Raw genomic sequence first — 144,179 nt, 5'->3', positions numbered from 1 at the left:
GAGCTCCCATGGTATCTTGATCCTCTTAAACATTGGCATCATTTACTTAAAACTTATATAAGAGCAACCATGAACATGGAAATAATATATGCACAAAAAGAAGAAAGTTTTGAAGTCTCTCAAAACAATTAATCATATTTTTTCATTTTTAGATAATGCTTGTCCTTTTTTTTTCTAATTTTCTTAGTAAGACAAGTAAACATGAAACATATCATACAAAAAATTGTAGAATTGTTATGTAGATTTTTTCTCTTAATAAAACACATAAAAATGAAACTCATCATACAACAAAATAAAATTCTAATATAGCTCTTAAATTAGTTGTATTTTACTTAAAAAAATTAACAAAAACTTTAAAATTTTGATAGATTTTGTTTTATATTATAATAGATTACTATATTAATTCGTAACCAAAATTATGTTATAATAAATATTTGGAATTTTATAGCAAGGATAATGGTAATATTATATTACATTACACTACATTATTTAAAAAATAATATTATAAATAATAACTATTTCTAATTTTATATTAAGGATAATGGTAATTATAATTGGACCCTTGAACCAAAACCAATGTCAAAGAATTGGACGAACAATTCAAAGATGGATGACTCTTACTGAACCAAAAACTTACCAAAGGATGAATAAAAACTTGAAGTGGACGATAAGCTCGACATGAGAAAAGAATGTTTTATTCAAAGAGTATAAGAAGTGTGACATATTGGTGTCATATAATTAAGGAGGAGGATTGCTTTAAATAAAGATGAATTGCATGTTTTATTAGATGCAACAAAAATGGAGGATAGTTGTCAATATGTTTGAGAACTTTTGGAGCTCTTTCAGGTTGATAAAACAATTTGAGATAATGGAGGAAACTAAAGTTAATATTTTTAATTTACTTTATATATTAAGATTATTGATTTTGACTAGGCATGATTTATCAATAAAAAATGTGGTCTTACCCCTAAATTAGTTTAGCTGCCAATAAATTACAATTCCTTTGAACAAAACTAAAATTGCTTATAAATATCAATAATATTTAACTAAAATTCCTTGTAAAAAAAATATCATTTTCAAGAAAAAATACCTTCTATTAAACATTAATTGAAATTTATAAGTAAAATTTTATTTTTATTCAAACCATTTCAATTTCATCTCATTTAAGTTATTCCAAACATATAAATGAGAAAAAAAATATTAATGGGATGTTGATTTCCACTTGTCGTCCCCCTACTTATCAAATTTGACTTAACGGTAAAGAATAAATTAAAACTAACCTTTTAACACATCGGATTCTCCTGATTAAGTAATCGGAATAATTATTTTGGCAGATTAAAAATTAATTGAAAAGTCTTTATTTTAATTGATTTTTAATAAGTGGTATTTTAATTTCTCCCAAATGATACATAACATATTAAAATTATTATTTTACCTCTTTACTTTCACTAGATTTATATGATTAAATATTATTTTTCTTAGTCTTAAACAACTATCAGAAGATATTCTTTTAAAATGATAATAAAAAAATACTTTATATATAAAGGTAATATTATTTTATTTTTTTTCCAATCTCACTCCCATTATTACCAAAAATTAAAATGAAAATAAATTAAGCACCGTAATTGAATAGATTACAAAACAAAAAAGAAATTTGGAGGTACCGTTTCCTTTATTTTAATTTAAATAGGATAATCTATGGAAAAAGAAAAAGGAAACGGATATTTTTCAGTTTTAACCTTGGACTTCGGTTTTGAGAGTGGAAATGCAAATATTCTATTTTGGATTTAATTACTTTATGAATTTTGACTGCCCAAATTCCAATGTTTTGTTTGGATGAGAGCACTACAACTTTGATTTTTTTTTTTCCCTTTTCGGAGAGTGGGGCCTGAATTCAAACACGAGAAAGCACATGAGCTCTTCAATTACCCTATATAACCAACTTGATATATATAATTTTCATTAAAAAAAATTAAAATACAATGTTTTATTCATTATAATAAAAAATTTATGCAAAGATTTAAAGTAATGAGAAAGCAAAAAATTAGAGTTGTGTGATTATTTTCAAATAATTGAATAAATTATGTATGCATTGTGAGGGATGTGCATGCAATAAGCCAATAACTAACATCTCGTAGGAATAAATGTTTGTTTAAAAAAAATGATAGTGATTATGATAAATAATGCAAGAAATCTTGGAGAGTTAACTTAAAAAATGATTGTTTTTAAAAGTTATTACCAAAAATTGAGATGGTAAAAAAGAAAGATTTTTTTAAGTTACATTGACGAATATGTATTCACAATCGATCGATTATATTACTTTTATAGCTGATATAATTATGTATGCTTATAATATTAAATTTGAGGGATTAAGTATATATTTTAAAATCTGACTCAATAAATCTGTGATACAATAAGACATGATTATAATTATTCACTCTTAAATTTTGGGGTTGAGTTATTATGTATCCTTAACAAATGCATAACTTTATAGCTCCTAAATTGCAAGTGTGTTTGCATGGTCACACAACTCATTTGCTTGTAAGAATGACTTTCAAAAGTTGAATAGAATGGACTTGAATGTTATTGATTAGGCTATTTCAATCCATCTTGTGCAAATAGGAGATGTTGGAGTTGAGTTTAGGTGCCCAAGTGGGCAGACTCGACTCGATCCAATAAAATGAAAAATGGAGGGAATAGTTTTTGGGAGTTAAAACTACCTTTAAACTACCACTATATAATTATTAAAAAAAAAACACTCTCTCTCACTCTTTTTCTATGAAAATTCAAAAGAACTCCTATAGGAAGGTTTTCTCTCTTGAATTTCATCTATTTTTTATAGTTCTCAAATTTTTATAGTTCCATTCAAGACCAGAGGCAAAGAATTCATCGATGAAACAACTAATCTAAATTTTGGGCATTTCATAAGGTGATTAATCTAAAGCCTTATTTCCATCACTCCTAATGAAGAAGGAAACAAGCTACCTCTTGAGAGCTATAACCATAGGTATTAATGACACCTCTTTCACAATAATTTTATGAATAACAACTTCAATCAAGAAAATATTTATGATATCATAGGTTTTACCCGTGATGAATATTATCATAATTCAATTGAAACACTAAGGTTTTGTTTGATAACTATTTTTTTAGAATAATTCTCTTTTCCAAAGCCCAAAAAAAAAAGGGAAAATATGTTTGATAATCAGAAAATTGTTTTGTGTTTTCTATTTTTAAAAACAAAAAAAAAACATGGTGTCTTTAGGGAAAAAAAATAATGGTTTTCATTTGGTCTTACTAGAAAATGATTAAAAATAAAATATTAAATATAAAAATTATTTTTAAAAATACTAAAACAAATTCTCAACTTTTATTTTCTAATGCCCTAGTGTATTAAATACAACAATGACCTGCAAAATAATTAAAATGAATTCTCAACAATGCCCTAATAGTATTTTATCCTTCTTTTTCTCCCCGGTGGATGATATGGGACACTAATGTAATGTCAATCAATCTAATTTGCATCATGATACAACAATGATAGGAAAAATGATTAAAATTAATTCTCAACTTTACTCCTATAATGCTCTCATAGTATTTTAGCCCTCTTTTTCTCCCCGATGGACAGTATGGGAGGAATTACACTTAAAGTAAAGTCTTGAAATTATTCTTAGGAAAAATGATGATGATTCTCAAATTCCAATTCTCAATTAACAGACGCATGCATCAGGACACGTTATAGCCAGGCAGAACAAGTAATCTACAATTTGCGCACATCATTATATTCTAGAATGTGAGGTTTCTAAGGACTGAATCGCCTTTGTTGCATCAGGTACAACTACTACCTTTACGGCTTCCTTTTGTTGCATCAAGTACAACTACCACCTTTACCTTTACTGCTTCCCTTTCCACTTACCATTATGGCATGTTTGCCCTTTGTTAATTACCATATATATATATATATATATATATATTAAAAGTGTTCATATACACAAAATATTAAAACAATCCTTTAAATAACGAATTAATTATAATTATTTTATAAGTAAATAAATTTTTTTCATATAATTAAGTAGAAATTTTTTTTTAATATCATTAATATATTAATTAAATATTAAAAAATTATACATTTATTATCATTTAATACAATTAAATTAAATATATCATAATTTTAATATTAAATATATTTTAAAATTAAACAAATATCAAATATCACAATATTATTATTGAATAATATTTTATGTAATTTAATAATCAATGCACACTTATATCTATATATTAATTTCTTCAACAAAACAATTTTAAAATGCCTATTGTACTTTTGATTTCATTTATTAGAGCTTTGTTTTATATTTTAATAAGTTTTGATCAATTTTAAGAGTCAATCGATATTTTGTGTCAAAATATCTATCAATATATCTCTGATATATCCGTAAAATTAATCGAATTATCGATATATCCATGTGTAGACCCCCATTTAAGGCTCATTTTCTGCAGCTTGCTTTTAGCCAGGTGTCACCATGGGGGAAGCCACGTGTCACATTTTGACTAGCTGCTAGAGAATCACAATAGTGGAGTTGGAGGAGCAATCAGGGATTGACACCTGGAGGGGAGCTGCAGAAGAGGTACGTTTCTGTTGAGGGGATTTTAGGCAGCTGCAGGTGATTTTTGGCAGGGGGGACGGTTAGAGATATTTTTGGAGAGGGAGAAAGTAAAGCTTAGGCTGGTTACAGAGAGAAGGGGGATCCCATGGACGACTGAAAAAAATTCTGGAGAGCTTTTTGGCTGCTAAGGATTTTGGGAGAGCAGAGGAGATGTTTTTGGAGCTATGAGAGAGAGATATTTGAGGGAGATCCTTGGAGCTAGTGAAAGGAAGCCGGGGGAGAGGGGGAGCGTATGAGAGTAGAAGAGGTGCTGCTGTCTCAGTAGTTTTGTTGATTTTAAAGGGGAATTTGAGGTGTTTGTAGAAGAACAGAGCCTTACTGGAGAAGGACATTCTCAGGTATGAAGGCAACAGGTTTATTGTTTGATTTGGATCCTTGCTATCCCTCTGCATTGCTTGTTGATATTTGGATATTTGTTGTTTTGTTTGGGGTGGATAATGAAGGCCACTTGTTGCTTGTTGATACATAATCTTGAACTCATATTTGCCATTGTTGATCTTAATGCACCTTGCCTCTATTGCGAAATACCTAGGAATCATGCATACATTTGACGTGGTTCACTCACCTACTCGGAAGATTCACTGATGGTCCATGAAGTGAATTTTCTGAGGTTTCTTTTCTCTATTTAATCACTTTCTTTTATTCTCTGTTTCTCCCCCTTCCCCTGTTTCTTGATATCCATCCATGGTATGCATCATTTGTTTCATCTCTGTCTAAGGAGGTAAGGTGGTAAAAGATTCGCTAAGTCAGGGCTTGCTTTCTGGTGAACACTGGCCTCGCAGTGGTTAATTTAGTTCAGATGGTTTTGGTGTCTTGAGCCACAGTATTGAGAATGGAGTCAACACAGATGAGAACCTGTTCAGCATCCCCTCTCATTGTCGCAAACATCAGTCTGAGGGATTTTATGAATCGAGGGGCCCCATTGAGCATTTCATCTCGTCAAGTTGTGAAGATGTACCACAGTTGGGGTAATAGTCTCTGGCCAGGTTGCTGAATATATTGGGTGTAAAGGGTTATTGAGGACTGCTACAATTCCTGATATACTCGGGTGATTCACAATATCATTTGCTGAAGATTGTTCATTCCTATACATAGGAAGTATTGTTGATGAAGGTGGAGGTTACAGAAAAGATACACTATGCAAGCCTAGCTGTCATTCAAACCCATTTCCTTCTCTTCATATCCACCACCAGTAACTCACTTCACCACCATATCTACTCATCCCCTTCCTTCTAAACCTATCAAACCCATCAACCTCACCACCATTCACGCTCTTTGTATCCACTGCCAACTATCTATTCCGTTCTCATTCACATACCTCTCATTCACTCCACTATTCAAAACCTCTCTCATTGAACCCCTCATTCACCATACATATCACCGCACCCGTGCCTTGCTCACTGTCAGTATGCTGAACCGCTTTGCTCGCTCCACCATATCCTATATCCACACTGCATATACCCATTTCCATGCCCATGCATGCCACCACTTCTTCCTAAACCCATTGAACCCTTTCCATTACCCGTTTCATGTCGACATCTTCCTCTCACTTTCATGATTCCTATCCTCATGCCCACTACCCTTCCATACTCATGCACATCACCAACTCCTACATATATACTGCCATACCCCTCATACCCATTTCTATTATCGCCATTCTCTCTCTACACCACCAGGCACCACGTCATTCCTCTTCTATTTTTTTTCAAACCTTCCCTGTACCCACCTCTCTCTCTAATACTTTCATATCCACTAAACCCCTCAAGCCCATTGTTCATACCCATCATCACTTCATTTCCCCACTCCTCTATACCCACTTGCGCATCCATACTTTCTCACTACGTACCTCTCATGTCCATTGAAGTTTCTGGCGCCAGTAACTGAGAGGACAACCGGGGAGGGTGAGTCCCTTCCAGACCGCGATCAGGATTTGAAACCTTGCTTTCATTCTTCTCGGTTTCATGGGTCAGATAATGCGGAAGATGATGATGATGATACAGTCAGCATTTGGAATTTACGGGAATGCAGTGTAGCTGGGCTAGATGTTCTCTCAAATGTGTTTGGGAATGGGATTCTTTCAACAATGATGTCAATAGTGCAGGCTAAGTTATAAACTACTAATGATGAGGCCTGGAAAGAAAGTGAAGCCCAATAAATCCATGGAACCCAGAATCTTTGTTGGTGATACATGCAGTACCTAGCTGGAAATTGATGATGAAGGCCGGTCCACCAAGCCAAGGAAGAAAGATGGTTTTGCTCTGTCATTTGACCTTAATCAGACAGCTGGCTCTGAAGATGATAGAGCATATGGATCTCGCAATTCAGGTGATTTCTCCATTAATCACAAAGATGGAACAATTTAGATCTTCAGCAGGGTAGGAAGTTGACGTGTCTTTCAAAGGAGAGTCCATGTATCCCTATCAAGAAGACAAATGCTCCATTACTCTTGATGCTTTAAAGTGGGTTGATTGAGGAATTGAGAAGTTGTCCTCGAACGACGCCGGCGGCGAAACACCTCCGCCATCACCACCACCACATCATTTTTCTTCACCACTTCCTCCACTTGAACTCTCTTCCATTCTTCCACCCAATTGCAGCCTCAAGCTATGGAACTTTCAGCTTATCCAGCGTAACTGTCGCGTGTTCCTTTTATATTATGATAATCCCTCCAGATGGCGTCCTAAGTCCAAGATTCTGCAATATCCTTTGAGCCCTCAAGAAGCTCTTAAAGTAAACCCATTGGGAGACCTCCATTAGGTCCATCGCCAGCTGGATTCCACTCGTGTTCAAGAGGCCATGGAATCAGTTGCAGCATCCATAGAAGCAGATTGAAATACCATGAGAATGAGGAGGAAAGTGCAGTTGCATCAACAGATCAGATAGAGAATCCCCATGAGAAAAATGCCTGTGAGAAGAGAAAGCCAAGCTCTAGTAGAAATGATGAATAACCTTCAGCCAAGCAGCAGAAAGATTCTGCTCAAAACCCAAAGAAAGTTGATGGAAAAGGAAGGGTTGAATTGGAAAACACAGTTGCATCAAATGAAGAGCAAGAGCTCAAAGCTAAAGATGACAAACCGGATGACATGAACTCTAAAATGACAGAGCATAGTGCAGCCAATCACTCAGAGAAAGATCGCTAAACTCTTGATGGTTCCGTGAAATTGGATTCTGAAAACCAGCTTCAGAAACCACGAGGCATATATGATGTTGGGTCAAGTGTTGACAGAGAAACTTCCACTGATTCAATGTCCTCAGAACGGAGAAAACATGGAGCTTTTGGGCACAGGATGTTATCACTGCGGTCATTACAGGAGCCACGTTCAGAAGGCTACCTTATTGTCAGTGGGTTGTCAGCAAGTGCAAGTTCCTCTCTAGTCAGGACAGGCCTTAGACCACTGATGGGGTCATCTCATGCTGGAGTATCAGGCTTTGGGGTATTTTTCGAAGGATGGAACCTACACAAAGCTGAAATTGCGGGTGAATATGGCATCAAACACAAAAGCAGATTTATGCCAGAGTAAGGATGGATTGGCTGGGTCTAATGAAGGTATTGGGTCATAAGCTGCTATTCTTAGTGATGAACTGCACAGGGTGAGTCAAGGATTGCTGAGAGGCCACAAATTCAGAAAGCTGACTCGGTTTTTCAAACAGACTCAGAAGGGAATTTTCTTTGCATGGCCCTGTTCACCATGCAAATCTTAGTGGCCACGTGACATCTCCTTTTACTTCTCTCATATCACCATCCTTAGTTTTGAAAATAATTTTTCAAATCCCTTCATTCAAATAATCTTTCGGATTTTAATCTTTTTAAATAATCGCAACTCTATATGTTCCTTCATCAAAAATTCCATTTTTCCAATAAAATTGGTTGCCATTTTCTCTTTGGCAATCCTTTTTCATTTTCTTTGTTTTTTAAAATGTTTTAAAATAAGCAAGCATTGAATCTTGTAATTCCTAGTGATGGAATTTACAGATTTGGTTCATGCAAAATAAATGGGCTATGGTGGGGGCCCTACATCAAATAAATTTGCTTTAAAATAAAAATGAATTTTGAATGAAATATCATGCGTGCTATTGGTGCTTCTTTATCTGTTTTGGTGACATGAGTGACATACTTTATGTTCATTACTATGCACTAATCTCATTTTGTGATAGCGCGTTGCCGTTTGCTGATCAGGTACGCATCCACTTCCACTTCAGTTATCCTCTATTGCATATTCTGATACTCATATGTGCATGTTTTGATTTGAGTATTCATTGATTTTCTCATTGATTGCCATGTCAGCTTCATTTTAGTAGTAGGGACCCGACTTTAGGGACTTAGAGGGGTGCTACGGTCTTTACCGTACCTTCCCGATAAGTAACCTGACCCCCGAACCCAATCCGGTTTTCACAGACCGCTTTTTCCAAAATAAGGAGTCACACTTAGGGTTTTTCTTTCTTATTTTGTTTACCCTTTAAAAATAAAACAAAAATAAGTGGCGACTCCAAGTCATTTTCAAACAATCAATAAAAATCATTTTTCAAATAAAAATTGAGCTCACCATCGAGTGGGAAACGCATTGAGCCGAAATGCGGGGTCCACACCATGATTACCGACATTTTTATCCTTGGTTATATATGAGTATCTCATAGTTTTGGGTCAAAATGGTTCATTTATAATATATATATATATATATATATATATATATATATATATATATACCATTTTATGAAACTTATGTTCAAATTAACTTCTTTGGTGCCATTTAGAAGCCATGTCATAAAAACATTTTTTTATATATATAATTTTAGTTAAAGCCTCAATTAGCAACTGACACTTCATTTTTAAACTAAAGTTGCAATTGTCAATCGAGACTTCAATTTTTGAACTGAAACCGCAATTGCCAATTTAGACTTTATTTTTTAATTAAAGACTCAATTGCCAACTGATGCTTCATTTTTTTAACTGAAGCCTCAATTGGCAACCGATGCTTCATTTTTTAGATAAAGTCGAAATTATCAATTGAAACTTCAATTAATTTTTTTAATTTAAAATTTAATTAAAAATTATTAAATTAAAATTTGTTATTGAAATTAAAAATATATATTTTAAAAATAAATTATTTATATTTAAACTTAAGAATCTAGTATTACTTCAACAAACATAAATTGATAAATATAATATATTATAAATGAATATTTTATTTATTAATAAATTAATAATCTTAACATAATAAATTTATATAACATATAAATAATATATAAAATTATATAATTTAATATATTTAATTTTTTGTTTTTAAATATATTAATTTATTTGTATTATCTTTATCGAAATAATAATATAGATTAAGTCGTAGTTGTCAATTGAGATTTCAGTTTTTTTTTATTTCAAATTTAATTAAAAACTATTAAATTACAATTTATTATTAAAATTAAAAATATACACTTTAATAATAAATTATTTATATTTAAACTTAATAATCTAGTATTACTTCAACAAACATATATTGATAAATAGAAGATATTATAAATGAATATTTTATTTATTGATAAATTAATAATCTTAAAATAATAAATTTATATAACATATAAATAATATATAAAATTATTTAATTTATTAATTTAAGATACTTAATTTGTTGTTTTTTAAGATATTAATTTATTTGTATTATGACAAATTTATCTTTATCGAAATAATAGTATCAATTAAGTCGTAGTTGTCATATATAGATTTTTTTACAAAATTAGTTAATGAAATTAATTAAAAAAGTCCACTGCAAAATGTAATTTTTAGTAGTTTAATCAAAGTCACAAAAAAAATACCCAGTAAACATTTATATAGTGGATAAAATAAATATATATAATCTCACATTCTTCTCAAAGAGAGAACCTATGTGTAACTAGTACTCTCTTCCTTTTTAGTTGTTCATATCTAACTCTAGCAGGTATTGCTTGTGACACATGAAGAACATTTGTCTATGATGGAGTTGGAGCTGGAAATAGAGGCGGTGGTGGAGGTAGCAATCTAGGTCAATGTAAGCCCCGCCCACCCCTCGGAATGGTTTGGGTAAATCTAGCTGAGTAGATGTGTCAATCTGCATAAGTATATGGACAAATATAGATGGCTTTAGTGATGGTAGAACTGATGTCCTAAAATCAAGTCCTAATGGAGTAGCTAAGGAAGCATCTAGGTGCAATGAAAAGTGATCGACATATGGGGTAGTAGGCATTAAAAATGGGTTTAAAGAGGTAGGTGGTTATATTGATAGTGGGTTTAAATAGGTAGGGGATTGCACTGATGATGGGTCTAAAGAGGTAGGGGGTTGTAATGGAGGTAGGTCTAAAGAGGTAGGGGGTTGTACTGATGGTGGGTCTGAAGAGGTAGGGGCTAAACTAAAGGTGGGTTTGAAGAGATAAGGGGTTGCACTAATGGTAGGTCTGAAGAGGTAAGGGATTGCATTGATGGTAGGTTTGAAGAGGTAGGGGATTGCACTGATGGTAGGTCTGAAGAGGTAGGGGATTGCACCGATGGTAGGTTTGAAGAGATGGGTGACTGTATTAATCGCGGGGATAAAAAGGTAGGGGGTTGTGATGATGCCGACACTAACGAGGTGATGTGCTAACGACTAATATATCTACCTCCCCCTTGAGATGTCGATTGACCTCAAACAAGTGATAGTCGAGCACCTGTCGACTAAGCTGGTGACCTACTTCTTCCATGCTCTACATGTAGGGTACGATAATCCTCCTGAATAATGCACATAACATTAGTGACCATACGAATAATATCAACAATACTAGTGCAGCAAGCATCACTATCAGAGTCCTCCAATGCATGACCTCCTCGAGATATGATTGATGTCATAGTCTCAATCTGCCACATAAAATGATATATAATTATTTGTTGGAATAAATACTAAACACAATATGTACATAATATTAAAGTGATACAAACCAATAAATAGGCAGATAAGGTAGTAGCCTGGTACTTATAGGTCCAAAATCATCCATAGGTGTAATAAAGCAATGTGTAATACGACGATACCATGTCATGTACGGAGCATGGTAGCCCATATGAGGCTCTATAGGCTCCGCAATGACAATGGGGTCCCTCATAGCCTCCCATAATGCCACGTAGCGCTCATGATACAACCTCTAATCAAACTAAGCTCGACCACATCGATCTATGGAGTGAAGGTTAGAATCTATATAGGATGTCAGAGGAATACCCTATATGAGTCACAACACACGCTCAGGACGATGCCACTCAACAATATCAAAAAATATAAGTGGTAACATCGTCTGTCAAATATCCCGATCAGCTAAACAAATGTCTAGAAGCAATACTAGTATATCATTTGTGTAAGGTTGTCATAATACTTGACATATTCAAATATTAGTATGTACTTAATAAAGTTTAAATTATAATATTAATATTAATAATCTTGTTAAAGAATACTAATATTTAGCTCAAACCTGATCAAATCGTTGTCTATCAAACTCCTCTTTGTATGTGACCAACACATGATGAGGAGTGTCTGTATGAGATAAGGGAACTCTCCACCTACTCCCTAATGCATCTAGTGGGAGTCTCTCATCTATAGGCACTAGTGCATGGGGAAGTGATCTACTAGAACGACCCACGTGTAATCGCTCCCATGACCATAACTAAAAATGTAACAAAATTATGTTTAAATGCACATAATTATGATAAAATGACATAATTAATAAGACTTGTAGTTATACCTGCAACAACTGTAATAGTTCTGCAATAGTTTCTGCACTATCTAAGCTAGCTCGACATAACTCTCTATAAAGATGTGCCAATGTTGCACTTCCCCAACTATATTGTGCAGTCTCATCAAAATCTCTTAACATGGGTAGAATTTCTAATTGGAGATAGGTTTCCTTCTTATCTGAAAATAATGAATCACCAACTAACCATAAAAAATATGCTCTATCATGGCATTGTAATGTGACCTCATCTAAAACCTCTGGTAGTAAATGGGAGAAATGGGTAGTAATAAAATGAACTCTAAGGGATGCTCCACGAATATCAGTTTTTATCGGTCAAACACCCAATAACCCCTCACAAAGTGCATGCTAATTGATATTTGTAGTACCAGTGATAGGATGACCATGTACACGTAATCCAAATAAGATGGTTACGTCCTGCAATGTGATGGTCATCTCACCAACTGGCATGTGGAATGTGTGCGTCTATGGGCGCCACCTCTCTACCAGTGCAATAATCAAAGGCCAATCAACTTTAACATGCCTCACTCAATGAAAGGTATAAAATCTTGATTGTATAATGTATGACCGAACACAATCATCTAAAACCCACTTTCGATGAAACCTATGTCAACAAGTCAAAACATGACCTATATCTGGATCAACATGAATGGTGGATGATTGATATTGATGCTAAAGAGTAACCACAAATGTATCCTCAAGGTCAAGACAAACAAGAAACAACCAAGTGTCCATATCTGCATGTACATCAATACATGATATAAGCAAAATATGAATGAATTGACAAGAAACAACAATTTCTAACAACATGAATTTCATGATTAAAATTCTAAAAATTTTAGCAGCATCTCCCCTAAACAATAGAGATTCAGATTTTTTCTAAGTAACCTGATATAAGCAAAATATGAATGAATTAACAAGAAACAACAATTTCTAACAACATGAATTTCATGATTAAAATTTTAAAAATTTGAGCAACATCTCCCTTAAATAGTAGAAATTCAAATTTTTTCCATGTTACCTAATATAAGCAAAATATGAATGAATTGACAAGAAATAACAATTTCTAACAAATAAATGTCAATAAGATGTTCAATAAGATAGTTTCTACATATATTTTAAAACGATTAAGGTCAATATTAGTAAATAAGAAAATAATAGTACAATAAGATGTTCATGAAGTACATCAACTCCTCATATCATTGGTTTCTCTATTAGGACAAGAACATTGATTGTGACCCGATTGCTTGCAAAGTCCACATGTTTGTGGAGTTCTAATTTCCCTTGCATCCATCTTATTATGTAAATGACTTGATTCTAGTCAACCAGAAGTTAGACGTTTCATTGAGTCCGAAGGTAAAATTATCAGTCCATTATATTGAGGCCACTCCAACTCATCAAATATAGGATAAAACAAGGGAGCCCATGTTGATAGGTAAGCATATGTGGTGTAATAACCTTGTACAAATTGTCAAAAATCAATTGACCAACAATGACAAGAAGTAAGAATTTGTAAACATGGGAATCCTAACAAAAGTGTTTTGTTACATGTACAAGACCCCGTTTGAAGGTTAACATGATATGTACGAGGTTTCCTATTACTGCTTCCAACAGAGTGTCTAGTTTTAACATGAAAACGTCCCTCCACATTATCATACAAAGCAACCTCATGTGAACTTGCCTTAACAACTTTAGCCTTTATCTTGGCATCAATATATGGAGTGAATTCTTCACCTGAAGCGAGTCAACTAGCACCATGCTCTCGGCTGATTGTGAAGTAATTGTTAACCCGATAGAAAGTTAATTGGACTAAAGTTGTTATTCGTAAGTTACGAGCACCCTTAAGGACACCATTAAAAACTTCAAACAAGTTAGTTGTCATAATCCCATATTTTGCCCACCATCATGTGAGAGTGCCCATTTTTCAAGAGGAATATATTCCAACCAATTTCTAGCCTCGGCATTTATCCAGCCAATTGAATCCATGTGAGAAATAATTTTTTTAACTTTACTTCCATAGCTGCCCTACACATGAGATCCTTTAAAGTCTTATCTTTGAACTTTGTGTTGAAGTTACTTACTAAATAACGTATGCAAAATCTATAATAAGCATTTAACTCAATCCATCCTAAATATGTCTCATTTACAGCAACAATAGTGCCAAGATGATGGTCAGAAATCAAACACAAGCCTTTCCTTTATGTTACTCCAACTTCGATACATGCCAAAAACCAACTTCAACTATCTGTATTCTCTCCTTCTGTAATGGCAAATGCAAGTGGAAACTATTGGTTATTACCATCACATCCCATAGCAACAAAGTCCCTTTATATTTTCTATACAAATGTGTCCCATCAATACTAAGAACTAGTCAGCAAAGAATAAACTCTTTAATAGATAGAGTGAATACCTAAAAAACATGCTTAAAAACTTCTTCATTCAGGTTGTTTCCAGGAACCATTTTGGAATACATAATACATCCAGGATTTGACTACTCCAAAGCAAGGAAAAAGTGAGGCAACGCTGCATAAGACTTGTATCAATCACCAAAAAATCGAGTCATTGCTTTCTTTTTTGTCTTCATTGCTTTTTGATAAGAAATTTGATAACCAAATTGTTGTACAACAACAGCTTGAATTACAGCAACTGTAATGGTCATTTCTGTCTTCACTAATGTTTCAATATACTCAGATACAAAGTTAGAATCCAATTGTGAATGATCCTGATTAATACATAGATTGACACATGTATGAGGACCTTTGTACTTTGTGATTCTAAACATACCCGTATCTTTCACCGTCATTGCCCTTAGTCGCCATTGGCACTTTGGTGATTTTTTACATTTAAGAACTAACACACTTGCTTTTGATTTATAAACAGTAAACTCTTTGAACGACTTTATGGAAAACATTTTCATAGCATGTTACAAATCTGATTTTAAGGGGAATATTTGGCCAATTGATAACTCCCCATCAACATTTCCTAAAGTTGGATTTTTCCATAGAGTTCAATCACCTACAACACAATTAATTGCCTCATCCATATTTAAAAATTGTGGTGTAGGTGGCATATGGTATGAAACAGGTGCAAATGTTGCCTCTAGGTTGTCATTAGAGATATTAACTTGGGTGTCATGTGGGGAGACAACTGGTAATTTGTTTTCAACCTTAAACTCAACCTCAGGATTATTAGAGTTATCACCAATTTCAAGGTTCACATATCTTGTGCTTTCACATTCCACCAGGGTTCAAAAAATCAGTTGAGTTTGGTATGACTCGGCCAAGTCATATCCGCCTCAACACCGATCGTGATGAGTCTGATACCAGATACAGATATATACCCAAACTTAGCCTTGAATTGATTGGACTGGGATGACTTGTTTGATATTCTGAGTTAACTCTATCGGCTCAAATAAAAAAAATAGTCAAAAGATTCCATCTCCTTTCCCACCACAACAAGAATCAAAATTTTCAAAGAAATCAAAGATTCCTCTGTAAAAGAAAATACTTGTGAATCTATGATTCACGAACCCAATATTTCAACCACAACATCAAACGAGAAGAAGAAAAAACAAATTTGAAACGAACCCGTGACCCTTTTCAAAGCCTTTAAAAAGAGAAAAATCAACAGAGGATGAGACACGGTTGAAAATTTACTTACTTGACCCTAAATCTACCATTATCGGAGTGTAGATCTTTCATCTTTGGTGCGCTACCGGTGCTGCAACGGTGACTAGACGCTGGCAAGACAACCCACCTCCCTCCGATTGTAACCCTCCTTCCTTCAATTGTGGTTGTGTGGTAGCAGTCAATGTGTTGGGGAAGGTTTGACAGTCTATAGAACATGGTCGTCGTGGTGTGTTGGGGAAGATAGCAAACAAATCGTGGTGTGTTGGGTCTTTAGGGAAGACAGAATAGCAAATAAGGTAAAATTTGATTTACCTTATTTAAATCAAAACACCCACACTGCTATAGTCACACCACGTTGAGATTATATTTTTAATTTATTGAATCAAATTATAAAAATTGGTAAATTATATTTTGCTGACTAATTTGATTCATAATTTGAGATTAGATTAAAAAATTGCATAATTTGAATCAATTAAAAATATATTTAAAATTTGATTTACCTTATTATGTTGAGATTATATTTTTAATTTATTAAATTATGTAATTTTTTATTTTATAATATTAAATTGATTTACATGTATTTAAATTGGTAAAATTAGGAAATTCATGTATGCAATGTAAAGTAATGTTTAGATGTAATGTTATGAAATTGAAAAATTGGAAAGTAATGTTTATATGAAATTGGAGAATTCATAATGATAATATTATGATGATATTAAATACATTTATATGTAATGTTTTTATTTTATATAGAGATTATATTTTCAATTTATTAAATTATGTGATTTTTTTTATCTTATAATATTAAATTGGTTCACTAAATTATTTTTGTATGATATAGAAATTATATTTCTTAATATAAAATACATTTATATGGTAAACTTTATATGATATAGATATTGTATTTTTAATTTATGTTTTTATCTTAAAATATTGCAAAATTAAATTACATTAGAAAATTAATAATTATTTTTTAAAATAATCATAACTATAAAAGTAATGATTTAATAATACAGATTGAAGGGTATGTATTTATATGATATAGAAAAATTACATTTATATTTGAATCAATTTTACTTCATTATATCATTTAGATTTTTTATTTTATAATATTCCACAATTAAATTACAATAGGAAATCAATAATTATAAAAAAAAAACTTTTTAAAAAGGATTTTGTTTTATAAAAATATTCATTTATTTAACTATTATTTATTTTAATTAAAAAAACATATAAATAAGTGGAGAATAAAAGATGGTGAACTTAAATGAGATTGTGTTTATTTCTTTTTTAGTAGAATTTATTTTTATATGGTAACAATATGAAACATATAAGTGAGTGGAAAATTGAATATTATAATTCTTATATAAATGTATTTATATATTTAATTTGAGAAGTAAGTTATTTTCCTTTTATACATGGTTAGGTTAAAATTTTAAAATGACTTTAAAACATGATATTGGTTGGGAGCTTGCAGAACCTATTGGTGGTAGTAAAAGAACCACAAAGTGTAAATATTGTGGGAAAGTTATACATGACGGTATAACAAGATTAAAGCAACACATCGCTCATATATCCGGATAAGTGGAAAGATGTCCACATGTATTGGTAGAAGTGTCACATAGTGTTAGACGACATATGTCTGATACTTCAAAAGAAAAAGCACAGTTAAAGAAAAAAAAAAGGAACAACTTTTGAGTTCCTTAAATAAAGAAAATTTCTATGAAATTGATGAGAGTGATTCTGATGATGAAATTGAGGAAGTTTCTATGGCTGATTTTGAAAGAAGACAGATGAAACAAGTAATGAAAGAAAGTAATCAAATTTTTAAAGAAGGTAGACAAGAGCATCAAAAGGGTGCTAGTTCCTCATAGTCTTCTAATGCTAGGATTAAGCGCAGACTGACACGTAGCTTCAGTGTAAGAGAAGGAGCTAGCATACCTCCGAAAGGAATTGATCCCTACATGTTCCCATCAAAGTAGAAATCAATAAAAAAAACTTATTTTCTACTGAAGGCATGAAGAAAGTGGGTAAAGCTATTTTTAAATACTTTTTCTTTAATGCAATACCCTTTAATGCAGCTGATAGTAAGCCTTACTATCAATCAATGATTGATACCATAGTAGAAGCATGTCCAAACATAAAGGGTCCTACGAGATACCAAATTGGAAATACATATTTGGAATAGGAGGTGCAAGTCCTTGAGGTATATATAACAACATTGAAGGCTAAGTGGCCTATATATGGGTGCACAATCATGTGTGATGGTTGGAGTTCTAGGACTAGAAAGTCTATCATCAATTTCATGATTTATTGTGATAGAAATATGATATACCATTCTTCAGTTGACACTACCAACATACCTAAGACAACAAACTACATCTTTTCCCTTATGGATAAAGTTGTAAAGGAAGTTAAGGAGGAAAATGTTGTTCAAGTAGTCATTGATAATGAGGCAAGTTTTAAAGCAGTCGATATGTTGTTGATGGAGAAGCGGAAGCATTTGTTTTGGTCTCCTTGTGCAGCCCACTGTATTGATTTAATGTTTGAAGATATTGCAAGCATGAAGCGAATTAAGGAGACATTAGATCAAGCAAAGATGATCATAAGATTTATTTATAACAGCTTGAAAGTAGTGAATTTGATGAACGTGTTCGCCAAGGATAGAGATCTGTTAAGGCTAGGAATCACCCGTTTCGCCACTAAATTCATTTCACTTGAGAGTCTTATACGTTATGAGGCTGATCTAAAAAGAATGTGCACAACAAATGAGTGGTGTGAATTCAATAAAGATAGGAGCAGAAAATGTCTAAGAGATAAGGTATCCAACCTTATCTTAAAGGTAGAGGAAATTGAAACCATCATGGAACCTCTCGTCAAAGTATTGAAATTGGTTGATCAAGATAAAAAGCCCACACTATCAATCATTTATGAAGCAATGGGTAAAGCTAAATTGGTTATCAAGGCATCGGTCAAGCAATGGAAAAAGTATTGGGAGGTCATTGATAGAAGGTGTGAAGATCAACTGCACAAACATTTGCATGCTACAGATAATAAAAAAATTCTTTATATTTTTTATTATTTTTTTCAAGTACAAATTATTATAAATTGATCATTATTTAACTTATGGCAGCATATTTTTTAAATCCAATGTTCCAATATTCAAAGTATTTCTCCAACCATTAGAAAATTAAAATTGAATTAAAAGAGGTTATCAAGATATTAGAGTCAGATTTGGATAGACAAACAAAAGCTATAAATGAGGTATAATAATAGTTTGTGACCTTTATATGATACATTTTGTATATGTAATATGCATTAACAAAAAAAAAATGTTAATGATGTAGGTGAAACTATTTGTTGACGGCCAAAGAGAATTTGGAAGTGCACTTACAAAGAAAGCAATAAATCAATCTCTTTCAGTTACTCAATACATTTACGTCAATTACAAATAAGAAATTATCATAATTTTTTGTTAAATATATCATAATGATTAATAAGTATGCATTTTCTTTATTATAGTTGAATGGTTGAACAACTATGGCGACGAAGGTCCACATTTAGAAAAGATTGCTGTTAAAATTTTAAGTCAAACTTGTTCTTCATTAGGTTGTGAAAGAAATTAGAGCACATGGTCATTGATTCATACAAAGTTGCACAACTGTTTGGCAATGAAAAAGTTGCATAAGTTAGTTTATGTGCACTACAATATGCGACTTCGAGTTAAGAATTTGATGCAAGAGCAAAACAATGAAAATTTATACAATCCAATTGATCTGAATCATATCTTTAATGATGATGATATATTAGATGAGTAAATACGAGAAGGAGAAGACCCTATTTTATCATCTAATAATTTGGACTAGTTGGATAAAAGGTCTTCCCCCTAATGAAGAAGGTAGAAAAAAAGTTCATGAAGATGATGGTGCCATAAATCGTAGAGTTAGTAGGCGTACAAGGAATGCTACACAAAAAAGAGATATTGATTCCCGTCGTAAAGGTAAGGCTCTTAGAACAATTTCTTCAAGTTCTAGTGGTGATGATGGTGACAATGGGGGCAGTAGGCAAGATGGTGGCACTAGTGAGGGTAGTAGATGAGTTGGTGGCACTGGTGAGGGAACTAGAGGAGATAGTGGTACTAGAGGAGATGGTAGCACTAGGGGCGGTTATGTTAGTCAAGTACATTCTAGCATGTCATGGGCATAAGGAGATGAAAATTACTTTGCCACAAAAGATACAGATCATGGATATTGACCAAGGATACGGGAACAACAAAAGCATTTGGAAAGACTAACTACATTTCCCAACAATGATGATTATTCTAGTGGGCATGATTATCATAGATCAAATTATCACCATATTGATAGCATTCACAGAATTTGGGTATAGTATCAAGGCCGTATTTCAGAGGAGTAGATGATAGATCATATCACAACTTTAGAGACCATGATAGCTCTTCCAGTACTTTTAGTAGAAATGATTTTGATCGATTTCCAATGATGCATCCAGAAGGATATTCAAATACTAGAACACGAGCTAGTGATTCCTATGGATATGATCAATCTTCTAGTAGCAATAGCATTGCTTATCGAGGTTTTGGATACTATCAATATGGTGTTGATCCCAAACAGCCTTCGAAACCATATTTTCCTAATTATGGATCATCAAGTCAATCATCTCAATCAACATATTCGAGTTATGAATAACTCTTTCAATCATATCCTCACTACGGGAATTATCATCCCAATTTGTATGCTCGTCATAGGACTGATGATGATGATGATGATTTTGAACCTCCTCATCATTCAACATGGAATTGATTATTGTATTACATGTTTGTTAGTAAAAATGTTATTATATTTGAAATAAAATAATTTTCTTTTATTAACATTATCATAAATAACTTTGAGTGGATACTTTTATAACTATTTAAATAATGTTAAATGTGAGACAATTTTATTTTATTCATATTTTGGGCTTATTTAATTGTATATATTTTTCTGATGATTTACATAATATTTTTATAATTTTTTGAATTTTCTAATTAGCTTATTTTACGTATCGTGCGATTCCAAGCCGATACACTGAAACCGATATGTCTCGAGACCCTCCTAGTCAGTGACCGATACCGCGACTTTGAACCATGCATTCCACAACTTGTTGGACCATCACCAAATCAATATTTTCTCTTTGACAGCAATTTTCAGCATCATTAGGTAAATGAATCTCATCTGCATCGATTACATCATCTCTATCATCTTCCTTATCTCTCTCATTTTCATCATCAACATCAGTATCACCTATCGATAACCGTGTCAAATGACTCATTTGATTACTCAAATGATAGTGATTGGGAGTTTGCTCTATGAATAATTGAATTGAAGACATTCCATTCTTCGATGTCACCGCTAGCATACGTGCAATTGTCCGATCATTTCTCACTACTAATGGTTAAAATTTGTTCATTTCAATTGGATGTCGACATTTTAAGACTAATTGATAGTGTCTGTCAACACCAATGATATCGTATATCATCCTCAACAATTCCACAAAGGTCGTATGAATGGACACATCTATAAGCTCAATCTCTACATTATTTCCAATATATCTCAAATCCATTTTTGTCCTCAAAATTGTTCCATTCCAATAACATAGTACTTCTACAATGGAATCAATCATAATTGCCTTCACATAGATAATAACAAAAGGTTATTACATAAAAAAAAAATATTTATTCAAGTAGAAAATAATACTTTACTGTCAATGATTCATAAAAGACAAGAATAAACCAAATAAATATTGAAATGGAACAAAACTTCAAGTCTAAATACCAAGTTTAACTCAAATGAAAGCAATTTATAAGTCAATAAATGTATAAGTAAATAGTAGGATGATATTATAAATTAATATCATAATATCAAAAAATATTTGAAAATGAAGAACTCATAAACATGAAAACCAACCAACCAATTTCCAACAAACTTTCTTGGGCTAGCAAAGTCATTCTCATTTTATTAAATCTAGCAAAAAAAACTTCAAAATATTGGAAAAATGAATCAAGAGTGTTTGATTGGAGGTGTGCTAGTGATGACATAGTTGACCATTGACAAAGTACAGTTATCGATGTGTAGGTGGAGATACTCATAGTGCAAAAAAAGGAGGTGAAATGATAGAAAACACTTGGAAATTCTAAATACAACAAAACCTTAACTCCCTTACTCCTCATCCTTCTTCACTTTTTTTTTTTTTTCATTTTCCTCCCTTCTTATCCCTTTCTTTGCTTTTTCTTTTTCTTTTCCCTTCTCTAAGCTTAAGATTTAATTTTTTTTTCCCTTCTTTAAGATTAGGATTTAGGATTTGAAGAAAATGAGAGCATTGTAGCAAATTCACATGTCATTTTATATTTAGAAAAATAAAAAAAAAATAGTATAGGGTTTAGGTTCAATTTCTTTTATTGACTTTTAAATAAAAAATCATGAGTATGTCTTAGGTGGCCTAAATAATGACAATAAATTATAGCATTGGTCATAATACTAAACATCAATATGGGCATCAGGACCCTTATCTTAGGTGGTAGCATATTTGAAATGGATAAGAATTAGTAAAAAAAAAAAAATAATTCCCTAAATACAAGCTTTTACCTAACAGTTTTTCCCTTGACAATTTCTACAACCACATGGAAAAAAAAATATTAAAAGGCTACTAAGGAAGTTCCATGAGTTCCAATAACATATATCACATCTAAAAAGACAAGTCAACTAAACCTATGCTATAGTTCTTAAAAATTCAAATATGAAATACAATTTACTCAGCTTATTCTTCATAAAATTACTACATACTTATATACAACACAAAAATTTATAAAATATTTTTAGAAAACTTGAATAGTTAAGTTTCAACTTTGAATGTCGGTGAGTGCCTACAAAGAAGTTACTTTTTCTAGCAAAAAATGTCATGAATCATATAAGATATCAATGTTGGGGTGGGCTCCTATTCATACATCTCAACCACTAGATGGGTGGACCACCATAAATGTAAGATTGTATCGATGTAGCACTGTTTAGGAACAACTCAGTCATGGTGGTTTTGGGTTTATGCACCGTGCCAACATGATATGTGTATGTAATCTTCAATTTGTCTTCCAAAAAGGGGCATGAAAATGATGAAAAGCATCATCTAACCCATGGAGAGACCTAAAGGTAAAGACTAATAGTTTGATGCTCCCATCCCCTATTATCATCAACGAAGCTTCAATAGAGATCTAAAAATGGAGTTTGTCGAGATCATGGGAAGGTTTTGGGCCCTTAAATAGTTTTACCACAAACCTCTATCCCTAGGTAGAGTTACTGCTATAGAAGTGAGAATTGTTCAAGTGATGAGAGCAACAAAATAAGCTTCAGAAAATATGTAATGAACATCAAATTTTCAGTTCTGTTTTAGGCAAGATATCGCTATTCCTATAGGAAAATCTTTATGAGCAAAACATTTCCCAAGTCTTGAAATTGGGACCCACGGGAAGCAATAGTATAAGTTATACAAATAGAATTTCCAGTATGCAAAGAGGTCTATAGATATCAAGGGATCTTGGTTTATTGTTGGGTTTCCACTTTGTTGAAGCCATTGCAAAAGCTTCTTTAGCCATCAGCTCTATAAAAGCTAGATTATCATCAAAATGGAAAAGAACACAAATACAAAAGGACATGCATAATGGAAATGCAAAAATAAAAAAAATAAAAAATGCTAAAAACATAAATCTCTCAGAGGAAGTTAACCCTTAAATAGAACCATGGAACACAACCTTAACCAAATTTCTTATGCATGGAACACAACTTGTAAGCCAAAAAAATTTCTCACACATAAACTCAAAACTAACCTCAACTTTGCAGCTCCAAAAATATCTCTCATAGTGGCCCACTAGTGGGGCTAGGATTTGAAGAGAAACTTTGGAGAAATAACCACGAAAGGGAAAACAAATGGGAAAGTAAAAAAAAAAAAAAAACATAAAAAAATGTTGTCTCTACTTATGTGGACAAATGAGCCTATTTTGAATAATAGTTTTGTGTGAAGCCCAATCTTAATATTAAGTTTGGAGAGAAGGTCATTTTGGCCCAATACTCAGTAACCCAAGCTAACAGGTGTTTGCTAAACCAACTTAATCATTAAAAATAATTTAATAATTTAATTTAAGTTATTAAATAGATTAAGCATATTTGGTAAAATAACTTGATATTACAATTTTCAGTTAAAAATAACTTTAACTATTAAAATAATTAAATAATTTTTAATCTTAAATTTTTTTTATATCATTTGTCCACATCCAATGGAAGTATATTTAATAACCGTAACTTCACATTAATGATTCATTTTTTTATAATAAATACATTTTAAAGTTATCTTAAATATCTATAATACTTTAAATATGAATGTTTAATAAACAAATTTATTAGTTAAGATCAACGAAAATAAATTTCCATTAAAGTTAATAATGATAAATATGGATTATAACTAATGAAGACAAATATGTTAATTTTAATTTAAAATAAATTTTAAGTTCACTTTATCAGACAACCTTAATATTTAAAGTAAAAAATAAGTAATAAATTTTAAGTTAATAAGTTATTTGGTAAAACTTAATATTTATTACTTAATAACTTAAGTTGACTTTAAGTTAAATTATATTTAAATTATTGAATTAAAACATATTACTTAATTTTTACTTTTAGTAATAAGGTTGTTTGATAAAATTAATTTAAAACTTATTTTAAATTATCAAATTAATATATTTATCCTTATAAATTATAAGAGGCAAAGGAGATCAATTAACAGTGAAGGTTCTAGAATAGCAAAGGAAATTGTAGAGGTAACTAGGACAAATGGGTCAAAAAGGTAAAATGAAGTAAGTTAGTTATTTTATTTATTACTTAAAATTGTTTTTAACCTTAACTCATATTATTAAGTTGTTTTGCCAAATATACTTAATTTATTTAATGATTTAAATTAAGTTATTAAGTTACTTTAAATTATTAAGTTGGTTTACCAAATGCTCACTTAAAAATAATTTAACTTAAAGTCAACTTAATCATTTAATAATAAGTATTAAGTTTTATAAAACATCCACTAATATACCAACCGAATAAAAAAAAATATAAGTTGTTTAAAGTACCAATTAAGCATTATCCGAATGTATTTTTTAAGTAGTAATCAAGGTCCATTAACTCTTGATCAATTGACTACCATTTGTTTGTTGCTTATCACTAAAGCAACAAACGTTAAAATTAGCATACTCATACTTTTATAAGTATGTCATATAACAATAAAAATTAAATATACTAACATTTTAAGAAAATTTAATAAAATGTAGATATAATGAGCATGGTTAAAATAAATTATCTTAAAAGAAATTTGAAAAGCATGCACTACATATTTACTTAGAATATGAATCATAATCAAAAGTGTGGTATATGCCACATAAAAATAGCTTCTCAAAATCGAATCCTCCATTTGGAGCTTTGGTGTAAAACTAGATTTAAGATCCTAAGATCTTGCTAATTTACACTCCCTTGGATGGATTCCATCTATTGGACCAAGAATGAAATGCTTTAGAATTGCTAAGAAAGGTAAGCAAGAATTTTAATTTCAAAATTGAGATAACTTTATTAAAATCTTAAAAGGAATATATATATATATATATATATATATATATATATATATATATATATATATATATATATATATATATTTAAACCTAGACATAACAACGAGGAGCCTAGAACAAGTCACCTTATCTCAATCTCATCATGTTTATTTATATATATTTTCATCCTCTTCCAAAAGAAAAAAAGAAATTAAATATTACGAAAAAGGTAAGAGGAGTATAAGAAATTTTCATACCCGCCCCACTCTCAGCTCTATTTACATTTTTTTTTTTAGTATTTTTTAGTTTTTCAATTTTTAATTTTTAAAATTTTAAACTTTATTAAAAATAAATATAATTTATAAATAAAAAATATTATAAATATTTATAATTTATTTTTATAAAAATTAATATTTTATTTATGTTTAAAAAGATAAAAAATGAAGAAGAAAAAATCAACTAAAATAAATTTTTATTTAAAATTATATATAATTGGGGTGGGGTGATATGGGATAAAGCGGGATAAAGTCACACCCAAACTCGTCCTAGATTTTTAATAACTTCCCAAACCCTAACTTATTTATTTTTATCTTAAATGTTTTCCATTAAAAGCAAGATGAGGCAGGTACCCAAAAAGACTTGTCTCATTATCATCCTTTAGACCATGTTGTCAAGACCCTTAAATAGAAATTTCCATAAATTTCCCCAAATTTATTACCATGAAAATCAAATTCGCCTCACCACACAAAAACTTTTGTGTTTAATTCATTAACAAGTATATTCAATTTTAAAAATAATTTAAAGTCTCACACACTTCCAATGGATCCCAAAATTTGGGACTCAAACTAGTCTAAAATTGACCTTATCTGTCCTTTCCTATGCATTACCACAATTTCTCATGTTAGGTAAACAAATTTTGAATTCAGATTCATTATAGAGTCCACATGATTTTTTAGACTCAAACTTGTCCAAAATGACCCTATCGGTTGTTCTTTGTACATTACCACATTTTCCTGAATGTAATAATTTTTAAAAATATTTTTGTGTCAGGACGCAACCCCAATAGACCCATAACTTTGGGAACTCAAACCAGTCTAGAAATAATCCTTTGGTTTTCTTTCCACATTACCACATTTTCCGAAAGCTTTTCGATAAGGAAATAGATTCTAAATCATACAAGACTTAGAGCATTTTATTTTCATTTTTCATAGGTTTTGCCTTAAGAAGGTTTGCTTTTAATTTTTTAATATGAGATAACATGAATCTCACCTAACTTTTGACCATAATTGGTGTCTACCTTCTTGTCACGAGGAAATCTAATGGCTTCAAGTGATGTATATAATTATGAGAATGTTGACTTGGGTTTGTATGTGCTGTTTTCTTCTTCTTTTTTTTTTCTTTAATTTGTTTTTAGTATTTATACCAACTTTTAGTGTAGGGGTTCAACTTAGTAGGTGGAGGAGACCCAACCCAACGTTCGAGTGGACTTATGTAATTATTTTTAATACTTAAATTGAGTTTTGATTAAATTTTTTAATCTGAACTCAATTTGAGTTATGTTTGAATTAAAATTCAAATAATTCAAATCTAACTCAAATATGATTTAATATTTTCATAATATTTATAATTTATATTTATCTATTTATTCTTAGATTTTACAAAAAAATATCAAATTAGAATTATATTATGTATATTTTTTATTTTTTTAAAAAGACATATAATTTGTTTATATATATATATATATATATATGGTGCATGTGTACATATATGTATCTCTCACAATTTTCATATAACAAGTTTTAATATATATTTATTATTGTCTTTTTGGTTTAAATACGTTTTACCCCTTCAGTCTTTGGCATGTTTTATACTTTGCTTTCTTACATTCAAAACTCGAGAGTTATCCCCAAAATTGTTAAAGAACAATAACCCTAAATTATAAAACTTTCATGAAATTATACAAGATTTTTATTTTATTTTATTTTATTTTTCATACTCTGATTTGAACATTAGTTTGAACTTGGGTAGAATCAATTTTAAGTTGATAGCTCTGAAGTAAAATTTTTCAAATGCCCTTAGAATATAATAGCTACTAGTTTTGATTTTTTATTTTAGAGTCATGATTTTCACATGTGATTGCGAAATATGACAACTTTGATCCTAGGCAATAAACGTGTTTCTTTACATTTCAGTCTTATTTTTAACTTAACATGTTATTTATTAATTTTTTTAATAAGTTTCGGAGGCAAAATATTGATTTTTGATAGATTTGATGAACAAAATATTGAGTTTTGAATGTGAAGAGATAAAATATGAAACACATCAAATATTGAGGGATAAAGTATACTTAACCTTATTATTATTTATGGATACTTTCATGGATGCTTAACTTCGTCAATACCCTTAACTTTTAGAAAATATATTAACTAACTTACCTTTTATAAATTCTCAACTTTATTAGGATGTTTAAATAATTTTTTTTATTTAGTTGATTTGTTTTATTTTTATTCTTTTACTTTAATTTAATTTTTATTTCTTGATTGTCATTTACAAAATCTATACATAATAACTTTTTTTATTTAGGAAAATACATAATATGCGGTATAACTATTTTATTTGCAAAAATAATTATATAAACATATAAAATAATTAAAAATAAAAATATAAAATTATTTTTAAAACTTATTTAAAATTATTAATAAAATATTTAAAACATTTTAGGTTAACAAATAAATTTTTATTCTACAAAATATTGCGGTCACTGTCAACTTCGATGGGGATCCATTGATAAGCCGGGAAGAGGTCATTCATATTGGTGACAGGAGATTCCATGTCTGTGAATAAAGGGAAATGCTTTAGCAATTCGTCTAGCTCTTCCTAATCAGGCACGCCCGCAGTTGCAACAAGGCTGATTGTAAGTTTGGGAAGGATCTACCCAGAATGGCCATGGGCTTTCCCATAAAAAGAAAAGGAATTGACAGTTGGCGTAGACGGAGGTGCAACAGCTGTAGGAGGAGTCGGAGCAAACTTCGAGGTCGAACCCTTCTCAGCACTTGTTCTTAGTCGTGCAACAATATAAAAATTATTTTTAAAAAATAATTATTCATACAAAATTTATCTTAAATAAGATATTAGAAATTCAGCCACATGGAAAATTAAAAAATTTATTTTAAAATTCAAAAAATCATTTGAAAAGAATTTAAGACTAATATTTGATGACTTCTTCTAAAAACGGTGGTTTCATTTTCTGATATATTATTAAATAAAATGAAATAATTTCCTCTTATAATCTTTTAGTTATTTTAAAATTAAACACTTTTTAAATTATAAATAGTTTTATATTAATTAGTCCCCAAAATAAAAGAAAAATGTTTTTTATCTTAAAAAAGAAGTCATCCAAGAGTGGAAACAAAGTCAATCTGTCTCTTTTCTTTTTTGAAAAACGGCAAGCGAATTTCGTTTTGATTTATACATTTGGATGGTTGGGATTCGTTTCTATAATCTCGAGTTGGCAGTACACTGATCCGACGGTGGGCTTCTTTAGCTGTGGTGGCCCCACGTTACCACACGGACGCGCCTCTACAGGATTACAAGAAAAACACATGAAATAAAAAATAAGACTTTTTATAGGAAAAGCCCTAGCTGCCGCAGACGGAGTGGACTCTGCTAAGCTTGTAAATCTTCGAGTCTTCCCTAAGATCGAAGGTTGCTTCTGAAATTCGATAATTACTCGTTTAATTTTTTTTTTCCCTGATTCTTCATTCAAATTAATATTTATTTATTTATAAATTGGATAATTGATTCTTTAATTTTTAAAGGTTTTTTCGCTCTTGAAGTTGGATCATTGGGTCTCTGTGTGTACATATATTGATTTTTTGATTCCTCTCTGTGAGTGAATTCTTTTTCTTTTGAAAATTATTATTATTTTTTCGAAATGCTTGAATTCGTTGAAACTGTTGAATTTGTAAATTGCCCGGTTATTCTGTGTTTGGATTTCTGGAAAGGGAAGGAAAATGCTTGAAACTCTATAGAAAGGGGTGTTTTTTCAAGCCATTTTTGAAATTCTTTTTAGAAATTTTTAGCTATTTGCAACGGTTGAATTTTGAAAATGGCTTATGATGCCGTTTTTGGATTTCCCGAAAGGGAAGGAAAATGCTGGGGATTGCTTAAAGATGAATTGCCCTCTTCAACCATTTTTGGCATTTGCTTTCCTATCATTTTTATTGTTCTTTCCAAAAATTGGCAACGTAATCTTATGGAATTTAATTTAAGCATCTTTGGTTCTATTTAATTTTTTGGGTTAATGCACTGTGTAATGAACCAAAATTGAATATAAAGGTTTTTGAATGCAATTGCAGGGGTTCCTGTTTCTGGTTCCAGCCCTGGTGTGGATAAAAGACAGTTAAATTGGAAAGTTGAAGTAGCTATGAAATTATATTCGCACATTGTGTAACAAGAATGCCAGGCATACCTTTAGTGGCTCGTGAAACAATGTAGGTCCTTTAAGATGGTATTTATCGTTACTTCTGTATTTTGTATGGGTACTTTCAACTAGGGTGATGCTAATGTCCCAAGTAACTGTTCTCTTTATCTACACCATGATCTTTAGTTTTCAAAGTCTCATTATCTTGTTCCTACTTTTGGGAGATATTTCGGCATTAATTTTGTCCATCTTTCCCATGTAATTGAATTCCAATGTAGATATTAAGAAGATTTCCATGTAACTTTCCTCCCAAAGCAGGTGACTACATCTATTTTACATGCTTATGAAATTTTGCATGCGAAAAAGAAGACGGTAGTCCTTAAAATTTAAACCAAATAGCAACAGAAGATTTTGCATCACCAAATCTATCTCCCTTCATGTGTATGTGCTCATGTGGGCATGAGTGCTTGTGCAAATGCCCTTTGCAATAGATTTTGCCTACTCTCAATCTTTGTCTATTAGAACATGGTTGATGATGACTCACTTGGGATGTATCAGTTGTACCCTTAGAAAGAATGGTACTTGATGCCAATTTACCTCCTTGGTCTATCTCTAGCCAAATATGTTGCTACTCCTATGGTACATCTTCTTCCTCACCAAGATGTTGCACCTCTTCTTCCTTGAACTTTTTTTGAACATTTGAAAATTGTCTTAACTATAGATTCGTAAAAATTGAAACTCAATCCTTTGTTCAATTGACTTGTGATCTACTTGTTTGGGATTCATCAATCTCAATTTGAAATGATTCAATGTTTTGTAGATAAGGAGTTTAAAAACAATCACACCATGAGACATGGATTGGCATGGAAACCTCATCCAGAGGAAAAACCACAAACATCCAGTATACCAAGCAGTCAACGATAGGATGATCACTTACAAGAGCTTAGTCTTATTGAATTCCAATTGATCAAGCACTTGATCATACCCAATATGTGCCTGCTCTTTGTACCTCGACCATTCAACTTCACAGTTCCCAACTAGGTACTCATTTCTCCATAAAGACTTATGGACACACCTTGACTTTTCACCAAAACACTTAATCTGTAACTAAGATTTTCTTGAACTTTAAAGTTTCTACAAAACACATGAAGTCAAGTTAAGATTTCTTCAACCTTTTGATCTCTTGCAGAATCCCATTGAAACTAGATTGAACTACTCACAATCTCTCGGCCTCTCAAGATCTGATCTATCACAACAGAAAAGGAATATATATATAATTTCTTCAAGAAGCCATTTCAATAGGAATGCGACAATAGAAGAAATGTGGGACCATAATTTTGGAGAAGGAGGATGGAATTTGAGGTTCATTAGGGATTTTAACGATTGAGAATTGGATATGGTAGGCAACTTGCTTCATGAGTTGAGGGGTCACGGTATAACTTTGGAGGAAGATTCGGTTTTTTGGAAGGAAGGAGGTAATGGGCAGTTTAGAGTAAAAGAAGTTTACAGCCTGTTGGATAGGCCTTTGACGGTCGTTTTTCCGAAAAATAAAATTTGGGTGGAGAGAGTTCCAACTAAAATTGTGTTCTTTGCATGGGAAGCCACTTGGGGGAAGATTATGACTCTTGATAGACTCCAGAAGAGAGGGTGGCAGCTCCCCAATCGCTGTTTTTTGTGTGCTTGTGAAGAGGAAAATGTAAATCACATTCTCATTCATTGTACAGTGGCTAGAGTGCTGTGGGAATTAGTTTTGGGTTTGTTTGGGGTGCAGTGGGCATTTCCTGAAACTGTAAAAGAGGTTTTATTTAGTTGGAGGGGTTTCTTTGTGGGGAAAAAAAGGAAAAAACTTTGGAATTCCATTTCGTTATTTATTTTTTGGATGGTTTGGAAGGAAAGGAATAGACTAGCTTTTAGGGGGGGGGGGAGTTAGTAATTCAGAGAATTAAACATTCTTTTGTATGTAACATTTGGGGTTGGGCTAAATTGTATATGGGTGAGGAGCGGAATTCCCTTATAGGATTTCTGGAGTGGTTAGCCTCCAGATAAGGGGTGGTGGGTTTATTTTTGGTTTTTTGCTTGTGAGGCCTTTGTAGCCTTGTATACCCCCTGTATACTTTGTGACTTGTTTGCCTCTTTTCAATGAATTCTGTGCTTATTTATCAAAAAAAAAAAAGAAGCCATTTCAAAATCAACTTGGTTTCAAGTTTCCCATCTTCAACCTATGAGTCTCAATTAAATCTTGAATAAATGCACACAAGTTCCTCAGACGATACTAATCGACCAATTTATAGATCATTATATTAAAAAATCTACAACAACTCTTCAATGCTGAATCTAGATTCTCTTCAATGAACTTGATTTCAATGCATATGCAATCAAGTCACTTCAAGCACACACAAGACTTGAATAGCTTCCTTAACAAACACGAATTCTAAATTCTATCTTAGATGATGGAGCTCTCTTAACCTCACAATGGAGAACAATTCAAAACCTAAATTTAGAGAAGAACCTAGGAATTTTCTCACTTGAACTCTATCTAAGATGTATGTGTTGATTTCTTTGGAATGATATACAAGTATGCTATTTATAGGCAATACCAGTTAGAGATGAGAAACACGAAACAACTCAATTGGACCTTTAAAAACCAAACACATGAAGTTCAATGCTGAAAATCATTGTGCATCTCAATAAGCACTCATCTTGGTCTTGTGGTTTGAAGCTAAATTATCTTGAACATACATTAGCTACAATGCCCTTCAAAGTAAGTTCCATTTTCAATTGAGTTTGACCAAATCTTGAACCCTAACACATGCTAAGTCTTTGTGAGTGATCATATGGACTTAAGTTAGTCCTACACCTATACACAAGCTTGTAATGAAACATGCCATGAAATTGCTAACTTAAAACCACACATTTACACATTTTTCCATCTTCTATAAAACTTTAGGCTTAACTTCACCCTCCCCTTCATAGGTGGTTCTTTTTTTCCCCTAGTAACACATTATTTCATTTAAAATTCAATAAGGCGGCCACTCCCTATTATTAGAAATTTAGAGTATTGGCATCAAATTTGAGGAGAAACATGAATTCTTTCATATAGTGGAAAATGCCCATAGAAGGAGGAATTTTTTAGTTAGGATTAAAGTAAATGGAATATGGCTTTTTGAGGAGGAGGAGATAAAGGAGGGGTATCTCAAACCTTTCACAACGTTTTATCTGGCCTTCATGATTGGAGACTAAAGTATTAGTGAATTGTCATTGAGGAGGTTGAGTAGAGATGTTGGTGAGGGTATGGAGGTCCTATTTTAGGAAGAGGAGGTTTTGTCAGCTCTTCAATTGATAAGCGGGGACAAGGTGCCAGGCCTGATTATTTCTCTATAGCTCTTTAGCAACATTGTTAGGATTTTGTAAATGAGTTTCTTTAGGGAGTTTTATGAGTATGTATCTTTTGAAAGAAGCTTAAATGCCACCTTTTGGTGTTGATTCCTAAGAATGGAAGGTAAAGGACTTGAAAGACTTTAGGCCTAATAGTTTGGTGGGTGGTTATACAAGTGGCTTGCAAGGGTCTTGGAAAATAGGTTAAAGAAAGTGGTAGCATCGATTGTTTCTATCTCTCAAAAATGCTTTTGTTGAAGGAGGACAAATTTTGGATGTGGAGCTAATGGCCAATGAAGCAATAGACTCAAGACTAAATAATGGGTTGAATGATACAATATGCAAGTTGGATATAGAAAAGGCATATGACCATGTAAATTGGGCCTATTTGCTAGAAATCCTTGACGAAATGGGGTTTGATAAAAAAATAGATGGTTAGATTCAATCTGTGCATTTCTACAGTGAAGTTTTTTCTTTTTGATAGATAAAATTTTGCCCTTGTCAGAACTTGAACTTGGAAAAACCTTCCCTAACCCTTTGCCACTTGAGTGGGGCCTTAAGAACTATAATGAGATTTTTGGTGTTAGTGAATGAAACTTTTTCCGGTTTCTTTCAAAGTTCTAGGGGTCTAAAGCAAGGGGATCCCCTTTACCCTTATCTTTTGGTTTTAGCTATGGAGGGGCTTAGTTATTTTGCTGAAGAGGGCAAAGGAGGGAGGTTACATTTCGGGGTTTAAGTTAAGTGGTAAGGGAGGTAAAGTTTTTATTTATTTATTTATTAGAATCAAATATAAGTTTTTATTGGTAAGTAAGGGAGGTAAAGTTAAAGAGGTATCTCACCCTTTATTTGCATATGACACTCTTATTTTCTATAAAGTGAACCAAGATCAAGTAGTTTACCTGAGTTGGATCTTTATGTGGCTTGAAGTTATCATGGTCAAAGATTAATCTGCAGGGAGTAATTCTGCTGGGAAATGTTTCTAAGGAGGAAAAGGAAGCTCTATCTATTGTGTATTTGGGCTTCTCCCTTAGGGCATCCTATAAATTGACAACATGTTGGCATTTGATGGAGGAGAGAGTCCGCAAGAGGCTGGCGATGTGGAAAAGACGGTATCTCTCTAAAGGTTGGAGTCTTACTCTTACCAAAAGCAACCTTTCAAGCTTACTCATTTATCAAGTGTTTTTTTTGTCATGCCTAAAAGAGTAAGCTTAAGGCTTGAGAAGATTTAGAGGGACTTCTTGTGGGGTGGGGTTCTTTAGAAAAAATGCCTCATCTAATGAGATGTGATATTACTTGTAGGGAGAAAAGAGGTGGAGGCTTTGGTATTAGAAAAATTTTCAATCCTTAGTAAGGTGTAAATGGGAAAGTGGTTATGAAGGTTTGCTTAAAAAAATGAGCCTCTTGGAAGAGGGTTATTGCTAGGAAGTATTGGGGTGGGTGTTGGAGGGGCATTGGTGTTCTTAGAAAGAGAGGATGGTTATGGAGTTGGGTTGTGGAAGGCCATTAGTAGTGGGTGGGACATCATTAGAGGACTCTTTATAATGTGTAATGGTAGAAGGGTGAAGTTTCAGAAAGATATTTGGTGTGGTGATTCAACTATAAGAGAATCTTTTTCCTTGTTATATTCCATATCCTTGACAAAAGAAGCTTGGGTGGGGGATATTTGGGACTGTCACAAAGAGGGTGGGCTTTGGAACACCCATTTCTCAAGGAATTTGAAGGATTAGTAGTTGGAAAGGGTTGAGGAGTTTCTCTCAAGGCTTCAAGGAAAGCCGATGAGAAGGAATGAAGATGATAGCCTACATTGGTTGGATGCTACGAAGGGGAAGTTTATAGTCAAATCCTTGTACTCTTTTCTGGGGTAGGAAAGAGTGGTTGCTTTCCCTTTAAAGGCTATGGAAATTGACCAAAGTAGTTTTTTTTTTGTTTGCATGGACCAACTGCAAAGAAGGGGATGGTCTTCGATGAATCGATTTTTTCTTTGTATTAAAGAGGGATGGATGGTTAATCACATTCTCCTTCATTATGCTTGAGCTCGAGGCTTATGGAATTTGGTATTCTCTTTGTTTGGTGTTGCATTGGTGATGCCATGTTCCGTAAAAGAGACTCTGTTAGGGTGAGATAGATCCTTCTTAGTTGAAAAAGGAAGAAGGTTTGAAGGGCTGTGTGTTTTTTGGACAACATAGAAGGAGAGGAACTAAAGATTTTTTGAAGGCTCCTTAATCATGTTAGAGATTATTGACTATTTCTTGAAGGGGCAATTGGTTTTTGTTGCCCCTTTTTTTGTTTCTATTTTGGCTTCCTTTGTATATGACCTGTGTTCTTTGGTCCACCTTTAGTTAACTTTTTATTTCTTTATTTTGTTTACCTATCCACAAAAAAAGGGATTCAATGTACCTTCATTAGTTGTGCAATAAAAAATTCTCGAACTAGTATAACTAGCAAGGGAACTAAATAATGTCTTAGGAATGTCTTAGAACTAAGTGGTTAAGTGAGATATATTTGCCCAGTAACATGATGAATCAACTATTAAGCCCAAAGTCCTTTGAAAATCCCACATTTGAAAACTTGCATTGTGTGGGACAATCTTCAGTTTTGTGGAACTCATTAAACTTGTTCACTCGCCCAAATTCCATGTTGTTGTTAGTTTTTTAAGTGCTTAAACTATTTCTTAGTTTGCTTTTAAAGTATGGCTTTTAATCACTTGGCTTCGTAAAGACATCATTCTTCCACCACAATGTGACTCAACCCAAGATAGACCTCAAATTGTCCCCCTCTTATTCATACCTAAGAGGTTTATGCCATAATTTTTTTTTTCTTATTCGTAAGTAAGAAAATATATGAGAAATGCCTAAGAAGAGACGCACCAAAGTACACATGATGTATACAATATGCACGAAAAGGTTAACCAAGAAAAGGGAAAATAAAAAGCAAACTCCCTCTCCTTACTTGAAGCTTGACCAATCTACAAAGTTTATCAAGAACATTGCATGGCCCCTATGTACACTTTCACATTCCCAAAAAATAGACATAAAATAAGATTTGCTAGCTTGGTTTGGCTACTTTACTTCATTAAACAACCTCCTATTTCTTTGCATTCATAAGGTTTAAAACAAGCACAAGGAGCAACTCTCCATGCATTCTTCCTCTTTCCTTTAAATGAACCAGGCCAACACAAGAGGTTTCCTCTAACTGTAGAATGCAACACCTAAATCACTCCAAAAAGAGAATAAATTAGTTGCCACAACATTCTTTCTTTGGGTAATGACCAAACAAATGATCAACCCATTTTTCATCCTTTTTACATGTATAACATCCATTCAATAAACTTTATCTCTCCTTATGAGATGATCTAGTGCCAGTATTCTTCTCCAAACCGCTTCCCATGTGAAGAATCCAACCTTTGTTGGTACCCAAGGATTTCGCACAACGATTATGGGTAAAGACTCTTTACCTCCCCTTTGTAGGGATGTGTAAAAGGGATCTAAATGATCACTCTTAGTTTTCTTGCAACACAAGTCATCTTCCTTATATCTTCTTATTGATAAAGTATGCAATTTCCTTTAAAAAACTCTCCCTCCCTCACATTCTCAATCATCAAGCTGTTTTGAGAATTTGGGACTCCAACTATCCCCTTCTTCTTGACTTGCTCCCACGCCTTTGCTACCCAATCATCTTTGGAGGAAATTATGGAAAATATCACATGGAACGCCTTTTCCAAGAACAAGTCACTGCATTATCTATCTTTCCAAAATTTTGCCCTCTTGCTATTCCATGGGACCTGCTTTTTATAACCTCAAACCAATTTCTGATTGCATTCTACATCCCAAACCAATGGCCGTCTTGCATGCTTTGGGAACACCAACCCCCTTTGTCTTCTCCAATGTTCTAACCTATTTTTCATAAGGACTTTGTTAGGTTTATGTGCTAATCAACTTAATGTAATCACCTAAGAGGAGGGTGAATTGGGTGACAATCACTTTTTATAAAATTTAACAATTCTGAATGCAAGTGATAATTATATGTAATAATATAACGAAAACAATATATAAACTATTGCTTATAAATTAAATAGAGAATAGAAAAGAAATTGAAACTCAATATTTTATAGTGATTTAGCGTAACCCAACGTACATCCACTCTCCTCAATCTTTTAACCATGTTGAGGGTTCCAGTAACAAGGCTTCCAACCTAAGCCTTCAAACTTTGTACTTGGATTATGGTTTGGTTCCCAGGGACCCTTACAATAACAAGACTTTTAGTGACAGAGTTTTCAAACTATCTCCCTTGAATTATGGTTCCAATGGACCCTCTCAAGTGATACCCCCATTCTTAAGCTCCCTAAAACTTGGTAATCTTCACAAGGTTAACAATTGATAGAAAATTGATTTTATAAAATCCTAGTACAAGTTTAAGCTCAAATTCATACAAGATAAAATTAGGGTTGAGTTGTACTAAGTTGAAATGCAAGTTTTGACCCAAAGTGCTCTCAAAGTATTCTTTAAGGCTTAATTAATGATTGAAGAACAATGTAGAATAATTCCCTCTACAATAAATTAAGTATAAGAACCTTATATAGGAGTTGCATAAGTAAACCAACCATTAGTATAATTGTATTGTAGGGGATCGTTGGGCCTTGTAGCTTAATTGGTAGCACCAACAATCACCGCTAGCTTCAACTAATTGAACCAACCTTAATTGGTTAAGTCTTTAACTTTACTGCCTAAAATCATCTCAACCAATTGAAACTTATGGTTGACCGGTTTGATCAATTGTTTTTTTTTTTTTTTTTGATGAATAAAAAGCAATATATTAAAAGAAAAAGGCACATCAAGGATGCACCCCAAAGTATACAGGTAGTATACAAGAGAGAAAAAAGAACCCCTTAACTAGAGCCTAACTAATCTACAAAATCCACAAAGAGGGGCCAGAGTAAAAAGAACCCCTTAGTCCATGCCCAAAGATTACAAAGGAAAAACGAATTACACCCTTGAACCAAATGCCCCTTATTTTCCAAAGCCCTATTGTTTCTTTCCTTCCAAACAATCCAAAAAAGACACAAAGGAGCTGAAAACCACACTTTCTTCCTCTCTTTTCCCACACAAGGCCCAAGCCACCCCACCTATTGTGGATCAATTGTTAGAATCCCACAAATCTTGTAAGTTTAAGCTTTTAGAAAAATTGTTTGTCTAACAACTTGGTCAAATATATAAAAAATATAGAAAATTGATGTACAAATGACCGTTAACAACTCATATTATTTCAATATGAAAATTTAAGAGAAAAACTCTTTTTAATGATAATATGTATGTCAAAACATGAGCTTTTATTCTTGAAATAATCACTCTCATTTTTCATAAAAATCATTAAAAAAAATTGCATAAAAACTTTTGCATTTCTAGTGCAATATCCTTTTGGAAACTTGGCTATATACACTCCTTATCATTTTGAAAACCTTTTTAACCATGAATAATACTAATCAAAGGTGGTTTTTATTTAAAATGATTATTCATCCAATTTATAAAAGAATAAAATCGATTTAGGCATGTGGATGATTTTGTGCTTAAATAAAAATGTAATGCATTATGAACCTAGTGCACCAACAACCCTACAAAAAGGTCCTAGAAAGATTAACTTGGAATTCCATCTCCTTGAAGTCTTCTTGATTTCCTTTTAGGTTGATATATCTTCTTGATTGCCTATTTGGAAACCTCCAACTTGATTTTCCAAGCAAAGCCTTGTTTATAGTAGAAAGATTGCGAAGGCCAAGTCTCCTCCCCCTTTTTGCGAAACAGAAAATGGAACAATTAACCAAGTGAGGTCTTTTCTCTGGAGCACCACTAACCTAAAGGAAAATTTTTTGGATCTGCTCCAACTTGAGACTCATCTTTCTTGAAATGACAAATAGAGACATGAAATAGATCGGAAGAGAGGCAACATGCTTTTAATCAAAGTAATTCTCCCTCCTTTCGAAAGGTATTGCCTCTTCCACAAAGTATAAATAAGACATGAAATGCATCTTAATTTAACCTTTCCTATGTCAACAACATCACAAACTACATCAATGATTGGGAGGTAGTCTTGGTGGAGCAGTTGCTCATGACAATCCAAGGAAAGAGAGTTAGTGCAAAAGTGGAGGGTAGGGTTTGGAAAAAGACAAAAAGTGGGTTTTTCATAGTTAAGTCTCTTTATAGTGCTGGGGAGCTGGGAAGTACAGTTCGGTTTCCAAGAAAAATAATTTGGAGTCCTTATGTTCCTCCTAGAGTGGGTTTTTTTTGCTTGGGAAGTCTCGTGGGGGAAGTTTTAACTTTGGATCAACTCAAAAGGAGGGGTTGGACCCTTGCTAATAGATGTTTCTTTTGTCTAGCCGAAGAGGAGTCTAGTAATCACATCTTAATCCATTGCATGAAGACTAGAGTTTGTGGGAGTTATTATTCGCTCTCTTTGGAGTGACTTGGGTTCTTCCTTGCTTGGTAAGGGAGACTCTCCTTGGTTGGTTTGAGTCCTATGTGGGCAAGAAGCGCAAAAAAGCTCTAGCTCCTTTATGCCTTTTTTGGGCAATGTGGAAAGAAAGAAATAGGATAACATTCGACAATGAAGAGTTTTCAGTACATAGGTTGAAGTATTCTTTTGTGTGTAGTTTATGGTCTTAGACAAAGTTGTATATAGATGCTGACCCTTTATCTTTAATTGACTTTTTTGATTGGTTGGGCTCTAGGTGAGAGCGGGTGTGGTTTTTGTTTTCCTTATTATTTTGCTCTTTTTAGCCTTTTGGCTCCTACTGTATACTTCTTATATGCCTTGGGTTGCCCTTCAGACTTCCTTTTTCTAATCAATATATTCTCTTTTGTGTTTACCCATAAAAAACAAAAAAATATCACAAACTACGTGAATTCTAATAAGAACCTTCCTAACATCTATTGACTCACAAGTCTTGAACTATTCCCTATTAGGAGAAATGATGCAACACCTTGAATAAAGAATGCCTCTTTACCTGAGTTACCTCTAGTAAATTTAGAGAAATGCTTTCGTCTATGACTTTTATATTACTTGAATTAGAGGCTTTCTTCTTTTAGTTTTTGTAATGCTTTGTACAATTTATTCTAATGCGCCATTCCTTGTCTCAAGTGTAACGCTCGACACTTGAAAACTTTTGGGTTCATATGAACTTATCCTTCTTTGCTATAGTTATTCCCAACCAAACCTTCACTACAAACATAATTTGTATACTCATAGGCCATTTTCTTGGACTTATTTGAGTTTAAGGTTGTCCATACATACTCCATGGGGAGTCTCTTTATCATACATCATGGTATCCATAGGGTGTTTATAGAAGTTTGGTAGGGAGTAGATAAAAAAGTCATGCCTTCTTCTTTAGATATATAATAACAGTGTTTTAAAAGGCTATTAAGGCTTATGCCTTGGGGCTTGCCTTAAGGCGAGGTTATGCAAATTAGCCTTGAGGCTATAGCTTGAATAGAGGATAATCGAGGCTTAAGCCTCACCCAATTGAGGCTTATAACCTTAAGGTTATAGCTCAAGGCTATTGAGGCTTAAGCCTTAAATATTCAAAACATTTTGATGGGTTTAGGGCCTTTTTGGGCTTTTTGTATATATAAATGACCAAAATTATATGTAATCATTATCTTATTATTGATGGATAAAGAAAAAAAGATCACTATAATTATGGATAAAAAGGAAATTTGAGTTGACATTAACATTGATGGATAGGATAATAGAACAATTGGATATAATTTTGATTCATTAGAGTATCCTACTAGCGATAGTGATGGTAGTTTTGAAGATTATTTGATAAATGCATGAGAAGAAGTTGGATTTTAGAAAAGGAAAAAAAAAAAAAAAAGAAAACTTAAATTAGAAGCTCTTAAAAATGACATAATTAATTTGATTATTATACATCGTAGAAACTATTGAAAATGACATGCAATTAATTTGATTATTATACATTGTATGGTTTTCTTAGGATTTAATTGTAATGTTATTTTATTAGTATTTTTCTGATTTTAAATGTTTTTTTCTTTTTATTATCATTATTATTTTTAAGTCGAGGCTTATGCCTTGTTTTGCCTCGAGGCTTATGCTTCACCTCATTTTGGCAAAAACACCTCAAGACTGCCTTTAGCCTTTTAAAACATTGTATAATAGTTGAAATAAATTTATTAAAATGATATTGAGTGTACCTTCTTGATCTTGAAAGTGAACAATAGCTTCTTTAAATACGAATAACTCACAAGAGACTTCATCTTGTATAGACTCTTTAAGTTTGTCTTAACTAGACAATTGTTTCTTCTTTTTGTGGCCTTAAGAAGAGCCATATTACTCAAACTTAGTAGAAAAAGAGAGTGGACTTTCTCTCTGAGTTCATCTTTCACTTGGGCATTTCAAAATTAATAGAGCATGCGTCTTAATGCCTTGTTAATAAAATTTCTCTCTCTCTCTAATCAAACTTCTCAACCTTAATTTTGTTGTTGTTATAGACCTAACCACCTTAGCTATCACCCATTTTCTGGGATAGTAGAATCCTTGTTGCAACAAAATTTGTTTCTTTACTCTTTAGGACTTAGTTAGGATGTCATGGACTGCAATTGTTGCTTGAGCATAGGACAATGCATGGCCTAGAATTGGCATGAGCCTTACTTTTTCCCAGAGTTTTAAAAGGTGTGCTTAAAGTGTGCCTTGGCCTAAGCCGCACCTACTTAGCGCCTTGCTGGAAAGGTGTACCTTGTCCACTTTATTTTAACTTTTTAAACACTTTCATTCTTGAAATTTCTTACTGTATATTGAAATTTATATAATTTAATTACCTTTTTGTTGAATGCTTCTTTTAAATTTTTGGAATTTTAAAGTCTTCATTTATTATATTAGATTTTGGATAATATTTTTTTTTGATAGATTAAAATCTTCATTGTTGAATGCTTTTAAATTTTTGGAATTTTAAAATCTTCACTGATTATATTTGATTTTGGAGCATATTTGTATAATTGATATGCATCCTAAGTCATGTTTCACTTCACTCAAGTGCCTACACTGTGTTGGGCATTGCACATAAGCTGTAGGAGAGTTTTGCCTCTTCGGTGTGCTTTGCGCTTTCCAAAACTATTCTTTTGCCTACCTAATTGAACTATGCCAAGTTGGTATTCGGCCAAACCATGTGTTGTTTCCCAAGCCCAACCAACCAAATCATTATTCAGAGGCCCATACACTTATAATATTATTTCCAAGTATAAAATTACCTTATTTAGGTTAATTTCTGATTTGCTTGATTTTGGCATCCTTGCAAAATTAGGAAGGTTTCATACCCATGTAAGATTTGAGTTTTTATTTTCCTTTTTTCCTATTCCTTGGGGATGAAGATAAAAGGAAGGTGGAAAACATATTTTATTTCCTTCTTTATTTATAAGTAAATCAATTTTTATAAGTACTATCTCAAATGTTGTTATGTATATTTATAAGTAAATCACTTTGTTGTCTTTTTATGCGGTTTTGTCCCTCCATGGTTTCTTAATGTGATTGGTGTGCCTTTAAAGCAATTAATGCAAAATATTTCAAGAATATAGCAAAGGTCTTGACTTCTTGGCATCTGAGTGGTTGAATGATAGAGTGCTAGATACTTGCAATATGGTTGTTTGAAGTACAAATGGAAGTGTAACAATTTGGTCCTTTTGCCTTTTTCATTTGATGGGTCATTTCATCACATTTCATGAAAAGAAAATTCATGTTTGCAATTGCAGCTATTCTAGAAGTGCAGATCAGATGTGCCGCCAAGATTCTCGTGTGCACTTATCTGCAGAGGAGGAAATTGCAGCAGAAGAGTCTTTATCCATTTACTGCAAGCCTGTCGAACTTTATAACATTCTTCAACGACGTGCTGTAGGAAATGTAATGTATTTAATTGTCAATATTTCAACTTGTTTTCTGCTTCTGTATTTTGTATGTTCTATTCTGTTTTTTTTTTCTTCGTTTTCTTATTAAAATAGTTTGGTGTAGTTACAATATATCTCCTTGGAAGTTTAATATGGTTTGCAATTATCATTATTTTGAAACATCATACTTGCCTTTCCTTGAAAGAGATACTTGATTTCCCAAAACAAATATAGTGGCAATGAAATTCTTGATAGTTGGATATACTAATTTTTAGCCATGAAAACTTCTTTTCTTTATTCCATTAAATCTTTGTCCAATTCTTTTGGTGCTAATAACCTGTAGATGTATTACTTATTTGAATGGTAATCAAGATTCTTTCTTTAATTTTATGTTTCTAACTGTACTCTTTTAATAATGTAGCCATCATTTCTTCAAAGATGTTTGCGATACAAAATACAAGCAAAGCACAAAAGAAGGTAACGATTTCATTGCTAATTTTACATGCCCCTTTGTGTTAAATAATGAGGTCTATTTAAATATCTTTTTCTTACACACTTCGGAGGTTATTATTCAGCTCACAAACTGTATATTTTATTATTTTCCTATTTTTAAGTAGTCTTGTATGTTCTCTCTCTCTCTCTCTCTCTCTCTCTCATTGCTTATTGGAAAACAGAAAAAAAAAATGTATACATGTATAGAACACATAAGAGCGCACACACATATGCAAGAGAAAGGGAAATTGACATTTGTAAATATCATCTATGGGAAAGTGGTTTTAGAGGTTCCTAATGGATCAAATTTCACTTTAGCACACTGTTGCAAAAACAAATAGGGTTGCGGAGAAAAAACTTATATTGTTTTGGTGTATGATATCTTTTATGATTAAAGTTTTCCTAATTTTTCCTATCGTAGTCAAACTGCAATTGTTCAAGATACTGAATGAGTTTCAGTTGCTTAAGTTTTGAGGATGTTGGCTCTTTTTCTTAGCTGCATCAATAGCATAAAAATCAACTGCATTTTGAGGCCATTAACTGGATTGCTGCTGGTTGGTTTTGTAGGATTCAAATGACAATTTCTCTACCAGGGTCTACATATGATGGAGTACAAGCTCAGAGTCCATTTCCTTTGTATATCTTGTTAGCAAGACCAATATCTGACATTGCACTTGCAGAGGTATGAATGTATGTGTCTTTTTAAGTTATACTGATCAATTCCATGCATATCTTGAATATTATTTTCTTCTTCTCTGATGTTCTTTGGAGACAGTACCCTGCAGTTTATCGGTTCAATCGAGCATGCATTTTGACCAGTTCAACCAGAGTTGATGGTAGTCATCAAGCTCAAGCAAATTTTATTCTCCCTGATATTAGTAAGCTAGCAATGGAATCCAAATCTGGGTCACTAACAATCTTGATTGTTAAGTGTGGTATGTAATTCTGTGTTGGATTTTTATTGGTTTTTGAGGATTTAGGTATGCTTTCCTTTGCAATACTTGGTCTAATTTCTATTTTCTTGCAGCTGAAAGCAAGGAGTCAATTAGTGGATTTGGTTTACCCAAGGACATTATGGACATGGCACCTTTTTCAAGTAAGATGCTTTAGTTGCTTAAATTTTTGATGTCCTCATAATTGCAATGTGGAGGATCTAGCTGGTGTACCTGGATGCAGGGTGGGGACACTGCCCACCACCAATCTATGCCTTTTGTTGGGAGCCTGTTTCATATTATCTCGAGTTTGGGACATGGTGGAGGAAAGATTTTAGAAACAGCTCACTATGTGGAATAGATAGCATCTATTAAAAGGATGAAGACTAACTCTGATAAAAAAATGCTCTGTCGAGTTTACCAATTTATTTAATGTCATTATTTGTCATCTCGAGAAAGGTGATCTAAGGCTGGAAAATTTCTGAAGGGATTTATCCTTCAAGAGTAGGGGCTCTTGAGAGAAAGTTGCATATGGTGAATTGGTCAATAGTTGTTGCTTCAGGTTTATCACATATTGGTAAAATAAGTACTATGGCTTTCCTTGTGCTTCCAGGTTTATCACATAAATTACACTGTAGATGCAGCTTTTATGATGAGTAGCAATAATGTGTCACTTCCAAATTGATGCTAAAAATTTGTCCACATCTTGAGTCTGTGATTATGCTATTATACATTGAGTTTCCTCTCACTTGTGCCCATTCAATTTTGACTTGGAGTCAAAGGAGATTTTACTTTACTTTGAAAAGCTCTACTCGAGTCCTACTGGAGAGTCTTGGAGAGTTGAAGGCTAAGATTGGTCCCCTATATCTGTAGAGAGTGCATCTAGGTTGGACTCCCCTTTTACTGAAAAAGAGATTTATAAGACCATTTTTCAGTTGGATAGGGATAAGGCGCCGGGTCCTGATGGCTCTACCATTGCAGTGTTTTAAGATTGTTGGAATGTGATCAAGGAGGATTTAGTGAGAGTGTTTGCAGAGTTCCACGGTAGCGGGATTATCAATCAAAGCACTAATGCTTCCTTCATAGTTCTGTTGCCCAAAAAAAGCATGAAAAAGAAAATATCAGACTATAGACCTATTAGCTTGATCACTAGTCTTTACAAGATAATAGCCAAAGTGTTATCAGGGTATCTAAGAGGGGTTCTACACGAAACTATTCATTCTACTCAAGGCGCTTTTGTTCAAGGGAGATAAATATTGGATGCAGTTCTCATAGCCAATGAGATAGTGGATGAGAAAAGACGATCAAGAGAGGAAGGAGTCGTATTCAAAATCGACTTTGAAAAGGCTTACGATCATGTGTGTTGGGATTTTTTAGATCATGTGTTGGAGAAGAAGGGGTTTAGTCCTAGATGGAGGAAATGGATGAGAGACTGTTTGTCCACGGTATCTTTTGCAGTCTTAGTGAATGGAAACGCTATAGGGTGGGTCAAGGCATCCAGAGGCTTAAGACAAGACGACCCTTTATCCCCCTTTTTGTTTACTTTAGTCGCAGATGTACTGAGCAGGATGTTATTGAGAGCAGAGGAAAGAAATTTGTTGGAGGGTTTCAGGGTGGGTAGGAACAATACAAGGGTGTCCCATTTGCAATTTGCAGATGATACCATTTTCTTCTCTAACACTAGGGAGGAAGATTTGTATTCTCTCAAGAGTTTATTGCTAGTGTTTGGGCATATTTCTGGGTTTAAGGTTAACCTTGACAAGAGTAATATTTATGACATCAATCTTGAACAGAATCATTTTTCTAGGTTGGCCGAATTGCTTGATTGCAAGGTTTCTGGGTGGCCTATACCCTACTTGGGTCTCCCTTTGGGAGGAAATCCCAAGACTTGTGGCTTTTGGGATCCTGTGATTGAGAGGATCTTGAGAAGATTTGATGGGTGACAAAAGACTTTTTTATCTTTTGGGGGTAGGATAACTCTTATCCAATCTTGCCTCACCCACATGCCTTGCTACTTCCTTTCCTTGTTTAAGATACTTGCTTCAGTGGCTGCAAAAATTGAGAGATTGCAAAGGGATTTTTTATGGTCAAGGGTTGGGGAAGGTAAAAGAGATCATCTTGTTAGTTGGGATGTAGTGTGTAAGCCAAAGGCAAAAGGGGGTTTGGGATTTGGGAAGATAGTTCTAAGGAATGTCGCACTCTTAGGGAAATGGTTGTGGAGGTACCCTAGGGAAGGTTCAACTCTATGGCATAAGGTTATTTTAAGCATTTACGGATCACACTCCAATGGATGGGATGCCAACACTATAGTTAGATGGTCACATCGTTGTCCTTGGCTCAAGTTTTTCAAGAGTTTTCCAAGTTTACTCGTTTTGTAGTAGGAGATGAGGAAAGAATTCGGTTATGGGAAGACTTGTGGTGGGGGGATCAACCTTTGGGTTCTCAATATCCAAGACTATTTAGAGTAGTCACGGATAAAAATAGTCTTATTTCTTCAATTCTCGGATCTACTCATCCCTTTTCATGGAACTTTAACTTTTGACGCAACCTATCCGATCCTGAGATAGAAGATTTAGAAGGCCTCATGCGGTCACTTGATTGTCTACATGTGTCATTTTCGGTTCCAGATGCGAGATCCTGGTCTTTATCTTCTTCAGGGCTTTTTACAGTCAAATCTTTTTTTCTTACCTTATCCCAATGCTCTGGTTCTCCTCCAGTTTTCCCTACTAAGTGTGTTTGGAAATCTCAAGTCCCTTTCAAAGTCAAGTCCTTTGTCTGGTTGGTGGCACACAAAAAGGTAAATACTAATGACTTGCTACAAGTGAGAAGACCCTACAAAGCTCTTAGTCCTGATATTTGTAAGTTGTGCATGAGGCATGGAGAATCAGCTGATCATCTTTTCCTACATTGTTCTTTGACGATGGGGTTATGGCACAGATTATTTCAGTTAGCCAAGATGGATTGAGTTCCCCCAAGGAGCATTTCTGACATGTTGTTCATCAATTACAATGGCTTTGGTTTATCGAAGAGGGATAGTTTTGTGGCAAGATGCTTGTATAGCTGTAATTTGGGTTGTGCGGAGGGAAAGAAAGGCGAGGATTTTTGAGGATAAAGTAAGGAATTCAGAGAATCTTTGGGATTCTATTCATTTCCTTGCTTCTCTTTGGGATTTTTGTTCCAAGGTTTTTAAAGGGACTCCCCTTATTGTGTTACAACTTGATTGGCTAGCGGCGTGTAATTCCTTTGGGTTTGTCTAGTCTAGAGAGTTTGTTCATTTTTACTTTGTATTTTCTTGTTTTCGTATTCTTGTTGTTTAGTTTTCTTTGGTGGAAGGATTTCTCATCTTTCTCTTGTACTTCTTTTTTCTTTTAATATATTCCTTTGTCGTTTCCTATCAAAAAAAAAAAAAAAATTTTTGACTTGGAGTAACTTTTATAACAATTTGCAGGGGCTTGGGTTTTGCAATTACCTGAAATTAAAGCTCAGTCATATAAGAGCTATAGAGAGCTAAATATTGGTAGTATTTAATGGTTAAATACGTGAGAATCTAGGTCTTTTTTTTTTTCCTTTGGTTTGATGTGTACCAATCTGTTTCTTGGCATCTTGCTAATCAATTCAGGATTAAGAACATTGTTAACGTCTTGTTTTGTTATTTATTTTACCATGTTTATTCTTTACCAAATTATAAAATATTTTTCAATTGTTGCAGTTCTAATCTGAAGTCTTATTTTAAACGTTCTCAGTCTCTCTCTTTCTCTCTCCCCAATTTAATTCCAATTTTTGACTTAACAGCAAATGTTGGAGGACACTGCCTGTGGGGCAAGGTACCAATGGAATCGCTCTATTTGTCATGGAAAATGTCTCCAAACCTGAGTTTAGGGCAGAGAGCTGAGATCATATCAACTGTTGACTTGCATCCATGCTTCATGAAGGTACATCAATAATAGAAAGCTATTAGTTAGCCCTTTTTGTGTAACTACTTAGCTTTGGTGATTATTTGGATGTTGTTGTCATTGGTGAGAATTTTAGTGTCCGTTTTGATGACCTTCCTGTTTTTTTTTTTATTTGAAATAAAAAATTTCTATATAAAAGTAAAACATCTTGTGCAAAATGTATGGATTTACTTTAAAGACATGCCTTTGAAAATCACTTTAAAAATTTAAAACTTGAGGTTTTGATACCTCAATTTTTTTAAACAGTTTTTTCAAACATTAATCTTTTAATGCAAGTCTCTAAGAGCTCTTGTATATTATTTAAAAGTTACTATTATTTTCTTATTTTAAAAAGAGAAAATATGAAGTGTATCTAAATGGACACTTAGTTTTAGATTAATTATTTATTTTCTTTGGCCATTTTTTTTCATAGAGCACTCTGTTGATGCCTACTTATTCGGTTACTTGGTTGCTTTTTTAAGGTTTTCATTTGTATTTGGTAATTGAAAACTTAGGAATTGGGATCATGGACATTGATGTCCATGAGGCATGTCATTATCATCATCCATTCATCTTCTCTTTTTTGTTCCCTGAACAGTGTACTAAATAATCAATGTCCTCTTCTTCAGTTGTGTAAGGGCCCTTTGAAGAGAAAAGTTCAAAATTAAGCCTTATATTCCAATTATTTGGAGTTTATTACATGAATTCTTGACCACTGTTAAATTCCTGTCATTAAATGCACGCCTAGGTCTTCAAAAAGGTGCAAGGCATAGTGAGGGGTAAAAGAACTCTGAAACAGTAAAAAAGATGCTACAAAATGGAGCCTTTGTCTGCTTGTCGTCCTTTTATCTTTAAATTGATTGTAGTAACCTCTTCTTGCTCATGTACTCATTGGTCTTTTTGGTGGCCATCTGCATCATCTTAAATGATAATCTTCCTTAATTCCGCTATGCGTATTGGTTTCTTACCATGCCTTATTTTGCTACTCAGCTATCTTACTATCCTCATTTCCAAAACTAATTCTTTTAACCTTTTTTTCCCTTAACTATTGACACATCCTGCCCCACAAAGCATGGCAGCTTGTGCAATTATCTTATTATGATTCCCTTTAACTTGATGGTATATGGTAATTACTTGTGCTTTTCCAATTTGATTGAATTTCATGTGCAATATCCTCTCAATTCTTTACATATAGTCAAACCAATGTTTTAAAAGGCTAAAGGTGGTCTTGAGGCATTTTGCCTAAATGAGATGAGACATAACCTCAAGGCAAAATGATGAGGAAACCTAAATAAATAAATAATAAAAAGACTCAAAAAAATAAAAAATACTAATAAGGGTTAATTTCATTTACCTTCTCTAAAGTTTGGCCTAAACACACTTAGCCATTATTGATTTCAAATTTTTCAATACCTCCCTTACTTTGAGTCTAAGGAGAGGTGTGTGGAATTTAACAAAATGACAAGGGTAGGGGTGGTATTTGACAAAATTTGAAATAATGGTGGCTAAGTGTATTTAGTTCAATCCTTAGGAGGTGAGTAAAATTAAGCTATACTAATGAAGTCACAAGAAAATTGAATGATTAAAAGGAATAAACTTCATAATAATAAGGTTAATTATTTTGTCATTATTAATACTTTATAATTCAATTCCTTTTTCTCTCTTTTAAATTCAACTCTCTCATGGATTCATCAAATAATTTTTGGCAATATTGTAAACATCACTAGTAGGATCTTCCAAAGAATATAATCATATCCTTTCTCATTAAAAAAAAAAAAAAAAGAATACAATCATATCGAATTGCTATATTATCCTCCCCATGAGTGTTTTCTTTGATAGGCAAAAAAGAGTGTATATATATATATATATATATATATATATAAAGATGTCTAAACAGAGGTGCACCAAAGTATACATGATGTATAAAATAGTTGAAAGGAGAGAAAAAGCAAAATTATCCTCATTGGGGTTATTAAAATTCATGGGGGGATTCCCCATTAGTGTTAATATCCACTCATTCTTTTTTTCATTTCTCAATTGTAGTGGGATTTTTCCTTATTTATCAATAATAAGATAATGATTATATATGAGTTCAACCAGTAGGTCAACAACAATTCCCTTATTCCTTATTCTTAATTTCTATTTTTCCCCTTCATTTAAAGGGTTAATTGAAAGTCAATTAAGTCCTTATTTGTAAAAGGTTTAACCCAAATTGGGACCTAATACAAAACTTATAAAATTTGTACCAATAGCCCCAAAAAAGCATAGAACCTTTAAAACTCATTGAACATTGAGGCTTGAGCCTCTTATAAAATATATAGCAAAGATGCCCACAAAGGCCAATATCCGATTACAACTGTTTGGATACTGAGACTTAAGCTGCAATATCACTTTACTATAACCATATTAAAAATGATTAAAATAAGAAATTTAAAATAATAAATAATGATAAATATAAATATAAATATATAAATAAATAAAAATTAATAGTACAAAGGATAGTTGCCTCAATTTGCAAAGAATTGGCTCAAGGTGTAAGCCTCAATAGCCTTTTAAAACATTGGTCAAAACTCTCATTTCAGTTTGCTCGTTACTACTAATTTTAACTATTTCCATATTCTTTTCTTTCATCTTCTTCTTCTTTTAAAACATTGGAGAAGGCTTTTGGTATCTGGCTAGTGCAGGTAGCTCCTAGATATATCTCTGACATGCTGGCTATCTTCTGGCTGTTTGATTGATTTGCTGTTACAGTTGGGGTGGGGGGTTAAGCACTATTTCTGGTAGATGTGTGGGAGAACATTTATTTCCTCATTACTAATTGGATGTCAGTTACCAAGGGGTTTCATGGAATCCCCTGTCGCATTATCTTTCTGGATTGAAAACTGGTCTACCTCCCATGTAAGAGAGTGATGGAGCACGATGAGTTGGCCTCTCTTTGTCTAGGTACCCTAAAGCTTCATTTTGATAACTGCTCCTTAGGTAATTAATGGTTGGTGTGTGGGAGATCATCTATTTCCTCACAGTATTTAGATGTTAATTGCCATGTAGTTTTCTGGAATCCCCTTTAGCATTATTTTGTTGGATTGAGGATTGGTCTGCCTTTCGTGTAAGAGAGTGGTGGAGTTTCAGGCTGAGTTGGCTTCTCTGCCTGTAGGTAACTTAAAACTTAATTTTGATGGCTACTTCTTAAGTAACCCAGGTTGGATGGGAATGGTGGACTCATATAACACAGGTGAGATTATTTGAGTTTTTCTGAAGGGGCTAGTTTTGATTTGGCCATTGAAGCAGAGATTGGGGCTCTACTGGAGGGCCTGAAGGTGGCAAGAGCTGGGTGCCTCTAATCTTGTGATGGACATTTCAGTGATGTTTTTTTCCCTTCTTTTGGGTATCATATGCACATAGAAAGTCATTGAGATACTATCGCTAAGTCAGAAGGAATTGTTTTCGCTAGAGTTTCAAGGTGTTCGTTTTCTTGGAAGCCTAAATTAGCAATTCATGAGTTGATAGGCTAAGAGAGGAGCCATTTCCCTTGTGTTCACATCATCCTTGAGGTTTGTGGTGGGCTTGTTTTTTGTGGGGAATTTGTTTCTCTCTTTAGTCCATTGGTTCCTTTGTATATTTTATTGTTGAAGTACCTGACTCCTTTCTCTTTATATCTTTCTTCTATTTAATGCAAATACACTATCTTACTAAAGTAAATGAGTGAGGGTTGCTCTTTACCCGAAAAAGATAAATTGTAAGAATAATTTCTTTCATTTATTGTATGGCATGTGGTTGTAAAGGATTTGTGATGTTTTATGCTGGTTTTTATCATCATTGTTTTTCTTTCATTTTGCAGTCAAGTTGTTTGGACGACGACAAGTGCATTTCTTTTCAAAATCCTTATAATTCTGGGACTCTGGTTTGTTCTGGCCCTTATGCTTTATTTTGGTCTTTGTAAGACAAGCCAACTTCACTTCTTTCATACTGCTGTGCAAAATAATCATTCTTTCCGGATGTCCGTTGCTTTGTTATTGTTTGGTCCTAAAGAGTAAAGCCCAGCAATTTCAAGTTATCATTTCTGCGGAAGAGGTTGGGGCCAAAGATAAATCCCCTTACAATTCATACACATACACTGACGTTCCTACTTCATCATTATCTGATATTATTCGGTAATCTTCACTTTCTTTTGTAAATTTTCTGTTCCTTTTCTTCCACAACATTCAGTGTCTTCACTAATACTATGGTCCATTTCAAAGAATTTTTGTTCTTGTCTTCACTGGTAATTTATTTTCTCCAATTTAATAAATTTGCTGCCCAGATTTGGATGCTTGGTTGTTCCTTTACTTATAATTTAGGACTTGTTATCAAGTACATGCTCTATTAAATTTATTTTATCACCTCTTTTTGTCTCTAAACAAAAACTAGAATGAGCTTGTTTGGAAACTGTTCTCCAGAATAATTTTCTGTCATTTAGAATAGAAACTAACTTTGAAAAAACATTTGACAAACTTTTGATAAAAAACAGTTTTTTGAGAATTTGTTCTATAAATAGATTGTTTTCTAGAACAAATTTGAGGTATTATCAGTGGTTTTTTGAGGAGTATTCCGAGTAATATTGAAAATATAGAGAATACTTTGGGAACTTTTGCAGTGTACATTACATTTATGGAGAGTAAGCTGAGTGTATATCTTCCATATTTGAGTTCCCAAACAAAATTTTGTTTCTGAAGCCAATTAATAATTATTTTTAAGGATCATTTTCAAATACATTGACAAACAAGCCCTTAGTTTTTAGTCTTTCTTGTGCTAATGCTTCTTTTTGTTTTGAACTTTGTCTTTTAATCGAAGTTGTGTTTTTGAGGAAGTGATAATGACATGCAATCCAAAATACAATTTTGAGTCACAAGTTTGTAGGGGGGAATTATCTTAGACATTTTTTACTTTCAAAACTATAAAATATCTCGTCTTAGTCCTGAACTTTGTATATGAGCCATTTGCTTTCCTGCTTTAGTTATGTCGATAGATTTCCCTCTTTGAGGATCTTGGTTTCATGGGGTTTGGGGTTTGAAGTTTTTTGTGTTCCTTTAGGAGGTGGTATTATTAATATTACATGATAATATTTGTGGTAAGGACATATGAAGACATTCTTGACCTCTATTTGTGCATTTTCTTATTTTGAATGACATAGTTGGATTAGTCTCTAGTTAGTTGCAGTCAGTTCCTTTCATTATGTTCCCAGATATTCTTTTTTTTCTTTCTATTTTTCCTGTCACCTCTCTCCCAAGATTTCTTAAGGAAAAATTTAGGAAAAACCCTTTGCATAAGCTGAAATCGGAAAGTTCTGGTTAATCACTTTTTATACCTTTTTTCTGGATAATCATCAAAAGTCCTTACAATAAGTAGGTTCTTCTCTTTTATAATGATAACCCTCAACTACTTTCTGAAGGTTTCAAAGACACAATTAATAGCCTTTAATAACAAAAAACTGACATTTTGAATTTTAATTTAATAACAAACTTTTTCCATTCAAACCTTTGATATTTTCAAACTTGCCATAAATTGTCTATTAATGACTGCATCATTCTCTCCTCCTAAGAAGAAACCGTTGGAAAATAAAATCTTCTTCTTATTTCTTTGAAAAATTAATACAAATATATATACAACTTTCAAACTTGTACAATAAATGGAAATAGAATAAGATAATTGACCTATTCCTAAAATCTTCCTACAAATCTTCTAAATTACAACTCCCCTAATTTACATAATCAACTAATCTAAATATGCAGAAAATATGCACAAAATCAGGAATAAATCAAATAAACTCCATGAAATCAGGAATAATTATTGGATTCCAACACTCCCCCTCAAGCTGGTTCAAAATATCTTCTATTTCCAACTTGCTAACCATAGAGTTGAGTGTAGGATTCTAAACTCCCTCTGTGAAGACATCAACTAGTTGTATTTTGGATGCAACAAACAGAGTGCAAATCAGTCTACTACTATTAATCTTTCTTTAATAAAATGTCTATCAATCTCAATATGTTTAGTCTTGTCATGTTGTATTGGGTTGTGAGCAATGCTTTTTGCAACCTTGTTATCACAATATAGTCTTATGGGATTCTCAAGATTAACTTGTAGTTCCTTTAATAAACTTTAGCCACATGAGTTCACAAATGCCAAGGGCCATGGCTCGAAACTTTGCTTTAGCACTAGACCGAACACCTACATGTTGCTTTTTCTTCTCCAAATAACCAAGTTGTGGCCCACAAAAGTACAATACCTTGAAGTAGGTCTCCTAACAGTTATAGAACCTGCCCAATTTGCATCTGTGTAAGCCTTAACTCTGAGGTGATTGTTCTTTGAGAACAATAAACCTTCTCCTGGAGTTGACTTTAGGTACCTCAAGATTCTTAAGACTGCATCTATGTGACTTTTTAAGGGGAGTGCATAAACTGACTTACCATGCTAACGACATATGCTATATTTGGTCTGGTATCTCCCAACAAGTTTTTGATATCTTCCTTTTTCAACCAGTATGCCTTCAGTGATGGCGCCTAATTGATGATTTTGATTAATAGGTGTACCTGTAGGTTTGCATCCTAGCATTCTGGTTTCATTTAGCAAATCAAGGATATACTTCTTTTGTGTCACATAAATTCCCCTTTTAGATCTTGCTACCTCAATGCCAAGAAAATATCTTAGATTTTGTCATCTACATAACAATAAGTGTAGTAATATTCTTTTTAGGTGATTGCTTGTTGAAAAGAGTATGATCTCCTTGGTTTTGGTGATAGCCAAATTTGAGCAGAGACTTAATAAATCTCTTAAACCATGCCGGAGGAGATTGCTTCAAACCATACAATGATTTTTTCAATCTAAAAACCTTTCAATCGCTGAATTTTCCTTCAAAACTAGGAGGCAAATCCATAAATACTTCTTTTTCCAAGTTCCCATGAAAAAAACATTTTTTACATCAAATTGTTATAGAGGCCAATCGAGATTTGCTGCTAAGGATAAAAAAACTCTAATGGAATTCATTTTTTCCACAGGTGCAAAATTTTCTTAGTTATCAATTCCATAGATTTGTATGTATTCCTTTCTTTATACTTCTCAATCGAACCATCAACTTTGTATTTAATGGTGAATACCCACTTGCATCCTACTAATTTTTTATCTTCGGACAAATCAACAATATCCAATGTTTCATTTTTATACAAGGCTTTCACCTCTTCATTTATAGCCTCCTTCCACATAGGATCACTTAGAGCCTCTTGTACATATTTAGGAACTGAATCCGAGGACAAATGAGTGGTAAAGGCCTAATATTGGTGGCAAGGTCTATGGTAGGATAGAAAGTTTGACAAAGGATGTTTAATATAACTTCTAACACCTTTGTGAATAGCTATAGGAATATTAAGATCAGTGTCAAAACCATGATTAAGAAGAGAAGGCTTAGAAGGATTAGATGTACCTGATTCTGGAGTTGATGATTGATTGTGTGTAAGAGAGATTGGGTCTTGCTCTTGCATTGGTAGCCTTGGCCTCGTAGAGTAAACCATCAAGTCTGAATCAGCATTTTCGGCTATTGCTGGTTTTATGATGTGGGTTTCTTTTCCTGCTGCTGGTTGTATGTTGTCTATCTCCTCTACATCACCATGTTTTGTAGCATTTTCTACTACTACTGGTTTTATGATGTTAGTTTCTTTTCCTATTGCTGGTTGTATGTTGTCTACTTGCTCTACATCACCATGTTCGGTTGCATGACTCCAAAAGAGTAAAGGGCATCTAAGACTGATTTTCTTGCAATATTTTCTCCCCTTGAAGATCATATTTCTGGTAATAGGGCTGGTTTTCAAAAAAAACATACATTCATGGAGACAAATATAGTATAACCAAAGACCTTGGGTGGAAGGGAGCCAAGGCAATTTATGTGAGGTAGGTGTTGTTTTAGGATGTCTATTAGAGTCTTGGAGTTTAGGCTTTTTGTGGGCATTCTCTTGATAAGGTAGGTAATTGTAAGCACTGCATCTCCCTAAAAAAACTTAGGAACATTTCTAGCAAACATTAGGGCCTCCAACAAATGTCTATTCTTCCTTTTAGCGACCCCATTTTGTTGAGGAGTACCTACACAAGAGGTTTGATGAATAATCCCATTCTCCAAGAAATAATTTCCTAGGGTTTGGTTTAAATACTCCCCTCCATTGTCCAACTCCACAACTTGCAATTTTGCATTAAACTGGGTTTGGATCATTTGATGGAATTGTTTAAGGGTGATGATAGTATTGGATTTTTCTTTTAGGAGATAGATCCGTGTGGTTCGAGTATAATCATTTATAAAACTTATGAACAATGCTCCTGAATGATAAGTAACTTGTGAAGGACCCCAAACATTAGTGTGGATGAGAGAAAAAGGAATTTCACATATTTTACTGCTCAAGGAATAAGAAATACAGTGGTTTTTTAACAAATCCAAGTTGACACACAATTTAGGGTACAAAGTTTTCAAAGAGAAAAAACTTGGATGCCCTAATCTTTCATGCATTAACCATAGTTCTTTTAAAAAGGGCTGACCCATTGCTAAAGCCTTAAAAGGGGGTAGGGCTTGCTTCATCATGTAGAGATCACAGACGAAGCTCTAATGGAGGAGGCCTCCAGGTACACAACTCCTCCCCTTTGTTCTTTGTTCTTCTTGGGGAAATGGGATCTTTCTTCTTCTTATTCTACTCCTTCTGGGCTGGATGGGACACTCGTCACCACTGGCGGGGGATCCGATTGGGGCTAAATTTCAAAGGCGGACAGGCTAGCAGTTTTGGACCCCTTAAGGGTGATTTTGGCGGATGGGGGGGAGGCAGAGGGTTTTGGATTTTCAGGTAAGGAACTAGGGGCTGTCGAGGAGGTGATAGAGGTTTCATCGAAAAGGGCAATACAGGAGGCTTTGGAGGAGGGTGAGGAAGTGGGTACTCTTAGCTGGTCATCTAGTTGTTTGGCTAAGTTTAGCCGCTGCATAGGAATGTTGACGGAGGGATTCAAAGGGGAGATTTTGATCTTGTTGAAAAGGATGAAAGAGAGGAAAGATTAGAAGGGGAAGTTGGATGGTAGGAAAAGGAAAGAATTGGAGTCATCAAGGTTTGAAAGGGAGTTGAGAAAGCTAGAATGTATTGTGAATTATATTGGAGGAGGAGAAGAAGGGGGCAGCACTTTTAGGTCTAGATGGAGATTTGAATGCTTTCCGGGAATGTAAGAGGGGCTAATGACAGTGACAAAAGGAAGGTGATCAAAGTTTTGATAAAAAAGAATAAGGTGGATTTGGTTTGCTTACAGGAAACTAAGATCCAGGGAATGTCAAGGGGTCTCATTCGTAGCTTAGGAGTGGGGAGATTCTTAGAATGGGGAGTTGTGGACTCAAGGGGTGCTGTTGGAGTTATAGTGGTTTTTTGGGATAAGAGGGTGTTGTAGTTGGTCGATTTGGAAACGGGAGTGTTCTCAATGTCATGCCAATGTAAGAATTGTGAGGATGGCTTCATTTGAACTTTTATAAGGGTTTATGGCCTGACTTTGAGGTGGGATAGGGAGTGTTTCTAGGGTGAGTTGGGGGCCATAAAGGGACTTTGGAGTGGCCCGTGGTGTGTTGCTGGGGATTTTAACTCGATTAAATGCCCTGAAGAGTGCAGCAGGGGAGAGTTTGAACTCAAACATGAGAAGGATCTCTGAGGTAATAGAAGACTTAGAGTTAAAGGACCTCCCGTTGTTGGGGGGTCCTTTTACCTGGAGTGGAGGGGTGAACAATCAGTTATTGTCAAGGTTGGATCCCTTTTTAGTGAATGAGGGGTGGGATTGCTGTTTTAGCGGGTCGATGCAATGTGTCCTTTTGAGACCTGTGTCTAACCATTTCCCGATTCTTTTAGATGGAGGAGATCTAATAAGAGGCCCCTCCTCCCTTTCTAGATTTGAGAATATGCGGTTGAAGGTGGAGGGTTTTAAGGATCTTCTGAAGATGTGGTGGGAGGGGGACAACTTTAGTGGCTCTTCAAGTTTTATTTTGGTGGCAAAATTAAAGGCCTTGAAGTCTAAACTGAAGGAGTGGAATAGAGATGTTTTTGGCAGGGTTGAAGCCGGGAAGGATTTGGCTTTGAATCAGGTGGGCTATTAAGATGCTAAGGAAAAGACTAGCACCCTGTCTTTGGAGGAGTTGGAAGCTAGAAAAGAAGCGAGGGAAGAATATAAAAAATGGGTTCTGCTAGAAGAGATCTCTTGGCGGCAAAAAACTAGGGAAGTGTGACTGAAAGAGGGTGACAGAAATACGAGATTCTTTCACAAGATGGCCAATGCACGCAGAAGGAGGAATAAAATGGACAAAATTAAGATTAATGGTGTTTGGTTTTCGGAGGAGAATGAAATCAAGGAAGGGGTGGTTAGAGCCTTTCGGTCTTTGCTGTCCAATCTGGGGTATTGGTGTCCTTTATTTGGGCTGCAGTTTGAGACTCTGGACGCTTTAGCTTTGAAGGTGCCATTCACAGAAGAGGTGTTTGGTGCTTTGTTGGGGTGTAGTGGGGACAAAGCACCAGAGCCTGACAATTTCTCTATGGCATTCTGGTAGTTTTCTTGGGACTTTGTGAAGGATGATGTGATGAGATTTTTCAACGAATTCTATGAACACTGTAACTTTGTTAAAAGCCTAAATGCAACCTTTCTGGTTTTAATCCCAAAAAAAGCGGGTGCTGGAGATTTAAGGGATTTTAGGCCTATAAGTTTGTTGGGGGGTCTGTACAAGTGAGGTTTTAGCCAATAGGCTAAGAAAGGTGGTCTCTAAGTCTCTAGTTAGTTGTAGCCAGTTCCTTTCATTATGTTCCCAGATTTTCTTTTTTTTCTTTTTTTTTAAGCTCGTCACCTCTCTCCCTTGCCACCTTAAAAAATCCACATACTAGTACATAAGAATTGAAGAAGCAAATCGAAAGTAGGTGACTCTTATCTTTCAAAGGGACCAAGTTGTGGGAGGGATAGCCAATTTCTTATGGCAATTGAACTTGGATTTACAGGTTAGATGACTTGGTTTAGAAGGGGCTAGTTTCAAGCAGGTAGATGAGGTGGACAATAGGGTATTGGATGGAGTTTTCATTGAAGAGGAGGCATTGGAGGCTCTTACAGGAGAGATTAAAATTCTCAAGCCTATGGGCTTTGGAAACATTAAGATATGAGTTGATGAGCTTTTTCCATGAATTTCATTACTTTGGTTTGTTTTGGAGAAGCCTTCATGCATTTAGCTTGGTCTTAATCCCTATAAAGGGAAGGCTGGTGGATATCAAGGACCTTTGGCCTATTAATTTAGTGGATAAGGTGTACAATCTTTTGGTGGGAGTATTGACAAACAGGCTAAAAAAGGTTATAATTTATTAGCAAAGTTGTATCAAATTCCCAAAATGCTTTTATTTAAGCCAAGCTAATTTTGGATGCTATATTGATACTAATGAAGCCATGGATTCCAAAATCAAAAGCTCAAAATAACAGTATTTGGTTTGAAAATTGGATATAGAAAAAGCTTATGATCACATGAATTGGGGCTTTCTTTTTTCAATAGGGTATAATATGGGTTTCAACCAAACATGGATTGTGTAGATTAAATTTTGCATTTCTATAGTCCATTTTTTAGTGTTTGTGAATTAGACTTCAATTGGTTTTTTCTAGGGTTGGAGAGGCTTGAGACAAGAAGATTCTCTCCTGCCCTACTTTTTTATTACGGTGATGAAGGCAATTATATTTTATCAACGGCTAGGGTAATTTTTATTACAAAATCAATACAAAATATTTAAAGTTTTGAATTAAACAAAGTTTACTAATAATATTTTCCTAAAGATTTTTCTCAACATTGTATTAAAATAACAGACCTATAATCAGTAGGTTTTTCCTGTACAATTAGTGGTAACATTGAAGTAAAATAATGCTTAGCACCTTATAGAAAAGATATAATAAATATGTTCTCCAACAATAATTAGCCATGTGATATTATAAATTACTTATGCTTATCATATTGTGCTTATTTTAGTGTTAATTTATTCTCATTAATGTTGTATCTAAGTACTAAAAAAATGCCCATGCCATATAAGATTTTAGGATTCAAGGGAACTAACACTCGACGCATGTACTTGAACCCATGTAACATAGCCTGATAGTTAATGGAAGCTAAGGTAGGAGGAAGGGAAGGAGGAGATGTTTTGATCTCTCATATTATTTTCGTTATGACTCTTCTATTTTATGAGCTAGTAGTGAGCAACTATTATACTTGAGATGGGTGCTATTGTATTTTAAAGCTGTTTTGGGATTAAAAATAAATATGAAAAAGACTGAGCTTATTCCATAGGGCTACGAGGTTGGTTGAGCAATTGGCCTCAAGTTCTGGATGTAGAGTGAGTTAGCTTTTCCAAAAATATTCAGGTTTGCCTTTGGTGGCCTCTTTCAAATGTGCATCATTTTGGTATGTAGCACAGGAGAGATATAAAAATAACATTGACTTCTTGGAAGTTGTATCTCTTGAAGGTTAGTAGGCTCACTAGTCTCCCAATATATTTTGTCTTCCTTAATAATCCCAAAGAAAGGGCAAACCAGGTTGGAGGAAATTCAGAGAGATTTTATGTGGGAGAATGAGCCTTTTAGTGGAAAGATCCATATAGGCAAGTTGGGCATAGTGTGATCAGAAAAGACCAAAGGAGGTTTAGGGGTTAGAAGGCTTTTAGTGTTGAAAAATGCGTTGCTTGAGACATGGTTATGGAGATTTTCTTGTGAACTTAATTACTGTTGGAGGAGAGTTCATCATGGGGAGTATGGTGAGACGGTAAGGAGTTGGTGCTCCGATATTGGTCAGGATTCTTTTGGCGGCAATCTTTGCAAAGAGATAAGTAGACGTTGGGATGATTTTCAAACCAGCATCTCCATAGGTAATAATCAAACAACAGAATTTTGAACAAATAAGTGGTGTGGTAAGATGGCCATTTCTTTCTACCTTGCCTGTTAATATTAGGGCTTTGGCACAAGTTATTTAGTTTAACCAAAATGGATTGGGTTCTACCCAGGAGTATATGTGACATGATAACCATCTTGTGGGAGTTCTATCATAGGCAAAATCCTTTGATAAATTGCTTGTCTCACTATGCCTTTTGAGATGTTGTGGGATTAACTTCATTTTTTTTTTTTTTGATAAGTGTGGGATTAACTTCATTTCTATTCCTCCTTTTGGGCTTCTTGTACCAACACCTTTAAAGGTTGAAAAGGGATGGTGCATTTGAAGCTAATTTATCTATCATAGGTAAAATCTAACATTGCATATGTGGTTAGTGTAGTAAGCCAATTTATCCATTCACTATTGAAGTTTCATTTAGAGTGTACAGAATACTCTGGTATTTCAAGGCAGCCCCAGGTAAATGAATCATGTTTCAAAACAATGGAGACCTATAGTTAGAAGCCACACAGATGCATTAGGCATGTTCTCTTGTTGATAGAAGATCGAAAATATGGTATTATACTCCATTTGGAGGAAATTTCATCGCCTAAAGGAGCAAGAAGCAATCAATAGTGGCACAATTAAGTGCTAAGGTTGAATTCAGAGCTTCGGTTTAAGGGATTTGTGAGTTACTCTAGCTTAAAATAGTACTTACAGATCTTAATGTCATAATTGAAGAACCTATGATGTTATTCTGTGACAATAAAACAACCATAACATAGCCTACAATCCAATCCAGTCCATCATGATATGACAAAGCTTGTGTATATGGACTGACATTTTATCAAGGAAAAATTGGACAATGGATAAGTGTGTACATCCTATATTTCATCAATCAAGTAGTTGGTCAACTTACCCAGGGATTACCAAGTTCCACAGTCTATCAATTCTTAGATAAGATGGGAATGCAAAATATCTTTGCATCCGCTTAATCTTGGAGTAGTGGAATATCTAATGGAATGGTTCTTAATTCATTTTTTCCTTAAATTGATCATGTAGCTGTCTATCAAATTGTATGGTTGTCTAGATCTATTCTGTATTCCTAAATCAAATGCAATTAGAATAGGTTAGCTATGTTTCCCTTCTTTTAGCCTAAGAGAAGTTAACTTTGTATGTATTATATACGTTCATTGTCAAGAGGAATGATAGAACTGTTTCTATATTTTAGCCTTTAGAACCATATTAAAAGACAATGGTGTCAAAAAGCATTAGAGTAGGATCAAAAGGTAACAGAACTAACCTAATAGAATTCCACAAGGAAGAAGAAAATTAACAAAAAGGAAGAAAAAAGGGAAAAGATGAATAGTGTGGGAAAAAGACTATCGAAGAAATGTAAAGAAATTGTAGGCTAAAATTAATATATGAGATATCGCTTGATAGTGAGGGGCCTCCTTCTTATGATACTTGCGTAGACTTAGTCATAATTATTGGTTGTGGTTGTGATTACTTTGTGGGGACATTGATGACTTATTGAAGTGTCCCCTTTTCTTTTTTCACACTTCATAACAAAATGAGTCGTACATGCATGGCTTTACATTTTCATCCGCAAAAAACTATCATTTGCATAAATGAATAAAGTTCAAATGGCCATCTAATAAACTAATAACTTGGAACATGTTTTGATGCAAGACCATTAAATTTTTTGCTGTATAAAAGTTATTCCTTTGTTGTATGATGAAATGAGAGATCAAAGAAGACAAAAGAAAAGGAGGGAAAAGAAAAGATAGATCCTTGGCAATCACACCAGGGTTCTTGGGCAATTACACCTAAGATTCTTTAAGCAATCACACTTGAGTGAAAAGAAAAGGGAAAAAAATAGATCTTTGGCAGTTGCACTAAGGCTCCTAGGCAATCACAATTAGAAAAGGCAAATCACACTTTTAAGAAGCCACATAGCAACCACATTCTCAATAAATTCTATTTATTAAAATTGCAACTCTACACAAGTTCATATAGACTCATACAACTCATTTTCTTCTTAATCAAATTAGAAATTGTAAAATGAGAAATTTGACTAAAAGATAATAATAAAATTACTATTATGAACTTTTGTCATAAATAGTCTTTTTAGCTCAAATTTAAACCAACTTTATGAACTTTTCTATTTGGAAATAGATAATCTTGTGTGTTTAGTATGCTTACTCTTCTATGTGTGCCTCATTGGTCTTGATATGCTTTATTTGTGCATGTGGGTGTGCACTTTTAATTTTGTTGCTTGTATTGTGTAGGTTGAGAACTGGAAACGTCATTTTCAACTATAGGTACTACAATAATAAGTTGCAAAGAACCGAAGGTGTGTTGGTTTCTTTCTTGAGGTTAATTTGGTGAAATATTTTATATTTTTCACTTTTAGTTGATTATTATGTTATTTATTATCTACATGAATAAAATTTTAAGTTGTTGGTTGTAGCATGTCATACATATGCAATCCAATTAAAGTATCCATACAACTCCAAGCCATTTGGCTTTTCCTATTCTTTTTATTAATTACTGTCTATGTTTATATATATATATATATATATATATATATATATATATATATATATATAGTTAGAGATAAGGATCGAGAAAATTATTAGGGAGGAAGGGGTAAAGGGGAGAGTGGTCCTTGTAATAGAAAGCTAAAAAATGAAATAAGATATGGAAAACAAATCATTCTCCAATCTAGCAAAAGAATGCTAAAAGGAACTCTTTCCAACTTGAACCATAAGAAACGTAATGAGAGATGTGACAATCTTTCGAAAACATGCTTTAAGGAGCTCTTGGTAACTCCTTGGTCACAAACATCCAAAGAGTCCTAGGGTAAGTAAAACTCTCTGAAGCATTCCCTGCACTATATGGAGCAGCCAACACACTTACGGGAGAGAGATTACCTCCCTATATGAGTTTGCCTAAAAGCTAGGAAAGAGATAAGCAACATATTTGTAATTCCCCTTGGAGCAGCCCACACACATGGGATAGATAGATAGATAGGTTTTCAACTTTCTTAATAATAATCACATTAGATAAAAATAAGAATTAGTTGAAAAGTGAATTTTTGTAAGAATATTTAGAAGAAACAAAAAGGGATTAGTGTTGAACAAAACAATAACCTCACAAGACTAGTGTTGAACCCCCACTATTCCTCCCCTTTCATCTGATAGTGCACGAAGAACTGTTGCAATTAACTGCGCACTCAAGTTTTCATAGTTCCCTCTCAAGGTTTTGCAAAGAATGGGGTTTGGGCCGAAGTGGTTGGGATGGATGTGGAGTTGTATATCTACAACCAAGTTTTCAGTCTTGGTGAACGGAGTACCAGCCGGGTTCTTTCCAAGTTCTAAGTTGTTGCGTCAAGGGGATCCTCTTTCCCCCTATCTATTTGTTATGGGAATGGAAGTGTTGAGTGCTCTAATTAGGAGGGTTGTTGAAGGGGGTTTTATCTCTGGGTGTAGCATATGGCGAGGTAGAAGACAAGCTGTCAATATTTCACACTTACTCTTTGCTAATGATACAATCGTTTTCTGTGAGGCAAAGAAAGAGCACATAACGCATTTGAACTGGATTCTCTTTTGGTTTGAAGCTGCTTTAGGGTTAAGGATTAATTTGGCCAAAAGTGAAATTTTACCGGTTGGGGAGGTGGAAGAGGTGGACGAGATGGCAGTGGAACTAGGGTGTAGGGTGGGACAGTTGCCTACAGTCTACTTGGGGCTGCCATTGGGGGCACCAACTAAGGCCTCTTTAGTGTGGGATGGGGTGGAAGAGAGAGTGAGGAGGAGACTGACCTTTTGGAAACGTCAATATATATCCAAAAGTAGGAGAATTACACTTATAAAGACCACGATGACTAGTATGCCCTTGTATCAAATGTCCCTTTTCCGCATGCCAAAGATAGTGGCAAGGAGGTTAGAAAAGTTGCAAAGAGATTTTTTGTGGGGAGGGAGTAATCTGGAAAAGAAAGCCCACTTAGTCAATTGGGAGGTGGTTTGTGCGGATAAGGAAAAGAGGGGCTTGGCTTAAGAAAGCTAGCCCTTTTGAACAAAGCCTTGCTTTGCAAATGGATATGGAGACTTGCTTGTGTTAAGGAGGATCTTTGGAAGCAGGTGCTTATGGCAAAGTATGGGCAAGAGGATTTTGGTTGGAGGACAAAGAAGGCAAATGGGGCGTTTGGACTAGGGGTTTGGAAGGAGATTCCGAAGGAATCTGTTTGGTGCTGGGAAAAGTTGGCGTTTAAAGTGGGAAAAGGCACCAAAATCAGATTCTGGACTGATCTTTGGTGTGGGTGTACAGTGCTGTCCCAAAGATTCCCGCATCTTTATGCTATGGCTGTGTACAAGAATGCCACAGTGGAAGAGATGTGGGACCAGAATTTCGGCCAAAGCGGCTGGAATTTAAGGTTTCTTAGGGACTTTAATGATTGGGAATTGGACATGGTTGACAATTTGCTTCTTGCTTTGAGGGGTCACAGGATTACTATGGAGGAAGACTCGGTTTTTTGGAAGAAAGGAAGAAACGGGCAGTTTAGTGTTAAGAAAGCGTACAGCTTGTTGGCAAGCCCCATTGCTGCCGTTTTTCCAAAAAGTAATGTTTGGGTGGATAGAGTTCCAACCAAAATTGCGTTTTTTGCGTGGGAAGCCGCTTGGGGGAAGGTGCTTACTCTTGATAAGCTTCAGAAAAGAGGGTGGTAGCTTCTTAATTGTTGTTTCTTATGTGGTTGCGAAGAAGAAACGGTAAATCATATTCTAATATATTGTACAGTGGCCAGAGTGCTGTGGGATATTGTTCTTGGTTTGTTTGGCGCTCAGTAGGTTTTTCCATGAACTGTAAAGGAGGTTTTATTGAGTTGGAGGGGCGCCTTTGTGGGGAAAAAAAGGAAAAAGATTTGGAGATACATTCCATTGTACATTTTTTAGACGGTTTGGAAAGAGAGGAATAGACTAACTTTTAGGAGGAGAGGGGGTGTTAGCAATTCAGAAGCTTAAAAATTCTTTTGTTTGTAATTTATGGGGTTGGGCTAAACTGTATATTGGAGAGGAGCCGCTCTCCCTTATAGGCTTTTTGGAATGGTTAGCTTCTAGTTAAGGGTTGGTGAGTTTTTGTTTATCTTTTTTTGGTTGCGAGGCCTTAGTCGCCTTGTATACTCCTTGTATGCTTTGTGACTTTTTTGCCTCTTGTTAATACATGCTGCGTTTATCTATAAAAAAAAAAAAAAAGAGACAGGATGCTGAGAGATGATTCCTCTTTCTACTTAAGATCTTCACCCCACGCCCTTTTCTTGCCTCCAAATTCTTTAGAGGGGAGCTAATCTCCTTCTCAAATCCCGCACTGAGAACTATTGTAATTAGTTGCATACTCAAGTTTACGTAGTTCCCTCTCAAGATAGGATGCTAAGAGATGATTCTTCTTTCTGTCTGAGATCTTCACCCCATGCCCTTTTCTTGCCTCCAAATTCTTCAGAAGGGAGCTAATCTCTTTCTTGAATCTCACAATTGGCATTCCCACGAAGTTGTTAAAAATGTACGAACTTGCTGGGAAGGCTAATAGGATCCTCTTCTTCCAAGATGCAAGCATGCTCCAAGGCCTTAGAGGGTCTCAACTCCTCAGCCCTAATTGCTAACTCCTTACCTGAAGGATCCTTTGAATCACTTCCAAACATCTCCAACACTTTACCATCCCGAAGCAACATTTGAAGCGATCGGCTCCTAGAGTCCAAAAGCCCCAAGCTAGGAGAGTTAGGATGCCTATTCGCCTCCTCCATGAGGGCTTCATCAGTGAGTGCCACATGAGAACACGACGCTTGCAACAAAACTTTCCTTTCCACCTCATCTTTGACACAACTCCTAAACTCAGTCTCTTGGGTCTTAGTAGAAGAGACAGCCTCTTCGAGAAGCCGTAGCGAACCCATCGATCCCTTGGCCACATCCAAAGGAACACTGCCTGCCTCTCCTCCTTAAAACCTTTTTCCTTTCCAAATAAACCTCTTCCTGTGTCTGGCCTACTTTTAAGGAATGCCACCCCCCTCATGAATCCATAAACTGTTTGGGCTGCAGAAGCAAAAGGTCCAATAAGGCCTCCAAGGCCTTTTGGATCCCGATCCCCACTTAGCTGACTGTTGAACCCACTATTCCTTGTCTTATGAGCCTCTATAACTGGCTTATTACGACCTTGGGTCTGGAGGGACGTGTGGTCAATAGGCCCACCCCTCCACTGGGGATCCAAAGAAAGAGGCCTAGACTCCCACCAAATGCATCACTCCTTCTCCAACTGTTGACCAGCATACTGGGGATCCACTCACTTTGATCTTGGTCTTCCCCTACCCTTGCAACTTTTGACCAACATACAACTACATCTTCCCTTGTCTGAGGATCCCTGCCAAAAGTTTGCAACACGACACTGCCTGCAACATGCATTGGTTGCCTTTCCTTTCCCACTCTCACACCGGTGTGTGAACCACCCTTCCCATCTTCTCTTTCCTCTTGACTGCAAGGCTCATTTCAACTATTGGTTGAAGCCACCACTGAAAAACTAGGTGGAGCTTCCCACCACAACTAAACGGAGAAACTGGAGTACCCTACTTGTAGAGAACCGTGCAAGACTCTCACGTCGAACTTATCCAAAATCCTCGCCTACAGTAGATCATGGGACAAGAGCGTAGTGTCCTCATCCACAGTGACAAAACCCCCACAACGGTCCCCTACTTTTTTAAACACCTCCTGACCCCATAGTTGTAGCGGAAGTCTTAGCTCCCTCACCCAAAGGTCCTTAGTAGACCCCCCTTTACGCAGACACCCTACCTTAGGATGCCATCTTATTAGATGCAGAAAATTCTCCTTGAACCTTCTTGCCCCTCTAACGGGCACCCTCTTTGCCTTAAAGCTATCTTCAAAGTCAAACAAGAGTAGGGCTCCCTCGAAGACTCAGATCTTCACCCCCCTTTTCAAAGACCAGAGACTCATCACAAAGTTTCTCAACCAAGAAAAATTTGGTAGCTGGACTGATGTCTCCTCAAACCAACCTACCAAACACTGCCTTAACTTCTCCTCCCTACACTTCACCTCACCCTCCAATTGAAGTTGAGCAACTTCCCTAAACACCCCTGGGTCTTTCCTAACCACTTCTGCAAAGGACCCAACAACAGTCCCTTCGGTTTGAAGACTCTTCACCTCAACAGGGGAGATTGCTCCCTTAATCTCTGAAGAGGGAACGATTCCTAAAGAACAAAGCTTCTCCGCCATAATAGACCATCCCCCAAGATGGCTCCTCCTTTCAAGGAAGATCAATGAAAACCTTTTCACCTCCTTTGTAAGAACCAAACAGAACAAAAACCTCCCTGCCCCATTTGAACGCCGCTCCAGCTTGAACTTCCTCCCACCCTCCTTCCAAGACATATGCCACCTTGCTAAGACTTCATCTCTACGGTAAGTTTCCACCCTTTCCAAAAGATAACGTAAACTCAAATCCCCGAACCTAATCTAGGTTGTAAGGTCTCTCCCTCTTTCCTCAATAATGCCTCTCAACTTCCCTCCCACCACATCTATAGAAATATCAAAGGACTTAGAGTCTACATCAGACCAACATCGCCTTCCATGTGCCGACATACCTTCATCTTTGGCATATCTTTAATTTGAGTTGTAAAGGATCAAATACCTGGACATATACCTGCATCTTACGTTTATACCTAAATCTAGGCAACATAGGTCCACATTGACTATCAACTACTCTTGATTGGAAACTGTCTATTGATGAGAGTCAAATTGGCTGAACAGCCAAAGCATTGATTAATTGGTAGGACAGCTCAAATTCTGTTGACACTGATTTATCTAGTTTTTAAATAGCCTTTCAATATTGGTGTCATGTTTACTAATGTGTGTTGCAGGAGTACCAATCTGTGCATTGTTATTGATCCTTGGCATAAAACTTCAGACTTATAGTTAAATATTCTTTTCAATTGATCTTAAAGAAAACCAAGGTTTAGTTAGTGTTTCACTCTTATGAATGTTTATACATTTGTGGATTGGGTAGGTTCTCTATAGGGCGTGGTAGTGGGTTTTTGTGTCTTTGTGCATTTTTTTGTCTTTTGTGTTCTTTGTATACGACATGTATACTTTCTTTCTCTTAATACAATTCTTATTTACCTATCAAACAAAACCTTGGCATGAGCTTCATAAGCTCATCCAGTAAAAATTGGCTTCACTCTTAGGATTGACTTTTCTCTAGCGAGTTATTTGGTGATTGATAGTGACTTTTTAGCTATTATAATTCTATTCTAGTGGATAAAGTTAGGAGGGGTTGGTATTGTTGTAACATATAGAAAAATCTCTTTTTAATTGTGTTAAAAAAGGAAATTTCTTTTCTCTTGCGAGTTATTGCTATAACATCTTATCAATTGGGACCTAGTGTGTAGTCAAGAGGAGTTGGAGGTTTGGGCTTTAGGAAGACTTCTTTGGGGAATCGTGCTTTCTTTAGAAATTAGCTTTGGAGGTTTCTTAAGGAAAATTTTGCCCTTTCGCATCAAGTTATTTTGAATTTATTGGACATATCCTAATAGATGAGATGCCAACATTCTGGTTAGATCGTCATATTGATGTCCTTGAAAGGTTATTGCATAGGTATTTGAAGATTTCTCTTCATGCACTTACTTTGTGATAGGTGATGAGGTGAGAGTTCGTTTTTGGGAAGATTTGTAGTAGGAAAATCAACAATTTTGTTCATGATTTTTAGGTCTTTATAGGGTTTTCACGGTTAAAAATATCATTATATCTTGAAACCTTAATTTTTGTTCCAACCTCACTGATTTGGAAATTGAGAACCTTGAGATACTCATGTCCTCACTCTTGTGCACTTGTCGCCATCCATCGCAAATTCAAGAGCTTCATCTTTATCCTCTTTAGACTTATTTTTAGTAAAACTATTCTTTTTAGCTTTGCCCAACATATCAGATCCAATTTCTCTCTCTAGCCAAATTCTTATGGAAATCTAAAGTCTCATCTAAGGTTACAACCTTTGCTTGGCTAATGGCACACAAGTAGGTAAGCAACCAATGACATGCCATAGTTGAGAAGGCCTTTCAAACCCCTTAATTATGATTGGTGCATCTTATGCATGGAGAGTGGAGGACGATAGAGATGTGAGATCTATTTTACTTCTATTCTTCTACCTGAGCCTCCAGTTCTAATGCCTTTAAAGGCATTCTTCACAATGTTATTCATCTCAATTGGCATTCGGTGTGTAAATCAAAGGGGTTTGGGCAACAATGAGGGTGAGTTTAGTCCAGAATAGTGGATATGACATCTATGTATATCCTTAAGTGGAGTAAAACCATTTTGTATAGGTCTCCTTATATAGTGGAGGAGCTCAGTCATACTTTGCTTAATTTCTTGAATATTGTGGGGAGGACCCCTCATCCCTCTCATGTACTTTTTATACATACTTAATACATTTTTTATTTTTTATTTAGAAAAAAAGGGTGGATGAATGCTAGGATACAGGAAATATATAGAGGATGACCCAATGAAGGTTAGCGAGAAAGAAACAAAATAGACAAAGCATCCACCGTAAGCTTCAAAACAATTAAGAAGGGTAGCTATCTCCTAATAAACATTTCACTAATTGAGCATCTCTAACCACCTAGTTGACTGATCTGGATCTCCACAAAAAAGTAGATATCATGTTAAACTGTTATTAGCTTGGGTGGACTTTGTGGGTATGTGGGGTTGTAAGTAGGTTTTTGTTGAAATTTCTACCAAGAATTACTTGAAAGTTAGATATTGAATTAATTCTTTATTGTTCTAAAGTTGTTCAAATGCCCAAAATATAAGTTTTCACTAGAAATATTCTCAACCAAGCAACTTTAATGGAGAAAAATAAGTCAAGTAAGATAATATATTTTTACTTGAAAACCCTCTAAAAGGGGAAAAAAATCATGGGACTTCTGTCCAAAGATATTTATTTTTTTGATAAATGAGCACAAATATATTAAAGGGCGGAAAGCCACAAAGCATATAGGTAATATACACGGCAGCCTAGAAACAAAAACACATGAACAAAAACCTCACCACCCCTTAAGGAACGGCAAGCCATTCCAAAAAACCTAAAAGCGAAGAGGACTTTTCTCCCATATACACCCTAGCCCAACTTCACAAATTACATACAAAATAATTTTTCAGCTTCTGTATAGCTAAAGAGCCCCCCCTAAAGGCTAATCTATTTCTTTCCTTCCATACCATCCAAAAAATACACAATGGGATGGAATTCCAAATCTTTTTCCTCTTTTTCCCCATAAAGGGGCCCCTCCAACTAAGTAACACCTCTTTGACTGTCTCTGGGAACACCCAATGAGCCCCAAATAAGGCAAGGGCGATCTCTCAGAGGACCCTGACCACTATATAGTATAAAAGAATATGATTTACATTTTCCTCTTCACAACCACACAAAAAACAACGATTAGGAAGGTGCCAGCCCCGTCTTTGGAGCCTATCCAAAGTTAGGATCTTCTCCCACGTGGCCTCCCAAGCAAAAAAAACAACTTTGGTTGGAACCTTATCCACCCAAATGCTCTTTTTCGGGAAGGTGATGGCACTAGGGGCTGCCGATAGCTTATAAGCATCCCTAATCCAAAAAGAACCGTGGCCCCCTCCTTTCCATATCACTGAGTCCTCTTCTGAAGAAATCCTCAAGTCCCTCAGCATATGAAACAGCTCTCCTATAGCATCCAACTCCCAATCATTAGTCTTTGGAGAATCTAATAATCCAACCTCCTTGACCAAGGCTAGAATCCCACATTTCATTGACTGTAGCGTTCCTTTGGACCGCCAAGGCAAATAGTTGGGGAAAAGTTTGGGACAGCGCCTCATTACCACACCACTGATCAGTCCAGAAATTGACCTTAGTCCCCTCTCCCCCCTTGAACCCTATGTTATCCCAACACCAATTCGTGTCCTTCAAAATCTCCTTCCAAACCCCCACTCCAAACGTTCCACGAGCCTCATTAGTTCTCCAACCAAAACCCTCATGGCCATACTTCACCCCGATCACCTTCTTCCAAAGGATTTTTTTTTCAAGGGCAAATCTCCAAATCCATTTGCCTAACAAGGCCTTGTTCAAGAGATCAATCTTCCGAATGCCTAGACCCCCCTTCTCCTTTTGAGTGCACACCACCTCCCAATTGATTAAATGGATTTTCCTTTCCAAGCTTCCCCCTCACCAAAGAAAGTCCCTTTGTAATTTTTCGAGCCTTTTTGCTACTAGCTTGGGCATTCGAAAGAGAGAGAATTGGTAAATAGGTATGCTGGCCAAAGTACTTTTAATGAGGGTAGTTCTCCCGCCCTTCGACAAATATTGTCTTTTCCAAAGGGCTAACCTTCTTCTCATTCTTTCTTCCACCCCATCCCACATAGACGAGGCCTTGTGATTGGCTCCAAGAGGCTGTCCAAAGATATTTATGAGACATGGAAGTACGAGAGTACCATTATATGCCAGTCATATTCAACTTCTATCCACTCACTCCATAATTCTGTAGTTATATGAATTCTTACTCTTATTGATCATGATTCCACATGTTTTCACGTGTGAATACCTGTACTGTCCCTGATCCGAAGCTTTGGTAAACCGGACTTTCACCAGAACCTGTCAATCCTCACAACTAAACACTCCATGAGCAGTAGGGAAAGGTTTTCTCAGGGTGTCTACTGATATGATTCTGTCCATAGCACATTTAGTTGGCTCAGAACAATGTCTTTTTCAGTTTACTCAATAAAGAAGACACTCTACTAATGAGATAAAGGGCTTGGAGAGATGATTCCTTTGATACAATCATTCAACCATTAAGTCTTGCAATGGTGTTCTATCCCATGTCCATGATATTCTTTTAGGTATATTGCAACTCTTGACCATGACCCGAAAGGATTTCCTTTTTGACTTGATGTATACAGGATGGGATTGGCTGGTTTTCCATGTTGGTTCTCTTCAGGGTTTTTTTTTTTTCACTACATTGTTTTTTTCTCCACATTCTGTCAAATTTTCAAACAGCCATTGTATTCTCTCTGTCAGGAATAATAGAAAGGCTGTTTTGCTTCCATTCTAGGTTTTTGAGATATAAGGGAATTTTTTGCTTTCTATTGGTTGTGAACTCAAGATAATGAATTCTGTTTTGATCCTGATTTTTCTTATGAAATCCCATTCATTTCTTCCCTTTTGTGACTTTCAATTTTCTCAGCAAGCCACTCCACACCTTTGTTCTCTGGCTGCAAAGTCCCAGGCTGCCTCTAATCCTTTTTTGCCTCTAATCCTTTGTTGTGATTATCATCTATGCAATGCCATTCCCATATGCAACCTTGAGATAACAACATTTCCTTCGCTAGATTTAGAGGACTCTTAATTTTTTGCCTATGTTCTATGTCCAATAAAACAATATTCATAGTCAGATTTGTATTAAACTTATTCTACAATTTTTGAATTTGTGGTTTGATCAAATCACAAATAATAGATATTCATATATTCAAGCAGTTAATCATTTGCAAATAAAAATATAGAATTTGATTAATCAATTTGGTAAATATATTAAAATATACTTAAGGTCAATGTGTTTAACTGAATTCTATAATCCATATGCATTAAACCTGTTTTACTAATTTTGAACTGTTGTTGGCCAATGAAATAAAAAATAGCAGATATTTGTATCCTAACAATTAGCTCATTGTGAATTGAAATATTGAACTAGATTAACCAACATTGGTAAATACATATAAAACTTACTTAGGCCTGTTTGTTAATGTAATAAATAATCAATACGAACTCCATTAATCATCATCGGCAATCTTTTACGTGGAAAACCCTTTTGGTAAAATCTCAAGATTAGAAGTTAGATCAAAATAGGAAGCTTGAAACTTTACTCACCTGTTGGTTGAGATGAGATTTCTGTTGATCAAGTTTACATAATTTGAGCCTTTGGCTTGCTGCTAGATTTCGCAAACTGTTTGCTTCTCCAGCATGATTCGCCCGAGAGTTTCAAGGGTTATTTTGAGAAAATTTAGGCCAGATATTAACAGCTAGAACCTAAGGTCTATAATTACTTACCATCCTAAGAGTGTGGAATGAAAATGGAACCAAAAGTTTTCAAATGCACATGCATGGCTTTGTTTTTGCAGCTTCAACATTATACCCAGGAGTAAAATTACTCAACCATACTCTTTCCTGCCGATTTGCAAAGGGAACTTGCCAAGAGACACATGTCTAGAAATTGGTCTCTGGATTTACAAAACCAACACTTTCATCTGTTTTTTAATTTTTATTCTTGCTGGTGGCATTACATGATTTGGCTTTCCCTCCTTGCATTCTCTAACATGTGCTTTCTTTGAGAAATAAACCTGATATATACATTTTCTTGTTTCATACATGATCAGTATAGCTATCTTGCTGCCCTTGTCAAATTTTTCCTCATTTTTTGATCATCCTTTGTGTTTTGGATGGATTTCTCATCCTTCACTTGTACTTAGGAATCCATATTAATAAATACTTTTGTTTCTGATTAAAATATAAAAAAGACCTGATACATACTCTCCATGCAGTGACGGAAGACTTCTCCTGTCCCTTCTGCTTGGTCAAATGTGCAAGCTTCAAGGTTAAATCACCTCTTGGCATATTTGCATTTCCTTTTTTTTCATTTTTTTCTTTTTTGTATTTAATGAACATGAATTTAAATAACTAAATTTATGGCTTCATACTTACAACTACTTAATTTCTTTTATAGGGTCTGAGATATCACTTGTCCTCATCACATGATCTATTCAACTTTGAGTTTTGGGTTGGTAAACTTCAGGAATCAGTAGTGGCATTCTGATAAATAAGCTCTTGTGATCCTTAACTATATAACCCTTGGATTTGTAGGTAACTGAAGAGTATCAAGCTGTAAATGTATCTGTGAAAACTGATATTTGGAGAACCGAGGTCAGGACAATATTTCCACCATAAAAAGTACTTATGGAGGATTTTTTATGGTACTTAGTTACTTTTTCTGTTTGGTTGTGTGTTTATATACAAATAAAAAGTGACTAAGCTTCAAATCTGGATACACTAGCCACCTTGCTTTGGTTTTAATTTAATTTACTTTTTCATTCTGATGCCCCACATTCACACATATGTATGTAGTATTCTTTAATATACTATTTTTGTTTTATCTATTTTAGGTTGCTCTTTAATATCATTTTTCTATTGTTTTGGGGATGATGAAAAGAAAAGAAAAAAAAAAGTTCGGTAATTTTAAAGGGTTCATGCTCGTTAACCCGAGAGAAATTGCTAACAAAAAGTAAATAAAAAATTCTCGGGCTCATGAAAATCCATGAAGTACTTGCACGAACAGCCACCCTACAACAATTTTACCTCATGAAAATGTTGCTATGAGGTGAAAACTTCCAAAAGGAGAATCTATAAAAGAATTTCTAGTGAGGGATGTGTGTGTGTGCGCGCGCGCGCGCTCGTATAATTTGTTTATAGATCTGCAGCAAAAAAAATGCTTGGGAATAAAAAGATTTGGAGAATAAAAGTTGCTTATAAAAGAAACAACCTTATATACAGCTGACAATCTGTACACAAATGACAAATCTAAGCATCTCTCCAAACTTATCATAATGCCCATTAAGCTAGGCATAAAATAATAAATTACCCTGCTTATAACAGCATCTTAACCTTGCCTGCTTTTAATAAATTATTCAGTTACCTATGAAAAGAACTAATATCTCATCTTTGCCCCTCAATCAATGACTGAAGTACTATCAGCGTTCTGTAATGGATGATTGTTAAAGTTTGCCTCATAATACTAAGCATGCCATGGTTGAGCTATGAACAATAAACTTCTGCAAATTGATATGAGGACGTTCAAATATGCGGGGTAGAGATTTGTTATACAGTTTTTGCTGAACATGTGCATGAAAGGGAAACTTCAGTTATGGCAGTTTTAGCTTGGGAATGAAGGCCCTTGGTGATTGGCAGGTTGTGTGGACTTGGGGGATTGTTAAAGATCAAAGGCTCATCTGCTTAAAAACTTCAGAGATGGGTTTTGTCTCTTTTGCTGAAGATGAAGAGGCAGGGAAGATGCCTTATGTTATTACTGTTTCTGAAAGAGGGAATACTTTGTACTGTTGAATTTGGAAGGTTGAACCCATACCTGGCTCCTGTCCCTTGATGTAGGTTATGGTGGCAGAGCCACCCGATCTTCAATCAAGGTGCATTGTGAGTTGATGTTTCAGATGGGATTTGGGCTAGAAGGGGAAATAAAAAGGGGATATGGCAGACGAAATTTTGAAAGCTGATGTATGGGAGCTGTTGAGATGGAGAGATGGCCAAACTGATAATAGAGGTTGACAGTGATCAGAGAAATTGGACTTCTGCTGCTTTTGTGGTGGAGCTATGATTGTGGATACAATTAATGAAGATGTGAAAGAAAAGGAGGTGCCCGACATTGGCTAGGGTATTGATGGGGTAGGGGGTTGAGGGAACAACATTTGCCCGAAATTATCACTGTTAGATTGAGGTCTTTAAATTCTTGAGTTCTACATGGAAAAAATATGCCCTAGTTTAGATATGGCAACAGTGTGAAGAAAAAGGAATGAAGTTTACTTGATTGGGTAAGCTGGAAAAGTTTGTCTGTTATTGATGGTTCAAAATTTTAATTATTTTATAGATCTTCCAGTGGGCCAAGGGCTGAAAAAAGAACTATGGCTGGGTTTTTGGGGGGTTTTTTGTTGGGCCTAACATGAGCGACTTAAGAGTTGAACTTAAAAGGGGATTGGAGAAGTGTGTCCAAGTGAGGAGCTATTTTGATACTTTGGTTATGAAAAAGGCCAATATACGAGGGAGGGGGTGGGGTTGTTGGTTTTGGTGCGGTTTAAGTCCAAGGAAAGCAAAGGACTGATAAGAAGAAGATACCATTTTCAATTCGCAGATGATACCATTTTCTTTTCTAACACTAGGGAGGAAGAATTGCAGACTCTCAAGTCTTTTGCTTTAGGCATATTTTTGGGCTCAAGGTCAACCTGGACAAGAGTAATATTTATGCCATCAATCTTGATCAGAATCATCTTTCTAGGTTGGCTGAGTTGCTTGATTGCAAGGGTTCTGGTTGGCCTATACTCTATCTGGGTCTTCCTTTGGGAGGGAATCCCAAGGCTTGTGGCTTTTGAGATCCAGTGATTGAGAGAATCTCAAGAAGATTAGATGGGTGGCAAAAGACTTATTTTTCTTTTGGAGGAAGGATAACTCTTATCCAATCTTGCCTCACCCACATGCCCTGTTACTTCCTCTCTTTGTTTAAGATACCTGTTTCAGTGGCTGCAAAAATTGAGAGGTTGCAAAGGGATTTTTTATGGTCAGAGATTGGGGAAGGTAAAAGCGATCATTTAGTTAGTTGGGATGTAATGTGAAATCCAAAGGCAAAAGGGGATTGGGATTTGGGAAGATTTTTCTAAGGAATCTTGCTTTCTTAGGGAAATGGTTGTGGAGGTACCCTAGAGAGGGTTCAGCTCTATGGCATCAGGTCATCTTTAGCATTTATGGTTCACACTCTAATGGTTGGGATGCTAACACTTTAGTCAGATGGTCACATCGTTGTCCTTGGAAGGCTATTGCACAAGTCTTTCAGGAGTTTTCCATGTTTACTCGGTTTGTGGTAGGAAATGAGGAAAGAATTCGATTATGGGAAGATTTGTGGTGGGGGGACCAATATTTGGAATCCCAATATCCAAGACTATTTAGAGTAGTCTTGGATAAAAATATTCCTATTTCTTCAATTATCGGCTCTACTCGTCCTTTCTCTTGGAACTTTAATTTTTGCTGTAACCTTTCAGATTCTGAGATAGAAGATTTAGAAGGCCTCATGCGGTCACTTGATGGTTTGCATCTATCACCTTCGGTTTCAGATACCAGATCCTGACCTTTATCTTCTTCAGGGGTTTTTTTAGTCAAATATTTCTTTCTAGCCTTATCCCAATTTTCTGGTTCTCCTCCGGTTTTTCCTTCTAAGTTCGTTTGGAATTCTCAAGTCCCTTTCAAAGTGAATTCCTTTGTCTGGTTAGTGGCACACAAGAAGGTAAATACAATAACATGCTACAATTGAGAAGACCCTACAAAGCTCTTAGTCCTGATATTTGTATTTTGTGCATGAAGCATGGGGAATCAGCAGATCATCTTTTCCTACATTGCTTTTTGACGACGGGGTTGTGGCACAGATTATTTCAGTTAGCTAAGATGGATTGGGTCCCCCCGAGGAGCATCTTTGACATGATGTCCATCAAATTTAATGATTTTGGTTCATCTAAGAGGAAGATAGTTTTGTGGCAAGCTGCGAACATCGCTTTAATTTGGGTTGTGTGACAGGAAAGAAACGCGAGGATTTTTGAGGATAAAGCAAGGAATTCGGAGTATCTTTGGGATTCTATTTTTTTCCTTGCTTTTCTTTGGGCTTTCTGTTCCAAGGTTTTTAAGGGGACTCCCCTTAATGTGTTACAACTTGACTGGTTAGCAGTGTGTAATTCCCAAGGATTGGTTTAATCTAGAGTGCCAGCTTGTGTTTACTGTGTACTTTCTTGTTTTTGTATTCTTGTAGTTTAGTTTTCTTTGGTGGGAGGATTTCTCATCCTTCTCTTGTACTTCTTTTTTCTTTCAATATATCTCTTTGTCGTTTCCTATCAAAAAAAAAAAAAAAAAAAAGACCTCTTTTTTGATGAAGTGGTTTTGGGGCAAGTTTTTAGTCAGTTGGGTTAAATTAGCATTCTGAGCAGTGTAATGCATGCTTAAGAATTGAAGGTAAGGAGAAGCGAGTGAGTGGTAGGGCCAACTTAGGTAAAAAAAAAAAAGAAAAACAACCCCTGTTCTGCAGAATTGGTACTTCTCAATTTGGGTTTGGGAGTTAAATGGAAGTTTTCAGCTAGAGGAATCTCTAGCAGTGGTGTGGATGTGGGTGATTGCTGCAGATCAGGTTGTTCTAGGATTGTCATTAGATTGGGAGTTTACCCTTTGTAGAGATAATGAGGAGTTTGGTTAAAAGGCTAAAAGCTGCTACTGCTCAGGTTGGTGTAGGATTGTTCTTGGATGTGGGTTTGATAAAAAAACCAGGCACATTGAGTCTATGATGTAGGACAACTCTTGGATGGTTGCCTACACTCAAGGGTAGGTGGACTAGGGTTTTATTTTTTAGGGTGTAAAGAGAGGAATAAAGAATAAATTTTATGGTAGAGAAAATTATAAGATAAGAAATAGAGAGAAAGAAGAAACAATGAAGAAAAGATCGAAAACCTTAGAGTCTCACTAAGGCCTTCTAGGAGTCTCACTTAGAAGAAAATCAATGGAGCCTCACCATTGAGGGTTGCAACTTTGCAATGAAAGAAAATATAATATTATTCATCTCAATTCATCCCTTTGATTTACATTGATTAGCCTATTTATAGGCTTCTCTAAGAAATCCAAAGTCTATTAGGACTCTAATAACCTATTATGATTCTAATTCTAATGATAACATCCAAAGTCTATTAGGACTCTAATAACATATCATGACTCAAATTCTAATTATATTATAACTCAACTAGCTAATCCTAATTAGACTCCAACAAATACCAATCCCAATTCAATTCTAATTAATATTAATTGACACAAAATATGGGATGAAAAATAATAAGTTCTCTTTCTATTAGATTGACTATACATACGGTTTATATAGGAGATTACAAGAGAAGAAATAAGAAACAAGAGACATAATAGGAAACTAATTTATTCCTAAACTAACCTATTTCTAAATCATAAAACTATCTATTTACAGAAATAGGAAACTAATAAACCTATCTATTTACAGAAATAGGAAACTAACATAATAGGAAAAAAAATTCTCCTATTCTATTTATAGCTCAACATTAATCCTACTTAAGGTTTACTTAGGTCTTCTCTTTCTTCCTTGAATAAACTTTAAAAGGCTTTCCCCCATCACTCTGTGTGTGTGTTTCTCTCTTGAGCCTTGAGCTGGTGATTGTGCTGAGAGCTATTCTGGGTTGTATAAGAAGCTGCGGAAGATGTTAAGGAAAGGTGTCAGGCTAGGTTCTGGAGAGGATTAACCGGTTTAGCATAGTTTTAGGGCTTTTTATGAGAGTTTTAAGATGGAGATTAGCTACCTTTTCCCTTGTGTTAAGCCAGATCAAGGAATATAAGATTTTATGGGGCTTGCTCTTGCTTTTAGAATGAGAGATGACTAAAAAAATTGAATTCCTTGGTTAAATATTACAGAGGTGGAAGAAGAGAAGAGAGGAAAGGGAAAGGTAAGAGGGGGGGAGGGGAGGAGAAGAGGGAAATGGTTGTGTTATCTTGAGGTTAAATAATCTTATGGAATATGAAGAGTTTGAATTGTTATATAACAGGGTAGCAATGCAGTACTAATGAAACAATGGAGGCTGTTGATGTATCATTCATATTCAGTTATTATGCTGAATGGATTACGTAATTTGTTCTATGTTTTTGTATATTATTTCTTTTCAATACAACCTAAATGCTCTTTGTATGTATTTAGTTTCGTCATTTTGGCAATCAATTAATGGTGTTAACGATCTTCTAGAGGGAGAAACGTCTTGGTGCTGCTTTTATTTCTCTGCATCTGTTTTTTAAAGGTTCATGTTGGAATGGAAAGTGGATCTTCCATTCTGTGGCACAATCTGAACCCCCATATTGGACTGTCATCTACATTCAATGTGATAAAAATGTTTATTTCTTGTATTATATATCTTTTCTTTTTTTGTTAATACTATTGTCTAAATAACCAAAATTATGTAAATTATTATGTGGTATTTTCTATGATGGAAGTTGTTTATATATGTTCTAGAAATTTATGTGTGGATACATTATATTCAGATTGTTGCAGATGGAGTTGACCCTAAGCAACAAACTTTTTCCTTCTGGTAGGTTACAGTTTTGGTCCTGATTTGATACTGCAAAGTTTTCTTTTGGCATTATTTTTTGATAGTTGATCAATCAGAAAACCATGAATGAAAATTGGTGAATTCATTTTTATGTACAGTTCAAAGCCACTAAGACGAAGAAGATCGAAGAATCTAGCTCAAAATGCAAAGCATGTACATCCACTCACCCTGGAGTCAGACTTGCATGCTGTAGTCAGTAATCTGGGGAAGGCAAATGGTACATGTTCATTTCTTCTGACTCATTCTCAGGTTCTGATGGATAGGAAGCCTCTTGATGAACTATTTTGAAAAATTGGAAGTGGAATCACTCCTTGTTTGTAGTTTTGCATTATTTTACTTTGTTTTTCCGTTTCTTTTTTTCTTTCTTTTTTTTTCCCTTTTTTTTGGGTATTAAATCATAAATCCTTTGAAGAAAACTATGAGATTGATGCATCCTCAAAATCTAGGAACAAAAGAAAAAAAATAGGAGGCAGAAATCTAGCTACAAAAGTTCGAAAGTAAAAATAAAATGAGACAACTGTGAGCTAAGAATAACTTATCTCCTAAAGATCTTTACTGGATAATGGTCAATAAGGTTTTACATTTTCTTGTCTCTATAGGCAAGAGGAATATGTAAAACACACCATGAGTGACTTCGATCATCATATGTGATAAATGGAGTGAAATTCATTGGGCTCAAACTTCGTTTTTTTCTTTTCCCTTTTTCTTTTTTCATTTTTTTTTAATTTTCCTTTTTTATTTGCTTCTTTTTGATGTCCTTTCCCTCAGCTTCACATTCCAAAAGGAACCTTGGAAATTGATGAAATCAATAGACAAGGTCATGGGACTCCATCCTATTGACAGATCTATAAATTATGAACTCTCTTCTGCAAAAAGAGCTATCAACCACGCAGACAAAGATTTTAGAAAAAAATGTTTTAGTTTTAACTTCAAGAGCTTATTTTCAGCAGATATTCTGCAATCTGTCTCTCTAGAAACACGAAGATGATTACCATTGTGTTGGTCTTTGTACTTCCCTCCTGTTCTTGACAAATTTCTGGTGTCAACAAGGAAATGTTCCCCTAATGAATTTAGAAAAACCCAAGAAAAATTGAATAAACACCAAAGACTAGAGGTTATACATCATTGAAAAATTAATTTGAGGTGATTAACTGACTTGCCCTCTCCACATGGAAAGATCATTCCCCGTTTCATTTGTTGGTCAGCTGTTAGAATATTTAAGGAAGTGTCAAATTTCTTGTCAGATTCCAAGGTGCTTTACCATTCATCCATGCTCTATTTTTTTGTATTATTATTAGAAATAATAATTCCAAAATAGTGAACAGAAGTAGAAAGAAATGATGAGTTGGTCCTTCATGGAAAAGGTCTACTTGTTCCAAAAAATGGAGGAATCATTGGTGTCCACTTTCATTGAGATCAGGCTAGAAGTTTATGGGCTTTATTATTCTCTCTTTTTGGAGTTTGTTGGAGCTTCAAAAAACAGTAAAAGCTTTTGCATGGCTGGCATGGTAACTTCATGGGAAAGAAGCACAAAAAAGGATGGAGAGGGGGTGCCTTATGTCTACTTTGTATAATGGAATACAAGGACGTTCAAGGTGTCCAATGGTTGGAGTTTGCTCTTAAAGGCCACTTGCTAAAAACCTTCTCTCTTTTGTTATTTCCTAACTGGCAATCAGCACTTGCTTTAATCAAGGTAATGGGCAGGTTGGATTAGCTGCTTGGCAGATATTTGAAAGGGTTTTTTTTAGTTCTATGCTAAGCATCCTGCTGATAGACAACTATGGATGTTAGGATTGTGTTAGTACTTATACTTCCTTTTTAAGGACTTGCTTTGGGGGTTGCAAATAGTAATTCATTCTCGTGCCATTCTGGTGAATGCATTTCAAACAGATGGAGCCTACTCCTTGCATCTTTTCCAAAAAGTCTCAGGGGTTGAATATTACCGTTGGTTTCCTGTAGATTTATGTAACACTGATTTGATAAGTAGTTTTGAGCAGAAATTATTAGTCATCAGCCTTCATGCTCCTTTTATGAAATAATGATGAACTAAATTCTTGTTTCAGATGCTCATTCCAGTAAAGGTGAAAGGGCTCGTATTTTAAGTGGGAATGATTCACAGGCTGTCCCAGGTGCTGCGCTGTGTGTGGAACGAGTTTTGTCAAGTCATAATGTTCCAGGGGTTTCAAGTGCAACAGTTCAATCAAATGCAGATCCAGAATGTGTTCAATCAGGCCCTGCAAGCAATCTTGCACCACCTGCCTTGCTACAGTTTGCAAAGACAAGAAAGTTGTCAATCGAACGCTCTGACCCTAGAAGGTATGTATGCCATTGTGTGATTTTCTTTTATATGTCTGCATTTTATTCTGAAAGACCTTAATGTATTTTCCATAAAAAGATATCACGATTTCACACACCTGCGCATGTGCTCATGCACATATGTGCTAACATTCTGTTACAGTTAGTTCAGCAGGGTTGAAGTGTTGTCCAATCACTGTCAGGCTGTCTACCATCTGCATTAGGTTGTAAATTGTTGCTGGAAGCCAATGCAAGACTGAACTGTCCAAACTACAAGCCAATAAGTGTATATGGTTGTCATCTGGGGGTTGGAACCCCAGTCACTTTCTTAAGTAATTACAACATTCTCATGGAAAGTGCAAACCTAATGGTTTAGAATCATCTCATCGTTCTAGATTTTCATAATTTTGATGCTTTCCTAGAATTAATTGTTATTAGTTTGCACATCTCTGCTCTCTTTTCCCAGTGCAACAAATTTGGTCACCTAAGTTGATAATTCTTTGATCTACTGAAAGCCTTAAACAATTGGAATTATAGTTCTTAAGTAACACAAAATTTCATTTATTTTATTTGAATATAGATGACTACACATGGTATTTTCGATGATTCCTTTTTCTCTATATATATTTATATATTTCTAATATTATAGATATTGAGCTTTAAGTGGGTACAAGTGTTGTAAAAACCATGCTAAGTACCTTCTATTTAAGTTAATCCCTTCTTGTGATACACATAAATAATCTGCATGCATATGCAAGATATTATAAAGTGTAAAACTAGTTGTCCTTTTTTTTTAATAAATTAAAAAAGAAGAAGAGTTTTTTGTCTTCCTTTTTTGATGGTTTGTTCTCCTTCATTCTTTCAAATGTTGTTTTTGCCTAACATAATACAAGTATCATTTCTTATTAAAAAAAATCAGAAGATACAGGTGGCAGATAGTGAATGTATGACCCATTCTCTAAAGCCTTTCCTTTGCTTCTGTCTATGGGTATAGATTGGTCTATCATAGTGAAGAATTATTACTAGATGAGGAATAAAGGTTTCTCTAACTAACATGTAGAGATTACAGGAAAAATAGACAAAGGAAACTTCTGTACACTAGCCTAAGAATCAGTTGATCATAGGAGGTTGTGGGTCAACTATACAAGAAAGGAAAGTTCCCAATTTACAACCTATAGGTTTGGCTACACAATTTACTTCTCCCTTCAACACTCCCCCTCAAAATGGTGAGTAGATGTTCTTCATTCCTAGCTTTCTTGCAATAGTTTGAACTGAATGAATTGCAAAGTCCTTAGTCAGTATATTAGCTAGTTGACTACTTACAGAAATATAGGGACCGCAAATGAGCCCACTATCCCATTCACTTCCACATGCTTCATGTGAACATGTTGGACTGTATTGTGGGTAATATTTATTACTGATTTATTATCACAATAAAGTTCATTGGTCCTTCTCAATTGATTTTAAGATCAATAAGGATGATCTTTTTCCAGGGGAGTTCATGTATCCTATGTGCCATGGCTCTAATCTTTGCTTCCAGGCTTCATCTAGTCACCCCTTATTGCTTCTTACTCCTCTAATTAACCAATTTCCTTCAAAGAAAGTGCTCCCTAATGTTTACCTCTAATGCATGACTAAACCTGCCCAACCAGCACCTTTATAGGCTTTAAGGTCTATTTTTGCAAATTTCTGAAGGAGAATACCTCTTCCAAGTGTTGTTTTAGATACTAAAACACGCTAAGGACTGCTTTCATGTGTATCTCCTTGGGTGAGTGCATAAAATGACTTTTCATACTCAAGACATGGGCTATATCTGGTCTGGTTTGTGATATAGAGATTAACTTCCCTCCCATGTGGTAATACCTACTGCGATCCACTAGTCCATCCTCCTTACCCTCATTCAATCCATGATTTGGTTCAATTAGAGTTTCTATCAGTTTGTAGCCTAGTATCCCTCTTTCTTTTGAGAAGTTTTAGATTATATAATCCTGGAAAATGACAATTCTCTCTCTTGACTCTGCAACTTCAATTCCCAAACGATATGTAAGCCTTCCCAATTCTTTAATTTTGAATTCCCTTGCAAGATGCTCCTTCAATTTCCTATTTTTTCCAAGTCATTTCTAGTCATAATAATATCATCAGCATATACAATGAGAGTTGTCACCTTTCTTGAACTTGAGTACTTAATCAACAATGTGTGATCCCCTTGACTCAACAAAGTCATATGTGTACCATACTTTGGTGAATCTTCCAAACCATGGTGCTTTCTTAAGTCTGCAAACTTTATTTCTAGTGGAATCTTTGCTTAGTCCAGGTAGCATCTCCATGTGAACCTCCTTCTCCAAGTGTCCATGTAGAAAGACATTCTTTACATCAAATTGTTTCAAGGGTTGATCAACGTCAGTAGCCAAGGATAACAAGAGAGAAATGTTATTCATTTTTGCCACTGAAGGAAAAGTTCCCTGATGGTTTGTCCTTTAAGTTTGTGTAGCCTAACCTTGTACTGCTCAAGTGTCACATGTACTCTATGCTTCACCATAATACCCACTTACATCCACCAAGTTTCTTTCCAATAGGAAAATTAACTACCTTTCATGCCTTTTTTTTTCCTAGTGCACTCATTTTGTCCATCATTGCCTTCCTCCAAATCTCATCCCTAAGTGCCTTCTAAACCTTTTTAGATATCTCAATGTAGTTTAATTTAGTAACAAAGGCTCAGAATAACAATCTATCTAGAGAAACAAAATTGGACACAAGGTGTTTGGTGCTGTCTTTCCATTTCTAATTCCATTAAGTAAATCTAGATCATCAAGATAATTAAAGCTTGAATTAGTTTAGATTTGAGTACTTGTCATGGAGTTAATGGCAGTTTCTTAGGCTGGATGCTTCCTCCTTGAATAGACTCTGAGTGGTAGCATATGATCTGACCCTTTTCTTCCTTGCAGGGTATTTGGTAAGGTTCCATAACTCTGGACTTAGATTCATTTTAGTTGGGGATTTGGGTGTGGCCTCGGGCATGAACTGTATGATTGTTTAAGATGTTGTAAGGATTTTAATCGGGGTTACAAGTTCTTATGCTCAAGATAAATTTCTTGTGATGTTGAAAGATTAAGGAAAAACTCCTTATCTTTGCAACAGGCTCTTTTTGAAGATAAAGTTGAGAGAAATAATGTTGATTTTCAAGTAGAATCAAGTCTATGGATGCAAAGAATTTCCTAGGAGGTGGGTGATAGCACCTGTACCCCTTTTTGTTAGGATAATCACTAATTAACATCCCTTTTAAGAGCCTGAAGATCAAATTTAGTTATTTGATTGGCAGGAATATGAATGCAAACAACACATCCAAAACTTAAGGAGGAATACGACTAAACCCATCAACATGGAGATAAAGTTGGGTGAGGAAACTCGTTTGAGTTTTTTAGTTAAAAAACTTAGATTTTAATCTGTTGATGAGATAAATAGCAAAAAAAAAACTTTTCCCCATTATGATTTTATCATATTCATCTGAAATGTGGGGCTCTAGCAATCTCCGATAAGTATCTAATTTTTTGTTCAACACCCTTATTTTGTTGTGATATATTTGTATAAGATTGGTGACCTCCTTTTGGAAATAAGGTGAAAGATGTTGGTTGAAATATTCTCTTATTATTAAGTCTCACCATTTGAATCTTAGAATCAAATTAAGTACACACAACATCTTATGAAATATGATAAAATAGTGTTAACATCTGATCTTATCTTCATAAGATACACCCATGTGACAATCATCAATGAAAGAAACAAACCACTTTTCTCCTGAAATATTATGGACCCAAGAAGGCCTCCAAATATCTGTACAGATTAAACTGAACAGAGTTGAACCTTTTCTATTACCTGTAGGAAATGATACTAGATTGATGTTTGGAAAAATTCATAAACTTCACAAAAGAAAAACTTTGAACATCAAGGTTTTCAAACAACAAAAACACTCTTTTAACAAAACAAAAGATGGATGTCAAGATGAAAATGAAACAACCTAACTTGGTGTTTATTGGATACAAATTTCTATTAAAGGTGGGAAAGAGGGAACACAATCATCATTGCCACTTTCAACTTTAAGAATCTTCCTTTTTGGCATGATTATCTTCTCTGTGCCTAGCTCCTGAAACACACAGTGAGATGGAGTGAATGTCATGGAACAATTTAGGTCCTTAGTAATATGGTGATTGGACAACAATTACCAGAAAGTTTAGGGACATGCAAAACTGATTTTAAAGACAAGGAAGTTGTCAAAGAGACAGTTTATTTACCTGAAAATATAACCAAGGATCCATCAGCAATCTTTATTTTTTTTTAATACCATGACAGGGACTATAGTGGTGAAAAGGTTGGAGTAATTTGTCATATGATCTATGGCTTCTGAATCTGTGAACTCGAAAAATAGCTTTTGTAGGGACTTAGAGCTAGGAAGTACTTACCTGCATGAGCCAACATATACAATCCTCTTGGTTTCTCAAGCTTTGCAAGGAGCTTTTTGAGTTTGTCTATTTCTCCTTGTTTACCTCTGTCCCCATTTATGATAGCAACTACTTGAAACTTTTCCTCCATATTAGCATTGCGTTTTTGTACCCTAGATCTACTCCTTTTCCTCCATCTCCCTTTCCCAAGAATGAAGGTTTTCTATGAAGCTTTCAATAATTCTCTCAAGTTTCTTGGCCCGTTGCAATAGTTACACCATGACCATCTTTCTCTCTTGATTTTTGCCCTCAAATTTCTTTGTGTTGCAGCAGTCCCTTCATTATTATGATTTTGAAGCAACCAGTGCCGATCCATCATGCATGTTGATTTCCAGCATCATCATCACTCTATGAGTCTCCTCTCCTGTTATAATTGTGAATGCCTCTCTCAGTGGAGGGTAACAACTCCTTCCTAGGACTTGGACTCATGTATGATCCAACTACCAGCAAGAAACTCAAATGATATCTCCCTTTCCACTAACTTTGGAAAGTTTTTTGCATCCTTATTACATTCTATCTTGATATTTTGATAATGGTAAAATTCCATCCGTTGTCCCCTCATAGTTGGTATAATATTTAGTCCCAAACAAATCTCCTTGTTTAATAGCATGCATTTTGCAATTGATTTCATAAATTTGTGCTATTATGTTTATCTTTGAGTAAGTTTGTGATGGGGCTTCCCAAATGTCTGAGTAATGGTGAGAAATATCTACGTCTTACTAATCCTTAGTTGCATAGCATTTGACAACCAAGACATGACCACGGAATCTTCTTCAGCCCAAGAGTTAAACATAGGGTCCTCCTTGCTTAGTTCAGGCTCAAGAAGGTGATTCAACTTTCCTCTTCCTTAAATAAAAGCTTTGACTTGTTGGGACCACCCAAGATAATTACTACCGTTCAGTCTGAAAAGAACTTGGAGGCTCTTATGATTTCTGAAGGGATTTCCAACAATAGTTGTTGATCTTGTGTAAACTATGGGAGAGGAGGTAGCACCCAATTCTTTGGATATGGTGAATTGAGAATAAGCAATGGAGGTTGAATTTTTGGTGACAAAAAATCAGATGGGCCTGATGTTGAGACCTGATTATGTTTCCATGGATAATATGACGATGAAGGCTAGGAGGAAAAAAAAGGAGAGAAAAAATTGTCGATGAAAACTAGTGAAGAACATGGAGCCATATGAAAGCCAAAAAATGTTAATTAATGAAATGTATGTCTCTAATATCATGAAGAGCAATTTGAAGGACTATTGACTAATATACACTAATATATAATGGTTGTGGGCAAACGAAGAAAAAGATACTTTATACACCAGCCTAAGAATCAACTATAGAAGAATGGAAACTCCCAAATTTATGGTCGATACATCTAAATATGCAGTATGCTTTCCTCTTTAAAACATAAGTTCTCTCCATTTTTATTTTTCTGCTTAATATTTTGTCAAAGATAGCTAAATGCTTTTGGATGTTTTTGGATTCATACAGATTTCAGGGTTTAAATAATCTTTTTATATTTCATAGAGTTTTCCCAAATTTACAATCTTCAAAAATATTTTGATGGAGTATGAAATTTGGGAATCCATTTTCATCTCATGTCATGTTTGATAAGTTCAATTTTTTTTGGGTCTTTATTATTTACTTTAATCTATTTGTTGAAATATGGAATTTGGGAATTCATTATTATGTATGATAACATTAAGTTTCAAAGAGAGAGAGAGAGAGAGAGTATCAATTATTGTCCTTTATTTGTAGAAATAAATTTTCTTGATCTTAAATACATGTTTAGAGAGAGAGAGAGAAAGAGGGTTTCTATTTATGGTATTAAATATATGTTAAGAGAGGAGAGGGGAGTTATTATCCATGGTCTTAAATATTTGTAGAGAGAAAGGAGGAGTGGGGGTCGGGGTTGGGGAGGGAGGGAGCAAGATGTGAATTATTCTACTTCTTTTGTCAATATATGGAAGTTGAGAATTCATTTTCATCCCAAGTTATCTTTAATAAGTCTAAGTTTTTGGTTTCAAACATACGATGAAAGAGGGAGGCAATCTCTATTGGGGTGTTAGATATATGTTTTGAGAGAGAGAGAGATTGGGCTTAAACATACAATGAAAGGAGACGAAATCTCTATTGTGGTATTAAATACATTTTTTAAGAGAGAGAAATAGAGGAGAGAGAGATGTGAATTATTTTATTTATTTGTTGATATCTGGAATTTGGAAATTAATTTTCATCCCAAATTATGGTTGATAAGTCCAAGAAAGAGAGAGAGAGGGAGAGATTTAAATTATTTTACTTTATTTGCAAATATATGGAATTTGGGAATTCATTTCCATTGTATTAACCTGTCCAAGATTTTTTGGTTTTAAACAGAAGATGAAAAGGAGAGGAAATCCCGTGTTGTAGTATTAGATATATGTTTTGAGAGAGGGAGAGGATTAATAGAGAGTTTCCACTTTGTTTGTTGAATATGGAACTTGTGAATTTATTTCCTTCTCAGGTTTGGTTTGATAATTTCAGTTTGTGTGTATTAAGTATATGTTGCAAGAATGAGAGAGTTTCTATCCATGGTATTAAATGTCTGTTGAGAGAGATCCCTAGTTAAATTTGATAAGTTTAAGCTTTTGGCTCTTTTTTTATAGGTAAATTTTGTCCCTGTTGGACTAAATCTGGAACCTCTTACAAAAGTTCCTCAGCCCTTTACCACTTGAATTGGCCTCAAGGGCAAGTTTAAGCTTTTGGGTCCTAAGTATATGTTGAAAGGAAAAGAGAGATTTCATCTACCGTATTAGGTGAATTTTGAGTGTGAGAGAGATATGTAGTGTTACATGTGTTGGGCAAATATATATTGAAAGCGAGAGATTTTCTATCCTTAAATATAGATTGAGAGAGAAAGGGAGAGAGAGAAAGTGAGAGAGAGGATATCCAATATTAAACATATGTTGAGAGAATAGTTTTATCAAGAGTTAGAGTTTCTATTTGTGGTATTAAATATGTGGAGAGAGAGAGAAAGGTGTCAATTATTCTACATTATTTGTTGATATATGGAATTTGAGACTTCATCTCTATCCCTAATGATCTTTGATAAGTCTTAGTCTTTTTTGTCTTGAACATATGATGAAGGGAGAGGAAATCTTTAATGCGGGTACTAAACATATGTTTTGAGAGAGTATGTGTGTTTTTGGTGTTAATCATACAATCCAAGGGAGAGGAAATCTCTGTCATGGTATTAGATATCTGTTTTGGGAGAGACAATGGGTGAGTGTTTTTGGTCTAAAGTATACAATGGAAGGAGTGGAACTCTCTTTGTGTATTAAATATATATTGAGAGAGAGAGAGAGAGAGAGAGAGAGAGAGAGAGAGATGTGAATTATTATACTTTTGTTTGTTGATTTATGGAATTTAGGATCCATTTCCATCCCAAGTTATCTTTGATAAGTCTAAGAAAGAGAAATGCAAATTATTTTACCTTATTTGTTGATATATGGAATTGGAAATTCATTTTGATCCCATTGATAAGTAAGTTTGTTGGTCTTAAACATATGATGAAAGGAAGAGTAAATCTCTATTATGGTATTGAATGTATGTTTTGAGAGAGGGAGAGGGAAACAGAGATAGAGAGTTTCTACTTTATTTGTTGACTATGGAAGTTGTGAATATTTACTTCCATCTCAAGTACCTGTTAGTTGCGGAATATTGTTGAGATTTCTAATTTTTTATATCATTTCCTTTCAACCAGGACTGACTTGTTGCCTAAAGTGGACTTGATTCATTGTAAAGGCAATTGTATCATTGAATTTGTCAATTTATACCTCAGTCACTGCTTACCCATGTAATGGCTCTCTGAAGATCTGGGTTGATGCAAGAGCCATTTTGAGGTGATATTGGGAGGGTCTAAACACTCTGTTGTCCTGTGGATGGATTGAGGCTCTTGACCCATATTGTCAACTTATTAAAACATCCTGCCTCTGGAAGGAGCTAGATTTAGATTCCCCACCCTCTTGTATATGGATGTGTTGAATTGGGATTTAGGTTCCTGAGCCAAACAGAGTGTTACAGCCTATTATGGAGTACCTCTTCTGCATTGTTAAAGCAATGTGATGCTGTTGTGAGCCACTACAGACCAATCAATGCCCATCTAAGGAATAAACCCTTATGTTTGCATCAGGATGGCTGTTCCTACTTAATAAAATTTGATGGTTGATTTAGATTTTTATATGAAACTAGTGTCAATGGTTGATATGTTGATACAAGTGCTGAGTTAGTTGGTTGTCAGGCAATAATAAGGGCATATATTGTCAGTCAGTTTAGCTATTCTGGTTTGCTTGTTTATCAGAGGGCAGATTGCAGTATTCATATTTGCTAGATTTTTCTTGTATATCTTTTGATTTCTTTTAAATAAAAAATTATGATTCTGTTTCTTAGAGAAATAAATTGGATTTTATCTATTTATTCTCTCTTTCAGCCGTGCACTCCTGCAGAAACGACAGTTCTTTCACTCGCATAGAGCTCAGGTAACAATGGATTCTTTTCTTATTAATTATTTTATTTCCTCATCTGTTTGTTTTTAGTTTAAGTATGTATCATTGTATTCATCAATTCTATCTGTGCTCATTTGCCCTATCTTCTTTTCTCTAAATTTTTCCACAATTTGTAAATTAATTTTCTGTCATCGAAGTATGAAAATAGACAAATTTACTCATCAGGCATTCTGATGTCTCACAGAAATTGATGGCCTTGCATGTTTCTGTGTGTTAAGCATTATAGGTTTGTAATATTATTAAAAACATTTGCAGGATTTCACTAAATGATTCTCAATGTTTTAATATTGTACTTGTTTGTCTGTCACTTGAGCATTATAGTTTTTGTAACATTTTGTATAACATCAGCAGAGGATTTTGTTAAATGGCTTGTCTGAAACTTTTAAATATTGTTTGTGGTGAAGTCTGCTGCCTGGAAATGCTATGGGCTTTAAATGCTCTGGAAAATGGAAGATATTGATTTATTTTTCTTTGGACTTCTGATTGTACACATAATCTATCAGAATAGAGGTCTATTGAGAGGAAACTTTTGATAATTTCATTAAATTTGGTGTTACTAAGAGCTTGAAGGAAATTTTGTTTATGTGAAGGTTTCCCAGATTAAAGATGAAGATGACCACCTATGCTTATGGTTTTCTGGAACATGTGTGAAATATAATTTCTGATGGGAAATCTACAAGAAAATTTCAAGTGTCATTAACTTTAAAACCATGAGACCCATGTTCTGCAAACTGATTGAGATAACCAAGAAAAAGAGAAATCTCTTGTGGCAAAAATTTCAAATGACAGGTTTGAAAGTGGTTTGGTTTGACTAAGTGCTTAAACTTAGCATCTTGTCTTGGATGAGGCAGATTGTGTTCTCTTTTTCCTTTATTGATTAATCTGCAATGATTTTCAGAGACTCCCGTGCATGAAAAATTAATGTGCTTGTATTTTTCTTGTGCTTGAAGCCGATGGGCATGGAACAAGTATTATCTGATCGGGATAGTGAAGATGAAGTTGATGATGATGTTGCAGATTTTGAAGACCGAAGGGTATATATGATGAATACAGATCTTTATGTTGTTTTTCTTTTTCATATGGGACTTATGTTAGGAGAAGGAAAGAAACCTTCTTGTATCCATTCATGCTACCGATTCTGTAAATTTTTTTTCAGTGGAATGAATATGGATGGTTCAAAAATGAGTGAACTTTCTTGGGTCAATACATTATGTAACTAAACTTGCTTCTCATCATTTTCTATAGATGCAACCCAAGCCCAATCCAAACTTTTCATGCGTATTGGTTTATTTATTTATTTTGAATGTGAAAATTATTGGTCAAGTGCCTTTAATTGAATTAACAAATTGGCACAGCAGGGCCTTTTTGGGCCCCTGTTGGATGTTCTGTTTTTGTTCCTAGTCAACAAATTATTATGATTATGAAAATTAACACTCTCCTATGTTACAGATGCTTGATGATTTTGTGGATGTGACTAAAGATGAGAAGCAACTAATGCATCTATGGAACTCTTTTGTAAGGAAGCAACGGTAATGTGCAAACTCCTCCTTTAATTGTGTTTTTTTTTTTTTTTGGGGGGGAGTCTATCATACAATTGTTTTGAGCACTGTAATTGTGTGCCTTGTGGGGTTGATTTCATCTTCATGTGAGCCTATATACGTTGGAAAGTTGCTAGCTTGACATGGTATTAGAGCTATAATTAACTATAGGTGTTGAGTTTAAGTCTCTTATTCTTTATTGCGTTGTGTGATTGCTTCTGATTTGTCTCCCCATGTGTGGATAAGAGCCACATAAGACAGAGGGTGTTAGTCTAGTATACATTGTGGGTCCATATCCTAATAATTTAAGCTTTTAAGAAAACTGGTGGCTTAATACTGTAAAAATCGCCATGTTCGTGCCTTTTTGGACTCATTAAGAGGGGAAAAGCTCTACGATGGTATCATAATTGTTGGAATTGAACAGATGCACACACATTATTTGTGGCTACAAGTTCAGATTTGATGGGTTAATATCTCTCTAGTTCACTTGTTTATCCAATAAATGAGGTGTGAGTATGCACATGCACACATTGTATGAGACTTCAACAAGTTCGGATTTGATCGGTCTTTTTCTGCTGGTTTCTTCATTTCACTTACATAAGGCATGATTTGGATGATGCCTATATGTGACATTGAGCAAATTATTATTATGTATTTTTTTGAACAATTTTCCCTTGAAAGTTTTTCTCCAATATATTTTACTTCTTGTGATGGCAGGGTGTTAGCAGATGGGCACATTCCTTGGGCATGTGAGGCATTTTCAAGATTGCATGGACATGATCTTGCCCAGGCCCCAGCGCTGAGTTGGTAATTCTTTTCATTCTTATTTGTTTTGACTTGTGATGTGGGTTCTATCCTTTATATGTGACTTCTGCACCTTACCTTTCCCTGCTTCTCCTAAACACTGTCCTTCTTCACAAGTATAAACGCATTAATTCACACACAAACACCCTACAGCCAACAACTTCTTTATATAGAAACAGTCCATATATACGTTCTCTTTAATGCCTTATGTCTACAATGTTGAGCTAAAAAATGCTTCCTAGCAAATGATGCCTTTGTAATCATGTGTAAGTGTTGTTTGATGTTTCTTTTCAACATTGTTATCCTTCATACCTGCAACTACAGATATTTAGGACTTTCCCATAAATTTTACTGTTGGATGTATTTACTGGGACGTACTCCCTTGGATGCATCCCATCCATAGGCCTAGATAAAGGCAATGATAAAGATGGTGGTATGCAGCCCTAGTCTAATTCTTATGAAGTTTCTCAAAAATCTTAAATCAGTTGTTCCATCAAGCTAATTCATGTTAAAATTGCCCCAGTTATTTTGGGGGACAAAAAAATAATGTTGTACTATTTCATCAACCATAACACATACTTTTCATGGGAGTTGGTCAAACTCAGAACTTTAGTCTATTTGTGATAGCTGCTTTCAGCCTTGCAGCATTTTTTTTTTCCTTTCATTTTATTTGAGATGTTCAGATGTTCCCATGATTCACACTGGAAGTAGAATGCAACTCATCAATTCAGCTCTTAATTCTAAGGGCAAACTCCTCTATAATCTCTAGGATCATCAAGCCAAGCTCCTAAGTTTTTGTCAGTCTTTGGGCTGTCAACAATCTATGTCATTTGGACACGTCTAAGCGTGGTCAGAAAAAACCATGAGCTGTTGGCTATGGGATGTGTTCAATATGCCTGTTGGTAAGATACATAGGTGTACCAGTGGAAAATAAGAACAAGTCTCCCATTTCAATCTAAGCAACCTTGGATTCATATTGGACAATTAGCTAAACTAGCTTCAGTTTTCCCCAACAGATAGAATGAGAGAAGAGAAATTTAATTATTTAGCCATGCCCTCATGCCCTAAGAACACACCAGCACTGATACTTGAACCCAAATAGAAGTAACACAGCTCAACCATGATTGTACATATAGTTTGATGATCTATTTTGGGTACATGCATATATAATGCTGCAAGGCTGCTAGGTTTGCGTTGCTTTCTGGTGAAAATTGATTGTCTGCTAGGTTAGTTTGTAGAAGAGACTGCTGTACTTTTCATGGTCATATATATAAATCTGACATGCTTATGGTTATGGGTTGGCAGGTGTTGGAGATTATTCATGATCAAACTGTGGAATCACGGTCTCCTCGATGCACGCGCCATGAACAATTGTAATAAAATTATCGAACAGTGCAACAAAAACCAGGATTCGGATCCTAAAACAAGCTAAACAGAAGATCTTATTTGGGGAATCAAAAACTGGGATGGAGAAAGGCGAAGATTGCCTGATTAGTCCACTGATCTGTATTGTATTCTCTTAAGCTCTACACACTCTGTTTATGGGGCCCTAATTTTCCCCATGGATATTAGTTCATTGTGATGTTTTTACTCTGTACCTTTTGGATTTGGGGATACTCCTAGATGGTTATAAAAGGAGATTTTCATCATAAGATTTTTCATCTTTTTATCCCTTTCCTGTATGTTGATTTAGCTTAGTTGGGTAGTGCCTTAAATATATTATTTTCCTGCTGTTTAAAAATTAATTTGAATTCTTGATTTTTATAATTAATAACAATTAGTATTATATTCTATATATTATATCATTTTATAATTAGTAATGACTTATATTATATTTTTTAAATTATATCATTTTTAATTACTTGAGAAATTAAGCAGTATGTCATATAGGTGGAGTGAGTTAGAATAAATAACACTTCAAAATATACTTAGTAATTAGTGATTACAAAGATTTTATTTTATTATTAAGAAAAGTAATTAGAGATAAGCCTTCAAACCATTTCTAAATACTTTAAACTAAAATAATATATAACCCTTTACACTTTGTATCATCATACGTGGGACTATTACTGTTCGGATATAATGTGTTGTACTTTTTAGTACTATCTTCCATTTATCTCAATTAATAAATATATAATAAATCTAAATAAATCTAAATTCATGAATGCAAGCATATAATAAATGCTCATTCATGATATTTTGGTGTTATTAGAAATAATATAAATGATAAATTTATTAAGATTATTAAGGAAGAGATGATAAATAATAATTTATTAATTATAGATAACTATTTTCATGTTATTTCATGATAATGTCAAAATACAATGACGTCCTTAAAGATATAAATTCATTAAGGGTATTATATAATATAATATAATGTAATATCTCATCATATAATTAATTATTAGTATGTTTAATATACCAACAATAAATTTTATTTGTCCTTTACATACACCTAAATGTTTTAGTAGAATGATTTTTAAAGATAGTTATGAAATTTATGAATTTCTAAATTTCTAAGATTTTATATTTCATACACAACTATTTTTTTAATATATAATATCTGGTTGATAATTCATAATTTATTTTTATTTTGTTTCGCAAAAATATGCCTGTAAACATATCCAGAAAATAGTTTTATTTTCCAAAAATTACAAATTGTGCTAATTACATGAATTACATGATTTTTTAATGGAATTCTAAGGAATTGGTGTCTTGAGCAATAAATTAAATTTGATTGGACCATTTGACAAATTATGATTATTACCATCAGTGATTACAAGTTTCAACGATCATTCCAAGCAAAAATTATATTTTTCAACATTGTTATTATCTTTAAGATAATTATATAGTAAAATTTAATATGATATAGAATGAAATAAAATTGAGTTTGATTCTCATTTTTGCTATAAAGTATTTAACACAAATAATGTATGTCACTTTCCTTCCCCATTACCTCAAAACCATTTGCAAATATTTTCCGTTTGTGTTCGGCAGGGGATATAGTTGAATACCAGCATCTGAGGAAGGACATTGGTGAAAAAGAAATATGATGTTTCTTGATCACTTTGGGTAGATGAGAGGGTGTCTGCACTTTCTGAATTTTCTTGGAAAAAATTTGTTCAAGAACTAATAGGTAGTTCTGATACCATGAAATATTCTCACAATTGTAGAAAGAAAGAAAAACTAACAGCTGTTAACCTAACAACCTGTTGAACTACTATTAACAGTTCGGGGTTGGCTGCTGAGGATCTTGATGGTTTTGATGTTATATGTTTATAATTTTCTTTCTAATATTTAAAATTCTATATATGTGATTACCCTTCCACTATTGAATTTGGTATATATTAACTCTTTTAACTTCCTCCAATATCTTAAACTATGCTATCATGAAAAATGAATACAAAATGATGTTGTAATCACCTAATTTAGAATAGTTGTAATTTATGTATATGTATTTTTGGGTCATATCATAAACATTGAAATTTTTTTCATGTAAAATATATTTAGAATACTTTGAAAATTTTCATATAAAATACATTTGGAATACATTTGAAAGTCGTGATAAACTAATGAACATGAAATTATTTCACAACATTAATATGATATAAAATTTCTATTATTTCATGGAAAATCACAAATAATCAATTAAAAAACATCTAAGAACAACAATTCAAATAAATGTCATAAATATCACGACTAAGTCATTTTTGAACAATGTAAAATTTATTTATATGTCGAAAATTGTTAGACTTCCTCAAACTTCAATTAAATATAAAATATTATATGATCATTATTTTAGAAAATAAGAAAATTTGGCCTCTTCCCTTTTTTTTTTAATGGAAATAGAAATAGTTTTTAAATTTCTTAAAAAGCATCATAGAAAATAAAAATGGGATAAAAATATACTTGATAAGACAATCTTGACAAATAAAAACCTCAACTAAATAGAGGGACTTATTTTTCTCCACTAAAGCTCATCTATAGACATAAAATGGGGAATCATTAAATAAATTGTTTTCCATAATTCATTTTTTTTTTCAATTAAAAAAGACCAAATCCTGCCCTAATTCTACGGTATACAAAAGGCTTTTTTTTCCCTTCTAATAAAGTTTTTATTTAAACTATTCCGCTAAAAAAAAAAAAAAAACCCTTGTTTAATATAATACTGCTAGCTAGGTAACAGACCAGGCCGGTCTTAGATCCTCTTGGTTGGAGTTCCGACTAAGCCTAGACCACCCTCTAACCTCAAGTAGGATGGTCCAGTTGTGAAATTCAACTCTAAACCCATACCCGACCCGAAGTCCTAGTTCTTTAATATATACAATAGCCATTGATTCTTAGGTATATTAATTTTTCACCTTTTATACGAGTTCAAATTTCATTCCATATAATATTTGTGCTTTTTTTTTTTGGACTTCAATGATTCAACTTGAATCATTCCAAGTACAATATTTATGTGTATTTTTGGGTTTTAATCCTTGGGTTGGGCTTGGGTTAGCCCACGGGTTGGCTCATAAATAAAAATATCAACCCAAGTAATTATATTTGCAGTACAAACAATGCTATTTTGTTCTTTCATCTTCGTTCAAGTAATTAATTTTGTGACTCTTATTGCCGAAGAATTGACATAGTTTAGTGTTACAACAATTTCATTAAGTGGTGTCAGATTTGCTCTTCAAGGAATTTTGTTCAACTGTTGTACTTAAAATCAGTGTTTCTTTGAGGATAAAATTAGTTCAACTCAAATTATATAATTTTCATGTATATGTATAATCAGGGTTAAGAGATGAGTATGAAAACCCAATTTTGAAAATTTAATCATTCATCATTGTTTGGCCATATTTTGATAAAAATGTCTTTATTCTTTTATTATAAAAATGACATTTTCTTTTAAAGCCTACATGTAAATACTTGAAAAGTTAAGGACATTTATATGAAAAATTGATTACTTTTTACACAAAAACATGAAAGATGTTAAATTCGTAAATATGAGGATTATTTAATCATTTTTAACCAATTAATTATAATAAAAAATAATAATAAAATTAGTATGCTATACCCATCTATAATTAGTAGTTTATTGGTAGTAGTAGTAGTCGATTAAAAAGGATTTGGAGATCGGAAAGGGGATGAATTCAAAAGAGACGAAGAGGGCATACCTTAAAAGTGCTCTTAGTCTATAACAATTTTTATTAGCAACTTTCATTATAAATATTTTTTGAGGATAATTACTTGGTATTTGACTATAAACAAAAATATATTTTAATTGCATTTTTTATTTATTTATAATAAGTTATATAAAAAATTGTTTACAAAATAATGATCTAGGTTATCTAAAAAAATTTAAAATTGATTATCAAATATTTGCCTTGTTTGGGAGTGATTTTGAGAGGGATTAAAAGTATAGAGAAATTCATGAATTTATCTGTTATGAATTATAATTTTGTTATGAATTTTTAGTAGAATTATTTTTGTTGAGAAATTCATAAATTTCTAAATTTCTAAATTTTGTATACCTAATTTGTTTCTATTATTTTTTTAATAAACAAATATGTCATTTGAAGTTATATATAAAAACTTATAATTGAAAATTTTATTAAATTTATATATTTTTAGTTGTAGAAAAATGAGAATAGACAACAAGAAAATAAAAACATTCTGCCATGGGCATATGAGAAAAAAAATCCATTATATAAAAAATTAGTACAAAAGAGGATAGAATCAAACAATTACTGCATAAACATAAACATCATAACTCTAAATCCTATACACAATATATATATATATATATATATATATATATATATATATATATATATATATATATATATATATATATATATATATATATATAAATCAATCTCAAATATTAATGTTGATAAAGACCAACTATCTGTCATATCAAAATGGTAGAAGTATCTTAACCACCTCTATCAAGATGTATGAGTTAATATTCTATATGCTTTGTCATTTGAACTAAAACAGGAGGTGAAAGTATATTATAACAAAACAATTATTTTTCTAGAGATGAGTAATCCCTTTTAACTTCGGTTCACATTTAAAGATATTTTGTATAACATATGCCTGTAACATGAATCAATCTCAAATATTAATGTTGATAAAGACCGAGTATCTATCATATCAACATGGTAGAAGAATTTAAGGCCCTATTACTTCTATCAAGATGTATGCGTTAATATCCTTTAAGCTTTGTCATTCAAATTAAAACAGGAGATGAAAGTATATCATAACAGAACAATTATTTTTCTAGAGATGAATAGTCTCTTTTAACTTAGGTAAACATAAATCAATCTCAAATATTAATGGTTGATAAATATTGGGTATCCACCATATCAAAATGGTAGAAGTATCTTCAGGCTATGCTGTCTTTATCAAGATGTATGTATTAATACCCTCCAGTCTTTTGAATTAAATCAAGAGGTGGAAGTATATCATATCAGAACAATTATTTTTCTAGAGATGAATAGTTCCTTTCAACTTAAGTTCACATTCAAATATATTTAGTATATATATATCTTTTGCGCAAACATTGGAAAAATCATCAAACCCAATAAAATATCATTAAAAAAAAATCTACTAGTTGCGATATAATTGCAAATTTCTTTTCCTATTTTAAAAGCAAAAGTGAAACAAGAATTACAAAAAATATTTAAAATTTTAAACCATAACTAAGACATTATTTATATTTTACTTTTAAAAATAATAATAAAAAATATATATATCTAAATACAACCTAAGGATATCACCATAGTAGAAAAAAATATTTCAGTAAAGAGCAGTAGTAGGAAGGAAATTTTGCACATGGTACCCCACAAAACACTCCAAGATGATGTTATTCCAAGATGATATTAATTATTATTAATGTATCTTGAAGTCATTACTGACTATTTGTGTTCGTGCATGTCGACATCTAACTTTAGATTTGTATTTATGAAAAGGTCTTAATTGCTTAGTTTGTTTTAATTTTTAGTTGATTAATAATTGAATGCACCGTAGTCATAAGCCACTTTGAGATGGTGTAAGTTCTAGTGTTATTGTAGAGGAGTGATAGGCAAACTACTCTGGGTCTTGCTCGACAGAAGACCTTACAACATCATGGTGATTTATTTTTTTTCTTTTTCATTTTTTCTCTCTCTCTATTTTTTAAACTCTACGTGACTATGTTTGGTTCCTAAAAAATTTGAGGGGAAATGTAAGATAAAGAAAATAGAGAAGAAAAGTAAAAAAGAAACAAAAATGAAAGAAAAATAAAAAATAAATTTGAAGTCAATAAATCATTTTTATACAATATTTTAAACTCATTTAACTTATTTTAATTTTTCTATGTAAAAATTAAATAATTTGAAAATACATGAGTTTTTAACTAATTTAAATTATATTTTATTTTCTTTGACATATTTCATACAAACAAAAATGAGAAAATAATTTTTTTAATATTTTTTTTCTTTTCTTAATATGATTTTAGAATCAAACATAACCTATGGTTTCCTTCAAATTTCTGACATCCAAGAGTAGCCTTTTGACTATGTTCATGAAATAAGAAAATATGTGAAACTAATCAATTGTATAATTGTTTAAAATAATTTTAGGCTTTTAGCTTGAATATACTACTAAATATGCATGCATCCCCTTTAACTAGACTTATGCCAACTTCCAATAATTACTCTCCATTTTGATATAGAGTACAATGAATTAAATAACATGTTATCACGTATGTGGGGTGTTAATCTATTAAGTGAAACTGAAATTAATATAGAAATCCTAATGATGATCAAGACGTGACCATTTATATGAAAGTGGTAGATGTATCTATGTTCAAACTCACCAACTTCATCGTAAGAGTTAAAAGGAGTAGATGGAGGTAGAAAAGAGCAACATAATTGTTTTGATAGAAGTGTGTGGCTCATTCAAAGCTAAATCCATATTTTCAATGTTGTTTGTCCAAATAGGATATTCTTTTTTCTTTTTGGCATGGATAAGAATAGCTTTTAAGAATAAGAGAAATAAAGCTTTTTTTTTTTTGGTTAATTCTTTTTTTTTGGAAAACTTTAATTTATATAAATTAAATTTAAAATAAAAAAGTTATAGTTACAAGTCGCCCATTATCTTATTCTTGTTGTCAAATTTGACAATATTGGTGCCTTAAATGTGAAAATTGAAAAATTAAAAAAAAAAAAAGTTTTTTTCTTTTTGTTATACTATCAAATATTTTTTTTTTCTTCCTATTTTTGTCAATAAAAAATTAACCTAGGATTAGAAAATATATTTCCTAATTGGGCAATTGCAGTAGTGATGAAGGAGAACGCAATTGAAGGATCCACTTGATGCAGTCCGCTTGACTGAATTGGGTTGCAACATGGAGGACTACGTTCTTTTTTGGGGTCAATTAGACATGAAGATCATATTTAAGGTGGTGTTTGTTTTTTGGCTGAATAGAAAAAACTAAAATATTTGGCTTTTTCTATTTAGCTAAAAATACCTTTTTGATATTAACTAACATAATTAAAGTGAACTTATTACCAATAAGTTTAGTTTGATTATATTGGTTGATGTCAATAAGTTACTTTTAACTGAATAGAAAAAATCAAATATTTTGATTTTCTTTATTCAGACAAAAAACAAACACCACCTAAGAGCATGTTCCTAAAGGACATGGGTGTCACCATCTGCTGCAGCCACGTATGTGCACGGTAGGATCCATGAATGTGATGTGGGTCAGGCTACCATCTTCAGCCGCAGCCTGGTTGATATAGATAAATGAAGATCTATATTTTGCTCTAAGGATGGGAAACAAGTTGAGCAATTGTTTAATGGAGTGGGTGGCTCTTAGCTCAACCTTGGGAGAAGTTCATACTTTTTATAGGCCGCAGGCCAAAACGTTAGGCTAATGCTAAAGCATGGATTACAATTTCCCATCTCATTGGATGGATCCATATGCATGGACAGTACAAAGGAATATTTGGTCACATATTCAATTTTTAACAATCCCTTGTATGATCAAAGTTCATTGAATTTTACCCAAAAAAATGTAAGCATTATTCCAATTATGTCTTTTGTTTTTATAAATATTAAATATATTTGGTTGCTTCGTTTCGTGTTAATTGTATTAAAAATAATAAATAAAATATTTATTTTTTATAATTATTATATGTTATATATATATTTATGATTTCCTCTGTGAATTTTAATAACTTTTAACATGGACAAGCAAGACATCCATGCTCTTGGTTTAATTGTAGAAGAAAAAGATGTGGTGAATTTTGAGGATTAATTTTGTATACCGAAGTGTGGAAACAGTTGGTTTTCTGTTCAGTCATGTTTTTTTCTTTTTTAAATTTTAATTTAAATATATAATTTAAGGGATGATTAAGAATAAGGGTGTGGAACTTAGGAAAGTGCTAGAATGTAGATAGTAATTGTTTTCGAATATAGTTTTGAAAAATAATTTTTTAGAATAGTTCTTGAAAATTGTTCTCCAATGCCTTATAGAACAAAGGTCTATTTGGAAACTTGAAATATTTTTAACCTATTTTTAATGTTTTTAAATATGTTTTAAAAATATTTTTTTATATCTAATGCTTTATTTTTTTACTTATTTATATATATATATTTAAAACATTGCTCAGAAAATAAGCGAAAAAACTGAAAACAATTAAAAAATGTTGTACGAAAACACCATATTTTTTTTTAAGAACATAAAACAAAAAACAAATTTCTAGTTGTCAAACATTTTTTTTTTTGTTTAGGATGATAAAAAACTATTCTCGAAAACAATTATAAAAAAGAACAATATATTTTTTAGGTTCATTATCTAATAACTTTGCAATTGTATTATAAATTATGTTGAAAACAATCTGACTGTAAGGCATTGTAAAATTTCTTTTCCGATCCATATATAAAATTATTTAATTAATGAAATTGTTATTAGCATATTCTAATCTAAATTCAACCATTATGTTGATAAACAATTACCTTGTTGCAATCGTATGATCCAAATACTTTTTTCTTACCAATTTTTACAGAGTGAGATTGTAGTTTTTCATTAGCTTGCTGGCTAGGAATCGACTAACATGAAGTTAGCAAAATTAGTATATATCCGGTACGAGAAAAGTGAGTTACACAAAGAACAAAGCTATTCAGAGCGCATTGTTGTGACAGAGCTACTTTTGCAGGGCAACAAGCTTACTGGTAGCGTTCATCATAAGATTGCAGGTCTAGCAAACTTAACCTTGCTTGATCAGTCTTTCAATGTTTGACAGGGCCAGCTGTACCGAAGTTCTTTGCTTTGAGAAACCTTCAGGGACTTGTCCTTTCACATAACCAGCTAGCTGGAACCATCCCTGTTGATCTGGGCTTGTTGATGCCAAACTTAGCTAAGCTTGATTTTCCAAACAAGTGGCTCATTGGATCACTTTGACTTCCCTCATTTATGTTCAGAATGAAGAGCCTGACCCATCTAGACATTAGCATGAATTCTTTCTTGGGTCTCATTTCTCTTGATTTTAAAACCTACAGCTCTCTGTTGGTTCTAAATGCCAATAATCTTCCCCTTCTATTTTATACCTCTAGAACAATAGTCACAAGCAGCTTCTTCACTCTCAAAACTTGTTGCCTTGGCATACCTCAATTTCTCTAATAACAATTTCCAAATATGCCATGATTTATTTGTGACATAGTAGGCCTTGCCTTTGTCAATTTCTCTGGCAACAGATTCACTGGCTATGCACCAGAAATTTGCATGGACCAACAGCGCTCAGCACTCCTACCTTTATCTCTTCTTGGCAGGGCTACCCAGCTGTGAGGGCTCTGACCCAAGCCTCTGTTTGGGCTATTGTACCACTTTCATCTTCCTAGTTCTGTTCATTTTCCTTCTCAGATGGAGGATGCTGAGGCAAAAAACTGTAGTTGTTGACAAGGGAAAGGCAAGCTAGTGGCATTAGTCAAGCGAGAATCCACTGATAAGCTGCTGGGCAAGCAGCTAAAGGGGACACCTAGCATTAACTTTGCAACATTTGGGCGCTCATTGCTGCGGATGAAACCTTTAGATATCTTATCAGTGACTGAAAACTTCAGCAAGACTTATATTAATGGTGATGGTGGGCTTGGTACAGTTTATAGAGCCTCACTACCAGAGGGATGCGCAGTAGCTGTCAGAAGGCTCAACAGAAGACGTTTGCATGGTGACTGGGAATTCTTGGCTGAAATGGGGACAGTTGGAAAGGTTAAGCATGAAAACCTGGCTCCACTCCTTGGTTGCTGCATCCTTGAGGATGAGAGGTTCATACGAGTGTATGGAGAATGGAAGTCTTGATGTGTGGTTGAGGAATAGAGCAGTTGCAGTTGAGGCCCTGGACAGGCCCACCAGGTTCAAATCTGTTTGGGATCTGCCAGAGGGCTCGCCTTTCTGCATCATGAGTTTTTTCTTCACATTATTCACAGAGACATCAACCCTAGAAATATCTTTTTGGACAGTAAATTTGAGCCATGGGTGGCAATCTGGTTGGCTGGGTGGGGTGGATGGTTGCAAGTGGGAGGGAAGATGATGTGTTGGATCCGTAGTTTTCAACTATTACAATGTGGAAGGATCAAATGTTACGTGTGCTTTCAATTGCATGATTGTGTACGTACATTTGATGACTCATGGAAGTGGTGTACCATACTTGAGGTGGTGAAGCTGTTAATGGAGATTAAGTTGGCAGCTTACTGAAACTGTAAGTGACTGCAAGTCCAAAAATTCTATAATAGCATATTTTTCGACTTATGATTGAGAAACACATGTAAATAAGTAACTAAATTTTTCACCAATAAAAGCGAGTTTCGTCGATCGAGTGGGGGCGCGCGTGAAAAATGCGGGTCCACACAAATATAAAAAGATAAGGTAAGAGAAATCAAACTCAAATTTTATAGTGGTTCAACACTTCATTGTTTACATCCGCTCTCCTCAAGCTCCTAATCGAGTGAGAGTTCCTCTAAATTGAAGCTTCAACCAAGCTTCTAATTACCTTTACACTTGGATTCTGACTCCAATGGGCTCTCACACAATCTCTTCAAGTCTCAACTCACTTGAAGGATTTACCACTCAAATAATAAATTTAAGTCTCTCAACCTAGCTCAAACAATGGCTCAAATACAACTCAAGGTTAGATTGAATCACAAAGGTGCACTAAAGAGTATGCAAATGGAGATTTAATGCACCAAGAAAAGAATAAGAGCTTTTAAGGCAAGAAAAGAATGAGAGCTTTTAAGGCAAGAACAAGTAGGTAAATAAATAAATGCAGGTGTTCTCTTGCTCATAAATGAAGTGGAGCTCTTTATTTATAGGTTTCTAACATCGGGAGCCAAAAAACCAAAAAGCAACCTCGATCGGTTCACTAGCCGTTGGAGCATTTAATGCTTGGTAGTTGACTATTACCCTCAATTGGACCTCGATCGGGAAAGAAATTCTAATAGAAAAGAGAGTGTGCGTTTTTTACACCTCTCAACCAGGAAGGGGTAACCGATTGATCGATACCCTAGTTGGTTGAGCCGGTTTGGCCAGTGCCTCAATCGATTCACCATTTTTAACCGAAAACCTATAATTTGCTGGTTTATTTATTTATTTTTATTCTAGCACTTAGGTAAGGTCTTTAGGTAAAATTATATGTCAATTTTGAAACGTTTTGCCTAAGCTTCATTTGATAAATCTCGGATTTTGATGGAAATATAACTTTAAAGCATAAACCGAATTTTTCAAAGATGCATGAAATGATATGTAAATCCTAAGTGCACCTATGCATTCATCTTACATACGTTTCCTATGATTAAAGGTCTTCCAAAAGTCTTGATCTTGCATCCATTAGGTCATTTGATAAATTTCCAAACTAACACTTGAAATTCTTTATAATTCAAAACAATTAGTAACTTAAGCATAGTTTGTTATCATCGAAACATGATTAGGAGAACCCTTAGGCTAACACTTTATAATCCATCAAATATTTTAAATTTGATGGAACTGGTCCCAAACACTTTACATGATTTATTATTTCCAAGAAGCACCATGCCACATTCAGTTTGTTGAAATTCCTAAAAATGGCTTCTTTTAGAGGTCATATGGAATGAACAACCCAAATCTAGGACCTGTTTTCTACTAGAATCATTGCTCGAAACCACCAAAACATCAACTTAGTCATAGCCATTCGAAGCAATAACTGCATCACTCGAATCCTTCTAGTTTAACTTTTCAATTTTTTTTTTCCTTTTAAGACACTATTTCTTGTAATGCCCTCCATTGTGACAATAGAAATATTTTTTCCCAACTTTAGCCTTTGAGTGAGACTTTCCTCTATTGTTTCTTAAATCCTCTTTCTTTGTTCTTCCGCGTGCAATTAGACTTTTGCCATTGACAACTTCTTTATTTTTTGATCTTATAGACAATTCTTTCGAATTCAAAGAGGTCTTGACTTTAGACATTGTCAAGGTATGTTTTCCATAGAGTAGAGTATCAACAAAATGCTCGTACATTTTGGGTAAAGAATTCAATTGAAGAATAACTTGATCATCCTCTTCTATTCTAATGTATATATTCTTGAGATCATGAATTACCTTGTTAAATTTATCAATGTGTTTCCTTAGCTCCTTCGTTTCATCCATCTGTAGAGAATATTCTTCTTCAAGTATAGTCTGTTTGCTAGAGATATTTTCAAATACAAGGCCTTTAATCTTTCCCAAACCTTGATTGCAATAATATCCTTCAGAACCTCTCTTAAGACTTCATTACCGAGGCATAAGAGAATTGCACTATGTGCCTTTTCTTGAATGCTTGCAGCCTTTGAAGTGTTGATCATGGCTACAAACTCTTCTCTTGAAATTGTCGCTGCCAAACTATGATGAACAAGTAGAGCTTTCATCTTAATTCTCCACAAATTGAAATCGTTTTTCTTGTGAACTTGTCAACTTCAAATTTGGTACCAGCCATTGATAAAGTTCCTAAGAACTCGATCTGCACTCACTGCACCAATTGTAGTGAAAAAACCAAGAACAAAACACACCAGAAAACCAACAAGAACAATGTTGCAATATTGAATCAAGAACTATAATGTGGAAACGTAACTTGAACAGAAACCAAAAAAGAGACTCGACACACAAGTTTACGTGGTTTGGTTTTACAACCAACATCCATGGGAGCAACATCTTAGGTTAAGAAATTCTCATTAGATGCTTTCAAGATTACCAAATACAAAAGAGTACAAGAAAGAACTCTATTTTGGAAACCTAAAAACCCGAACAAGTTTTTTTCTCTTCTCTCATTTACTTTCTAGAATACAAAATCCTCTTCTTGATGAAAGAAACCCCAGAACATACGTGAATCCCTTTCCTGATTCGAAAAGACTATTTACAGCCTTTTATATCAAGTAGCTTCCCATAAAAGAGTATCCCTCAAACTAAAATAACGGTCAAAACAAAATATTGACAGATAGACCAAGATTTGATCTCCAACTGAAATCTTTTAAACTAACTTGACATGTTATCATTTAACCAACTAATCAAAACCAACTTTAGCAATTCCAATTTCTCATTTCTATGTACCTTATTCCATGCACTATACTTAATTTCTTAGCATTATGGCATGATATCTTTTGCATTGTATATGATTTGAGTGCATTTGAAATTGCATGAAAGATCTAAGTCATAGGTTCGCAAGAAAATGATTTATTTACGATTGGTTCATGTTTAGGCAATCCATTGGTTGATATTAGTCATCGAGATGAGGTTCCTATGATGAATGCATTAATGCGTATGGTTATACATTGAACATGACATATGACTAGAAAGTGGTCAAAACTCATCAAAAGAATCATTAATTTTTTTTCCTCTTATGGTATATAATCATCAATATATTTTTATATTTTTAAAACCAAAATAAAACTAGAATTAAGAAAGATATTAAATATTTTTAAAAGTTACAAAATATAATTAAAAATTTATTTATATATTCTACTTTAAAAATAATAAAAATAGAAGCATGAATACATATTTTTTTCTCCTTTTTGGTGAAGATTAATCGGTACCAAGGAAATTCTGAATACATATTTCATCATATTTTTCTATTGTGGTATTTTCTTCCTCTTTTCTATTTGATTAGGCTATTTGGTGGATGACACTAATTATTATTTATTTCTTAAGTGGTAATTGGTCCATTTTTCTCTCATATTTTGACTAGCTAATTAACTTAATCTTCATCCATTCCTTGGTGGACCCAACTAGTAATTGACATTTTAAACATAAATCATTATCAAATGTTAATGTGGATAAAGAGTGAGTATCTACCATATCAAAATGGTAGAAATATCCTAAGGTCTCACCACCTCTATCAAGATGTATGTGTTAATATCCCCCGAACTTTATCACAGGAATTAAAACAGTAGGTGGAAGTATATCATAACACAACAATTATATAAATGTGTAGTCCCTTTCAACTTAGGTTTACATTCAAGATATTTTTTACAGCATTGAGTTCTAGTACCTTCTAAATTGAAAGAATAAAATATTATTTATATTTGATTGCTCTTAATTTATGAAAATGTTGATTGAAGTGGATTTTTCTTCTCATGTGCTTGTTCCATACTTTTTCTTGATTATTTTCCTTTTGTCATTCCACCATTTTATGTTCTCTTTGTTTTATTTTGTCATTTTGCATATTTCTTTGATTATTTCCCCTTATTAGTAAGAACCACGTATTAATTTCATTAAAATTGTATTAAAACTGCTTTTTAAAATTTTAGTTTTCCAAAAAAAGAAAAATCACATTTAGAAATTGTGACTTTAGTATAAATTTAGAAACCATGTTACAAACTAGACGTCTAGTCTAAATTTAGAAACTACATTTAGAAATTGTGGCTTCAATACAAATAGTTTTTTGAGTTACTATATTTATACAAATAGCTTTGCACATAGATTGTTGGTTTAATTTCACATTTTGATATTAATATGTTTGTATTAAAACTTTACAGATACAACACCAGTCATCAGTGCAACCACCATTGCTCTCATGGCAAAAATAGTGAGGAAAAAGACTTGGGATATGTGTTCGTAAATGAACTCGTTTTCATGGTGGAGTGCATAAAAAGGTGAGGCATACAATAGATGTAGTTGTGGAGAGCATCGTGGCAAAAGTAATGAGCACAACAAATACTTTAAAAGTTGTCATGTGGATTTCTTTGACATAAACTATTTTAATGGCACAAAAATTAACAACTATCCTTCATAAATTTTACTTTTTGATTGATTTAATTATGTGTGGGTATAATTTTGAATGCCTATTATTAATTAAAGGGGTAGTTCCAACTTCTAATTGCCAACTACTCTCTATTTTGACATAGTGCAATGGATTTAATGCTATCTTGTACAAGTAATAATCTATGAAATTAAAGTAAGGCAATCTAAAAGATATTTTGAAGAAGAAATTTCAATCAAAATGGTAGGTGTATATGTGTTAAAGACCTACTAGCTTACATTGTAGAATGGACAAAAAAAATTTGAGAAGGAAAAAATAGAATATGATAGTGTGGTATCAAAATCAAGTTATTTTTAGGTTTAGTATTTATCAAGTGAGAGAAAAAAAGTAGAAGAAATTTAAAATTTCTTATTTCATTTAAATATCAAATACAATAAAAATGATTAAATATAATTTTTTTTTTAAATTAATGCATTTTTAAAATTTTCATTTTTTTTATAATGTAATGTGATGAACATGATTATTTTATTGGGAATGTATGGATAACATACTTATAAGTTATATCTTGTTGTAAAAACCATGACAAAGAATAATAATAGGAAGAAAAGAATAAAAAAACGAAAACAAAACACAATGATTTATGTGGTTTGACCTTTATCCGACATTCATGAGCAAAAAAGAACTTTCACTACTATTAAAGAAGATTACAACTCTTTTGAGGTTCTCAAATCCCAAAACTCCAATTTATATCCAAAAAGAGACACACCATTTTGGTTAAAATCTCTTCATATATTTTTTTTCCTAATTACAAAAGATTCTATATAGAAAATTAAGTATATAATTGTATGTATTTTCCTAAAAGAAGATCTTATAATAGAATATTTCCTATAATAATAGAAAACTCGCTTATAATAACATCTTCTACTAGGAAACTATCAATAAATTTTCAATTGACTCATAAATACAATTTGAGACACTTTCCAATACATCCAACTCAATATTTGTATTTATAATTATAAACACATATTAAAGATCCATTAGGTTTGCCTCAATAAACCCAATGAGTTCTTTTTAGTTAATTAAATGATTGAATGCATTATCAAATTGATATCCCTCTAGGGCTCTTAAGGAGAGAGAGAGAGATTTGAGGATGTCTCCATGGTTGTAGTATGGGAAAGGACATATGGATCATGCACTTTTTCAGTTGGTATAATCACCATACATGTGCTTGCGTTTTTATTTTTTGTTTCTTATTTATTTATTTATTTTTGTATCTCTCTATTTTAATTTCAACTTTTACACAAATTTTAGCGGATTCATGTTTGTAACAATGTAAACCAACAATTTCACTCTGAGATTTGATTGGTATATTTTCTTCAAATTGATAAATGGTAGTTTTTTCCATTTATACTTTCATTCGTTCATGTACAGAGTATATATAGAGGGTAATCACCATTCTAAGAATGGGAAGGAATGATACAAGGAAAGAATGATATAAGGAAATAACAACTAATATCCTAATATCTCAACTTTCCTAATATCTCAATATTCCTAATATCTCAATATTCTTAATATCTCAACTTTCCTAATATTTAAACATTCCTAATATCTCAACACTAAATAATATAAGGAAAGAATGATATTCGAAAATCATTCCTAATATCTCAACACTCCCCCTCAAGTTGGTGCATAGATGTCACACATGCCCAACTTGTCTAAAAATTTTGAGAACACTTGACTTGAGACAACTTTGGTGAGGATATCGGCCAATTGATCTTCTGATCGAATCTTAAGCAATTCCACAATCTTATCATTCAACTTTTCCTTAATGAAGAATCTATCCACCTCGACATGCTTTGTACGATCATGTTGTACTGGATTATGAGCAATGTCACATGCGGCTTTATTGTCACAAAACAATTGGATTGGTTGCCTAGATAGGTAACCTAAATCCTGTAAGAGAAGTCTTAGCCATAATGCCTCACAAAGTCTTAGAGCCATACCTCTAAATTCTGCTTCTGCACTTGAACGAGCGGCGACATTCTGCTTCTTACTTTTCCATGTCACAAGATTATCACCTACAAAGGTAAAGTAACCAGATGTAGATCGCCTATCATCCACTGCACCGGCCCAATCAGCATCAATATATACTTCTATACTCTGATGATTAACATTTTTAGCAAACAAAATTCCCTTCCCAGGAGCATTCTTCAAATACCTCAAAATACGCATAACTGCATTCATATGTTGCTCTTCAGGATTATGCATGTATTGACTTACTACACTCAATGCATAAGCAAGATCTGGTCTTGTATGAGCTAAGTACATTAATCTCCCCACAAGTCTCTGGTATCTTCCCTTATCGGTTGATACTTGATTAGGCTCAACACACAATTTTAGACCTTCTTCTATTGGTGTATTAACAGGTTGACATCCCGACATTCTAGTCTCCTGTAAAAGATCCAAGGCATACTTTCTTTGAGACAGAAAAATTTCTTCACTTGATCGAGAAACTTTAATCCCAAGAAAGTATTTCAGATGACCTAGATCTTTCATTTCGAATTCTCTAGATAGATAATTTTGCAGAGCTTTTCTTTCTTCAGGATCATTTCCTATAACTACCATGTCATCCACATATACGATGAGTGCGGTAATCTTACCATGTTGCTTTTTCAGGAACAAAGTGTGATCTGAATTACTTTGATGATAGCCAAAAGCTCTCATTGACTTTGTGAACCTTCCAAACCATGCTCTCAAGGATTGCTTCAACCCATACAATGACTTCTTCAATTTGCACACCTTTTGACATTGCTTTTCTGACACCATGCATCCTGGTGGAAGATCCATATATACTTCTTCAGATAACTCGCCATGCAAAAAGGCCTTTTTCACATCAAACTGTTGTAATGGCCAATCTAGGTTTGCAGCTAAAGACAGTAATACTCAAACTGTGTTGATCTTAGCTACAGGTGCAAATGTCTTTGTGTAGTCAATTCCATAAGTTTGAGTGTACCCTTTTGCTACCAGTCTTGCTTTAAATCGTTCAATACTACCATCTGCCTTGTACTTCACAGTATAGATCCAACGACACCCAACTGGCTTCTTTCCTGGTGGACATTCTACGAGTTCCCATGTTTCATTCTTCTGCAATGATTTCATCTCTTCAATCATAGCTGCTTTCCACTTTGGGTCAGCTAAGGCTTCCTGCACACTGTTAGGAATAGCTACAGTATATAATTGATTTACAAATGACTTATTTGATTCAGACAAACGATGGTTAGACACATAGTTACTCATGGGATATTTGACTTTGGTAGACAATTTAGGTTCATATGTGGGTTTAGGAATACCTCTATTATGTCGGTGTGGTAACCATTTCATGAATGGATCAGGTTCCAAATTAAGAACACCTTTAACAGACGATGATTGGTTTGGTATTTCAGTGAAGACATCTTCAAACCCAAATTGTTGACCACTCATATCCAATTCACCCGCTTCTTGGTTCACTAGTTCAGATTGTCCAGATTCATTCTCCTCAGAGATATGATAATCATAATCGAGAGTCTGAATTTCATTATGGTACTCCCCCTGAATTTCAGACTCAGATGAAAAATACATTGAATCTTCATGAAACACCACATCCATTGTAATATACATTTGTCGAGTTGGAGGATGGTAACATCGATATCCCTTTTTGTGCAATGCATATCCAACAAACACACATTGCAATGCATGGGAAGTTAACTTGGTGCGTTGGTGTTTGTGTAGATGCACAAATGACACACAACCAAAAACACGAGGAGGTAGATTTGGGACAGTTGGGGCAACTACGACATTAGTAAGAGCTTGGAGAGGTGTTTGGAAGTTAATTGAGTTGGAAGGTACCCGATTGATCAAGTATGCGGCAGATGTGATTGCTTCTCCCCAATAAGATATCGGTGTTTTTGCTGCTATCAAGGAAGCACGAACAACCTCTAACAAGTGCCGATTTTTTCGTTCAGCGACTCCATTTTGCTGGGGTGCATTGGAACAAGTAGTTCTAATGAATGATGCCATGTCCTTCCAAATACTTTTGAAGATCAGAACTCTGATATTCTCCACCATTATCACTACGCAGAACCCGAAACTTTGCATTGTACTGAGTTTCAATCATTTTATGAAATTTTTGAAACAACAAGTTCACTTCATCTTTGGTCTTCATCAAGCATAACCATGTCATTCTGGTACAATCATCAATAAAAGTAACAAACTAACATGAGCCACTCAAAGTTGGGACTTTGGATGGGCCCCAAACATCAGAATGTATAACCATAAAAGGAAATGGACTTTTGTTCAAAATTAACGGAAATGAAACACGATGGCTTTTAGCCAATTCACAAATATCACAACGGAAACCAGAAATATCACTCTTTGCAAACAAACTAGGAAACAATTTTTTTAAATAACCAAAGGAAGCATGTCCTAGACGTCGATGCCACAACCAAATTTTAGACTTTTTCTTCTCCCCCTCAGATCCATCTGCCATCAAGGCTTGTTGCAACTTATTTGAATCCTTTGACTGCAAGTCCAAGTAATAGAGTTTTCCCCACTTAATACCACAACCAATCGTCTGTCTTGTTTGGATGTCCTTAATCACACAAAATTCAGGCCAAAAAATGACAATACAAGATAAGGCTGCGGTGATTTGAGAAACTGACAAAAGATTGTAATCTAAAGATGGAACAACTAAAACAGAATCCAAATTCAAAGTATCAGTAAGAGTTAAGGATCCTTCCCCAATGACTGGGGTTGTGTTACCATTGGTTGTGGAAACAATTTTTTGTGAGGAAGGTCTAAGGGGTGAAACCTGTCTAGAATCAAAAGTCATATGATCTGTAGCACCAGAATCAATTATCCATGCACTATTAATAACAGGTGTAAAAGTATTTAAAAACTTACCACCATGATCTGTAGCGGCTACCAATGCAGAGGCTTTCTCAGCAACATTAGCCTCTGTTTTTATTTTGGCAACAGTTGCAATCGAGGTTTTCTTGGAATCCTTCTTCCGTTGATCACGATTATTATCATTAATAACAAAGTGTTGATAGCCTAAACATGATCTAAAGGTCCATGGTTCAAACCCTCGGTTCCTCATTGTTTTCTTGGTCATACCAAGAGTCGTTGCTTTGAAATTGTGGGATATCCAGATTGGTGGGATCAATCTTATTGCAGTGAGTGCATTTGAAGGTTGACTTATCAATATTAGGGCTTGTCTTAGGATGGATGATCACTGTCGGACTACCATAGCGACAAAATATCTAAGATTTCAGTTCCATGGCTCTGATACCATATTCAAATTGATAAATGGTAGTTTTTTCCATTCATACTTTCATTCGTTCATGTACAGAGTATATATAGAGGGTAATCACCATTCTAAGAATGAGAAGGAATGATACAAGGAAAGAATGATATAAGGAAATAACAACTAATACTCTAATATCTCAACTTTCCTAATATCTCAATATTCTTAATATCTCAACTTTCCTAATATTTAAACATTCCTAATATCTCAACATTAAATAATATAAGGAAAGAATAATATTCGGAAAGCATTCCTAATATCTCAACATATTTGGCATATGTCACTGATTTTTACTTTATTTTCTGAAAAGATAATGGCCTATTTTTTTTGTTATATTTGAAAGCTAATTAGAGTCTTTTTGACATTTTTTTTAGAATAATTTTTTATTCTTAAAAAAAAAACGCATTTGACAACCAGAAAACTATTTTTATTTTCTATTCTCAAAAACAGAAAATATGATATTTTTATAAAATATTTTATAATTATTTTTAATTGTTTTCATTTATTTTGCAATAACAGTTTTAAAAAATAATTATACTAACATGTAGAATGAGTAAAAATAAAGTACTAGATATAAAAATTAATTTTAAAAATATTAAAAACATGTTAAATAAACTTTTATTTCATAAAATAATAAAGAACAGTTTTTTAAAACTATTGTAAAAAATGGTTTAAAACCGTTTTCAAAACTAGTTCGGATTTAACTTCGCTTCCCTCCATTTTTTGTTTTTGTTTTTTGTTTTTTTTTTTACTTCATTGGCATTTGACATTCCAACTTAAGCCAATACATAATTTTAATATGAAAAAGACAGGTGTATATCTACCATAACAAAATAGTGGTAGATGTGTGTGTTAAAACACTACCAACTGTGTCATTACACTACAATTATTTCTTGGAAGATGAGTAGTTCCTTTCAATTTATGTCTATATTCAAAGATATTTTATGTAGTTTATATTCACATTTAAGGATATTTTATATACAATATCATCATAAGGAAAATTTTTTGTTTGATTTTTTTGGTCTTGTGCTATGGATCCTAGATCCCTATCCTTGTCTTATTGGGATAACATGATTGTGTCCCTCACATTATAAGTCAAATTTTCTTTACCTTTAAAATTGTCTTGGAGCCTTTAATCACCAAATTGGCAAGTGACTTTGCCTTACCTAGAAGAGAACTTATGCCTTTGTTGTACTCCATCACATGCTCCCAGCTAATTAATGTGTGATACAATACATATTAAGTAAATTGCTCCATCAAAGAAATTGTAACACCCGCCAAATTTATGCCTTCATTTATCAAAGCTATACACCCCTAATTTCAAGACTAAACTGCATTTCACCAAGTTTAATCAAAATAGTGATCGTATGATATTTTTTGTGTGTTTCAAAACCTTAGCTACACCTTCTAGGTTGAGAAGCTCTAATTGAATCCTTCAAGACTTCAAAATTCAAAAAATTTCCCTTGTTTTCTTATCTGCTTGCAATTCTAAGCACATTTCTTTACCCTCCCATCCTCCGCCATTGCAAGTTGTCGACCTTTCCATTTGCGACTCCAGGCTTCATTTGCACTACTTTCTAGCTAACTTCTTCGTCCCAAATTATAAAATCTCTACTCATCAATGCTCAATTGACGTGACAAAGAGCAAGAATACTCTTGAACAACATGCTTCGCTTCTTTCTCAAGCACATCGACATCGATTTTACAAGTTTGATTCGCAACCTCATCATCATCATAATCAACACCATCATCAAAATCATCAACTTCATCTTTGTTGTTTTTCTCCATGATCACCCAAAACAGTAACTTGATATAAATCAAACATAGAAAACATGTCTTCATTAACAAATTGGGAACAAACCTGAGTCCATTGTCTTTGTTGAATAAGGTATGGATCTTCTAAGGCAATAGAGGGGAAACCACCATTTCTTTATGTCTCTGGTGATGGGAAGCGGGAGAGAACTTTTTTTTTTTTTGTCTATCCAAAAATTACAATATGAACAGACACTAACCTTGTAAATCCCTTATATATGAATTCCCTCTACGCCTTAGGGACCATACCCTTTGGACTGTTGAGCCTCGCATGTCTTAGGCCCATCATCTAAGACATGTTTTGGCATTGGGCTCTACACATAGGTGGCCCATACTCAATGAACATAAATCAAAATATGTACGGATAGCTAAATCATAAACTATGGTTAATATGTGTGAGTCCATATTTATTCTAATAGTCTTTTCTTCCAAAAATTCTTTTGATTCTAATCATTTAGTGTTGTGGGAGAACCGTGCATTGGTTTTCCTTGAAATACATAGAGGAAAAGTCTAACAAGGATGGAGGTGAAGAAGGGTAAGGGAAAGGGAGAGAGAGTGTGGAATGCTAGTTGTGTGTACAGTGGAGGTTTCTACGTAGGGGTGTTTATCAACAAAATGGGAGACGAGAATTTTACAGAAATGAAAGAGGTTAGGTTTTACAACATTTTGGGTTTCTGAGATTGAGATTGGGAGAGAGAAGGGGGAAAGTAGAACAGGAGAGAGATATTGCCTTTGTGGCTTATCAGAGGGTTTTTTCTCTTTTGAATTTTCAGATGTGGAACGTTTAGCTGGCAAAGTGAAAGGTATTTTTGGCATTGAAATACACATAAGCTGAAAGTGCATGATTCTCTAAATATTTTCTAATTACATTATCAATTTTGAAATATGTAAAATTGGGTTTCTAAAACCCACTTTTCCCAGAAAAAAAAAGATATATACTAATTTGGTAAGAAGAAATCCCATTAGTTAATTATGTTTTTTTTTTCCCTTAACCATTTACACTTACATATGATCCATCAAATTCATCTTCCATAAGTGGTCAACTTCTTAGTTCATTTTGTTGACCAATTTTAATATGATCAAAAATAATTTTAAAATTTTAGCTATATTTCAATTTCAAAATTTTTTAAAGAAAAATATAGGAAAAAGAAAATAGAGACCAAAAGTAGAAGAAAAGAAAAATGAATGAAATAAAATAGATTTAAAATCAATAAATTATTTTTATATGTTATTTTAAACTAAATTCGCTTATTTTAACTCTTTCTATATAATGATTAAATAATTTGAAAATATATAAGTTTTAATTAATTTTAATTAAATTTTATTTTCTTTGATATTTTATTGCAATCAAATATAAAAAAAATCATTTTTCTTAACATCTTTTCCTAAGTGCTTTCCCATAATCAAGAAGTACAATGGTGAAACTCTTAGAAAAACCTCTCAATTACAATCGCTCTCTCTAAAGAAAAAAAAAATCTCCAAACAAAATAGTTAAAATATATAATAGGAACAAACTTGTAAATCATCATATAAAAAAATAGATCTCAACAAGCACAATAATATTGATTCAAACTTCACAATCCAACACAATGCTCATCCAATTCTTTCTTTCCTCCTCGTTATTATTATTATTATTATTTTACCTAAATGTCATTACATCTTGCTATAACTCTTTTTTATTTTTTTATTTTTTTTGTCCATACGCATAATCATGGAATAATGTTTTTTTTCTAACACTACTCTTATTAATAACTAGAATTTATCTATCTTCATTAATGAATCTATCCATATTTATATATTTCTAATTATTATTATTATTATTATTATTATTATTATTATTATTTTATGTATAAATAAATCAAAGTCTAATCTGTCATATCTTTCAAATAAAAGTTTAAGTTATTCAAAACTAATTAATGAATTTAAAATACTAATTTAAAAGTTAAAGTTTTATTTTAAAAAAATTGATCTTCAAACTCTAATACCCCAAAGTCAAGAAATCTAATTTATACCCAAGATTTTTAATGTGAAAAAGACCCTTTTACATTTTTTTGATTTTACTTATTTATTTCTTTTTTTAGGGTGTTATAGCAAGGAGCAACCACAATTCTAAATATTCAGAATGCAGTCTCTATGTGAAGCAATGAAAAACAAATAAATTATTAGTATAAATACATTTATATGAGAATGTGATTTATTGGTTGGAGCACTGCTTGGTTTAGTAGCCTCCTCTGTCTAGACCCCTTTGGCATGCATACGAGTCCCTTTAAAAAATTCCCAACCTTCAAATTAATTTGGCACAAAAAGAAAATTTTATTCGTGTGATTGCCCTTTCATTATTGAATTTGGTATATAGTCACTCTTTTAACTTCCTCCGATATCTTAAACCGTAATATCATGGAAAATGAATTCAAATCCATGTTATAATCACCTAATTTAGAATAGTTGTAACTTATTTATATATATATTTGGGTCATATCATAATCATTGAAAAAATTTTCATATAAAATATATTTGAAAGTCATGATAGATTTATAAACATGAAATGAATTCACAGTGCCAATATGATATAAGTACAAATACTAAAAAAATCTAATAAAAAAATAAAACTGAGAAATACAAGAATATCTCTAAATCCTTAGAAAGAAATTGTTGATGTTGATATATCTTTTTTTTAACCCTAATTTGCCTTGTATATTCAATTGTCTTTTTTATTTTTAAATTTTGATTGTTCTTTAAATTATTATTATCCTTTTTGTTTTTCATTCATTAGCTCCATTATTTGCTTTTCCTATTATTCAATTATGGTTGTTAGAGAAAATTTTTGTGAATAATGTTGTTTTTAAATTAATGCATTTGTTTTAATTTGATTGCAATCGGAATTTGTGTTTAGCAACCCTTAGTTTTTTCCAATTCATTGAGTCTATGACATTACAATTCTGTAAAATCCTAGTAGTAACATTCTTTCTATCCCTTCAATAGTCAAGTCATCTCGTTGTCTCCAGCAATAACCAGTCTGTTTTCTTATTCTCTCCTACAATAACCAATGTACAGATAGCCACTAACAAGAAATTCTTCAGACCAATCAATAATACTGGCTCAAAAAGAATCATTACTACTAGACAAGAACAAACAAATAATTGAAAATTTACTAGAAAACTCTTAAGAATCTCTCATCACTAAATTTGGAGGCATTGGGTATGTTTGACTACCAAGATACTTATTCTAAATTTGAGTTACTGGGGAGGTGATAGCAATATCCACCTGCAGTGTACTGATAGAGAATATCATGCCTTCTTGTTACAGACATTTTTTGTCAAAGCATCATAATCCATTGTCCTAAGCATCTGTAACGTCTGGTGGATGGCTTATGGAACAGTTATTAATTTTTAACATCCTCCAACATCCAATAGTATATGCTCTCTTAGCATTAACATGTTTATGAATATTGTTGAACATCTTTCAGATTTAAAGTATTCTTCAATGCCAAGTAAATCATAACAAATATTGTCACACAGTTCATACTCCTATATATTTCAAAAATGAATTTAGTATGAAATTTTATTAGGAGTGAATTTACTTGGATCAAAACGATACTTTCTTACAAATTGCAAAATATTATAAATAAGGTGATGTTTTCTATATCAAATTATGTAAGTTAAATTGGATTTGAAAACCAAATTGGTACCTATTGAATTTTCAAATTTCAAATCGTTGTTATTTTAATGAAATTTTATGACTCTTTTCTTATTGATAAATTATTATTTTAATGAAATTTTATTAATATAATTTTTTAACTTATCAAATAAGATAAAAAGATAAAAATTAAATTAATATATTGTATCTAAAATTTACCCAAATTTAATATATTCTACATTATTAATTTTATAAAAAATAAATACATGAATAAAAATATTTATTATATTGTTTTTATTTTTTTATATTTTATATACATGATCCTTATATTAATATATATATATATATATATTTATAATTCACATTAGTTTTTAACTCAATATTTTTATCACATTTCTTATATCACAGTAACTTTTTTTATATCCTAATCACATTCTACATACTTTGGTCAAATTCCAAGTAATTAGATTATAATTTTCGAACCATGGTACTTTGATCACGTTTTTTTATAATTAGATTATAATTTTCATATCATAGTACTATGATAACATTTTTTATACTCTAATCACTTTTTTTTTTGTATCCATAGTCATATTTTGTACCATAATTACATTCTTTGTACCTTTATTTATATCTTACCATTTTTGTCGGATCTCTCATAATTCAGTTATATTTTTTATACCATAATTACATTTTGTATACTCTAGTCAAATTTTTGTACTTTAGTCATATTCTTCATACTTGTATTATAATTTTGATACCATAGTAGTATGATTACAATTTTCATATCCTAGTCATATATATATTTATCATATACTCATATTCTTTATATCTTAGTATCTTTATCATATTTTTCATTCATTCGTTATATTTTTTTATATTTTAATCATATTCTTCATTCCTAATTTTCATACTTTATTATCTTTGTCATATTTTTTTGTACGAAAGCTACATTTTTCACATCCTATTCACATATTTTATACCCCTGTGCCTAGGTCACAATTTTTGTATCTTAGAATATTAGTAACATTTTTCATATGATAATCACATTCTTTCTATTTACATTTTTCATATGATAATGACATTCTTTTTGTTCTTACCAACAGTTGTGTATTCTAATGATATTCTTGATACTTTTTGCCAATTTATTTTATCAAATAATTAAAAGTTTGGTAATAGGATTTATCCATGGCCAATAAAAAGCATGAGAGAGGTTTTGAACGAAATTTCAAATTAACATCAGTTAGACGTATTTAACAAATATCAGAGGGGAGGAGTGAAATTAACCGTTAATACATATAAAGATTTTTATTGATTGAAATACCCTTTTAGGTTGTCAAAGAGCGGTATGTCCCATTAGCCAAAACGGTTTACCAGATTATTTTTTCTGCTATTGGAACAGGTGGATGCTACCATAGAAGACTTATCAACTAAAAATACAATACCAATTCTAAATTTTTTCCCAACAATGAATTTTCAAAGGAAGGGCTCTTTTTAAGGACATCATGCTTCCCAAGCATCAGGTCTCCACAGCCCATATTACCACCACATGAGATTTTTTTAAATCATTTTGCTTGTAGTTTATCAATAGGACTAGATGAAAGAAATGGATAATTAGATATATATTTATTTGATAACATGTTGAGGCACCCAATCTGAATATATTGAACATTTGTCTTGTTTTCGTTGATTTTTTAAAATGTTTTGAATGTTTTTTATTTTTTATTTATTTTTGTGTTTATTTGAGGAAAAATTCCAAATAGGTTCATAAAAGTAAAGCAATGGTTGAAACTTCCCATGATAATCAATGTGTAAGAAAAAAAAATATTTATTTTATGTTTTTTTAATGTTTGAATATTTTATTTCCCTCCTTTCATTTAAATAAGTATGTAGTGAAGAAAATTTTTAATAAAAAAACAAAATCACATAATCCTTTTTTATTTGCTTAAAATATGATATTTCAGGTTAATTAAATCTTTACATGCACCCAAATTATAATTTTGTTATGAAATTTTAGTGGAATTTTTTTTAAAGATAATTATGAAATTTATGAGTTTCTAAATTTCTAAATTTTATATACGATTTTGGATTTTATATACAAAACAAAGTTAGCAAAAACTCATAATTTATTTTTATTTTGTTTCTATCATTTTGAATAAATAAAATATACATTTAACGTTACACATATAAAGAATTGAAAAATGCGCATGTAAACATATTTATAAAATGGTTTTTCCCAAAAATTGCAAATTGTGTTAATTACGTGATTTTTTAGAATTTGACAAATTATGATTATTATCATAAGTTTCAATATTCTTATCTTTAAGATAAATATATATTATTCCATGCTAAAATTATATAGCAAAAGGATAGTGTATAAATGGTTATAATTATATAATTATGGGAAAAAAGGAAAGTGTTCTACTAGTAGATCTAAAATATGGTTATAATTTTCTTCATGATATTTCATATTATACACATATAATAGTCCTTTCACTATTGATTTGATATAGAGTTACTCTTTTAACTTCCTCCAATATCTTAAATTATATTATCATAAAAAATGAGTACAAATTCATGCTATAATCTTCAAATTTAGAAGAATTGTAAGTTATGTATATATATTTGGATCACATCATAATCATTGAGAAATTTTTTCGATAAAATATATTTAGAATACATTTGAAAGTCATGATAGACTAACATGAAATTACTTCACAATACCTATATGATATAAAACTTCTATCATCTCATGAAAAATCACAAATAATCTCTTAAGAAGCCTTAATGAACAACAATTTCAAATACATGCAGTGAATAAAGTCATTTTTGAAAGTATCACCAATATTTTTAGGTGTTGCAAACCTAAATGGGTCAAAGGTTTTTCAGTAAACTTATATATTGTAAATTATTAGACTTCTAGGAACTTCAATTAAATGGTAAAATATTATGTAATCATTAGTTTAGAAAACAGGAAAATGTGGTGTCTTCTCCTTCGTAATGGAATTGGAAATAGTTTTTAAATTTTTAGAAAGTATGATAGAAAATAAAAATGTATTTGACAAGACAGTACTAACAAATAAACCCACAACCAAATAAAAGGAAAAAGGAAAGAGGGGCTTATTTTTTCTCCACTAAATCCCGTCTATAAACATATAAAATGAGAAATTACTTATTTGTGTTCCAAATTAGTTGTTTTCCATAATTTTTCTTTTCAATTAAAAATGACTAAAGCATGCCCTCATTCTATCATATACAAAAAGACTTTTATTCCCTTCTAATAAGTTTTTACTTATATATATATATATATATATATGGCTTAGGCCTAATCTGCATAGAAGTACTTTATTTCTTGTAGTTGTCTTCCTCTTTCAAAATATGCTACTCCATGAGCTCTGTAAGGAAAGGAGTACATGGTCATTTCTCGATTCTTGGCACAGTGAGGGTCTTCTTATTCCCAAGCCGTGCATGGTCCTAGTTCTTTCTGCCAGAGTTTAGACTATATATATATATATATAACTATTTAATATAATACAACTAGGTAGGTAATAGACCGGGCTTGTCTTAGATTCTCTTGGTTGGAGTTCTTACCATGCCTAGACCGCTCTTCTAATCTCAAGTAGGATTATCTTAGATCCGCTCTTATAAACCTTAGCCCGATTGGAAATCCTAGTTCTTTAATATGCACAATGTCCTTTGATTCTTAGGTATATTAATTTTTTCACCTTTTATAAGGGGTAAAATATTTGTGACTTTTTTTTTTTTTGGATTTTAATGATTGGGCCTGACTCATTCCAAGTCCAATATTTTTGGGTTTTAGTCCTTGGTTGGGCTTGGATTAGCCCATGGGTTAGGCCAGTAATAAAAATCAGCATAAGCATGATGGTAAAGGGATTGGTTGGGTTCGGCTTAGCTTGGATGTGGGGGGAGTTTTGGCCCAAAAATTTCAAGCCAACTTGGCCAAGCTTTAGGCCGACAAACCAAATTTACATTCATAAATATTGCGTAAAAACAATGTTATTTTCTTCTTTCATCTTTGTTCAAGTAATTAATTTTGTGACTCCTATTGGTGAAGAATTAATATAGTTTAGTGTTATGACAGTATCATTCAGCTTGCTAAGTTTAATTACCAGAGCAAGGGGTGTGAGATTTACTTTTGAAGGAATTTTGTTCAGTAAAAAAAAAGAAAAAAAGTGACAGTTTCATTTTCCAAAAATCAATTTTTGACAAATAAAAACAAGTTTTGTCGTCAAGTAGAAAGGTATATGAAAAATGTGAGTCCACACCTCGACTCTCAAACATGCCTACAACTCATGTAACTTCACATTTTGGCATGGACTCATGCATGGTATAAAATTGATTCCACATTTTGGTAAATCTCAGTCTATCATTTATCATTATTTATATTATTTTAGAATTTAAGAGTGCTTTTAAGAGCGTTTCAATTTAAAATACTTTTATTTGAAGTGTTTTCTATAAAAGGCTTTTTATGACAATTAACTATCAAGTATTTCTCTAGAGGTAACACAAGTGATTCTTTAATTTTTAAAATTTAAAAACGAAATTTCTAAATTTTTTCAAACACATCATTTTTCTCTATTTAATTTTTTAACAATGTTTTCTAAATTTTGTCAAATATTTCATTTTTCTCCAAAAAAGTTGTTTACATTAAAAGTGTTTTCTAAAAAGATTGTTTATTTGGATGCACTAGAATAAATTGTTTCCACTCTTAACTTTCTTTTAGGATGTATGAGATATGTTAAACTAGAAATGAGATTTGAAATGAAAACAAAAATAAATCATATAGGTAGAGATGAGGAGAATCAAAATCTTAATAAGGGGTATATATGCTTTGATTTTCATTAATAGGATGATTTTTTTCATTATTTTTCATTTCTATTGATTAATTTTTCCATTATATCTCTATTTCTAAAAAGCATTCCAAATCCAACAATGACCAAGAAATGAAATGAATTTTTATTCGATATTATGTTCTATTGGAAATGTAGCCTAAATACTTTTAATTAACATAAGGATAACTTTTCTCTTTTCCCCTTAGGTCTAGGTTAATTAGATTTTTTCTCATTAGTTTAAAATTTCATCAAAAACCTTTTTTATTTTGAGTTAGAGTATAATGAAATCAATCAATCAATCAATCAATAAGAAGTATAATGGAGAGTTTTGATGAAATTTCAAATTAATGACCATTAAATATATTCAGTCCAAACAAGGATAGGAAAGAATTTAACCCTTAATATATATAAAGATTATTTGATTATTTTTTCTTTCTGTTGGGACAAGTGGGTGCTACCATAGAAGGCTTATCTACTAAAAATATCATACCGCTTCTAACCTTTTCCCCATCAATGAATTTTCAAAAGGGAGGGCCTTTTTTATGCACATTATGATCAAAGAGGTCTTCCCAAGCCTAAGTGCAGTCCCCACAGCCCATATTACCACATGAGATTTTTTAAAATAATTTTGATTCTTTAGTATTTTGTTAGACAGCTAAAAGAAAAGAATAATCACATTGACCATGTGTGTTTTTTTTTTTTTTTTTTTAATGTTGGAATATTTAACTGTGCATTATTATCAATGCCTAAAAAAAGGGGAAAATGATCTACAATTTTATAACTAAATGTGGTTGAAGATATTGAAAATAAAGTGGTGAATGATCACATTGAATAAAATATTAATGTAAATATTTATGGTTATTTATGAACTTCATTTACTCATCCTAAAGATGAGTAATGGGAGTTCATATGGTGAAGGCTATGAAAGGGCTTCTTCTACCCGTGTAAGGAGCATCCATAGAAAAAGAAGTTTTCTCTATTTTTCTCATTCTCTCTCCTGTTCTCTCTTTCTTTCATTCTCTTAGCATTTTTTTTCTTTGATTCCTTCCTCCCCTTTATATATATATATATATATATATATACATTAAAGTAATATATAATTATCTTTATTTTTATTTGAGTTACATTTATCCTCATTTTATAAGAGAAGAGGTTTTCTTTTCCTTCTTGCCATTAATTTATTAAGTATCTAGAAGAAACTTTCTAATAAAAAATTATTAGATAATCTTGTTTTATTTACTCCAAATATGAGATTTTGAGGCTTAATAAACCAGGATTTCCTAATTAAATCTTCACAATCCCTAAATTGTCTCACCACATCGTATAAACTTATTTGTCTCTTTTTCATACACTCAAATTATAATTAAGTTATGAAATTTTAGTTGAATTATTTTTAAGAATAATTATAAAATTTATGAATTTCAAAATTTTATATATGAACACAATTTTGGATTTCATATACAAGAAGGCACCGCTTTTTTTCTTATTAGTAGCTATTTTCTTTCCTACATAATGGTAAATTGATAGATGATAATTTAATTTTATTTTGTTTCCATTATTTTTTAATAAATAAATATGTATAAATGATTTTCTTTTACAAAAAATGTTGTTTCAAATATGCATTAAACGGTTTTCTTTTGTAAAAATGGTTTTATCACCTCATACTTCTCGTGAAATTCTAATATCAATGTTAAATGTAGATTCAAATCTATAGCATTTATATAAATTATGATTATTACCATTAATAGTTTCAACATTGTTATCATCAATTCGTTACATTTACCTATAAGGATAAATTAAAACTTTTACAATTTAAAATGTTAATATATAACATTAAGGGATAACGTATCCAAGTATATGAATGATTTTAGTTTTCTTGATAGTTCATATTGAATCCACAATACATATTGATTACCTTGCATTATTGAATTTGGCTTATAATAACTCTTTTAACCTCCTCCAATATCTTAAATTATACTATCACAAAAAAATTATACAAATTCAAGCTCTAATCACCTAATTTAGAATATATAGTTGTAACTTAAATATATATATATATATATATATATATATATATATATATATATATATATATATATATATATATATATATATATATATAGATCATGTCATAGTTATTGAGAAAATTTTCATGTAAAATACATTTGAAAGTTATGAGAGATTGATGAACTTGAATTATTTCATAATATCAATATGATATAAAACTTCCATCATCTCATGAAAAATCACAAATAATTTCTTTTAAAACATCAATCAAAGTCATTTTTGAATGTATGACCAATGTGATGCAAAATTAGATGGGTCAAAGGTTTATTTTTAATGAAAATAGAAATTGTTTCTTAATTTCTTAAAAATTACAAAAGAAAATAAAAATGGGATGAAAATATAGTTGACAAGACAATCTTAACAAATAAAACCCTTTAGCAAAAAAATGAAAGAGGTACTGATTTTTCTCCACTAAAACCCTTTTAACAAATTAGTGTGTATATAACCCTTTTAACAAATTAGTGCATAATTTCCTTTCTTCAATTGAAAATGACTAAAACATGCCCTCAAACTCATGTAGAAAATGTTGGGATGTTCAGTTAAAGTAGTCAAAGTCGTTAGAATTTCATTCTGTTAATAATTCCTATTTTTTTGGGACATGTTGGTAGGATTTGACTATTTCCTTAGCCATTTACCACGTTCTTACGTGGGCTGTTTGTTTCCTTTTTAATCTCTTTTGTAAGGCTTATATAAGCCCATAACTTGTTTTGAATTGAAGAAGACTCATTCTCATATTGTGAGTGAATTGCATTATGTCTACAGTTTACAACAATCTGGTATCAAAGCCCCATCACGGGGCCTGATTGTGAGAGAAAAGAAACCGCAGTTTCTTGTAGAGAGAAAGAGTGAAAAGAGAGTAAGATAAGAGAAAGAGTGATCAAAGTATGGCAGCTGAAAGTAGTAACTTTGTTCAACCTGCAATTCCTAAGTTCGATGGCCATTATGATCATTGGTCTATGCTTATGGAAAATTTTCTTCATTCAAAGGAGTATTGGAGCCTGATCGAGAATGGAATCCCTGCCACAGTAGAAGGAATAGAGCCTACTGAAGCTCAATAGAAGGCAATTGCAGATCACAAGCTGAAAGACTTGAAGGTAAAGAATTATCTGTTCCAAGCCATAGATCGAAACATTATGGAGACCATCCTCAATAAAGAGACTGGTAAGCATATCTGGGACTTTATGAAGCAGAAGTACCAAGGTTCCATAAGAGTCAAAAGGGCACAACTTCAAGCACTTCTAAGGGAGTTCGAGGTTCTGCAGATGAAAGAGGGTGAAAGTGTTGATGAGTATTTTGCTCGAACACTCACCATAGCAAACAAGATGAAGATTCATGGTGAAAGGATGAAGATTCATGGTGAAAGCATGAAGCAAGTGGTGATCATTGAAAAGATCCTGAGATCAATGACTTCAAGGTTTGACTATGTTGTGTGTTCAGTTGAAGAGTCTAATGATTTAGACACTTTAACCATTGATGAGTTGTAGAGTAGCTTGTTGGTTCATGAGCAGAGGATGAATGGGCATGGAAGAGATGAGCAGGCATTGAAGGTGACCTATAATGATAAATTTGCTGGAAGAGGAGGTCGTGGTTGTGGAGCTTTTCGAGGAAGAGGCAGAGGAAGGGGCAGACAAGCATTCAACAAAGCTATAGTTGAGTGCTACAAGTGTCATCAATTAGGGCACTTTCAATATGAGTGTCCTAAATGGGAGAAGGGAGCACATTATGCAGAACTTAATGAGAAAGAGAAGATGCTATTGATGTCGTATGTGGAGCTTAACCAATCAAGGAAAGAAGATGTTTGGTTTCTTGACTCGGGGTGCAGAAATCATATGTGTGGAAATAAGCTGTGGTTCTCGGATCTTGATGAGGAATTCCGGCAATCTGTAAATCTCGGGAACAATTCCAAGATGACTGTATTGGGAAAAGGGAACATTAGAATGCAAGTTTATGGAGTTACTCAGGTAATTACAGATGTTTTCTATATTCTTGAGTTGAGAAACAATTTGCTAAGTGTTGGGCAATTGCAAGAGAAAGGAGTGGCTATTCTGATCCAACATGGAGAATGCAGAGTCTATCATCCTGAGAAAGGGCTCATTATGCAAACATCAATGTCTACAAATAGGATGTTCATACTGCCCGCAAGAGTTATGCCAAAAGCTCCCACTTGTTTTCAAATAACTCTTGAAGACAATACACACCTCTGGCATTGTAGATATGGGCACCTAAGCTTTAAGGGTCTCAGAACATTGCAGTATAAGGAGATGGTGAGAGGGTTACCACAGCTGAAAGCATCATCCAAAGTATGCACTGATTGCATGGTGGGAAAGCAACATAGGGACGTAATTCCAAAGAGGAGCTTATGGAGAGCATCACAGAGGGTACAGTTGGTACATGCTGACATTTGTGGACCCATCAAGCTTGTATCCAACAGTAAAAAGAGGTACCTTATTAGCTTTATTGATGATTATAGCCGTAAGGTATGGATATATTTCTTACGGAGAAGTCTGAAGCTTTTACTACCTTCAAGAATTACAAAAATCTTGTTGAGAAAGAGACAGGAGCTTTTATTTGTTGTTTGCGCGCAGATAGGGGTGGAGAGTTCACATCTCTCAAATTCAATGCCTTCTGCAAAACTAATGGTATTAGTAGGCAACTCACTGCAGCCTATACTCCTCAACAAAATGGAGTAGCTGAGCGCAAGAACAGGACAATCATGAACATGGTTAGAAGCATGTTATCGGAGAAGCAAGTCCCAAAGAATTTCTGGCCAGAAGCAGTGAACTGGACAACTCATGTGCTCAATATAAGTCCTACATTGGCAGTAAAAGGCGTGACCCCTGAAGAGGCTTGGAGTGGTGTTAAACCCAATGTTGATTATTTTTGGGTTTTTGGATGCATTGGCCATGTTCATGTGCCAGATAACAAGAGAAAGAAGCTAGATGATAAGAGCTTTCAATGTGTGTTGCTAGGGGTGAGTGAAAAGTCTAAAGCATATAGACTTTATGATCCAGTGTCCAAGAAGATAGTTGTAAGCAGAGATGTTGTTTTCGAAGAAGATAAGTGCTGGAATTGGGGGAGGAGTAATGAAGAAGTAAGACTTGATGTGCTTGAATGGGGAGGTAGTAATGAAGAAGGGAGTGAAGATGAACAAGGTGAAGATGACGCTAAAGAGGGGGTGGCAGTAGAGGGAAGAGAAAGAGAGGACAGCTTGTCTTCGAGTGAGTCACTTGGTTTTTTGAGTGAGTCACTTGGTGAAAATTCAGGAGTATCTGGAGAAAGCTCACCAAGCTCACAACAAGGGAGGAACAGAAGAGTACCATTCTAGATGGAAGATTATGTGAGTGGGGGAGAATTTTCAGAAGGCGATGTTGAGCACAACTTGGTCCTATTTACCTCAACTGTAGATCCAACTACTTTTGAAGAAGCTGTTCAAAGTTCCAAGTGGAGAGCTACAATGGACTTGGAAATAGAAGCAATAGAAAAGAATGTGACTTGGGAGCTAACGGACTTGCCTGAAGGAGTGAAGAAGATTGGAGTAAAGTGGGTTTTCAAAACCAAACTTAATGAAAATGGCAAGGTTGACAAGTGTAAAGCTCGGTTGGTGGCAAAAGGGTATGCACAACAACATGACATAGACTATACTGAGGTGTTTGCTCCTGTGGCCAGGTGGGATACAATTAGAATGGTGATTGTTTTAGCAGCTTGAAATGGTTGGAGTGTGTACCAGCTTGATGTTAAAAGTGCTTTCTTACATGGTGAGCTAAATGAAGCAGTGTTTATCGAGCAACCACAGGGCTATGAGAAGAAAGGTGAAGAGCATAAGGTGTACAAACTAAAGAAGGCATTATATGGGCTTAAACAAGCTCCTCGTGCATGGTATAGTCGAATTGAAGCATACTTTATCAAGGAAGGGTTTGAGAGATGCAGTTGTGATCACACATTGTTCATCAAAACAGGAGATGGAGGTAAAATTTTGATTGTTAGCTTATATGTTGATGATCTAATTTTACTGGTAATGATGAGAGTATGTTTGTTAAATTCAAGAATTCTATGAAACTTGAATTTGATATGACTGATTTGGGAAAGATGAAGTATTTTCTGGGTATGGAGGTTTTACAAAATTCTGAGGGTATTTATATTAGTCAGAGGAAGTATGCAAAAGAAGTGTTGGAGAGTGATTCAATGCCCAACCGGGTCTTTTAATAAAAAATATTTATAAATCCTATGACCTTATACTGGCGTAGCAAAGCTACTATAGTATAGCAGTTCTAGGGTCGAACTTAGGGATGGGTTTTCACTCTATCAGTGACAGACTCTAAACTAGAAATTGATTCTGATGATTTCCTTTAGCACAAACTTGAAATTTAAAAGAAAATAAAATTGCTTTGAAAGTGATGATATGTGATTGAAACTAAACTCACATAGAACTATATAAAAAGTGGAAGAAAGAAAGTCTCCCGGAGCTAAAGGTTGCTAGGTTCAAGTTCAGGATGCAAAGTGGAAAATTCCGGATTTTTCTCCTCGCATTGGGGATTTAACCTATAGTTATTTCCCGAACCGGTATAGGTTTGACAATGAAGATTTAATCCATAAAAAGTCAATAGAGATGGTAGTCAAAGTCCATTAATGGCTTAAGACACTATGGGTTATCACCTTGAATCACTTTCCAATGGCTCGTACATGATAACTAATGGACTGATATGGATCTAGCAATAAGCATCCACAGAGACCTGAAGCTTACCATGTATTGGCCAATCAAAGTGGTTCTAAGGGATTTAAAGCAAAACTTTGGATTTAGAAACCATTTATGGACTCCAACTACTTGAACTTAATGCACGGAAACTTTCCACCTTTTAATCTGGACTTTTCACCTAGCTTCCTTTACTCCAAGAAACTATTGGTTTAGCCTCTCATCCTTTGGGAAAACATCCTCAGAGGGTGTTTGGCTTCCAAGAAAATAGAAAATAGTAGAGAGAAAAAGAAAAGCAAAAGAGATCTCTGTATTTCACTAAGTATCAAATTTACAATATTTGGTCTCCTGGAGAAAGCTCCCCGAAAAAAGATCATTTTTCAGTGATTACAAGAGAATTTATATAGGAAGGTAATTTTACCCTTCCTTGGATACTTCCTAGCTAAGGAATTACATGAGTGGCTGAATACAAGGAGAAAATGGAAATTTAGACACAAAAATATCAGAAGAAAAAGAGTCGGCAAAAATATCCAATTTTTGCACGTTGGAGTTGCAATTTCGCACTTTAGTTTGAGGTGTGCGAAATTCCCATGCTTTGGACTGAGGAATTCGCACCTTGCTTTCCATCGTGCGAAATTGTCCCTCAGCTTGATGCAGTTGTCTTCCGAAGGCCATATCTTCCTCATTTCAGCTCCAAATTGTACATGGTTTGAATTGTTGGATTCTTGACTTTCTGAGATTTGAAATGGTATATAGAATGTAGAAAATGGACTTCGGGAAGTGCTCCAAAAGTGCAATGAAAGACTGCAGCTGTGTCCCCTGTTTTCATCACCCTGTTTTCCTCTTCTCCATTGTTCTCTCCTTGCATACTTTGAACTACTAAGGCAAAGGATTATGAGGCTCCAAAGCTTGGTTTCTTCATAAATTTAAGCTTTCCAAAAGCTTTGCCATGAACCATATTTAGCTCTCCCTCATTCATAAATTGCTTTGGTGAGCATAAAGCTATCAAAAAGCACCAAAACTTAACACAATTGTTAGAAACGATTGCAAGGGTCCCTAACATGTTAATTGAGTTAAAAGGTAATAATTACTACTCAAGGGTGTTTAAAAGAGATAATTACAAGCTACAAAATAGCATGTTTTGAGTAGTAATCACTCCCCCCAACCGACATATTGCTAGTCCCTTAGCAATTAAGGAGAGAAAAACTAAGCAAAAGTAATAATATACATAAAAGAGGTCATGCAAATCATTCCAAAAAAAAATAATTGAGTGGCATGACTGATATCAAAACACATCTCACATGGTGAACTAAAGATATGAAGATTCAAAATGCAATAGGAGTTGTCAAAGCTAAAACTTAAACAAAAAGTACAAAGAGTGGAGATTATGCAATTAAGTATCAAAAGAATCTCTACTCTCAAGGTTCCAAATCAAACTCTTCTATAATAAGCTAAGTGTTAATGAGATTAGCTTCCGGATATAGTATGTACAACTATCCTCTCCTCCCAACCTAAGCTTTTCTCGAACATTGGCAAAATTATCCAACTCTTAATAGGTTAGGAACGCACCTTCTTATTCACAATTCTTTTTACTCACTAATCTTAACCAATTCACCTATGTAGCAAGCAGAGGATCTATGACTCCCAACCAATCAAGGTTTAGGGCATCGGGTTTTAAGGGCTTTCGCCATCCCTTCGGATCATGCTTAGGTTTCAAGGAAAGAATAGAAGCTTATTCTTTTTTTTTTTTTTTTTTTCAAAGACTCATTGGTCTTTATGAGGTGTCCCAACACTATTAAAGAGAGGTTAAGTAATGAACCAAGTCAAAATTTTCCTAAGCTTAGAAGGTGAGAAAGTTTTACATCATATATTCGGGATCTAATGTGCATAGTGTGTGTAAAGCTTGAAATGGAAGAAAAAATTCGAAATCAAAGAGGCTTCAATAGATTATCAACTTTGAAAGCATAAAACAAACTCTAAGACTTAAATAATTAAGTTAAAACTCGACTTATCCTATTTTATTTTTGAGAAATTATCTTTAACAACCATAGAGAATGATTCAAAAAACTTTTAAAAATTTTAAACTTTAAGCAAAAATCAACTAAATTACCAAAATAACTTAGTATTAACAACAAAACTTCCTTTCTCAATTCTCCCCCCAACCAAGCTGAACATTGTCCCCAATGTTTCAAAAGCGATTAAAAATAAAGGGAGGAAGTGGTACCTCCTGAGTGAGACAAAGTCTGAGTGTATAGGAGGTATGGAGTACCTTAAACCACATGTTCCAAAGAGAAAAGAGTAATGAGAAAAGAGAATATAATAAAAAAGGATATATATATATATATATATATATATATATATATATATATATATATATATAACTTGGAAAAGAAATATACAATGTATGATTTCAAGTAATACTTCCAATCCCAGTTTATAAAACATGCAAAAGATGGGATTTACAAGTCTAATATAAAAAGCAAGTAAAACATAAAAAGATCAGATATGAGTGGGGTCATGTGATGGCTCTGCTCTGATCTCCTCCTCTGGTATGGGTTGCTCAGTTGGTAAGCTCTCCTCATCTGGCACTAGAGGCTCGGATGGTGCAGACGTATCATGCCCAAGAGGTGTCTGCATACTCAGATGCTGCTGAATCTGATGAAGGATCGTGGTATGCTGGGCCTGAGTAGCAATGATCAGATCCTGATGCGCAAGAATAGTGGCCATCTGGTGGATAATAGAATCCTGAGTAGTGCTCAGTGTCTGCAATGAACGCACTAAGCCTCTGAATTCCGTAAGAGAAACGGTGACAGTGGGCTCAGATGAAGGAGGAGGTGCTGGGGAAGCTGGCATGACTGGTGGAGCACCCTGAATGATAGGGGAGGTAGAATGTATAGCCTCGAGCATATGCACTGAGGTGTGTGCTGCAGGGGCAGGAGGTGTAGTGTCAGTGAGAATCTCATCCTGCTGGGCCTGAGGTAGCTGGTCATCTCGGGGTAGCTCTGGAGGTGGGGGCATAACTGGGGGTCCGTGAGGTGCAGGCTCAGCTGGAGCTCCCGGAGGTGCAAAGTAGGCTGTCAAGTGATGCCATTTGTCGAGAGAGAAGTCCTCTCGGCAATGGCAGCGCCTCTCCAGTCGGGGCTCTTCAGGATAGCCCAGGTGCTCTAAAATCTGGCAGAGGAGCCTCGGAAATAATAATGGGATGCCATCTGCCCTTTGAAGCTTCTTCTGATGGACTTTTTCTTCAAAATGAAGAAGAGAAGTCATAATCAAATGATGAGGGCCGAAGTAATAGCCCTCAGAAATCCTAAATAATGCCTCAAGTATAGCTCCTCTTCTCTGAACCTTATGCTGAAGTGGGAAGATGTTGGCACGCAGGAGGACATCAATAAGGAGCATCCTAGATGGAAGCTCCCTCCTAGTCAACACTGAGGCTGTAGAAGTCCCCCTGGACAAAATACGGACCATGTCGCTCTGAGAAAATGAGGACCACTCCCTGAAGTCTGCCTGAATCATAGGCTCATAAGGTATACGGAGGGCCTCAGCAATGTGGCGAGCTCCAATGGCACCCTAGCGTCCGTCTATAGTAAATTGGATGAGAGTAGGATTGCGGAGGCCTCGAGTAGTCATAGATTGATAAAAATCTAGAACTACTCTGGGATAATAAAATTGCCTAGGAGTGAGAAGATCCTCCATGTGATACCTCTGCAGCAGTCGGAATGAATCTCTGAGCTCTGGCTGCTGTTTGAGGGCCTCGATATCAAAGTAGGTCTCGGAGTGGAAGAATCGATCTCTGCAATCCAAGTTGCCCTCTATCGGTGGTCCGGCTATCATGGGACGCCTGATAACGGTCTCGGGAGTAATCCCCACAGGAATCCGAGGTTCCTCTGTAGGCGGCTCTGCCTGAGGCGCATGGGATGACTCTCCAGGACCCGAGAACTTGGTTCTCTTGGAAGGGGGCCTAGAAGCAGGTCTCTGAGCTTGGTCGGTAGGAGGCACAGGTTCAGTGGGTGGCCTCCTGGTGGGGTATCGGCGCTGAGAAGGGGTTCCCCTCTCAGATGGGGGAATGGCCGGGGCCTGAACAGGTGGCGAAGCGGCGCCTCCCATGGTGACTTGCTGTGGTCGAGGCGTCGGTGTTGATGGGGAGGCGGAAAGGCCTCCTCTGGTCTTTGGCATGGCCGAAATGAAGGGAGGTGGCTGTTCGGGGTTCTGGAGGCTTCTCAGCTGGTGCGCGGGGTAGACTGTTGAGTTCCTGGGCTTCAAGGGCTTACATAGGAATGGGGTTTGGGGGGGGGGGGGGGGTTTGATGTTTAAAAATTTTCCAAGGCAACCGAAAAGTCGTTTTTGGACGTTAGGCACAATTTCAGAGGTAAAATTTTAATTTAAAAGTTAGTTTAAAATTTTTGGAGCTTAAAATTTTACCGTGCAAAATTTTCGCACCTTGGAGTTAAAATTTCGCACCTTGAATTTGGGTGTGCGAAAATGGCACCCTTTGGACTGAAGAATTCGCACCTTAAAATGCATTTTGCACTCAATTTCGCACTGTGCAAAAATTTCGCACCTTGTTTCGCACGGTGCGAAAATTGGCTTGAGGTGTACGAAAATGGCACTCGTGTGCCAGGAGTGGATTTCGCACTGTGCGAAAATTTTCGCACCTTGAACAGTGGTGTGCGAAAATGGCTTTTAGGGAATTTCGCACCTTGAAATCAGTTTTCGCACCTTGAGATAAATTTCGCACCTTGTTTCTGAGGTGTGCGAAAATGGCACCCCTTTTGCTATGGAATTCGCACCTTGATTTCCATCGTGCGAAAATTTTGCACCTTGAAATGCAATGCTCTGTTTCCTTGGTTTTGCTCCCCTGTTTTGCTTTTGAAGAGTTCTCCACATTTTTCTTGATTTTTTTCTGAAATTTATCATCAAAATTGACTTAAATTAAGACAAAATAAACTAAGCTTGAGCAAGAATTAAAATCAAAAGAAATAAAAATAATGATATAACTATAAAACTATAACAAAAAATTCATGGACTTATTTAGTCCATGATACCCTGCTTTCCCTCAGAGTTGTGGTGGTTCAAGGAGGTTGATCTCCTCCTTGTCTGTACTGTAAGGCTCTATGAATGGCTTGAGACGATGGCCATTGACTTTGAAGGTTTGATTGCCTGTGGGATTGAATACTTCCACCACTCCATTGGGATGCACTTCATGAATTATGAAAGGACCCGTTTATCTGGATTTCAATTTTCCTGGAAAAAGATGAAGTTTAGAGTCATAAAGCAAAACTTTTTGTCCCTTGATCAAATTCTTCTGATTTACCAATTGATCATGCCATTTTTTTATCCTTGCTTTTGCAATTTTTGAATTGAGGTATGCATCATTCCTCATTTCCTCCAATTCATTCAAATCCAAACATCTCTTTAACCCGGCTCTTGTCAAATCCATGTTGAGCTTTTTGATTGCTCACCATGCTTTATACTCAACCTCCACTGGAAGATGACACGCTTTGCCATAAACAAGGCGATAGGGAGACATTCCTAGAATGGTCTTGTAAGCGGTCCTATAAGCCCATAAGGAATCCAGGAGCTTGATAGACCAATCCTTCCTATTCACATTGACCACCTTCATCAATATATTCTTGATCTCACGGTTGGCTAACTCAACTTGGCCACTTGTTTGAGGGTGATAAGGTGTAGCTACCTTGTGCTTAACCCCATACTTGGCTAGAAGAGTCTCAAAAGGTTTATTGCAAAAGTGGGTTCCCCTATCACTTATAATGGCCTTTGGCACTCCAAATCTTGCAAAGATATTGTCCTTGAGGAATTTAAGAACCACTTTATGATCATTGCTCCTACATAGGATTGCTTCTACCCACTTAGAGACATAATCCACTCCCACCAAAATGTAGGAATGTCCAAACGACATTGGAAATGGTCCCATGAAGTCTATTCCCCAGACATCAAAGATATCCACTATTAAGATGGGGTTCAAGGGCATCATATTTCGGCGTGTTAGCTTACCAAGCCTTTGACACCGATCACATCCCTTGCACATAGAGTGGGCATCCTTGAAAAGAAAGGGCCACCAGAAGCCTGATTGGATCACTTTCATAGCTGTTTTCTAGGAGGCAAAATGACCTTCACATGCACTATCATGGCAATGGGAAAGAATTCCCGATTGCTCTTGCTCAGGAACACATTTCCTTATAATTTGATTTGCACAATATTTGAAAAGAAAAGGTTCCTCCCAATAATAGGCATGGATCTTAGCAAAGAAATGCCTCTTGTCTTGGGCACTCCACTCACTTGGTACTTCTCCAGTAACCAAAAAGTTCGCAATGTGAGAATACCATGGAGCTACATCTACTGACATGAGAGACTCCTCAGGGAAGTCATCATTGATAGGCAGACCATGTGAGTCATGTGATATCACAAGTCTGGACAAGTGGTCAGCTACCACATTTTCTACCCCATTTTTATCCCGGATTTGGAGATTGAATTCTTGGAGCAAAAGAATCCATCTTATCAATCTTGCCTTGGCATCTTGCTTGGTTAGCAAGTACTTCAAAGCAGAATGGTCAGTGAACACCACTATAGAGAACCCTACCAAATAAGCACGAAACTTATCTAAGGCAAAAACTACTGCCAACAACTCCTTCTCAGTAGTTGTGTAGTTCCTTTGAGCCTCATTCAAAGTTTTGCTTACATAATAGATCACATAGGGCTTTCCATCCTCTCTTTGCCCCAAAACAGCCCCCATAGCAAGATCACTTGAATCACACATTACCTCAAAAGGTAATTTCCAATTTGGGGCTCTCACTATTGGTGCAGTTGTGAGGAATTGTTTCAATTCCTCAAAACTCCTCTGACACTTCTCATCCCACACAAATTTGGCATCCTTTACCAAGAGTTCACAAAGAGGTTTTGAGATTTTTGAGAAATCCTTAATGAACCTCCTATAGAACCCGGCATGTCCTAGGAATTGCCTAATTCCTTTTACATTTGTGGGAGGTGGCAACTTAACAATTAGCTCCACCTTTGCCTTATCTACCTCAATGCCATTTTTGGAGATGATATGTCCTAAGACAATTCCTTTTTGTACCATAAAATGGCACTTCTCCCAATTTAGCACTAGGTCTTTTTCAATACATCTATGGAGAACAGCTTCTAAATGCAATAAACACTCCTCATAAGAACTTCCATATACAGTGATATCATCTATGAAAACTTCCATGATTCGTTCCACCATATCACTGAAGATGCTTAGCATGCATCTTTGGAAAGTTGCAGGAGCATTACATAGACTAAAGGGCATTCTCCTATAAGCAAAAGTACCAAAGGGGCAAGTGAAGGTTGTCTTTTCTTGATCTTCCAAATCAATCTCTATTCGGAAGTACCCTGAGTACCCATCCAAAAAACAGTAGAAAGGATGTCCTAAGACTCTCTCAAGGACTTGGTCCATGAAAGGCAATGGGAAATGGTCCTTCCTAGTCACTGAATTCAACCTCCTATAGTCTATACACACCCTCCATCCTGTGGTAGGACGTATAGAGACTTCCTCCCCTTTCTCATTCTGGATTACAGTAATTCCAGATTTCTTTGGGACTACTTGGGTGGGACTCACCCACAAGCTGTCTGAGATGGGATATATGATCCCCGCTTGAAGTAACTTCAAAACTTCACCCCTCACCACCTCTTGCATGTGAGGATTCAGCCTTCTCTGGGGTTGCCTCACCGGTTTTGCATCTTCCTCCATATAAATATGGTGGGTGCAGACCAAAGGGCTAATCCCTTTCAGATCAGAAATTTGCCATCCAATGGCTTTCTTGTATTTTCTGAGGACTCCTAAAAGACTATCCTCTTGATCACTAGTGAGAGTTGAGGAAACCACCACTGGACATTTCTCTTCATCCTCCAAGTATGCATACTTCAACTCCACAGGAAGTGGCTTTAAAATAAGCTTTGGAGGGTCCCCCACAGCAACTCCTTGTGAGTCTTCCTGGTTGAACAGTGGTAAGATCTCTTCCCTTCTCCTCCAAGGAGACATAATGACTAGCACATCAGAAGGTTCAGGGAACCCATCTTTAAGCACTTCCAGGCTTTCATTCAAGCTCTCCTCTAAACTCTTGTCACAGTGCTCTTCAACCAAAGTGTTGATCAAGCACACCTTCTCAAATCCTTCCTCCTCTTCAGGGTGAAGATGCCTTTTACATAGGTGGAATATGTTTAATTCCAATGTCATGTTTCCAAATGTGAGATGCATCACCCCATTCCTACAATTAATGATAGCATTGGAGGTAGCTAAGAAAGGTCTCCCTAGGATGATTGGCACATAATTCTCTTCATTGACAGTGGAATCAGTGTCAAGTACCACAAAATCCACAGGATAGTAGAATTTGTCCACTTGAACTAGAACATCCTCTATCACCCCCCTTGGGATTTTGACTGACCTATTAGCTAAGGAGAGGGTCATGGTTGTGGGCTTCAATCCTCCAAGTCCCAGTTGCTTATACACAGAGTATGGGAGCAAATTCACACTTGCCCCCAAGTCTAATAAAGCTTTCTCCACATGTGTCCCTCCAATGTTAACCGATATGGTGGGACATCCCGGATCTTTATACTTAACTGGGGACTTACTCTGAATGATAGCACTCACTTGCTCAGTGAGGAATGCATTCTTTGTCACCTGTAACCCTCTCTTGACTGTGCACAAGTCCTTTAGAAACTTTGCATATGTGGGGACTTGCTTGATCATATCAAGTAAGGGTATATTCACCTTCACTTGTCTCAGAACCTCAAGAATTTCTGATGAATTCTTGATTTCTTTCTTTCCATGTAAAGCCTGAGGAAAAGGGGGAGGCATATGTTTCTTCATCATATCCTCTTTAATCACAATCCTTGGTTCTTCTTCAGTGCTTGATTTGAATGCACTTTTCTTCCCACTCTTCTCTTCTTGGCTATTGCTCTCTTTAATCAAGGGTCTCTTTGACATGAGTTCTTCATCATGCCCCACATTAGGCAAGGGCTAATCAACCTCCTTCCCACTCCTCAAAGTGATTACAGCTTTGACCTCTCTCAAATTTGAAGAATCCCCTTCTTGGGTTTCAACTTCATGAACACCCTTAGGATTTTGACTTGGTTGAGAGGGGAACTTTCCTTTCTCAATCACTGTGTTGAGGTTGGTAAGCCTAGAGATGGAGTATTGAATATTATCTATCTTCTGATATAGATCATTTTGCATCCCATCCATTATCTTATTTAGAAAACTCTCAACATTCTCAATCTTTTGGTGCAATTGGGAGTTGATTTCTCTTTGTTCACCCACAAAGTCATTCATGACTTTACTTAGGTTCGCAATGGCTTGCTCCACTGAAGAGGTTTGTTGAGGTGCTTGGGTTTGGCCTTGTGGTTGGTATGGAGGTGGCCTTGGTTTCCAAGAAAAATTTGGGTGGTTTCTCCAGCTTGAATTATAGGTGTTACCATAGGATGCACTGTTGTTGGGCCTAAATTGCCCCACAACATTTACTTGATCACCTAACATTTCTCTCACGGCTGGCATGGTTGGGCACTCATCTACCACATGATCACATGATTGGCAAATGGTGCATGGCATGACATGGACTTGGGTATCGGAAATGGCTTGGACTTCATGCATCTTTTTCAACTCAATTTCTTCCAACCTCCTGGCTAATGTTGCCACTTTAGCTTTCATGTCCACATCTTCACTCAACATGTACATTCCAGCCTTTGGATCTTGGATTTGTTGAGATGGAAACTTTCCTTTCTCTCTTGAGTTGGGCTCATCCCAGCCTCTTGACACCTCAGCCACATAACTTAAAAAGTCCATGGCTTTTTCAGGATTCTTACTCATAAAATCTCCCCCACACATGGTTTCAAGAATTTGCTTCATGGAAGAAGACATTCCATCATAAAAATAGCTCACTAAGAGCCATGTATCAAAACCATGGTGAGGACAAGCATTAATGGCCTCCATATACCTTTCCCAACATTCATGGAACTTCTCATTTTCTTTTGCAGAAAAGTTTGAGATTTGTCTCTTCAACCCATTGGTCCTATGGGTGGGGAAAAGTTTTTTCAAGAACTCAGCCTGAAGATCAACCCAATTCCTTATGCTCCTTGGCCTTAAAGAATTAAGCCATATTTTTGCCTTGTCCTTCAAAGTAAAAGGGAATAGCTTGAGTCTCATCAAGTCTATTGAAGCTCCTCCCTCTCTAAAGGTATTACACACCTCCTCAAACTCCTTGATGTGAGAATA

General features: G+C 34.1%; 1 protein-coding gene across 3 annotated transcripts; it reads left to right on the top strand.

Moving 5' to 3' along the window:
- The first annotated feature begins 29,155 nt into the window (after positions 1-29,155).
- LOC100252876 (polycomb group protein EMBRYONIC FLOWER 2) lies at positions 29,156-96,925 on the top strand. Of its 3 annotated transcripts, XM_010663942.3 has the most exons (22): positions 29,156-29,372; positions 30,026-30,160; positions 43,218-43,365; positions 43,771-43,826; positions 44,409-44,523; positions 44,617-44,776; positions 44,869-44,937; positions 48,566-48,705; positions 52,544-52,606; positions 52,735-52,856; positions 63,907-63,971; positions 75,220-75,272; positions 75,402-75,455; positions 75,539-75,598; positions 81,536-81,582; positions 81,702-81,820; positions 83,667-83,919; positions 92,856-92,904; positions 93,882-93,965; positions 94,381-94,460; positions 95,187-95,276; positions 96,579-96,925. In XM_010663942.3, exons 2-22 carry the CDS (start codon positions 30,126-30,128, stop codon positions 96,703-96,705), a joined length of 1,989 nt encoding a protein of 662 aa, XP_010662244.1. In that variant the 5' UTR covers positions 29,156-29,372; positions 30,026-30,125; the 3' UTR covers positions 96,706-96,925. The 3 variants fall into 3 exon arrangements, with proteins under 3 accessions (XP_010662244.1, XP_010662247.1, XP_010662246.1); XM_010663944.3 differs by lacking the exon at positions 30,026-30,160 and having other exon boundaries at positions 29,304-29,372; XM_010663945.3 differs by lacking the exons at positions 75,402-75,455; positions 75,539-75,598 and having other exon boundaries at positions 29,251-29,372.
- The last annotated feature ends 47,254 nt before the right edge of the window (positions 96,926-144,179 follow it).

The sequence above is a fragment of the Vitis vinifera genome, chromosome 16, assembly GCF_030704535.1.
Source record: "Vitis vinifera cultivar Pinot Noir 40024 chromosome 16, ASM3070453v1".
Taxonomy (NCBI): Eukaryota; Viridiplantae; Streptophyta; class Magnoliopsida; order Vitales; family Vitaceae; genus Vitis; species Vitis vinifera.
This window is presented reverse-complemented; position numbering and strand designations above follow the sequence as displayed.

Coding starts and splice junctions, on each gene's coding strand:
- LOC100252876 (XM_010663942.3), top strand. CDS start 30,126: ATGCCAGGCATACCTTTAGTGGCTCGTGAAACAAT. Junction 75,599..81,535: donor CTGATATTTGGAGAACCGAG/GTCAGGACAATA, acceptor CATTATATTCAG/ATTGTTGCAGATGGAGTTGA. Junction 81,583..81,701: donor CAACAAACTTTTTCCTTCTG/GTAGGTTACAGT, acceptor TTTTATGTACAG/TTCAAAGCCACTAAGACGAA.